We start from the raw sequence: 110,439 nt of genomic DNA on the forward strand, positions 1-110,439 counted from the left end.
GATAACATGTACTCCAGGGCTTTAGATATTAGTGTGTTCCTCTGTGTACCACATTAAGTCTCCCAGTGTGAGAATGGGAGAGGGGTGAAAAGGTAAAGGAAGTACCCCAACAATATGGAAGAGAGTACCTATGGGAGCACAACGTCTGAAGTTAAGTGTTGAGAGCAAAGGGATCAATATCATATTTTCTATTAACATAAAATAAATTACAATTGCATTTTTAAAGTGCTATTTTATGTTTCTTTTGCTCAGTCATTTAATTAAAACATTTGTAAAATAATGATATTTCGTTTGACCAGACATTTATTTTTCTATGGAGGCATCCCAATTTCTCAAATAGATTTCTATTTCTAAAACTCCACACTCTGATTTTAATAGAACACTTATCACACTGTGTTAGAGTTGTTTTTCAGGGTTTCCATTAGACTGTGGCATTCATGAACCTAGCAAATTGGTCTTTCAGAGTTTATTATCTCAGAACCAAGCACAGGCTTATATCACACTCATTAGTCAAGAGGTCAGTGAAATCAAGGAGGAGTAAGTAAACATGACAGTACGAAGTGAAAGTCGATTAAAACCAGTGCATTTTGTGATGTCTCCAAAATAAGCAAGAGGTTACTCTAGCTTTTCCCAATGTAGTTCTCATTATAAATAATTTTATAAATTAGATCCTCCAGCTCTTAAGTAAATCAATCATTTTTCCCCTGGGAAAATCTGGCTATATCTGTAAGCTAGTACCAAGAGCTGATTTTGGAAATAATCAATACAGAAAATTCATGATTGTTTATCTATTGTGTTCAATATTACAGCTAACACTGATGCCACAGATTGCCACTCCTGAGGACAGCTGAAATGGCTACATGGCAACAATGCTAAGTCAGTTGTCAATAGTGTTCAAGCATGTCCCAGTTAAACTAGCACATGGTCTATCGACCCTTACTAAAACATGCATATCATAGCTTGCTGATTTTGCCCCCATCTCTTGACAAGAATAGACATCTTTGCTCACTCCATAGCCATTTTCTTGTTTTCAATTGATTTACAACATACTCTCCATTCCTCCCCAAACAACAGTGAGTTTCAAATTTCTAGATGTCAAAACAATTTCATCAATCTTTTGATTACTTTCAATGATATAGAACGTATATTTTAATATATAAAAGGAATTATCGTTGCATTGGAAAGAGAGTGTAATGTCAGAATCTCCAAAGCTAAAAGTTTGCCAGTTTTAAAGTGCCACAAGGATATTTTTTAAAAGTACAAATGATGTGGGGTGCTATTTTAATAAAATATAGAAAGTGGTATATAACCCAGATAATGGTAAGTTATTGGTGGTAGTATAGGAGATGACCAGTTTTTGCTTTTGTTTCTCTAACCAACAATATACGGTAGGTAATACAGCTGGCATACAGTTTTGAATACTTGGAGGGAAGAAGTGGCTTTGTAGAGGGGTTCCAAGATAAGTCAGGTCTGTGTTGTGGTCTGATATGGTCTCATTGGAAATGCTGACTGGAGTCTTCTCGGCCATGACTAGTGTTTTCACTGGATTCCCATTTTCATTTCGTGCTTCTACTTCCAGCGACTAGCCATAAAGCCTTCTGCCTTAGGCAGAGCATCAGTGACTGTGTAGCCCAGCTGATGACATCATTGGAATCCCAGTTCTATATTGACCATGGCTCGGCTATGATTTGCATAGAAAAGCTAAAATAATTAGAGTGTTGAATGGAGAAGGGAGGCTAAGAACAGGTAAAGGTGTATCGTGACAGCTGTCTATTTAGTAGGAAGATTACTAAGTTTATAATAGTAAAGTAGCTTGGTTACTTTTTGCTTGTTCTGAGAGAAGCCGTGGACAAGAATAGGGCGAGAAGTTAGGGACCTTTTTTCTTCTGCTCCAACATCTGCAAAATGTTCACAAAACTAAAACAGAGCCTACTGAAATGTTTTTAAAATAAACATTCTAAGCCTTTCAGTTAAATACAATGCTATTTATTGGCTAGACATAGCCTGACATATTGGTAATGTCAATTTAAGTTACACAGACTGTGCTAATTGATACCTGTCTCCAGAGTGTGTTTGTTGCTCTTCTGTTTATTTTCTCAGTGTCTCATTTGACAGCAAAGAAAGAAGCATAGTTCAAAGACAGTACCAGAAGACCTTGAATGGAAAAGACCAAGATTATTTATTTCTATTGAGGTTCTGTTATTTGGTTTTGTTGTTGTTGTTGTTGTTTTTGTTTTTGTTTTTGTGGTTTTCCAAGACAGCATTTCTCTGTGTAGCCCTGGCTGCTCTGGAACTTACTCTGTAGACCTTGCTTGCCTTGAACTCAGAGATCTGCCTGCCTCTGCTTCCCAAGTGATAGGATTAAATCATGTGCTACTATCACCCCACTCTACTAAGGTTCTTATTATGAACGAGAAATGGCAGAAGTTTACACTAAGAGACTACCTTTGCCAGAATAGACCCTCCCTTTACTCTTTCTGCCTCCTTTGTCCTCAAAACTTACAAAGGTGGTATTTTAGAATGCCTTTATTTTTTTTTTTTTCTATTTAGGACACCCATTCTGCTAAGAAGACAAGGACGGATTCTGAGACAAAATAAGCTTTGTTGATAATGGGTGGAGTCCTTCCATAGTGAGTAGAGAGTCTATAGGGAGAAGCGTCTTGGTTATTGTTCTATTGTTATAAAGAGACACCATGACAACAGAAACTCTTATAATAGGAACATCTAATTGGGGCTTGTTTACAGTCCAGTATCCTCGTGGTGAAGAGCAAGGTAGCATGTTGGCAGATGTGGTACTGAAGAAGTCGTTGAGAGTTCTACATTCAGATGCCAGCAGCAGAAAGAGAGAAATAGCTGAAAGTTCAATGTCTGGATCCCCAGAGTGAGACACTGGGCTTGGCTTCAATTTTTGAACTTCAAAGCCCATCCCCAATGACGCACTTCCTCTAAACAAAGCTTCACTTACTCTAACAAAGTTGCATCAACTGTAACAAGGCCACACTTCCTAATCCTTCTCAAGTAGTGCCACTCCCTGATGTCTAAGCATTCAAATATATGAGCAGAAGGCAACCCTTTTTATTCAATCCATTACAAGATGAAAATAACTTCACAACGTACCAATTACTGATGGAAAAACTACAAGACTAGGAGTACTCTTTAGGAAATTTTACATTGCAAAAATAAATTTAACTTAATGTTTTTGGGGGTTTTTTGATGCTTAGAATTTGAATGGTAATAAAACACATATTTTGCATTTAGTGTGAAGATATTCCCCATTGCATGAAGTTCTTTTGTTATAGAAGTTCTTTTGGGAAGTCCAATGCATCCTTTAGCACTAGGGGAGAATGTGAATAAATTGAAAACTCACCTGATCTGTGGGTGTTCTGTACTTTCCCATTACCACAGCTTTGGCAGACAGAACAGCATCTCACCAGAGTAATTCTGCTTATTTGTCTAACCATTGGTGGCAAAGGGGTGGCATAGGAGAGAATAAGAACAGCCAAGAAGGCGAACTGCAGGACTTAGGAGCAACCTACTAGCCCAGGGCAAGACACCCTCTTGAAGAAGGAGGGCTAATACTTGGACTTCCCTGCATTTTAGTAACTACTACATGATTTCAAGGTTGTGAAAAACAACAATTTAGAACTAAATGAATAAACAAGAAGATGAAATGAAAGGTTTAAACAGGAAGCATGACTGGCAGGACTTCCCTTTCCCAAACACGCATACTAGAAATCAGCCTCTGTGCTCAGGCTTCTGTGGAGGCAATAGTGCCATCTAGTGGCGAATGAGAACTGCTTCACATTTTAAAATCATTAGGAAAGCTAGAAATATCCAAGATAAGACATAAATAAATTTGCTCAGATAATATCAGAAATATTGTTTTAAGCTATATCCTTTGGCCAAGCAAAGAGTAGCCGTGATTTTTACTATACAAAATTTAATACTTTTCACACTAGTAAGAGTCTTCACTCCCTGTTTCTAGCTCCTTGCCCTATCAAAAACTATCTGCTGGAAATTACTTTTAAATTTTTAAATGACAACTATTAAAAAGAATTACTAAAAGTTAAAAAGACTCTTTGGAAGAACAGTAGGTAATAAGTAGGCCAAAATCTTCTTATAACATATTGGTAGCTATTAGATGATTCTAATTTACAATCATGACCACACAAGTATCATGTACCCACCTTTAAGTGTTCTTTCGATTTTTTCCATATGCTAAGAATGTGTTGATTCTTTCGGGACCCTGTATCTCAGGATGTCAGTGGATGTGAAGTAAATAAACCTCCCCAGACTCATGGTTTTACGCATTCCTCCCCAGCTGGTGGCTGTGTTTTGGAAGATTGTGTACGTATAGTAGGTGGTACCTACCTGGAGGAAGTGTGTCACTGTGGAATGGGACTTGAGATTTCAGGATCTAGTTCTACTTCTGGTCTGATCCAGCCAGATGTGAGTATGTTGTTGCCTCATTCCCTGCCATAATGATGTACTTTATCCCTCTACACTGTGAGCCTAAACGAAACTCCCCTCCTAGTATTTCTTTCAATAAATTTTAAATTAATTTCAAATTTCTTTTTATAAACCAACTTGGTATTGGAGTAAAAGAGAAAGTCAAACAGAATAGAGATCCCATATATAAACCTATGCAGTTATATGCAACAGATTTTTGGCATGCTGTGGTGTATTCACCAGGAAGACTGCTCAGACACGGGTATAAGCTAAAAGAAAGTCTTTACTAGCTGGCCATTGAATATTCTTGGTGTTCAGGAGCCCATTGTGGCCCCAAGCCTTTCTTAGGGGGAGTTTTTAAGCATACAAGCCATGTCCTGGGTTGACATATTACAGTTAAAAGAACAGTAACCCAGAAGCAGAACTGCATAAGTCAAAACACAAGGTTAGTACATTTAGAGACTTTCCCATCACTGTGGACTTTAATGGACTAAGTCTTGTTTTCATTGTTAAGTGGTGGTCTACATGCTAGGTTTTACTGCCTGAATGGCACTTCATAGAGTCAGCTGTGCTAAGGTCTGGAGGCCTCCTAAGGTCTGAGGCCCTATTATGTTCCCACTGGTCTTAGTGAATGAGTCATATCATGGACTCATCCTATTTTAGGTTAAGATGCAGGGCTCCATTGTTAATCCAATCACAATGAGAATTAAATGCTGTGAGAAGTCCTTCTATGTATTGCTTTTATTGGCCAAGTGACCAGGAAACAAATGAGTACCCTCCCCCAACAATTAAAGGCCTAGTCAGTGCTGACAGCAAAGCAGTTACTTAGTCAGGTTGGGGAGGGGCAAGAGAACAGAGACCGGTGCCAATTATCTGATTTCTCTGTCTCTCTCTCTCTCTCTCTCTGTCTAAGTCGTGATGAGATTTTTTTTAATAACTCCTAATCAATTAACATAGAAACAACAGGTTCCCCCCCAAAGTCAGACAGTTTTCTTTACCTTTTGAGAAGGGAGGTTAAGTGTTTCTGGTTTTGTTGGATCATGTCCACAAGGGATGACTGCTATCTTAGTACCTCTGTGTCCTCATTGACCTGTCTACATAACTACTTGGGAGTGGCCACCTTCAGGATACTTGATCTAAGGTGGTTCACTGCCTAAATGATAGAATGTTTTTTTCAAGGATTTATGGCTTGATGATACAAAATACTGAAGCAAATAACTGCTCTAGTTGCCCTTTGTGTCATGTCAATTCAGTCTTTTGTCTTCTTCCTCCTGTTGTATTGGGTTATAAAGTGTATGGAAAATTAAATGAAGGAATTTCAGGATTCACTGGAACTCCCTGCTGGTACTGTCCTATATTTTCTGTTTCATTATTTTCACTCATGTCTTTGTGCTCTTTACTACTTCTCTAATCCTTATGTGCCTACCCTGGTAAGTGGGATTTTAGTCGAAGCTGGTCTCCCTCAGCAGGCCAGAACTTGGTGAAGTCAGTTTTCCCAGAGTTCGGCAGAGTATTGGTCTCTCTTTTGGATCCCTTTCTGGGTAAAGGCTCTCTGTTTAGATTCCCTTGAGCACAAATCTGGCCCTTGGCTGAGACATCCTGCACTCAGCTGTTGCTATCTAGTCTAGGTATAACATACCTTGGCCTGAACAGCTCAGAATGTTTTGTAGATACCAGATGAGTAGCCTGATGTGGGTTAGTTACCAGAGGCTGTCAGTTTTTTTCTGGAAGAATGGTCTTTCCTTCTGGGGTCCTTTGTCACCCTGCAACTTTGAACTGTCTATTTCTTCTCTACCATAAAGTAGGAGGCAGCATTAGGTCATAATATGTCATCAGAGTATCAGTAGGCCCCACTGGTCTCAGGGCTGTTTGCTGAGCATCCAAGTCAGAATCCCATCAGTGAAGTACAGCAATTTGTAGGGAAAGCCAAGTGACCTTGAAGAGGGCCAAGATTTTTTAATATTCATTTTTCCCAGTGATGAGAAGCCCTCTTTCTCTATAAATAACACTGTAGATATGGCCAGTAGATGGTTCCTGTATATGTTGCCAGACTTTCTGTCAGGGTCTGGTGCTAGCCCAGACCCTCCATTATTTCTCTGGACCAGACCCCAACATAAACTCTCTCTCTCCGGACTGGCATGGAGGTGCGGGAATAAAGACACAACTCACACGGCTTTATCAGGAGGGAGATTCTCAGTGATCCCTCATGAAATCCTGAGTTCACATGCTGAAGAATTCCTCGTTTATTCTCTAAACAGCCTTATATATCAAAACATAAACTGAGGGAAAATACATTAGCATTCTGTTTTCTAGGTAACCAGGTAAATGACTTTTAGTCATGTCCACATCTACCTGTGCTTGCTATCATGTCTTCCTGGTCTGTATGCTAGCTCTGTCACATAGGCTAAATTAGCATTTCTTTTCAGGCATCCTCCAAATTACAAAGAAAGAGCAGAGCAACATCCTGACCTTTTGTTAGGTTAGTGACAGCCTATCTGAAAGGTTATGTGACCACCTCAGGTGGGGAACTATAGTTCGATAGCCTGGCTGCCATACCGTGTAGAAATATGGGCCTACAACTTTTCCCCACCTGAGAGCCAAGGTCAGATCAATCAGCTCTTTTCTCTAGGCTGAGGAACCTGACTTGGGCCCTGATTGCTCCCAATGAAGTAAGTACAGGAACTCCCATGTACATCTCATGGTTTTAGCTTTCATCTCATGATAGTCATTGAGGAGCATCTGAGTCATCAGACAAGAGGGTATCCACATTGACAGTGGTGAATTTCTCAACCTGGACTCCAGAGTGGGCTAGGAGTAGGGCCTGATATTGGGTCATACATGTAATAGATTAAGTAAAAATGCTGCGGATCCCCAAGTGGCTGCAGTGGCAGAAACGCTGCAGGTCCCCAAGCAGTGGGCAGCAGGTCCCTAGGGCAGCCAGTCCCAGGCAGGGACTGGCACAGATCCCCAAGTGTCCGCAGTAGGCCACGAGTGGCAACAAGTCCTACAAGGAGAGACAGACAGATGGGTACAACATGAGACCATGCCCCAGGTCTCCAAAGGCAGCTGGTCCTAGGCCTGAAGCCATGTGGCGGGTGAGAGACAGAAACATGGATAGGCAAACCATGCAGAGGGAGGTTGGATATTTATTTAGTGGGTTATGGAAGGGAAGGGGAGATGGGGTAAGGAGAGAAGGGGGAGAATGGAGCAAAGCAGAAGAACCTCTTTGGGGAGAGATGAAAAAAAAAGAAGGGACTCTTGCTGAAAGCTGAAGATCAGTGGACAGGGGAAAGAGTGGCCATGGCTTGCCTCTTAAAGGGACAGAGCAGACCATTACAACACAGTCATTAGACAGACAGCATTTCTCATGCTGCTCTGAGGACAGCCTTATCTATGTCATGGAGTGCTGTGAGTATAAGTTCTTGACCCAGTCTTAATTTGCTTGCTTTTATTATTATTATTAAACTAGCAGTAGTTTCCATAGCTCTTAGACAAGTGGGCCATCCTGTGGCTAAAAATTCCAATAGTTTGGACAGGTATACCACTGGACATTTCCACAACCCCAAAGTTTGAGTTAAAACATCTATTGTACTGTCTTTTGTTTAATCTCAGGTCAGATTAGAGGTTTGGTACTCCATTTTGTGCTGATGTATAGAGACCTTGCTAGTTCTACAAACTCTGATATCCAGAGGCAGCAATACTTAGCTTCACCTAGGAATATTCAAACCTGTCTCTCAGTCTTTGGAGTTGGAATCTGGAGGATGGCAACACTCCTATTCTGAGAGAGGCTACTTTTGCTTCCCCTTAGCTGTGAGTTGAGATACATAAATTCTGATGTATAAAGTTGGGCTTTCCATTCCCTATGGAGGGTTATCTTGTTCAGAGGCCATACAGTGGGGAGGGGCTTGGTCCTGCCTCAACTTAATGTTCTATACCTTGTAGATTCCCCATGAGAAGCCTTACTCTTTCTGTGGAGTAGATGGGGATGTGGTGGGTGAAAGGTGGTGGGGAGCAGGAGAAGAGGAGGGTTGGGGAACTGTAAAATAAAAAAAAAAAACTTTTAAATTTAAAAAAATGTTGGACTTTCTTATCTGACATTTTGTAGCCTAAGATCTGTAACTCTCAGAATAGTCCTTCAGTGGCCTTCTCATAATCTATTTTCCCTAGGAAACCACTAATATAAGGGCAGGAGGTCAGCTCTTAGTGTCTCATCAAGCAGGGTTGGTGAAATTTTAAATCTTTGTCCCAAAGATTAAAAATTTTTGCTTCATGTAAGTTTCCTGCTATTACCTCCCACTAGTTCTGTTCATTTAAAAGCAAAGATGGGCGGATTCACCTCTGCCAGTTGATAAGCTATCAATTGATTACCCAGAACTAAATTCAGAGCCCCAGACACACATACAAGTAACAATGTACACACTGAGTATGATGGCTGTATGTGTGTTGAAATACATATACACACATACATTTAAACATACATACGTGTGTGTTTGTGTGTGTGCGTGTGCGCGCGTGTGCGCGTGTGTATCAACCTATGGGGTTGCTCTTCAGCGAGTCCCCCAGAAACCTCAAAACAATACATGGTATTGCCATTGCGATTTGCTGCTCACCATAACTAAATGACAAAACTCTGTTGCTGAAGAGACCACACACTTTGGTTGCAGAACAAAGAGAAATCAAACTGAGCTGACCTGGAAGCTTCCTCCCCACCGACTTTCTTTATTGGCCTGAAAGATGTTATGTAGGCTGCTAGGGGAGGAAAGACATCACTGACCTTGCCCTGCACTGGAATGTCTCATGAGGACCCACTTCTTCCCCCAGGTAGCAACAGGCAGTTAAAGATTGCAGAGGGAGCTGGGAGCCATATTCCTCAGTGGTATAGATGTTGATAAGCTGCCGTTTTTTGAAAAAAAATAAGTCCTCATTGAAACCCATGAAAGCAACTCTAATTATACACAATAAGTCACACAAAGACAATAGAGTTAAAAAGAAATGAGAGTGTATGGGGGGATTGTTGAGGAGAAGGGGCCATGGAGGAGTGGAAGGGATAAGCAAGATAAGTATGACCAATGTACATTGTAAATAAAATTGTAAAATTCTTGAATGAATTTTGGCTTTAAATTAGGACACAATGTCCAACAACTTTTAAAATGGTCCCAAACATACTTCTGTCATTCTGTACTAAATAAAGTGGCATTCTCAGCATTTTCCATAACCAAATAAGAATATTTTCCAATATTCTGAAAATCCTTAAAGATGCTCTGTGTCCTGCAGTGTCAATATTTTGCTGCGATTTAGTTATTTATGGGAAGACTAAACAGGTGCATCTGTCTCATTAGTATGCAAATTTACTTTAATCTTTAATAAACACTAAAATATGTATCCTGAAGAACTGTTTTAAATTAATATTCTCTATATTTTATTATTAAAGTATATTCATATAATATGAGCTTATATGGTTTTGAATTTTCCTTTAACTATTTGTCATATCATTCTGATCCATAAAATGCTTATAAACGTGGAGAAGTTATATTGATTTAATGAGAAAATCCTCTCAAAAGTAATTTTTGGAGACGGGTTTTCACACTGTATGCAAAACTGTCCTAGAACCTACTCCATAGTCCATGCTAGACCCAGATATGAGACTACCTGCTTCAATCTCCCTAGCATTGGGATCACAAGTGTGAGGCACCACCCTGGCCTACAAACTTCAAAATTTGACCAATGTCTTTCAAGAACTAATTGGAAAATTCCATTGCATAATAATAATAATAATAATAATAATAATAATAATAAGTAGGATGCTCTAGCAATTAATGATTTAGACAATACTTAGAAATTTGTCTCTGTTCTGTCTGTTTGGCTTCTCTGTTGAGATAAAACACCGACCAAAAGCAACTTGAGCAATAAAGACTATTCCATCTTACACTTCCAAATGATGGACTATCGTCCACTGAGGCCAAAACAGGAAGTGAAGCAGAAACCATGGAAGAACAGTTCTTATTAGCTTGCTCTCAATGGCTTGCTCAGCTTGCTTTCTTGCATTACCCAGGAAGGACCACCGTCCCAGGAATGGCACTACCCACAGTGGGCTGGGTCTTCCCAATGTATGAGTCAAACAAAAACTGTCCTGCATACATGGCAGTAGTCTAATGTGATGAAGATAATTCCTCAAATGTGGCTCTCTTCCAAGATGACTAGGTTTGTGTCAAACCGGTAAAAATTAACCAGCCCAGTCTCTAAGGACTTTTGTTTTAAGATTATTGTCTAGTTTTCTACTTTAAATACACATTGTATTCGATGCAAACTTTAGAAAGTTAACATAACTATCAATTAATCAAATGTAAAGTTAAACATCTTGATATTTGTTGAAGTGAAATATCAATATTTGATAGATGTTGAATAACTTCCTTAGTACCTTAATTATTTAAACCACACTTTACAACTGGGGAAAATATTTTTAATTGGTAATTCAATTTCTCTGAAAGAAAATTTGGATTAGTATTCTATGACGATAGGGAACATGTAACCCATTGTGTAAAGAATACCATGCAAAAAAAGACGACACAATTTCTCCTAATTTAACACATTTTGATGGATGTGGTAGAAGATACCTGTTATCACAGCATATGTGTTTGAAGTTTGAGGTAAGTCTAGGCTGTGTAAAAAGACCTTGCCTCTAGAAACCACAGCTTGCTATACTTCTTGAAAGAAAATTCCAGGTGATGGGGCATGTGCTTTTAATCCCTCCACTCAGGAGGCAGAGGCCAGTCTAGTCTACAGTGTGAGTTCCAAGACAGTCAGGGCTAAGTGGAGAAACTCTCTCTCAAAAAACAAAACAAACAAACAAAAAATCAAATAAATAAATAGAAAAAGAAGAAGAAAAAAAGAAAAAAAGAAGATCTATGTAACAAAATCTATCATTTTAAATTTTACTATCATGAAAAATATAAGGCAATATTCTGGATTCATATTCTATAATAGATTTCTGGAGACATTCTTTCTGGCGAGAATTCTATGAACTGAGAGTACCATGGCAGCAGAGGCAATGCCCTGAGGCTCAGTGTGTAACAACTCTAAAAAGCATACCCAAAGGGAATTAGCAATACTCCGAACAGATTTTTGTGAAGACTGGATTTTTGCTTACCATTATATTTTTAGCATTAAAAAAACCTGAAAAAATAACTTTCATACAATCTGGTGTCATTTAAAGACATAAACCTTGTATTAAAAACACGTGCTGGCAGCCAGTTTTCAACAAAAATGGCCGTATCTAGGGACTCAAAGTCTTCTGAAATATTTTCAACAAATTGCTCCATATGGGACTCCCAGACCCAGCAACATCTTGCTTTGTTTTCATAGCAAAATGATTCCTGGTATAGTTTCTGGAAGCAGATGTCTAAACTTCTCTTTTCCCTTTTGTACCATGTGAGCACATTCATGCACGTTTTAATGCTGAGGAGCTCCACGCACTTGCAATGGCAAGAGCTAATAATGACTCAGAAGATGTCAGTCACCCCGAGTAACTGACACATTCCTCCCGGTGCATGGGAACATCAGATTGAACACGAGGTGAAGAAAAGACTGTGGAGCAGAGTTAAGCCACCCTTCCTTTAGAGATGAGATCATGTTCCTCTGTATCTAACTCTGGTTGTAATTGTTTAAATCTCCTACTTAAAAACTACTGAACCGAACTGCTAGACAAACAGCACAGCTGCCTGACACCAAAGCAGACCGCCAGACTTCAATTCCCAGGATTCACAGAGCAGAAGGAAAAAAAATCAGCTTCCACAGGTATCCACAGAGTTGTCCTCTGGCACCCACATATGTGCAATGTGTGTGGTGTTCATAGACACATGAGTGAATCTGTCCACATATTTGATAATCATTTTCAAGCATCAGTATTTTCTTTGTCTTTAAAAAGTGAGTGCACAGCTATAAATTGCTGCATGTGGATAACTCATTCAGTATATTTTCTTACATGGAAAGTTTTTTTTTTTTTTTCCCTCGTCAGGTCCATTATCAAGCACTCAGCTCTCCACTTGGAAGATAAGCCAATGCTTGCAGCATTTTTTTTCCATAGGAATGTCATTGTCATTCTTGTTTTCATTGTATTAGCCCAGACAACCAACATGCCTTTTTTTCTCCCTAATCAAGCATGTCTTTTATCCCTCTGGGTCCTTATATACAACCTTCAAGATATTATTCCTTAAGAAAAAAGCTCAGTTTTTATTAATTTTATTATTACTATTTTACAAATTTTAATCATGGAGTTTGAATGTAATTGACCAACATAAGCTCAGAGAATGTCATCATTAGGAGGTGTGACCTTGTTAGAGTAGGTTGGCCTTGTTGGAGGAAGTGTATCATTGTGGGAGTGGGCTTTGAGGTCCCCCCTTTGCTCTAACTAGGCTCAGTGTGACACTCAACCTACTTCCTGTTGCTTACAGATCAAAATGTAGAATTCTCAGCTCCTCCAGCACCATGTCTGATTGCACACTGCCATGCTTCCTGCCATGATGATAATGGACAAAACCCCAAACCTCTGAAAATGTAAGCCTTCTCCAATTATATATATTAAAATTATTTGGTGTCTCTTCACAGCAATAGAAATCCTACCTAAAACTATTGGATTCTCTTGGCCGCAAGAGATTAATGTTTGACCTCGTACTGATCTCTGTATCTCTCCTAATTTTTTTTTTATAGCTTTGTTTTTCATTCCACCATCCCTGGACCCTTTTGTGTCTGTGGATAGCAATCCTTTCCTCACACAAAGAAGACAAGCAAGACAAAATTAGTTGAATTCACGGTGTCCTTTCCCAGTGCTGTCCTATAGCACAGTTTGTCCATCTCATTTGCTGTCTAACTAAATCCTATTTGTTTCTGTTTCCTGGATAATCTGGAAAAAAAAAAAACTTTTCTCCAAAACTCCATCTGCTGAAATCAACTCATAGCATCATTGCATAACTAATTTAGGGTTTAACACATAATTTTCTATGTATTAATTCTTATCGTTTTCAGGTATATTGTGTGTCGTTTAGTTTTCAGTCACTCGTTCATTCATCAAACACTATAGACCTGATATTATTAGTTACTTCGTTATGATGTAGGGCAAACAGCTGTAAGAAACAATATCAACATTTAGCAAATTCATTTTCTACTGGGAGAGCCTACTTTTAAGCAAATTTTGATTTACAAATATAGTATAAGTGGCCCCAAGAGAACAGTACCTCTAGAGAATGTGTTGGAAGAAAATAACAGGAAAATGTATTAGGAAGGTGAATAAGAATTATTTCCCAACAATTTATCATGGAAGGCTAGATGATTATTCAGAATTTGGCATATGATTGAAACTCTAAATGTTACAATGAATTGCATTCTGTAAGCTGAGGTCCTCTGAAAAAAAATCAGTTTTGTAGAAAGCACTGTAGACTGATTAACTAATTAGAACTCTCATGATTTTAGAGAGTTGGAAAAAGATGCATAGCCAAAATTATTTGGGACCACTTACTCCCTTTAGTAGCTGTTCATTGTCTGGTATCTGATGAAAAAAAAAATTCCTTTCACTATTATGTAAAACTTTTCGAATGCATTAAATTAGCAGACCACTAGCTTCTCCTATACAAAGGCTAATCATGTCTCTAGACAGCATCTATTAAATTTCTCAGCTTTGTGTAACCTGCTTATTTGATGTTCCCAACAACGCATCTGACAAATGCGTTGATTTCTGACTTTTGTTCTGTGGCTACAAAAAGTTTGCTAACTATTTCCACGGTGGAACACACTATTTGCGGCAGCCTGCATCAATGTTCCTTTGCCGTGGCCACTCGCATTGATTCTGAACATCTGCTTACTCCCTTTGTAGTGAATACTGCGCTTTTAAAGGTCATTTTCAAGTACATGAAGGCCTGTTTCCTCCCATGTATTGACTAAAGGACCTAATTAAAGAAGCTATTTCAGAAATATGTAGACCCTAATTAAAAGAGTAACAAAAGCAAGCATTTGCAGTTCACAAGAGTCCACAGGGGAAACATATTTTGCTCACTGTATGGACACTCATATTAACTGCACGCAGCCGGGCTAATCAAAACAATCTCACTCGCCAATGTGGTCCATGGGGCCACTTGAGCCAATCAGAGAGTAGGAAAAGCAGGACAGAGAGCATTCTACACTCACATTCCGAGCAATGGTTCAAGACTAATGTAGAAGCCAGGTGCTTTGTTTCTTGTTCATTCGACCCATTTTTATATACAATATAAATTTTGTGGAATATTAGTTGGTGACAACGCTGGTGGGTTACAGTCTGTCTGCCCTACTTTTTAAAACCTCTTCGGAGAGGCTTTGCTTGAAGCTTTGCCCCAGTGCTTAGGAATTGCATCTTCTGAACAGCAGCCCCGTTGCTAGGTAACCAACTCGCTCTCAGCCTGGTTTCCAGAGGTCAGCAGAGATTTCCGCCTCGCTGCACCAGGAGCTCCAATCAGATGCGCGCTTGCTTATCACGTGCTATTCGGGGGCGGGAACCAGAGTGCTGTCGGCCCCACCCTGCACTGTGGAGGGTGGGCGGACTCCGCCTCAGGCTCCGGGATGCTCAGGGCCGCCCCGCCCCTGAGAGCTGAGTGGGTGGCGAGGAGGGCGTGGCGGGTGCGCGGGCAGGGGCGTTCCCTCTGGCCGTTCCCGCTTCAGCACCTGCCGTTGTCCAGTTGCCCACACCTGCAGCTGCCGCCTCCTCCAGGTAAGGGTCCCGGTGGGGTGACAAAGTATACGACTCCGGTCAGCGTCCGGTGGAAGAGGGTGATGTTTGAAGGAGTTGGCTTCTGCTTAGAAACCAGCACTCTGAGGTCGCAGACTAGGGCTCTGTGCAAACTGTGGTGCTTAACCGGCTAATCCCCAGAGTTTTGCAACCATACAACAGAGTATTAGAAGATACAGTAAGAACTCAACAGTCATGTGTGTGAATTTTTTCCTGCATCGAAGCTGTGGTTGTTTCTAGACACGTTGATTTTATTTCTAAGTTTAAGCATACCGATGTCTCGAGCCTAGAATGTTACTCCGTCAAGGTGCCAGACACACTTGCATAGATTACCTTCTCTCTTTGAAATGTTTGTACCAAGAAAACTTTGGAGAAGAACTCTGCTATAATAAATGGGCAATACTAAACCTGAGGAAAGATTATTGCATATTGAGGGAATCATGAAAATACTTTCTTCTCTTGTTCCCCATATATACATTTTTTTTGCACCCAGATATTCATAGTAGCAAAATTGATGCTTTTTAAAATCAATTAAAATGAAATACACTAAAAAGTTGGCACATATATCAAACATAAGTCACATTTATTTCACATAAATGTTTTTAAGAAAGATTTGAAGATATGTTGTATTTCTAGTTTATTCAAAATAACTCTCCTCCAAAGAAAACTACGAACACAAACACACATTTATTGCTTAAGAGACGTGAAATACTCAATTTAAAAATCAATAATATTACATTGTAATTGCCAGTTTTAGCATTATAATATCATTTCTGGGTTGCAATAATCAAAAGCTAGTCACATGCAAGAAAATTTATGAGGATTTAAAAGCTTGAACTCAATATTATACATTTTGGTTGGCTCATAAATTGTCTTATCATTTCACATGGGGAGAACCTAACACTGTCATACTAGAGATTGTAACATGTATGGAAAGATTATTCCTCTGTTCTCCGAGGGGCTGCTGCAGCTGCCTGAATGTGCCAGGCCCTGATAACAATTCTGTATTGGAAGGCAGGAATCTGGGATCGTCTGATTAACTTAAGTGACTCTGAAAAGTTGTCAATTTCAGAAAATGTGGAAAACTTGATTTAATGGATAATCTATGGATTAATGTAACACATAGTAGTTTCTGTTGTTTTGATTGAGCTATATATTTTTCTCTGCTCCCTCTTCTTCCTCCTCCTCCCCTTATACCTTCTGCCATGATCCCCACGCTCCCAATTTACTCAGGAGATCTTGTCTTTTTCTACTTCCCATGTAGATTAGATCCAACGCATGGTAGTTTGGGGACATTAAATTAAGAGTGCTTGGGAAGGTTTCTAAATTGAAATCAAATAATGATCTATTTCGAAAGAAACTCATAAAAGGAAAAACATGTTTCTGAGTGTACTCTATAAACATACATACATAAGCACACACAAGCACACAAACATATCAAGACTAGTTGGATTTTTAATTTATATTGATCCAACATACTCTTATGTTGATTTTAAAAGAAATTTTTAAAGAATCATAGACATCTGGGGGAAATATTACACATAATTGACTTTAAAAATGCTCATTCTTTTAATTTTATAATTTAAAATTGGTATATTGGAATTCTAAAGTCACACTTTGGTCACAATATATAATAATATTATGCATAGAAAGCTATAAATGAATTCACTTAAAATTAATTTTTTCAGGTTGAGCTTCTCTAAGATGACTAGAGATAGACTGACTTTGTTATTGTTTTCTGTAAGTGACTTTGAAACCCTTAGTCTGAGCAGAGATGAGGCAAGAGTGTTCTTTGAACCACTCTGAGAAGAATATAACATGTTTTGTGTTTGTTTGCCTGTGTGTTTTGTTTCTTTTAACTTGCTGAGCCATACAAGGTCAACATGAATGGTTACTGTGTCATTGCTAATAAGATGTATAAATTCTCTAACTTAACTTAATTTTCTGAAGCATTGTAATGAAGACTAAAATGAAAGCTCCATTAATTTGGAGGATTAGCATTTTCTTCCCATATTCCTGATTTAGTTAAAATCTGGTCTATACAGAAAGAATATCAGTAGTTATTATTATTTGGATAACCAGTTTAGTTGGTCATTCATGCTGATGCTGTGTCTATGCATGGAAGAAAGAAATGTTAGTTAGGTGACTTTCAGTATTTTCATAGATGAATGGCCTATGCAGAATTTTTTGTTTGTTTGTTTTTGTAGCTTTGGAGCCTGTTCTGGAACTTGCTCAGTAGACCAGGCTGGCCTCAAATTCACAGAGATCCACCTGTCTCTGCCTCCTGAGTGCCTGGATTAAAGGCATGTGCTATCACCACCCAACTAGAATATTTTATTTTAAAATAAACCTTATTAGGAGATAAAAAAGAGCTTCTTATGAATTTATTAGTCATGCTTTCTCGTTTGTCTTAGAAGGCACTTCCAATGCCTGCGACTATATGTTGTTGCCCTTTGGTACTATCACAGCCATTACTCTTCCACTGTTAATGAGACTGTGCCTTTGAGATCTGAGAGCAAGCCATTACAAACGAATGCCTGAGGAGAATTGTTGACATTCCCCTAGAGATTCTGCTATAGAAACAAAACCTAGAGGGAAACTGATTTCTCATCTGGCATTATTTAAGAGTTCCAAGAAGGACCCACCACTCCTTGTGTGCTGTGAAGCTGTAAAGCATCATTATCTGTTAAGTCTATTAAAGTCATTGTAGTGCTGCCTGTCTGATACCAAGCAAGGGCTCCATAACACTGAACCTCCTAGCCCCAGGGACAGCTTCCTAGCACAGTATGCCAGCAGTCACTGCTTGACAGCTAAAGAAAAGGCAGGGTGAAGCCCCTAGGGATGGCACAAACTATCCACTCCATGGACCCTGCTGCTGATGGGGAGGGGCAGCCCATGCCTCCCTGATCCTAACCACACTTGATACTCTAGTTCCTGAACAACCCCCTGGGTGCTCTGACTTCCAAGCGTTTTGAGGCAGAGGCAGACATCTTTAATTCTGGCAGCAACCACTGATAATGGAAAGCTCAGCTGAAAGTTCTAGAGTAGCCAGCGCTGGAGGAATAGAACCTGCAGGTATTGATCACTAGAGAAGTTTCAGAGAGCTCTCATCTTCAGGGTCAAAGGTCACAGATCAGGCACTGAGAACTGTTAACCCTTGTGATGTGACTTCCATGTGCCAGGCCTGTCCAGGACTGTGTCATACTGCTTCCCACTGCCTACTAACACCATCCCATGTGCTGGCTGAAGCTGGTTGGAAACATAAATGGAGAAAGAAAATCCCATGGTCATTTTTAGAAACATCGAAGGGAAATTCAGCCATTTAAAAATTTGCTGGATTTTGCCAAAAAGAAGGGCGAAGGGACATTCTGAATTCAGAGTCACAGCTGGTCCTTTCCACGCAGTCCTACCAGGAGCTCTGTGAAATAGTGCTTCTGTTTGCAATTATATATGTTGTTTTCATAACCTTACAGATACTTAGAGTATGCCGTGTTAGGCTATCTCCAAATTCCTGGAGTTCTGCATTCCAATTTATAAAACCCAGCAACACAGAGACTGGCAGTAATTATAAATCTTCAACTATAGGAGATAGTTCATCAGTATCATTTGCTTTGTCAGGGTTGTCAGATAAACTTCATGGGCAGGTAATCCTGGCAGAAGAGACATCCATGAGGATGTTAGAACATCTAGTGCTTGCTTGATAGATTCAGATGCTGGGAGATGGGGAGTTCAAAGCGGAGTTCCTTAAGTAGCTTTCCTGGAACACAGGTTTACAGTTTACCTATTTCAAATTCTTGGCACCTGAAATTATTAACATTGTTAATTTTCCAGGAAATTTCATATCCAACAAGCTACATGTCATATTATAACATGCAGAAAAGTCACTTTGCAATTGGAAAGTGGAAAGTAATTCTTATTACACAGAACACTCACGTTAGATGTGGAACAAAATGGCTTTCATTTTCTCATAAAATATCTGCATGTAGAGTCTTGAAAATTGAGTAGTTGCTTAGTAATAGCTTACATTTAATTCCTTGTTTTCAATATATATTTGAGTAAATCCCAATAAAAATATAATTACGGAGTGTTTTGTTTGTTTTGCTTAGAGATAGACTTTCACATCGTCAGTAAAAATGGCCTGCAACTCACTCTGGAGTCCAGGTTGGCCTACATCTTGCTCTGGAGCCCCGGCTGGCCTGTAACTCATAGCAATCCTCCTGCTTGAGCCTCTAGAGTGTTGGGTTTACAGGCACAAGCCACCTCACCCTTCTAGCTTGTATTTTTCTTAGATGGAAATATGAAAACGGATTTGAAGGAATCATTTCAGAATTTAAGATGCAAGGATTTCTAGAACATGGTTATCCCATGGGTGAGGACCAAAGACATTCAGACTGGCTCTCAAATTTAGCAATGGAAGCCTGGTCTTGAACCCCTCGGGTTCTGGGTTCCTAGCGTTCTTCATTCCCTCTCAAGAGTTGCAATGTGTACTTCCAATATTATTTCCTCATTGTAATTCTTCCAGTGTTGACCCATTTTGAATAGTTAAGATTTAAATCACGTATATATTCCTAAAATAATGGTTGTATCTAACAAACAGTATACTTATTTTATCTCATCACATAAAACTGTTTACTAAAAATACTAATTAAAAGCTTCCTTTTCACAATTATTGTAACTTGTTGATTTGCTTGTAAATTAATGCTATCAAAGTTTCGCATGGAAGTCTTTTGTGACTACAATATGGTCCTTCAACCCAGTGCACGGCTCGGTGCAGAAATTTGCATAGCTAACACACTTACAATTAGTCATTAAGAATATTAGAATTAAGATGCTTTGTGAAGTTATATCTAAAGCATAGATTATGGCTACCCTCAGTTAAAAATTTAAAGTCTAGGCTTGTCATCTGCTTGGGTACTAAATGGCATCTATAACCCATTTACTAAGACCAGCAGCATTAGCTTTCCTGAGTGCTTGATAAACAATAAATCAGCCGGTCATGTATCTGCTAAGTCAGAATTTCTAACAAACTCCCCAGATTTTTTTTTTTTTAAGCCTGCCTCAAGTACTGTTAAGGTAGACACAGGAGGATCTCTGTGACTCACTGACCGTGCACTTTAGCTTAATTTGGGAGCTCCAGGCCAATGAGAGACTTTATCTCAAAAGAGATGAGCAGCAGTCCTGAGGATGACCGCCAAGACTGTCTTCTGGTACTCCATACATGCACATACCTGCACATACGTACATGCAACTCCACACATACAATACATTTATACACTTACATAAGAATAATTGTATTTAGGTGCACAGTGAAAAGATCTCATCCACAATGCTCCCTGCTTGAATCAGTGTCTTCTTTTTCTGGGTTATACCGATTATTAGACCTTACACACAAACTCCTGGCTGTGTTGACAAACTGAAACTTACACAGGTATGAGTTTGTGAGTTCAAGCTAAAACCATTTAGGAATCTTAACCTTTTCTACTCACCCCCTAATCCAGGATCTCAAAGTAGACTAATACTGTGCTTATTGTGACCTATTTTTATCCTCTAAGCTTTTACGAACGTCATGAATTGACATACACCGAGAATCTTTACATAAAATGTTGTGTTGAGCATAAACTCAAGAGTGACAGGAGTTTAGAAAATTAATCCTTGTTCTCACAACATACTAGATGTACCTTTCCTGGTAAATTGTCTCTACTATTGGCCTTGTTCTCTTGTTTTTCTAATCAAATAAATCATGTGAGGATACGTTGCCACGCCCCAACAACAATCTGATTCAGTGGAATTAAACATGTGATCCGGATACCTGCATTTGTAGAATATTTCTAAGTTCATTGAGGTGTCAGACATATGAGAAACACGTATGGTAATAAACTGATTTAGAGAATTATAAAATACTGTTTATTAAACTGTAACCATGAGAATAGTAGTTATTTTGAATTATAAATACCAGGAATAAGAAGATTTGATGTTTGTGAGCCAAAAAAATAATTTAAATTATTCCTTCTAATTTTTGTAATTTTAAAATATTTCAACAAGCAGTAAAAGAATTATATAATTAGAGAATAACTCTTTGTGTGTCTCTATTTTCATTCATATTGTAAATACTGCTATGGCTACTTTTCTCCACTACAAATAATTTTATTATTTATGTATGTGATATATATTTGAGCTCATATATACATTTATATATGTATTGATTGCTTTGATTAATCACACCATTATTTGAACATATATATGTATAAAACACTTGTGTGTTTTGTTAATTTTATACTTCCATCATATAAAATTAAGAAGTATGGAAAACAATACTTTAATTAGTTTTGTTGATCAAAATTTCTTCCCTAAGTAGTATATATTTATTGATTAATGAATATTTTTAATAAAGAAATGATTTGAAAAGTTGTCACTGAAATTATAAATAGTTGGACTATTCTCCCAAATTTTATCACAATCAGAAATTGCTAATTATTTTAATTTTAATTTTAGTGTATGTGCGCATATCTACATATGAGTGTAATTATTTTCATCATATTCTATTTAAACTACTTGCAGACTTTTTCCCAAATCATTTATTTCTAATACTTCCTTGTATATTAATATACTTTATTGAAATGTTTACATTAATTTAATGGCATATTATAACATAAAATTTCAAAATTTTAAATAATTTGTCATTTTATATTTGTTTTTAAATTGCAAATGTAACCTTGAATCAAAATTCATTAGTAGTCTGTATCAGTTTCTACCTCAAAATAAAAATGCTTATCTAATTATTATATATGTTAAATGATAAGTTATTATAAATTATTATTTTTTTCTCTTCTTTCCCTAAATCTCATTATCTGAGGAAACAAAGCCTAATATGTAAACTTTCACAACTAACTTTGTGACCATCTTATCTTCTTTCAAACGTTGCTGTTTTTATTGTTATCCTCATGATCTTGTTCAAGTTTTCTGCTTAATATATTTTAAAAATTAGAAGACATTCAATATTACAGATTTTTGTTTTTCTTAATATTTAGAAGTCTAGAATTTTTGGTCAAGTACTTTTAGCAAGATAATATGTGCAATTGGTTTTCTAAATTGTTGTATTTATAAGATTTCAGTATTTTTCTTTTATAGATGAATGATATATACTCTATAAAATAGTGAGACCATACTAGTTCCTCAGCTAAACATATAATTGTTGTGGCTCTGGTTTTAGATCTGATTTCTTTTCATTTCCACTTTCCACTTGCTTTGTTTCAACATTAGTGATTGAACCTATGTCTTCATACATGATAGACAAGTTTGCTACCTCTGTAATGCACACCTCCCTTTTTGACTTTTGCTTTGTGATAGGGTCTCACTAATCACCTACGCTGGCTTTGAACTTTTCTGTAACCTAAGGCAAGTCTCAAAATTGAGATTCTTATGCCTAACCCCAAGTAGCTCAGGTTACAAGCCTGCATCACAGGGCCAGTTCTATTTCTGAGTTTTAAAATCAGTATAACAGATAGAAATGATGCCAACATGAATTTTCTCCAATTGTATGAAACGCTTAAAAATATCTTTTTAAGCTCAGAAGACTGTGAAAGAGTGAACTGCATACTACTGGATATGTTAGCGTGTGTGTGTGTGTGTGTGTGTGTGTGTGTGCAGCTGGAAAACAATATATTTATAATCATTCGTTTGTTTGTTTATTTCCATGGGTGTATATCCACTATGTGCCTGGTTACGTAAGGACATTTAATACAAATATACATCATATCTATCAACACACACAATTTTGAGTATTTTTTTGAATTAGTTCTAACCTTTGCCTCTTTTTTGCCTCTTCCTTCCTCTCATTACTCTTCTTTATTCCCATAGTAGAACATTTCAATATTACTTTCATGTTGTGTGCATGCATCCATGCGGGTGAGTGCAGGTGAGAGTGGGGTGTGTGTGTGTGTGTGTGTGTGTGTATGTGTGTGTATACACATGTTGTGAAGCACATCTGGAGGTCAGGCTTGAGACAAAACCTCCATTTGTTGGTGAGAGCTGCATACAGAAGGCTAATTGACTTAGGAGTTCCTAGGATTCGTCACTCTCTGTCCCCACTTCCCGATAGAAGCTCTGAGATTACAGAACAAGCTGTTGCACCCAGTTTCCTGTGGGCTCTGGGGATTTGATCTCATGTCTTCACCCTTGTGTGGTGAGTATTTTACCCACTGAATTCCCCAGCCTCTTTTTTTTCTTCTGTCTATTTTTTTTCCTAAATTGAGGCCAAATAATGAATTAGTGGCAATTAAATTTATGCATTCTTTTGGGGATTAAGGCTGTTGAATTTCTATCAGCATTATCAGTTATTAATATATTCATATGACATTTCAAATAGCAGCTATGATATCCAACGTTTAGCTTATCTTTAGTGAGAATTCCTCTTAGATTATAATGTAGCCCTGAGATATTATTTTGACTGAAGTGATACTATTTGTGAATGTGTTTTTACTCGTAATATTGTAGGTAAAAATGACAACTCATATAAATAAATCTATAATCATAGATTTTGACTAGCTTTAAACTCACTATAGACCCCAAAAGAAGAGGTTCTCTTGTGCAAGACTCCCTAGATGTGGAACTCTAGACTTAAGCAACTATGTTTAACAACTGCCTTCCTCTTAATCCCTGAATATAAAGCAAATGTTTAAATTATAATCTTACTTGGTCTCTTGGAAATATGTACCCTCTCAAATATTCATCTTTGACTCATATTATTTTGTTCAATGTTTTAATTTCTTTAATCACTTCTTTCATTCCCATTTCCATCCTTTATATCATTTTCTCTACTTATTCTTTAGCCAGTGGAAGAGTTCAAAATTATATGTAAAATGTTTCTCTCTCACTGTTCTCCAGGTTTTTTGATCTAACTCTCCATTTTTGAATTAGTTCTAACCTTTGCCATCTGATATCCCATCTACTCTATGCATTCAATATATCTGATGTAGGTAGGGGTTTGGGTGACCCCAAAGGTCTGTATGGGGAAGACTCTGTCACCAGTGTGGCACTGTTGAGAGGAGGTAAAATCCTTACAAGCAGGGACAGGTTAACATCTTCAAATTGTTAGGGTCTTGATTTGAAGGACTAGTGAGACTCCAGCCTCCTCTTCCTGTTGATCTTATCTCATGCTCATGGGGTATATTGTTTTGTTTGGCACATGCTTCTACCCGACTGCTTTGCTTTTCCATAGCAGGAAAGCAACAGGACCGACCAATCACAGACAGCACCAAAACTGTGAGTGAAATAAACCCAGTTTATGAGTTGATTCACTCGGGAACCCACTACAGTGTCAGAAAGCTGACACTCTATCTTAATCAAGCTTTACCCCTTATGTGATCTCCCTATTAGATGGCAGAGATCTAGAACCTTCCTTGAGTCTTCCTTTCCCTCATTTTCCCTTAGATGTTAGTTTAGAACCTTGTCATTGTCACTGTAGCTCGTGTCTTGTTGTTCTGTTCCCCGTCTGTATAGCATTAGGATGATATTCATCAACCTCCAACTCTGATTGTCAATATATTTAAAGTGGTTCAAAGACCTCCCCAATCACATATGCAGCACCATTCATATTCTGTGTCATGAACTCTACAATTTGACATCTTCTTAGCCCCACCTGTTTGTCCCTTCCCACGCTGCACCATCTCTCACATTTTTGCCATCTCATCTTAGATGTGGATAAAGAATGTTTACCTGATAGTTTAAACTTTCCCTTTTTGTATAGCCTTCTTGACTACCTAAAGCAGAGTACCTTAAGGTACTCCCCGCCTTCTTTTCTGAACTTTTGCCAAGTCTCTGAAGTAGCTGGAGTTACATATTGTAGATACAGGTGTTTGTGTCATTGGAAATAAAGTCAGATGCACATGAAAGAAATACCGTCAACTAAAATATCACTCTTATGTAGCTAGGCAGATGAAAATAGTGTGTTTCAATAGCATTAGAATTGCTGCAAGCCTGCAGTTTTCTTTAGTTTTACAAAACTGTGAGGTCAAGGGTGTGAGCTTTCTTGTTTTTTCTTTTTTGTTTTGGTTTGGTTTGGTTTGGTTTGGTTTTGGTTTTTTGAGACAGGGTTTCACTGTCTTGGAACTAGCTCTTGTAGACCAGGCTGGCCTCGAACTCACAGAGATCCATCTGCCTCTGCCTCCCAAGTGCTGGGATTAAAGGCGTGCACCACCACCGCCCAGCAAAAGGATGTGCTTTAGACAGGGAAGTATACCCTTAATAAAAAGTAAAACAGCTTGTTAGATTTTTCTGCTAAATCAAACAGACTTTCATAGAAAGTAAAATGCTTTTCTCAGAATGTTGATTGCTTGTGGTCACATTTCTATAAGTATAGTGTATTTAGCAGGAACACAAGATAAATTTCCTTAGAAAATGAAATCATTTTAAATAGCTCTTGGAACTCCATTTTATAGTATTATAACTAAAAATATATAGCGTATGACATATTTTAATGTATGCCGGACATCTTAGAGTTGCATTAACATTAGTGAGTTGTTACTGCAATGCAAGTCTTGCTTTTAGTTGTTTGTTTTTCAGTAGTTTTAGGTTGGAATGTACTGGAGATTCTAATTTAAAAAAAATTTTGCTGAAAATTTCAGGAGATAATAATTCAGTTATAGATTACAATTAAACTGTTAAGAAATAAATAACTATATACTCAGTAAATATTTTTAAATGAAGACAGCGTTACAGTTCTTTGTACAGATGATGCCATAGCATCCGGACAACTCAGTAGTAACATGGCAATTGAATTAGTGTGTTATGCCAACGGGAGAGTGTGTTACGGTGTTCATCTCCCAGACTGAGCTCTTAGGGAGATTTCTGGGGCTCTTCCCCTGTACCCACCCTCCCTTCTGTGACAGCCAGACTGTGGGATGCCTGATATTTAGGAGCCACATCTTGCGCTTCACCCAACAGTGACAAATATATGTTTTATTTTGGTAGAGGACAAGGCCCAAGATGTTTTACTGAAGAAAAAACACCAGTAGATGGCATTTAGGAAAGCAATGTTTATTTCTCTCTTTTCTCTAACAAGCTGAAAGACTGTTCTTTAATCAAAGGAAGACTTGGGAAAGTATACAGTGTTACAGCGCTCCTAATATCAAAAGAAAGTTGGACTCTGCATATCAGCACCACTGAAGGATTCTCCCAGATTCTCCTCTTGCCTTTTTCCAAGACTCTTAGTTGAAGCTTGTGAGAAAAAAAAAATGCAAACTCAATCTGTGTCTGGTACTTCCTAACTATTACTAATCCCTGACTAACGCTGTGCCTCACACTTTCCATTTAGGAACTAATTGTACTTTTATCAGAGTATGTAAGAATAACACAGTGTGGACGCGAGGTTAGTGGCGTAAAAATGGCAGGCTGAAAACAGCAACATTTCACAGTCGTACTCAATGTCTGGGTCGGAGAGAGCAAGTAAAATGGGACTGACAAATGTCAATGTGAGTCAGAGCAGAAATGATGGTGGCCAAACTTGAGAGAATAAGCAGAATCTTTTTTTTTTTCCACAGTGGTTTATTTTTGCCACAAAGAAACTATACTCTATGTGGTGTTGTTTCTCCAATGCCCATCATTTTCTCTGACATAGATTGGTGTCACCAAGAGCAAACATGTCTCAGCATCATGAGAAGAAAAGAACCTATGTTATTAAAACATCTTAAATGCCACATTCTGTGGACCTATGAAGTGTTTGAAGATAAACTGTCAATCTAAAATATCTGTTTGACCCTGAAAGCATACATAATATGACAAGTTTGATTGTAATAGGTAAATAACTACTAACATATATTCCTTCATTATCCTAAATAGTTTGTAATACTAACTTTCAATAAGTATAAATTTTTATTACATTGATCAATGTATATGTACAATATGTTGAACGAGATTTAAAATGTATGTAAAATATATCCTAACAAAAATAACCAAAAGTTTCAGGTCAATGTAAAATATTGAAATTTAGTAGTTGCTTTTTTAGGTTTAAAAGTAGATTCTATAATCTGCCTGTTTATCCTATTCCTATATCCCCCTCATTTCATTTTAGAGTATTTCAATAATCTACTCTTTTATTCTATTATCTCTATATCCCCATTTATTCTTCTGAAAACAAAAACCCTGAATCTAATCACTGTCATTTAGCTATGACCATTAACAATAACAACTTGTAACTGAGCCCCCTAAAATTGGCAAATACCTATAACCCAGTGAAAGGTCTGAAATGACACACCCCACCTCTTAGAAATGTGGGCCTTGAATTCTTAATTTTATTCCTGCTAGGTGGGGATGACAGCATCTTCAGGGGATCCTGAAAAGACAGTGTTGGGTTAATTGTCAAGTCCTGGCAGAGGCAGCTGCATCTCTTGTTGCCCAGGCTTTGCATAATGGGAAAGTGCAGGGCTGTCTCAAGTCATCACCACAGTAGTCTGTGAGGCTGGGTCATCTCAGCTAGCCACCTCGAAATGGTTCTGAGCAGTTTGTAGTCCAAAGGCGATCTTTAGGCAGTAAATATTTGAAAGACTGTGAATATGACAGTTGTCGTTGAGTATGAGTAAAAAATACTGAGGTCTTATTATTTTAAAGTATTTGGTAAGATCCTTATACAAGAAACTTGCATTCAGTTACACAAAAGTATTTTGTAGAAAAAAATTGACAGTGACAAAAGTCTCTTCAAACTTTATGGTGTTCATTGTTTACAGTGTTTGTCCCCACAAACTCATGGAAAAAAATGAATTTTTGAAGCCCTATGTGTTGAGTAGAAAGGTCAGTGAAAGAAACACATGGTAATCCTGAAACCAGAATCAGTGAAAAACCTACAGTTTGGCTCTGGAACAATATTAACAGATTGTTAATAAAACAATCTCCACTTCTGACCAACTGAGTGTGAACCCAACCAATCCCCAAGTAGGAAAACCAACGAATTCCTGGACACAAACTTCAGTAAATCTCTGAGCTTATTCAAACTAAGGGATTGAAATCTTACCAATTCCCATCCTAAAAATTTCCCTGGAAAAACTCCAATCCTAAGAAGCCCCATATAAAACTTGTTATATATGCTCAGTTGACAGCTGCCCTTTTCCACTCTGGGAGACACAGTGAACCATGAGTATGCCTAATAACTACATTTGAAGTCTCCAAGATGATGATGTGACCCCACAAGGAAGATTCTACCAGGACTATGATGATTCCACTAAGCTGAATAAGCAGAATCTTATTTTTCTTGATCATCCTTCTTAGACCAGTGGAATAGTTATAGGACAATGATTCTCAATGGGTCATGACCCCTTCATGGGGTAGAAGGACTCTTTCACAGGGATCGCATTCAGATATCCCGCATATCGGATATGTATATCATAATTTATAACAGAAGCAAAATTAATTATAGTTATGAAGTAGCAACAAAGATAATTTTATAGTTGTGGTCTCCACTAAATGAGGAACTGTATTAAAAGGTGGCAGCAGGAAGGTTGAGCACATTGCTACAGAATGTTCTTTTCACGCTGATTTGAGAAACACAAAGGATAGAAATGAAAAAGCTTGGTAATCATGATCTGTAGGGAAAACAAGGATGTGACTGTGGCCCATCTATCACTGGGCACAGCAAGTTGCATAGTAACCTCAAAGGCAATAAGCAGAGAGGTGGCATCTTCCCATGATGAAGTTATGAAAAGATGAAGATGAAGAGAGAAATATATGAAAATCAGAACTAAAAATAAGACTGCAGATTCTTTGTAGGTTTGGATGTCTTATGCTCATAGTATTTAGCCTTAAAATCAATTTACTTCATTATCTTTATTTTAAGTACTAGCAGCATTTGATTTTTATCATTTCTTTCCATTGCTAAGTGCAAACTGTGTAATAATCTGCTGTTGTGAATTGATGACATTTGTGGGTAATGAACTATTAGTAATTTATACAGATGGACATAGATTCTGAGATGCAAATATGTGGGAATATTCACACTGTGACATTTTCCGTCCTGCTGATTACTGCTGATTGGCCATGACATGCATTTTTATGAGGGTTAACTAAGGGATTCAGTTGTGCCCTTCAGAAAGGAGTAGGAGATAAACCCCATTTACCAATATGACATTAAATGAAGTAAAATCAAAATACATAAAATAAGACCAAAAATACATTGTGCAATGCAATCTGGTATGACATGACAGGACATATTTTGCCTTAAATATTGGAAGTAAGGTTAAATTATAGGGCTGTAGTTAAATGCTGTTGTTGCTTCTGCAGAAGACCCATGTTCAGTTCTCAGCACTCATAGTGAAACTGGCAGACACACCTAACTCCAGCTCTGGGGGGTACCCTCATCTTCTCATATTCACACACACACACACACACACACACACACACACACATGATTAAAATAAAAAAACCCGTTAAGTAGCTGTACTAGTAACTTTTCTGTTGCTGTGATAAAAGGACTTTAACTAAGGCGACTTACAGAAGAAAGAGTTGATTTGTATTCACAGTTCGAGAGGTCTGGAGTCCATGTAGTGGGGATAGTATGGCAGCGGGTGCAGGCATGGCAACAGTAGCAGAAAGCCAAGAGCTCACATCTTCGGTGGCAATCAACAGGCAGAGAGTTAACTAGAAATGACATCAGTCTTTAAATTCCCACCTCCAATGACATAAATGCTCCAACAAAACCACACCTCCTAAACCTCCCCCAAACACCACCACCAACACAGGGATCAAGTACGTGGGGTGAGCCTTCCCTGGACCTTCTCATTCAAAGAGCTAAGGTAGTGCTTTGGAAAATGTACCAACAAATAAAGCATAGCTATTATGTGCATGCCTCATAAACAATGTATTAATAGTACCTACACTGGACTTATAAGAACATAATGTACAGCTGGTGTTTGACATGATAGCAAAACATATTTACCACCTCTGGTTTGTGTTTTAACCTCTAAAGCTTTGTAGTAAGCTCTTTGGTTAGCCGATTCACTACAAGAAAATGGATTGTAACACCTATATGATTGCAATCTCAGTTCATTCTCAGTGCATTCTTTTTTGTTTGTTTGTTTTGTTTTGCTTTTTATTTTTATTTTATTTATTTATCTATTTATTTATTTATTAAAGATTTCTGCCTCCTCCCCGCCACCGCCTCCCATTTCCCTCCCCCTCCCCCGATCAAGTCCCCCTCCCTGGTCAGCCCTAAGAGCAATCAGGGTTCCCTGCCCTGTGCGAAGACCAAGGACCACCCACCTCCATCCAGGTCTAGTAAGGTGAGCATCCAAACTGCCTAGGCTCCCACAAAGCCAGTACGTACAGTAGGATCAAAAACCCATTGCCATTGTTCTTAAGTTCTCAGTAGTCCTCATTGTCCGCTATGTTCTGCGAGTCTGGTTTTATCCCATGCTTTTTCAGACCCGGGCCAGCTGGCCTTGGTGAGTTCCCGATAGAACATCCCCATTGTCTCAGTGTGTGGGTGCACCCCTCACGGTCCTGAGTTCCTTGCTCGTGTTCTCTCTCCTTCTGCTCCTGATTTGGACCTTGAGATTTCAGTCCGGTGCTCCAATGTGGGTCTCTGTCTATGTCTTCTTTCATCGCCTGATGAAGAAGACCAAGGAAGTGAAAGATCTATTTGACAAGAACTTTAAGTCTTTGAAGAAAGAAATTGAAGAGGACACCAGAAAATGGAAGGATCTCCCTTGCTCTTGGATTGGGAGGATCAGCATAGTAAAAATGGCAATTCTACCAAAAGCAATCTATAGATTCAATGCAATCCCCATCAATATCCTATCAAAATTCTTCTCAGTGCATTCTTTTGTAGCCTTTCCAAGTATCAGAAATATGTGCTGCTTATTCATGGGTACCACCACTAGATGGCAGAGTTCCCTGACACTGTGTGTGCAAGTTCCCCTAGCAAACATTTCATAACTTCTATACAGTAAAGAATAAGCAGCTTCTTTGTTTTGTTTCTGGCTTGGGAGAACTAACACTTTATGCCTACAAAAATTACTTACCATGGAGTTCTTAATATCAGAAATTAATATACAAAGATGAGGAATTTTGATAATATGACAAGAAAAATGTGTCTACTCGGGGTCTTGAAAAATGAAAGAGCTCATTATTCATAGAAAAGGGTGAGAAGAAAATACTGCCCATATAAAGGCATCAGGAAGTAAAGATCAATACATATTTAATGTGCTGGTTAGGTTTTGTCAACTTAACACAGCTAGAGTCACCTGGGAAGTGGGAACCTCAATTGAGTAACTACCTCTGTCATATTGGCCTGTGGGAATGTCTGTGGAGCACTTTATTAATTTCTAATAGATGTAGAAGGGCCCATATTTCTGTAGACAGTGACATGCCTAGATGGATGGGCCTGGGCTATGTAAAAAAAAAAAAAAGTAGCAGAGAAAATCTGGGAGAGCAGCTAGTAAGGAGCAATCCTCTGTGGTCTCCACTTCATGTCCTGCCCCTGGTCTGTCTGGAGTTTTCAGCCTCGGCTTTCCTCGGTGATAGACGGTGATCTGTATACAGAATGAACCCTTCCCTTCCCACCCTGCTTTTGGTCACAGTGATTATCACAGCACCATAGCACCAAACTAATACACGTGGGAACTGCAATGAAATCAGGGCACTAGTTATCAGCCTACTGCAGGAGTCTGGATCAGGCATCATGGTGGGGGGATTGCTAAGAGCAATGACATTAGAGTGGTGAAAAGGGCTTTGCAGAGGTTTATAAAGCTTATTGAACAAATATACTCGGAAGGAAAGATACATTAATGAAATGACTAAAAACAGTTTGATGGGTTTTGCCTCTGGTCACTTCCTAGAGTATGATGGTAGTGGTCCAATAATAACAAGAGAAAATTATTGTTTGTTTGTTGGTGATAGAAAAAGAAGCTTCCCTTGAGAGACATAGGCTAGGTTTGAACATGTTGATATTGAAATGACCAGGTAGAAATCTGAAGTTTCTGGGTTAAGTAGGGAGTTTGAAATGAAGTTGATGAGATTTGCAAGCTTAGAGTAGACTCCATGCTTTGGGAGAAGAACTGACTCTAAGACGCAGTCACTGAAATGGGTGGTGCTAGCTAAGATTCAATAACAGATGAAAGTCATATGGCAGGACTTAGATCAAAAATTGCAAGCCGCCTAGGCAGTGGTGATGCACGCCTTTAATCCCAGCACCTGGGAGGCAGTAGCAGGTGGATCTCTGTGAGTTCAGGGCCAGCCTGATCTACAGCTAGTTCCAGGACAATGAGGGATATACACAGATAAACCCTGTCTCAAGAAATAACAACAACAACAAAAATGCAAGTCAAAATATCATAAGAAAGAGAGAGGAGAATAGGAAGGTAAGAAAAGGTCTGAGATTCCAACTTTGAGGTCATCAGGAACAAAATTCTCTGTGTGAAATAAAGAACCAGGCAGAAGAGCCAAGGTCCAGAATGAGGGACAACATCAAAATGTAATGACAGGAACAAGCACCTGGAACTTCCTGTAGAAGCCAGAATCTATGCCCATGCTTTTTGGTCTGAAGTTGCAAGCAGACATTAGTAAAAATACTTCTAAAAAATAGGGATCACAGTAAGGATGAGACTGTTCTCAACTAACTAGTGATGCGAATTTTCACCCATGTGCAGCTTTCCACAGCAGAGCAAAGCTTGCCTTTATCCTTTTATGTGAAGGAGAAGTCACTCAAACAGAAACACAAAACACACTCTTTCTCCATATCTCATAGTTAGGGTCTTATTGTTGTGAAGAGACACCATGACCATGACGGCTCTTAGAAGGGAAAACATGACAGGAAGCATGACAACATGCAGGCAGACATGGCGCTGGAGAAGGAGCTGATGGTTTACATCTGCACCAGAGGGGAGCAGGAAGTCAGTGTCACACTAGATCTTGCTCGAGCATTTGAGAACTCAAAACCCACCCCTGTGATGCTCTTCCTGCAACAAAGTCATACCTACTTCCATAAGGCCACTATTAGTGCTACTCCCTATGATTTTTATTCAAACCACCGCACCATATATAATGTAGTATATATTATATTATACTATTATAGCTAGTAATTACTTTTCCCAGAAAAAGTAAAACTAAACTAATATTAAATTGTGATTTTTATCATGCTCTAACTTATAACACTTTATTAAGATAGGCACAACCTTTAAAATTTTGACACATCTACCTGAGCTGCAGTTCATTAAGTGCTAAATGATTTATCTCTCAAGTATTATAGGAAAAACAAACATACTTGATGGATTTTGCTCCCTTTTTATTATTTTCCTGGAATTTAAAAACCTGTTAACTTTTATAAATCATTTGCTTGTTCCTTAAAACAAATCTAAGGTGTTTCTAGAACGTGAGTTAATGCCAAATATTTGATAGTCATTTTCTGGAACTCCACAACCTAAAGTTGCTTTGGTTTTCAATTTCGTATACAGGATGGAGTTTTCTGATGTAGCTTTCAATATCTTTGTGTAAGTTATGAGAACTGCTTCAGTTGAAATGCTTGTCTAGTATTAGCTTGCTGTACTGAACATGATTTCACAGGGCGCTCCTGGTGAAACTTGTTTGGTTGAAACCCATTGTTGTTACTTCAGGCGCTGACAGTTCTCCAGCTGACTGGATTAAAGCACACACACAGTCTATGGCTTGGATGACTTACATTTCTCATTGGTTTGAGCAAGATGATTGGTATGAAGGACTACAAAGAGTAAGATATATTTATGTTGTAATTACAATTTTCTGTGAGGGGTTTTTTTTTTTCTTACTTGCTTTTCTTCTTCTAGAGCTCTGTTTCATTCCTTTTATTTGTGGACATTTTGTAATACAAGATTCTGAGAATTTGGTAGCCATTTAAACAGAAGTAAGAATATAATTTATGATAATAGCTGCAATTTTACACTGACCAAAGGTTCCCTCCCATTCCAATTGTAGATGATTTTCTTCTTCAGTTTTGACTGGAACTTATGGTCCTCTGCATGCTAAGTGGTTGTTTTACCCTGATCTCTATGCCCAGTCCTCTTTATATTTGTGTTTTGAGACAGAATCTCATTAAACTGCCTAGGCTGGCCTTGAACCTGTGGCATTTCTGCAGCAGTCTGCTGTGTAGCTAGCTAGCATAGGCCTGAGGCATGATCCCTCTGTAGATAAACTCCAGTAATATTTTCAGATTGTCTTAAGATTGAGCTATAAAATACTATTTTGAATGTGATTCGTGTGTAAAAATATCAATTATTACAACCCTTTTCCCATTAATAAAAGCATTTAATAAAATAGAAAACAGTTGTATTCTAATACTACTTAGTATTGTGATACTATTATTAGAAGAAAAAATAAACATCCTGAGTACCGTATTGTATCCGATAAACTTAAGAAAAATTAAAATACTTATAATTATTGCAAAGGCAGTTAAAACGTTACCTTGACAACTCAGTCCATTATTTTGAAGAAAGTATAATTTACGTTGTACTGGTAAAAGAAAAATGTCTTCTTTAAAATATGCCATGATAAAGATTTTAATTTTACTTTTTCAATGGAGAATTTGTTAATATTTAGGAGAAGACTGGAGATTTTCTTTGCATTAAGTTGTGAACAAAAGAGCCAATGTTTTTGTGAGTTTTGACCACGGTTCTCCTCCTTGTGGTTCAGTGGCACATGCTACTGAAGATACGCAGTCATTTTTCTCTTTTTATTTGCTTCCCTACATTCTGTTCTAATCATATCAATCACAAATGTTTAATCATTATTTTAGTTCTTTTTAATTATAAGAGATCAGCAGTGCATAGCCTTTTGGGATTTTTTTTTCCAGATACTCTTTTTTTTTTCCTTTACTGTGGAACAAGATGATAAACATTCTGGATCCAGTAGTCATCTGTCTCTGCAGAAAAACATACATAAAGTAAATTTTAAATATTCTTCAGGAAAGATGCCATGACTTAGTAAAGAGCTCTCCATCCTGAATTCTAAACTTCAATAATGAGACAATGCAATAAAAATGATGGGGAAATTTCAGCCTATGAGTTTTAAAAGCAGAATGCCAAACTCCACGAAGTAAACATGGCATTACAATGCCAACACACTTTTAAAGTGTGTGAGTACACCTTAAATACAACAACAAATTTATGTTAATGTTTAAAAAAGATTTTCTTTGACATGCAGTCCATATAGTGATAGTATAATTTAGGGCCAAGGAAGAACTGATTTTAACAAAAAGGCCTTTTACTAAAATGCATGTTATTTTAAAGTGCCTTTGGAACATCACGTAGAGATCATGAAGGTTTAGAGTCTTTCCCTTTTCAGCCACTATAGTATTGTGGGCCTTTGTAACTAAACCAAGGCGTTAAAAGGAGTATTCTAAACCACAAAAAAATAGTTTACCCCTAAAATTGGCCATACTGTTTTTGTGAGTTTGGGTTCCTTCTTGCTTAGGCTTCGCTCATTTGTGTACAGGCAAGGATGAAACGAAAACTCACATTGTAGATGCCGAAAACTGGCACAGAAGTATTGGCTTTTATCGCCACCGGATGTCCAGCTTATTTTACACGCTGTGCTTTTTATGTATGCGTGTAAGTATATGTGTGTATATATATATATATGTATATGTATATAGAGAGATCCTATATGATTATCATTTAAAAATGTTAGTAAGAAACAAAGTAAATTTCTGAGTTAAAAATTACAAACTCAAAGTGTTGAGTTTCAAAACTGACATATAAGTGTAAATTTGATATTTAGAGCAATAAGTTGACACTTATACTTTACTTAATGATTATTTATGACTTAAATATACAAACACACTTATATAAACTTTTATAATTTATTTTAACTGTATAATAATTCCATATCATTTATATTTTAATAACTTGCTCCTTTTATAATAATCCCACACATTCAAAAATAAACATTACTACCTCTAAAACCCTAATATATAAAATAATTCTGTGGCTTGTTTTCTGCTATATTTCATCTACTACAGAAGAGTAAATTTGCCATATTCTGTGCACGTGTGCTTTTGCACGTTTCGTATATGGGGCTGAGAGCAAACCTAGAACACAGGTTAACAAAATGAAAATAATATCCCTGTTGATGTCAACCACATGCCATTTGTGTGTGGCCTTAACAATGCAAAGGCTTTCTTCCTGATCCCACTATAAGTCTGTATTATTCAGTCTGCTTTTGCGCTTAGTTTTTTAGTGCTCCTGTTATTTCTGGACGAAAAGGATTATTTTTCCCAAATAGCAGATGTTTAGAACACAAATGAAACTCAACTGACTCACAAACCATGCTACATGATGTAGTGAGGATACTGAGGATTTTTTTTCAATCTGTAAAATGTTACTTGCCACAGCAAAAAGTTTCTTTCTGTGTGACTTTTTGCAGCATATATTTAAAAATTATGAAAACAGCTTTTCAAATGTCCCTTAAGTTGAATATTTTCTATTTTTAGTAATAGAGAATCACGAACTGTGTAAGTATTTTGACAGCAGAGATGTTTGAGAATTCCATTCCATCTCCTTAGTAACAGGTCTACCCTAATAAAATCTATAAAAGTCTTACATCTATTTTATGATCCTGCTAAAAAAATATTCTAGATAAGTGCTAGGATTTATTTAAATGCCCAATATGTTTTTTAATGCAACAGTATTTATTTGTTTATTGATACGCAATTTTTTAAAAAAAAAAACTATATTCAAAACCAAGTGTTTTTAAGAATAAATGCAATTTTTATTTTTTCCTATTTGCTATTTTAGTATCTGGCTTAAAAGATTATTGATTCCCAAACTTTAAATGGAGTTAACGGTGAGAGCAGCCTCCTCATGTATAATCCCAGCATTCTCGTGGTAGAGGCCAGAGAACTGCTGCAATTTCAGACCATCCTGTATTAGGAGAGTTAGATGACATCCTGGACAATATAACAAGTCCATGTCTCAGAAAAACCAAAATATAAATAAATAAAAATAGATAAAGGAATGTAACCTTTTGTATCATAGATTTGCAAGACCTATTTAATATGGAAGGTACGCTGAATTTTATACCAACAAAGAAATTGAAATATAACATAACTTTGGAACATAAAATAATATTCCTTTATTTAAATGTAGTAGAGTTTATTTACACACTCATCTACTGAAGGAGCCATTGGTGGTTATCTCTTAATTTACTGATTTTATGTTAAAAATCTGTAAGCCATCGCGTTATGAAAAGCATTAGGAATCCGTCTCCCTACCTAGTCAATTAAAGTAATATAATCTGCTTTGATATAATTATTTTGGAAAAATTAAATTTATAAATGCTTGCGCCTTCCAGGGAGAATGTTTGGATGTTAAATTTAAAGGAATTTCAATGAGGTTCAATGCTTAGCACAGCAGCAATTACCTGCCCCCTACTTCAAATATCCCAGGGTAGAAAGCTGTGCATATCTTTCAAAAGCAGCTTTGATGAGCCAGGGTGGATAAAATCAACCTGTTCCTCCATTGTCAGAACTGTTTCTGAGCAGTAACTGCTGTTTCTGGTTAGAGGGACAGAGACAGCCAGCGTGTTGCCTCTGTTCCGAGCATTTGGAAGCCCCTGCTTTCCTATCTGTAGTGAGTTGAAGAACAATGAAAAAAAGTTGATGCACTCTCCTTAGAGACCGCCTACAGTTTTGTGTTGACATTGTTTGGAGCCGTTCTCTAAAGGTCCAGAAACTGAAAAGCAGTCACATATGCAGAGAAAATTAGAAAGTTGCTGTACATACATCTAGGGAATGGCACACGCTTAAACAACTCTGAAGCCCATAAGTTTCCATCCAGAGCTGTTCTCCTTGACAGATAAGAAAACAAAACAATAAATGAAAACAATAACAAGGCAGAAAATACTGCGTAAGAGAGAATCTAATTTCCAGAACTATTATATCATTCAATTCAAATGTCAAGTTTTTAAACCAAAAGTACCAAGTCCTAACGAAGAGGGATTATTAGCCTGTATCCCTACCTACTTGGAAGGCCCAGAGAGATGGCTCAAGGATTCTAGTTAAAGGCCAGCCTGGGCAACTTAGTGAGACCTTGTCTAAAAATAAGACTGTAAAGAGAAGGGTTGGAGATAGATGTCACTTAGTGGTTGAGTACTTGTCTAGTATTACATATACATATACATATTATGTATACATGTACATATATATATATATGTATATATCTATTAGACAAAGACTTTACAATAACTATTTTAAAGGTGTCCAGAGAACTAAAAGAGGACTTGGAGAAAATCAAGACAGTAGTGTGTGAAGACCATGGAATAATAAAATAATCAGAAGAGCAATGTTAGGCTGTGAAAAATCCAATAAATGAATTAAAATGTCATTACAACAATTTATAAGACTTTTTGGCAGACAGGAGAAAATATACCTGTAGATTTGAAAGCAGGGAAATAGAAATTGTTGTCGGGACAAAAAGAAAACACTACTCCAAAGCTACAGAGAAACCTTGTCTCGGAAAAAAAAAAAAAAGAAAAAAAAAACTACTGAGAGAAGTAACTGAAAGTGAAGAACCTAGGAGATAGAACTGGCAGACTAGCATGTTCTTGTGTTCAGAGAGGAGAGAGGACGTGTGAAGACAGAATAGCAAGTACAGCCCCGGAATGGCTCACCATGAGCCTTCAAAATTTCAGCCAGATTCAATTGACATGAATTCTAATAGTTCCAAATTAAGTCAGTATGATCAAACGTTTTATGAGCAAAGACAAGACACAGAATCTTGAAACCAGTAAGAGAGAAACATAGTGTCATATACTCTGTGCCCTCTCTAGGATAACCGTCAAAATTCTTATCCATTGGAGACAAGAGCATAAGGACAAGAAATTGTTGCAAGAAAAAATGTTTGTCGACCAAACTTTCCAAATCTGGCCAAACTATCTTTAAAAAAAATGATCCCGCAAACAAATATGAAAGAATTCATTACTGTTTAACTGTCCCAAAACATTTTCAAAGGAATCTTCCTGGCTAAGAGAAAAGGACACTAAAACATTACTACTGTACTATATGATATAATGGTGCTTTCAATAAAATAGACACATGGGTAACTATAAAAGCTAATGTTGTAAACAATGGTTTGTAATTCTATTATCCAGGTTCATTTGATTTTAAAAACATAAAATTTAAACTCCTAGTCTGCAACTCTGATGTTGACTTAAGAGACTTAAGTATTCAAATGAACGACAGAAAGAATATCTGTATATGTTCTGTAATGGACCAGTATTGTCACATATGACCCTTGTACTTTAAATAGAATATTCTCTAAGCAAAAGAGAGAGACTAAAGTGGATTAAAAATGATTGTATGGTATCAACAGTTAATCCTCTTTAAATATGAAGACACAAATTTTATAAATGAAAATTGTTTTCATTCACACAGTAACTAAAAGAAAGTATTCTATGTTTATATCAGACAATACTGTCAGTGATCCCAAAGAAAAGCATTGTGAATAAAAATCCAACACATTATAAACCTAGTATCCTTCCCAAGAGATCATGATAACATATGAAGCAAAACCTGAATGAAAAAGACGCACAGTGAATTCCCCAAGAATAGTTACAGAATTAAATACTTTTTCAGTATTAAACAGGCATGGTGTGTCAACCAAAACAAAGTCAAGGAAATGGAGACCTGTGAAGATCAGTCTAATTAGGTCTGCAGACATGCATACAAAATAGCTCACTTAGCAACTGCATACACATTCTTCTGAATGAAGAAATTTTCCAGGATTGATATACCAGACAACAAATGAGGTCTCAATAGACTTTAAAAGATAACTATCATGAAATATGTGTCTTCTAATCAGACTTAAATACAATTAGAATTTGTAACAGAAAGGAAACAGTAAAATTGTCTAATCTGTGGAGATTAGGCAAAAAAAACCTCTCAGAAAACCAATATATGAAAATCAGAACTTACAAGATAATATAAGAAGTACTTAAACATGAAGATAAAGACACAATATACACAAACATTGGATACAATGAGTGCAGCACCATAATGGGATACATAGCACTTGATACTAATCATCAAGGAAGATCTTAAATCACAATCTAACTTATATTTTAATAGAATGAAAAAACGAATAAACTAGTCAGTAAAATTCTACTATAAATTGAATACTAATGTTAAATGAAATGGAGACCCAAAAGATAATAGAGATAAATCAATGAAACTAAAAATTATTCCTTGAAAAGAGGAACACAATTGATAAATATGTCAGATGGAGTAAGAATACAAGAGAAGAGACAGACACAGATTATTAACATTATAAGTGAGTGTCACTTTAGTCTATAAAAATGAAAATTGTTATAACTAGTGCTAAAGAGAAGTATACCCAAACAAATTGGATTAACTAGATGAATTGAAAATTTCGTAGAAATAGAAGCCAGTAGGCATTACCCTATGAAGAAACACAAACTATAAGTAATTCCATAATTAGTAAAGAGGTTGGATCAATATCAAAAACTTCCCAGCAAGCAGAGTAGTGGCTTACACACACACACACACATACACACATACACACACACACACACACACACGCACACATGCACGCGAGCGCGCTCACACACTGAGAGTGAGAGAAATAGGTAGGGAGGGAGGGAGGGAGGAAGGGAGGAAGGGAAGGAGGGCGGGAGGGAGGGAGCGGGAGGCTGGGGCTTGAAAATTGTTGCAAGTTCAAGATCAGGACAATATTTCCAATTATCATAGCTTCAAAATGATTCAATATTCAGTACTTAGCTTAACCACAGTTGTAAAATACTTTTCCAGTAAAATAACAAAAAGAATATTAAAAGAAACTAGACATAAATAAAAACACATTTCATGTGGTTAAGATGACAGTGTAGGATTTAAATTCAGAGTATTCTCTACCAAAGTCTAAATGATGCTTTTGCAGAAATTAAAAAAAAAAAAACTCCTAACATTTACATAGAATTAGGGAGTCCTACGTAGAAAAATTAAAGCCTTGAAATAAAATCACAGGGGAAAATTCACAATACTAAGTCATTGCCTTCTTGTGAATTACACAAGAAACACAGGAAACCCTAGTAAAAGGTGAGCAAAGAGGACTTCTTAAAAATAAGTTTTGTGCATTAGAAATTAACAACATACCAAAATATAGCTGCAAGAAGCAGCCATGTGAGATTTTGCTGTCTTTCAATTCATAGCCATGCCCAGAGTAGAGTCGGTCTTTAGCTACTATTCTTGTTTTCTGTCCTGGATACCTTTCACTGTGTTACAGTTACCCATTGCAGAAGGTTGTTGAGATGGTCACTCTTAACTGTCCACTTGTCAATTTCCAAAATCAGCTGGGAGCTGGGCCTTGAAGCCTGCTGGGGGAGGGGCATGCCTGTATGGGGATGGAGGGCATGCCTGTGTGTAAGTGTGTGTGTGGGGGAGGGGGGGTCCTGATTAAGTCAATTGATGTGGGAAAACCCATCCTAATTATGGGTGGGACCTGGGCTATTTAAGTGGAAAGAGTCTCGCTGAACAGTGGCATGTTTATGGTCATTGTTCTCTCTCCTTGAGTAAGGATGTCATATGACAAGCTCCCTCCTGCCTCTGTGACTCCCAAGCAACTGTAGACACTAACCTGGAGCTCTAAACTGAAATAATCTCTTCTTTGCTTAAGTTGCTTTTCTTGGTTGTTTTATCAGAGCAATAAAAAAGAAACCAAAATAATTGTTTACTTAAACACTTACTCAGTGGCATTCAAATACAGTTTCTAGTTCTCCTTTGTCCCCTCCTAACAACTGTGGATATTATCCCAGCTTGTTTTTCTCTCTTATGTACTTCAAATGTCCCCCTTCCTCCCAAGGATAAAGATCAATGTAAGACATCAGCTTTAATGAAATAGGTCATAGCTGTCCCAACATTCACACGTTGTATTTCAAATTTGAATTTGCTGCCTTGACTGAATTGCTAATATTTGAAAACTGTTATATGTCACAGGGACATCTGAGTGTTTCTGTTTTAAAACCATGTAGATGCTCTTTCCCTTGCCCTCTACCCTCACCAACCCTGACAGGCGTCCTGCCTTAGTCCATGTCTTATGGTAGTCATCATATTATGATCACCTTTTCTATCTCAAATTGCCTTCTTTGAAATCTATTTGGTGATTTCAACTTTTTTTATTGGAAAATATTAAGTTGAGATTTATACTACCAGCAATATATTTGCAGTGCATATAGGCAAGATTTATTGAAGATAAAGTTCTATAGTTTATCAAATGATGAAAATGATTGACACTTGTTCATATTTACTTTTAAGGCAACCATGTCCCAGGTAAGGCAAGTGGGACTGCTGGCTGCTGGGTGTCAGCCATGGAACAAAGACGTGTGTGCTGCCAGCGGAGACCGGTTTGCATACTGCGCAACTCTGGCCATCTATATCTACCAGGTCTAACAGCATGGATCATTTCAATTATGATTCTAGTGGATACCGTTATTATTTAATTAATGTTTATATTAACTTCATGTAATATTAGAAATTATATTTTAATTGATGTGTGTATACTTCCTTTGAATATTCATATTAACATTGTAAATTAGATCACTAAGGAATGGCATTAATCTTACTTAAGTGTATGGCTTAAATGCCATCTAAAGTGCTTTGCAAAATGTGGTACATGAAGAGAAAATGCTAAAATTATTTTTAGGGTCTGAAGAAATGAGTCAGTGATTTAAGAACATGAACTGCTCTTTCAGAAAACCTGAGTTTGTGTTCCAGAGCCCACATCAGACAGCTAACAACTGGCTAAAACCCCAGCTTCAGATCTGATGCCCTTTTCTGGCCTCCTTGGGTGCTATATTTATATGCCCACATACAGACATACACACACATATACACAAATTTAAAAAATTCTTTTCAGAGGCTGTTTATTAAATAGTTCCTGATACCAGGGCACACTAACTGTATAGCTAAAGTGAAATAACCTGTCACATTTTAGATAAAGCAATAACTTGCTAGCATATTTTTCTATGTTATTAAATGGTATTTTTCCTACATGGCATTAGAATTTGATATAACTGTTCAAATACAATGAAGAAAATATATTAGGCTATGTTATTCAAATAGCAATTTATGATCCCTATCAGTGTAACAGTAGAGTTTCATAATATTGTTATAATAGGAGTTATTAATAAATTAACATTCTACACTATGCTAGTAAAGTCAGCGAAGATCACTGGAATACAATACAACTTTGCATCTTCATGTATCTGTGTATATAGAGATATTTCTGTTGAACTGCTAATACATAGAGCACACTTGTTTGTTAGACTCGTTGGGGACACTCACAGTATTGCTTAAGATAGTTTACACTGCTAACCAATTTTGAATTTTAAAATGAAATAGCTACACAAAGTAAATAGTTATGCAAATAGGACACCCTAAAATTGTTATTACTTGCAGGGCTAGCCAGATGTAAGCATTCATGTCATCCAAATTGTCGAAGAAAAGCTATAATTAAAGAAAGAGAAAATTTTATGGAAGAGGAGTCTCGGGAAATAGCTAGGCCTTTACTCTATATTGTTTACACCATGGTATTCACTGTAGCTTGTTAGTATAGCAAAGAGGAGAGCTATTGAAATGCTGATCGGTAACATAAGGGTATGTTTTTTCGGTGTTTCCTGAATCTTGACTCTAGCAATGCAACTAGGAGCCAATGAGGCTGATCCTCCTTGTAGACACTGTCCTCTTCATAAATAAGAGCCTGAGAGGAGTCATACATAATAATTAAAAAAAAAAAAAAGCGATTCGGTGGTACATGGCCTATGAAATATACAACAGGCCAGAGTCTTACAGGCTGTGTTTTATGGGGAGATCATGAATTTAAGGAACTTGGTCTGAAAGCATGTTTCTGAGGAGTGGTTTTTGAACTCATATTCTGGGGTGCTGAGTGAAGAATAATGAGAAAATAGTGAGGAAAGCATTAGAGGCCAAAGGAACAATGAGATAGAAGTTTGATCATGTAGGAAACTATACGGTGTGTTAGCAAGTGGGATTTTACCTCAAGCATGTGGTTAAAAAAAAGAGCTAACCTTCACCTTAATAGACCTGGATGGAGGTGGGTGGTCCTTGGACCTCCCACAGGGCAGAGAAACCTGCTTGCTCTTTGGGCTGAGGAGGAAGGAAGACTTGATTGGGGGAGGGGGAGGGAAAAGGAGGTGGTGGCGGGGAAGAGGCAGAAATCTTTAATAATTAAATAAATTAATTAATAAAAAAAGATAAAGTAGATAAAAATATTGTAACTATAAAAAAAAAGAGCTAACCTTTAACTTAAAAGTTTTTAAAACTTCAAGGGCTACTGTGAAGGTTCACTGATATGTTAAAGGAAAAAGGCCAACCTTACTGAACGTACAAGACGTAATAAATTCAAGTGATAAAACAATAAGAAATTAATTTCTACAGTAATAATTAATGGAGGCACTTTCACATACAAACTCACACACACCAAAACAATGATATTTAGGGTCTATTACACCATTACTAGTTTAAAAATGAGTAGCTGAATCATTTCAGAAAGAGAAAGGGAGAGAGAGAGAGAGAGAGAGAGAGAGAGAGAGAGAGAACCCAGAGGCCAACAAGAGAGCTATGGCCAAGATGGCAGTTACATAGGAGGAAGCTGGGGAAAGGGAAGTGACGTTCAGGGCTGCTGAAGTTTAGGGTAGGGGCCTGGGTGAGAAGTGTTGAGTGGAGCCTGGACTCCCTAACAGGTACTTGCTAGAGACCAAACAGACACTTTGGTTATGCTACTAGGCTCCTTGGGGATAGTCATTTGTCCCGAGCTTCTTTATATTCAGGGAGAGGGCCAGTCATTCCATTCCTAGTGGTGGCACCACTGACCCCATCTGGTTCCAGTGGATTTTCCTAATCCAACACTCTCACAGTTGGTCCTGGTTAAACTAAATAGGTCTCTCTTTCTCTCTCTCTCTCTCTCTCTCTCTCTCTCTCTCTCTCTCTCTCTCTGTCTCTCTGTTTCTGTCTCTCTGTTTCTGTCTCTCTGTTTCTCTGTTTCTGTCTCTCTCTGTCTCTGTCTCTTTGTCTCTGTCTCTCTGTCTCTCTGTCTCTCTGTCTCTCTGTCTCTCTGTCTCTCTGTTTCTGTCTCTCTCTGTCTCTCTGTCTCTCTTTTCTGTCTCTCTCTGTCTCTCTGTCTCTGTCTCTCTCTCTCTCTCTCTCACACACACACACACACACTCAAAACTCAAAATCATTTATCTAGAAAAGGGAAGATAGGGAGGAGGTAAGTTGAGTTGATAGGTTCAGGGAAAAGTAAGAGAAACTAGTGGGAGACCATAACTAGAATGCATTAAATACATGCCTGAGACAGTCAAGGAAATGCATTTTAAGAAAAGAAACACCTTTAATATTTTGGAGAACTGTTTTTGCACATCATCTAAAACTTCTTAAAAGTTGTTATAAACAGTTAAGTGGTTTTACTTAATAAACTGATTTTAAACTAAAAACCTATTTATGTTTTTCTGTAAAAAAAAAAGAACACTTGATTTATTTAACCTAATTTTTAAAAAAATATTTATTGACTTATTATGTGTACAATATTCTGTCTGCGTGTATGCCTGCAGGCCAGAAGAGGGCACCAGACTTCATTACAGATGGTTGTGAGCCACCATGTGGTTGCTGGGAATTGAACTCAGGACCTTTGGAAGAGCAGGCAATGCTCTTAACCGCTTAGCCATCTCTCCAGCCCTTTAACCTAATTTTTAATTTAAATTCCTGAAATTATTTAAAAGATTCTAAATCAACAGGGCTTTTGTATTTCATAAAACATTGATAAAAATGTCATAAATTTATATAATATGCATGTTTAAAATGTAAACAATTGACTACTTCTAATTTAAAATCTTTGCTTCCTCAGTTTTTTTTTCCAAGTGGTTTCCTTCAGCTTACTGAATTCAGCTGTATAAAAACCAAGGCATAAATTAAATTTATTATTATGCAAACCAGTCTTTCTGTGCATGGTTTGTTTTATATAGTGTGATTTCTAATCAAGAGCAGAAGACTGAACTCCTTGTCGTGCTTTGTTTTAGTTGGATCACCGCTATAATGAGTTCAAACTTCATGCAATCATGTCGGAACATAAAAAGACCATCACGGCAATCTCTTGGTGCCCACATAACCATGACCTGTTTGCAAGTGGCAGCACTGATAATTTGGTGATCGTTTGGAACGTTGCAGAGCAAAAAGTCATTGCTAAACTTGACAATATCAAAGGTATACTTACCACTAAGTATTTTATCAAAGTAAAATATTTCTGTTTCGATAATCACCATTTGTTTAATTAGTTTAGATTTTAAAACAATATTTAAAATTTCTAGTGGTAACATGTATATGAAATGAAAGTGCATGGTACAAAAATGAAGCAAAATTTCTTAAAATAAAATATTCATAGAGGATGTTAATAACTAAAGATTTAACCAACTACAAATAATCAAACTAATGTTAAAATTTAATATGAGAATTTCTAGAATAAATACACAAATAAAAGTAGAAAAAATGAATTAGGTAAGTAGCAGGCCTTGCCTATTTATTAGGGTATTCCCTAATGATCTGTGACACATAAGGACGAGAATATGCAGACAATACGCATCTCCATGATGTACTGCTTGGCTCGTTTTGTGACTTTCTGTGTGATTTGGTAAAGATAAAAACTTGTTTCAACAAACAGGTCTTTGGGAATTTGATAATATCTCAACTTTATTTTACTCACCATTGGGCTTTAATTTTATCTATAATGATGATATAATTGAATAACCATTTTATGTTCAATATCATAGTTCACTTTATTTTTCAGTACCAATGATAATTTAATTATTATTTATAATCATGTAAGGTATTTATAGATATAATGTCAATATTCAATTTTTTTTCAAAGTAATATAAATAATTTTGAGGTAGAAACTGGGACACAAATATTGTAGTAGTGTAAATTTGTTCAAGATTTCTTTATTATATTCTAACATGTACTTGCAATAGTGGCAATTCATATACATTTATCCCTAAGTTTTCTGTAACAGTACAGCCTTTTTTTACTTTCTATCTATTTTTTAACGCATTTAGTATATTGCCTTTTCAATTTAGGCCACTAAAAATGTTTAAAAGTTCAGGGAAAGGGATCTATTTTGTCACTCAATTGTGGTTTTCAGGTATTTTCCAAATTAGAGTAATTTACAACTGCGAAAAGTGAATTACTTCTAAATTCGTGGAATCTGGATTTTATCATTTGGAATAATCAGTGATTAGATACTGAGTAAAATTTGCTTGAAGCTCTGAGAAAGGTATTTATAAAGCCAGCCATTCAGTGAATATAGTTGACAGGTTTTTTTTTTATGATGTTTTTAGTGTATCACTGAGAAAAAAACCCACTGTGACATAAAAACAGCCATTCGTGGTCTGAATCATGAGTTTTCATATCTCTCCATATTTTCTGATAATTTTGGTTAATAAAAAGTCCTACAAATCATTCTAGTATTGTTTATAGTAATAACAGTATATATCAAATGCTTTGTTTTTGTAAATGATCTTATAGAAGACAGAAAAGTCTACTTGAAATTGAAAGCTGTAATACTTTATTGAGAAATGTTTAAATATTGTTATTTTTAACAAAACTTTCACTCTCACATACAGTGTTGGATCTGTGTGTTTTTCATGTGTGTTTTTCATTTCTATTTTTGTTTCTCCGTTAGTAATCTATCTAGTGGAATGAGTGTTAGATTTGCCCAATTATTCAATGTTAAAATTGTCACTAGCTCTACACAGAAATATATTGAGCAGCCCTGCATATTTCAAATATAAAAATTGCTGGATTAAATGAGTTGGTATTCTCTATGTATATTCCCTGTAGTTTTAAAAGTTATCTTGTAAGTATAATTCCCATATTAAGAAGTTGATTGTTTTTTTTAAAATAATGAAATAATTCTTATATTTGAATTTTGATAAATGTGCAGTGCAAGCAACAGCTATAAGAATCTTTGTTTTCTTGTTTGGTTTGTTTTTCATTTTTTGAGATAGGGTTTCTCTGTAGCTTTGGAGGCTGTTCTGTAACTAGCTCTTGTAGACCAGGCTGGCTTCGAACTCAGCCTGACTGCCTCCTGAGTGCTGGAATTAAAGGTGTGCGCCACCACCACCCAGCAAGATGTTAGAATCTTATGCCCATCTTTCTGTTTTGTGTGTCTGCATTTAATTTTTTCCAGGGACACCTGCCTGTCTCGGCTGGTGCTGGAACACAGACAATGCTGTGGCATTTGTTTCCCAGAAAGGGCCTCTGCTCATTTGGACTATCTCAGGACCAGATAGTGGAGTGTCTGTACACAAAGAAGCTCATAGTTTTGTGTCCGATATCTGTATATTTAGATGGAACACCCAAAAAAGGGGAAAAGTTGTATTTGGTCACATGGATGGAAGCATATCGATTTTTCAGCCTGGTAAGTATTTATTTATCTTGATCTCATCTTTTTTTTTTTTCTTAGCAAATCTATTTTCTTATTCACATTCATGGATTTTTAGTCTGAGAATGAATAACTTGAAAAAAGAAAGGTTTATTTGGGCTAATTTTGGCTCACCTTGTGGGAGGTTCCAGACTCTGATTAATTATCCTCATTGCTTTGAGCCTGGGTGAGCATACTACCACTTCGAACCTATGACAGGAAAATCTTCTCATGGTTGGATATGAAAAGAGAAGAGAAGGGGAAGTTAATCCCATTATTTTCTAAAACCTCCCAGTACAACCTGCTCTTTAAAAAGGTTTTTCTTTTATTTTTGAGATTATAATGTAATTACATCATCCAAACCCTCCCACATAATCTCTTTCCTGCCCAAATTTTACCTTGGGTACTAGGGATCTAAATCTGGTTCTATGTTTACATCGCAAGTTAGTGTCTAAAGCCATCTCTCCAAAATTAAACCTGTTTTTATCTTCATATGAAAGTAGATAAAGCTAAATAAACAAAATCTCACACCCACTTTCTGTGAGTATATAAGTAAAAGTCTAACTAAAATACTACCTATTTAAGATAAACAGTTCATTTTAAAAGTAGCATGGGGGCTGGAGAGATGGCTCAGTGGTTAAGAGCATTGCTGCTCTTCCAAAGGTCCCAGCAACCATCTGTAATGAGACCTGGTGCCCTCTTCTGACCTGCAGGCATACACGCAGACAGAATATTATATACATAATAAATAAATATATATACATAAAGAAAATAGCATGGTTTTGTGAGTTATCAAAACTGAAATAGTAAGATATTAAATTCACTTTGTAAGTAAATAGTTTATGTAGCTAAGGGATATGAACTGTTTTTACTTTCATGTTCTGATTTGTTGAAAAGACCCTGTAATTATGAGGCTGAAACAGGAGTGATTGTATAGTTGGGTTTTTGTTGTTGTTTTGTTTTTGATGTGTGTGTTCCTGTGTGGTTGAATACATATGTGTGTAAGTGAACTTGCAAGTGTAGGTGTGTGTGTGTTGTATGGACTGTGTGTGTGCATACATGCATGCATATGTATGTTTGCATATGCACATTTGTGTGCAAGTGCATGTGCACGTGTGTCTGTGTCTAAGCCAGAGAAGACTTCAGGCATAATTCCTCAATAATGCCATCTCCTTAACTTTTGAGACAAACTGTCCCATTGGCATGGAGTTTGCCTGTAGAGCTACAATGGCTGACCGGCAGACTCCAGGAATCTGCTTGTCTCCAATTCCAGAGTGCTGAGACTATAACCATGTATCCTCATGACCAGCATTTTTATCTCGGCTCTGGGGATTAAATGCAAACTCTTATACTTTCAAGGCAAGCACTGAGCTGTCTTCCCATGCTCCATAATCATGTGCTTTTAAACAAGCATATTCTCTGAAGTTTATAATTCTTAAGACACAAAAAAAAATTCTTTCACATTTGCAGTGTCTGTATTTAATTGTGTCATTTGCTATCTTTTGAGAATAAGGGGACTGGTCCAGAGAAGTTTTCCTGTGGTTCATCAGTGAAAGATCTTTTCCACTGATATATACATACATATATGTATATATATACATATATATAACATTTTATAATATATATAATTTATAAAAGCAAAAATTATTTCTCATAATTCTTTGTATATGTAATTTCACTTATTAATTCTTGAATTTCTTGCTTTAATGCCCTGTTTTGAGTTATGATAACTAATGATGATGACTGAGAAGGGAATTAACTGAAAATACTGATAATGCCACTTGTAACAGAGCCTACTGTGATCAGCTCTTTAACGAGTTACTCATGTAATGGCTTCCCAATCTCAGTGAACCAATATTGAACCCTCCATTGTAAAACCAGAGAAGCTCAGGCATCAAAGACTGTCTTGTTCAGGAGAGCAAAGCTAGTCAGTAAAAACTTGAGTGTGGACCTAGAAAACCCACTCCAAAGTTACTGTTTTTACTTTCAAAGAACATTTTACTGATATTTTCTATTCCACAACTACTTCCCCATCCCTGTCCTGTCATGAGAAAGTAAATTTTTTCTGACTAGAGAAGCACATCTTTTTCTTTCAGGTTTTCAGTAATAAGTATGTGGAATGCATAAATAAAGCTCTCAAGAATATCAAAGCAAAGCCATTAATCCTGCCTCGCATCATCAGGGCACACAATACTGCCGTTCACATGTCATCGATGCCCTCCGGAGTCTCAGATTGGAGACATACGGTAGAAAGCATCAATGAAACAATGATCTTTGAAGCGCTTTGAAACAATTTTCTGTTTCAAAATAGGTAGTAAACATCAGAAGCACGTTCTGAGACCCGAGAGTCTTGAGGGAACAGATGAAGAGGACCCAGTGACAGCCCTGGAGTGGGACCCACTGTCAACTGACTATCTCCTGGTGGCGAATTTGCACCATGGCATTCGTCTGTTGGATTCCGAGTCACTTTATTGCATCACAACATTCAGTTTTCCCACCGCAGCGGTGTCTGTGCAGTGCTTAGCCTGGGTTCCCAGTGCTCCAGGCATGTTTATAACCGGAGGTAATGTACCCATATTCCTGAAAGGTTCGAAAGCGTGAATATTCACTAACTGAATTAGATACATTGTATTTTGTTAGTTGACTTCTAAAAACTTGTTAATTAACATCACAAATACTCAATATCTAAGTGTCTGGTTTATAAAGTGTGTCATTGACATGATTAAAGTAAAATTAAGGCACCGTATTTCTTGTGTGTGAAATTATATTGTAATATTGTGTGTGTGTATACATGTACCTGTGTTTATATGTGCATAAACAACAACCAATTGGATTCCATGTGTGGGGAGATAACAAAGGTACTGTTTGGAAAATAATCAAATTTCCTCATAGGATCCCGATTAGCCTCACTAATTTTATCAGATTTTATCACTGTTAAGGCAGTGATGTCTTTTCAATCAAATTTAAAAATGAAAGTAGAAGATATTGCTCACCTGAGAGAGCCTATCAAGGTGAGTAATGAAATGTGAGAAGGCAGAAGAACTTAGGAGTAGCCATAACAATGTGACATCTAGCTATTACCATTAACTAAGGCAGAGAGAGAGAGAGAGAGAGAGAGAGAGAGAGAGAGAGAGAGAGAGAGAGAGAGAGAGAGAGAGAGAGAAGAGGGGAGAGAGCGTCAACCATTCCATGAGGGTTACATTTACTTGTCATAAAATAATATTATTTTTTACTTTTCATCTCAGTGGTCTGTGGGATTCTGTACTTGTTTTACTTTTGCAGTTTTAATTTAAATAAAGAATAGATGATAGGGCTGGAGCGATGGCTCAGAGGTTAAGAGCACTGGCTGCTTTTCCAGAGAGGTCCTGAGTTCAATTCCCAGCAACCACATGGTGGCTCACCCCCATCTGTAATGAGATCTGGTACCCTCTTCTGGCCTGTAGGCAGACATGCAGACAGAATGTTGTATACACAATAAAGAAATAGATCTTTTAAAAAAAATAAAAGAATAGATGGATTTCTGATTTATATATCTTAGCAAATTTTAATAAGTTTATGAGATTTTATGAATAATAGATAAGAAAAATTTAAATATGTTTATACTATTAATATAAACTTCACTTACCACAAAATTTACCTGTTTCAACCACAATTCAGTGGTTTCTAGTCTATTCTCAGGGTTGTATGGCCATTATCTCAATCCAGAGTGTTTATTTTTTTTCCCAACAAAACCTGTACCCCCTAATAACCAAGTCAGACTGTTCCTCTCCACACCCTGAAAACCACACATGCATATAAACAGACAATCTACTCTCTGCCTCTGAGTTTGCCTATTTGGGGCTTTTCAGGCAATCATTCCAAATGTGGTCTTTTGTGTTTGCTTCTTTAACTTAATACAGTATTGTATTTCCAAGATTCATCTGTGCTGTAGCATAGATCAGTATTTTATTCCTTTCTGTCATAAGTATTATCCAATTATGTCATTGGTATCTATTTATACTATTTGCTCTGTAGGTAATTATCAATAATACTGTTATTATGAGCATCAGTATAGAACTGTTATGTGAACTTATAATTCTGTTAACTTATAAACACTGATAAAAATGCTGGGTAATAAGGTGATATTATATGTGTGTGATTACATGGGCAGATTATTCTCCATGCCAGATATTAAAGAGAGGTTTGGAGGGGACAGCAGTTCTCTAATTGATTTTTAAGCATGTTTGATTTATTTTACTGAAAGCAGATAATAAGTGGTTGATGGATATTTTAATATAGAAGGAATGCTTATTGTTAGAAGTGGACAAGTTTCTTTGCTTGACCACTTCCTAGAGTGAGTGTTGTCAATGGAGAATGACTGTGATCATCCTATCTGACCTTCACAGTGGACATGTAGAGGGAAGGAGGTTTCTAACCCCATGACAGAGTGTAATGGAATAAAAAATAAGCATGTCCCAAATTTGAAACTAGAGCAGGCTATCAACCATTTCTTTGATTGTATCATTAATATTTCAGTGATACCAGTGACTGCCACTGGACTTCTTTGTTGTTACTTCTAATACTGGATATTTTATTATCAAACAAATATATTGACATTTGCATTTCTGATGATCTGACTAGATTCTCAAGTGGGTGTTTTGCGCATTTGGAATGTTTCAAGAACAACACCTATTGATAATTTTAAATTAAAGAAAACGGGATTTCATTGCTTACATATAGTTAATTCTCCTCCAAAGAAGAAATGTAAGTAAAAATAGAAGTTTTACTATTTCACAGTATCATATTTCTGCACATAAAGTTATATCACAATATAAATGTATTATATTTTATACTGCTGAAAAACACTTTAAAAAATTATCTTTGAAAATATCCATGCTAAAGAAGCCACCAAATCCACAGAATAATTAGGATTCTACAGATTACCATAGCGTATTGAACAGCCTGTCATGGGGCTTTTGATTAAAACAATAATCTAGGATTGGGACTTAGTGGTTAAGAGAGAGCTTGCTGTTCTTTCAGAGGACTTGAGTTCAGTTCCCAAAACTAAAATTCAGGCAGCTCACACACTACACTGTAACCTCAGCTTCAGGACATCTGACACCTTCATCTGGCCTCCACAGGCACCTGCACACATGTAGTGTACACTCAGATATACAGACACACACACGCACACACACACTAATCTAGAATAGTCATTTCCACCTTAATTGAGTCTATTTTTCTTGATACAAATAAATATAATTAATAATGACTATTCAAATTATTTTTTTTTATAATTCAGAGAATTAGATAAAATTGATAAATAGTTCAAAGTTACTATACTTGAACCCCAACCATTTTGGTAAACTTAAATGTTTCTGTAGAATCCCAACTTTTCAGGGATTTGAAGCTAGGTTTAGAAGAATTAGGAGGAGGATATTTGAGAGGCTAGCTAGCACATTGCACATTGTTTCTATGTGCTTTTTCTGTCAGCATTACTTTCTTTGTTCTGTCATTATGAATTTTCATATTGTGGGAAAAATTTAGACTTCATAATCCTTTTCTTTCAGATTTTTCTGACTATAAAAGTCACCATGTCTATTAGTAAAAAGCCCCAAATTGTAAAGCAGCCCATATTAATATTGTCATTTTTCAGTAGCATCTTTCAAATACTCTGTTGTTAGGCAGACTTGCAGGCTTATTTTCTTATTTTGCATTGAATACAATACCATGAACTAAGAACTATTATGAAATGAAATTTAAAAATAAGGACATTTAATTATAAACTACAAGAATTCTAAGATATTGATGAAGAAAGTTTGCAAGACCACACATGATTTGAAATAATTAAAATATTCAAGAAATATTATGGATCATGTTAATTTTCACCCATACTGTATGTCGTTGAACTAAACTGATTACTATCAAATGCCTGTTTTGTTATTATCCATTCTTTGATCACTCTCAGGATCAAAGAAATGAACAACATCCATATTGAATGCAACAAGAACTTTCTTATGTTTTAAACAGAAAATAAAATACTAAGAAGTACTTATGCATATTTCAATGAGTAATTAATAATAGGTTGTACCGATAATTTACAATGGCATCAATCAATAGGAGCAATTCTCACAACCTGAAAATTAACTCATAAAGTTATTCGCGTTGACAGAAAAACATCACCTATGTGCGTGGTTGAGTATGAAGCTTTTGTACTGTTCATTTTATTTTGGTGTGTGCGATAGATGTCTCTTCATGTGATTGTGGAGTACATATGCACATGTGTGCATGGCTTTATGTGGGGAGGTAGACGAGGGCATTGGATCCACTAGAGACAGAGCTTCATATATCTGTGGGACATCCAGATTTGTTACATAGGTGATTGAATTTTAACTCTAGTTCTTGTGATTGTCTTAACTGTTGAGCTGTCTTTTCTGACTTACTCTGGCTGTATTTGGAAAGAAAACTTTTTTAAAATAATAATATCATATTTTAATTTGGGGAGATAACAAGCAACATATTCTTAAAAAGGATAAGATTTCTGACTAATTTTCAGTCTTATTGATTTATCTGTACTTGTACGCACTTCTTTAACATAATCAAGTTTTATGTTCATATTTCCATATTTTTGCTGATTCTGAGGAATTAGAAATTGTGCTCATTGATAGATATGAAATTAGAAGAAAGCGGAAAGTTGAAATATAAATTAAGTCCTGTAATTTCATTCTAGGGAAAAGTGATTATTATTGTTCCTTCCTATTTTAGTTTCAGTCCGGTCTCCAAACAAAAATCATTATACATCTTCAACAAGTGAAGCAGACCCACCCCCGAATGCGACACAGAATCAAGCATTTTCTCTTCCTCCTGGTCATGTGGTGTGCTGTTTCCTGGATGGTGGCGTTGGACTTTATGACATGGGAGCCAGGAAGTGGGATTTTCTTAGGGAACTGGTATGGCTTCAGTTTTCCCTTCTGTTAGTCACCATGCTTATTTTCTGTAGATCTGTGATATTTATATACACCTGTGATTCAGTATTGCTGAACATTATTTTGTAGGTAATAACGTGCTGATGTTTTTGTTGTTAAAACATTGTAGAAAATAACACAGAATAACAACAGCAACAAAAAGCTGGGGATGTGGCCCATTGGTACACAGTTTGTGTTGTGTTTGAGACGTGATTTAGTCTCTAGCTCCACAGAAGAGAAGGAAGGAGAGAGCGTGCAGCAGTATATTATTGAAAGAAAAATGACTGGCATGTGCTCTTGGCCACCAGGAAGCAGAGGTAGTGTGGGGGGAACGAAAGAGATACACCCTAAACAGGGCCCCCAAGACCTACATCTGTTCATGAGACCGTAACCCCTGAAATTTCTACCGCTTCTGAATAATACCAACATGTCAATCTGTTGACGAGGCCCGACTCTCAGGCATTACTTAGCATTTGGGATGCCTCCTTCTGGTTACTGCCTCACTGGGCATCAAAACCTTCAAAACAAGGCTTTGAAATGAAGAAAAATTCTATTTTTTCTCTCTCGGACATATCTTTTCCTTTTGGCACAAAGGAACAAGAAATATTTGATTTTGCCATGTGAGGTTTCAGGTTTCCAAAGCTGAAATGTGAAAGCACAGCCACAGGAAAAAATACCTTAAGTATAAATATTGCAAATTACCTCCTTATGTATGTTCTTGTCACTGTACATGTGTAAATTTTACTATATATTGTGCTTTATTAATAAGGGGTTCCTCCATATGTGACTTTTTAAAAAAAATAATGAATTCTAGGGCCATGTGGAAACTATATTTGACTGCAAATTCAAACCTGATGATCCGAATCTTTTAGCAACAGCTTCATATGATGGCACTATAAAAGTCTGGGATATAAACACCTTAACAGCCCTGTATACGTCTCCTGGTAATGAAGGGGTGATTTTTGCGCTTTCATGGGCTCCAGGTAAGACTTCCTTTTATTAAAATTCAGAATGAAATCAAGTGACTTTCCTGATTTTATTCAAATTTATCTTCTTCATCCAGATTTAATCTTGTTCCAAGTGGCTGTAATAGACAAATTAATAGCATTATTATTATTATTATTATTATTATTATTACTATTATTACATCTGTGAGATGTAAGGCTGTAACATAGCTCACCTGCAAAAGAACTTTGATTCCTGGGCTATTACAATAACAGCCACATAGAAAACTTACAGTAAATATACATGATTTGAATTTATCTAATTTTGGCTGTATTTATAGAGCTCTGCTTTTAAAGATGAACTGATTTTGCATGATAAAAATTTTTCCTGAAAATTTTCCTATGATTCAGATTTGTGAAAATAAAAACTTCTAGGCAGTGGTTTCATTTTTGTGTATTTTTTTTCATTTTTTTAAAAAGAAGTATTGTTCGTATTTTCAACTGATTTTTTAAAAATTTTATCACCTTACAAATATATTTTCCTAATCAATAAAATATTACTTGATAGTTAGGAAATATGATTAGTAAACATATTATACATTCAGAGAATACTTAGGAGCATCTGATAACTTGGCAGATTAAGACTATAGTACTTGGCTTGATAATAGAGCCATTCCTGTCTTTTCAACTTCTATTATGAATTTTTATTGATCTCAAGATGTTATCAGATATTTGTCCCAAAAATTTAGTAGGAGGTATATAGACTTAATAAATTGACCATGTAACTATTGAAGTTATATAGCCAATATATTCATTGATTTGTTCTCTTTCATAGTTGACACATTGATGACATTTTTATAATTATACTTTGCAAAATTTCCATTATAAATATTGTCAACTATGGGTCCAGTTGGTGGCTGTTTGGGTAACAGAGTTTATTGCCAAGCGCAGTGGCCTGGGTTGAATCTCCAGGTACCTGCAATATAGACTGGGAGAACCAATTCCTACAAACCTCCCTCCAAGTTCCAAAGCATGCACATGCCTCTCCCCACAGAAATAAAAAAATATTATCAACTGTAATTCTTAAATAAATTTAAAGTCTTACATTTTTAGCATTTTGTTTTGTTAGGTTTGGTTTGGGGTTTTTTTGTTTTTTTTTTTCCAAGACAGGACTCTGTTTGGCTTTGGAGCCTGTCCTTGAACTTGCTCTGTAAACCAGACTGTCCTCGAACTCACAGAGATCCACCTATCTCTGCTTGCTGAGTGCTGGGATTAAAGACATGTGCTGCAACCACCTGATCAGAAATTACATTTTAAAAGAGAATTACATTGGTACAAAATATTAAATGTATAATCTCCAATCACTTGTGTCCTAAGGTGATTCCGATTGCATTGCGGGTGCGACTTCCGGAAATGGTGCTTTTATTTGGGATGTTCAAAAGGGCAAAATGATACAGCGATTTAATGAGGTAAGATAACTTCCTGCTGTCGAATCACATTACGTCTTAATACACATCATGTAAATGTTTCATCTCTATAATGGTATGTATGCTTTCCCAACTAAAAGAAACTACAAAGAACTACGGCTGATCCAGGATGAATTTGAGAATTACAACTGATTTTAGAAAAATTCATCTCAAATTGCACCACAGATTCCAAAGAATTTTAAGTTATACTTCTCACAAAATCTAAGCAAATATTAAATAATGGGTAGAAGACTAACTTACCTGTTGTTGTGACATTTTCTATAAAATCATGAAGAATTTTCTGCCCAAGCATCCAAAACAGAATTCTAAGTTCAGCCTGTGAAACTTTGGGATCTATCGTGGTTATGTAAAGAGCAAGTATTCACTCAAAATGGGTATACCACTGAGAAGTTTCCTCATCTAACTTGGCTCACCTTGTAGAAATGTCACCAAAGACCCTTCCCTAGTCCATCGACCCCCCATGTATACTCTAGTAGGCTCTAAGACATAAGCATCTGAGACAGGAGTGAGGAGGACCTAGTCACTTCTTCTAGGAGGGAGTATTAACAGCATCATTAACATTAATGTAGACCTGACCATCACTGAATTGTACGTACTTTGTTTCCAGACATATGGACCAAGGTAGGTCAACAAAAATGGCTTATGATGGCAATGGCCTGACTGAAGAAATAGCTTTACTACAAGACATGGTTCTGTTAGCAGTATCTCTTGATATAGACTCAATTTATTGGCATAACCCTGTTTCTTCACATACAAAATGATGAAGTTGGACTTTACAATGGCTTTGATCTCTGTACAAATTCTATTATTCCATGACAAGCTCTACAACTGTCCTGTTAGTAGGATTGGGAAGCAAAGCTCCACGCTGAGATGTGCCTTTACAGATAATCTGCTGCCCGTCAGGTTGAAACAAATTGAAGTCTCTCTGTGTGTATGATTTCAACATAGATTTAAGTATAGTAATTAAGAAAGAAAGAGACATATATTTAGGGAAAGACAAAGAGATTATCAAAACTGCAAGGAGAGCCAGATGATGAAAGAGAGGTTGTGTGGAGGAGGGAGCCTGTAAGCTGGAACAGCCTAGGAGACAGATTAGTGGGAGTGGGACAGAATGGCCTGGGAGCTATGGCCTCGGAACTAGTTGTAGGACTTTGATCTGTTGTGGACTAGTTTGAGCTAATAGGAGCGAGAGTTCCCATTGCAGGATGCAATCAGCTGCAGAGGCGGATAAGGGAAGTAATGGCTTCTGACAAATGGAAGCCCAGTTTGGGAGATTTCCAGGAATGCTGACTTTAAGTAGCTATCCTGTTTATCCAATCAGAGTCCAGCCTGAGCTGAGCCTACACTGTCATTTAGGACATGGCCAGCAGCACTACTACTTGGGGGCCCACTATGAACCTAAAACTGGGGAGATGTCCAAGTAGATAAACTGCTTGGCACAAAAGTGGAGAACATGGGTTTCGTGCATGTGCATGAAAAACGGTATACTTGTCTGCGGTCCATGAGGCCCTTCTGCGCTCTATGCGCCACCATACCGTTCATGAGCTAGGCAAGGGGCTGGAGATTGAAACACAGAAAGACAGACAGACAGAGACACAGGTCATCCTTGATGCCAAAATGCCCCAAAAATGCCCCCTTTACTGTGTCCAGGGGCGGCTTATATAGGGATAGCCATGCCCCAGCCAAACACACCAGAAACCACTCCCCTGCAATCAGGAACTCCTTAGGGTCTTGTGCTCAGTGCAGCTGTACGCACTCAGCTCAGAGGTAAACAAGTTGTTTACAAGAAATCCTGGATCTGGATGTTCACTGCTCCCAACACTTGTCATGGCATACATGCACATATATGAACATACACTTATCATGCACACCACACACAGAAATAAAAATTTTGTGTATATATAAATATATATTCAGATTTCTGTCATTGGCATTAATATTTATGTTGGTATTACCTAGAATAAGTTACTAATAAAAATTATTTCTAGAAATAACTAAAGTTTTAAAAGGGGTTAATTAACTTTTACTGACAACTGTTGTATATTTTTTTTCAAGCATGGAAAAAATGGAATATTCTACATTGCCTGGAGTCATAAAGATTCTAAACGAATAGCAACCTGCAGTGGCGATGGTTTTTGGTAAGTACTATATCTGATAGTATGAAGCTAATCTGTCTAGAAAGGACACCTTTGGTCATCTCCGTTGTATATTTTGTTTTATGAATTTTATTTAAATCCCCCCATAGGCACATGCTGTATTAGTGTTATATATCATTGCTAAAGAACAATGCAATTCAAAACCTTTTTAAAATAAAAAATGAACCAAATATAGAGTTTGTTTTTTTTGAAACAGGGTCTTTTAAGGCTTAGGCTGGCCTTCAACTTCCTACGTAGCTGAGGATGACCTTGAACTTCTGATCCTCCTGCCGCCACCTTCCAAGTTTGGGATTCCAAAGGTATGCCACCAAGCTTTTGAATCCGTTATCACCTATAATTTGATCTAAATGGATTATGGTAATTCATATTATGTGAAGTAGATTTGTAATAGGTATCATCATTTGTGTGTGTGTGTGTGTGTGTGTGTGTGTGTGTGTGTGTGTGTGTGTTGTTATGCCCAGATCTGCAAAGTCCCCCAATAACCAACAAGGGACTAAGTCCCGTATATAAAAGCAAAGAGCCTTTATTTTATACAAGTTTGCAAACTCGGTCTCTCCTTGTGTCCAACGTATTGGAATAATGGGGGAGTCCCGAGCTCAGTGTGAGTTGGGTTTTTACAGTAGTAAAGGTGGGGGGTAAGGGATTTCTAAGGTTCAGGACCCCTGATTGGCTGACATTTGTCTAGGGGGTCTCTTGGTGAGTGTGTGATGGAAGGTGATCCTATTTACAAAGGTTGGAACATTAGGAATTTCCTTTGGATGGTATGTTTTTTTGGTGGTTCTTGGGTAATCTCAGTTTGTGGTCCTTCCTGCAACCAGGTATTGCTTCAGGGTAAACTACTAAGACCCAGGCCTCCATTAAGCTTATCAAGGCTGAGTCCTACCTACAATGGCAGGTGATAATGGTGGGAAGAACTTCCTTTGGGTGGTCTGTTTCTATTAAGCTTCTCATGGTTGACTCGTGTGTGTGTGTGTGTGTGTGTGTGTGTGTGTGTGTGTGTGTGTGTGTGTGTTTCCGGGTCTCTCTGTATAACCTTCACTGACCTAGACCAGGTTAGCCTTGAACTCACAGACGTCTTTATCCCTATGTCTCCTGTGCCCCCACATCTAGCACCACTTTTTCCTTTAAATGTTCTTTGCAATTTCAGAGATGGCTTTTATCTTAGAATACTGACCTTTGAAAGTGGCAATTATGACTTTGTTTACCTAATTTTAGTATCATCCGAACAATTGATGGTAAACTTCTACACAAGTACAAACACCCAGCTGCAGTGTTCGGTTGTGATTGGAGTCAAAACAACAAGTAAGTTCATTTTTCCAAATAATAATTGTATTTAAGAGATTGGAAACAGAACTTTAAAGCTACTCCCATAGATAATACCTTTTCTCCTTGGATATTACATTCTTTTTCTGGCAGATGAGGAGCACCGTAACTGTCCATTTGTTTTGGCTCTTTGTAGTCCATGGTACTTTCTTTTCTTCTTCTTCTTCTTCTTCTTCTTCTTCTTCTTCTTCTTCTTCTTCTTCTTCTTCTTCTTCTTCTTCTTCTTCTTCTTCTTCTTCTTCCTCCTCCTCCTCCTCCTCCTCCTCCTCCTCCTCCTCCTCCTCCTTCTTCTCTCTCTCTCTCTCTCTCTCTCTCTCTCTCTCTTTCTTTTTCACTTTACATACCAACCAGTTACCCCACTCACTCTTCCTCCTGCTTCTCCCCACCTCCTCACCTTACCCACTTCTCAGAGAGTGTAAAGCCTACAGTGGGGAGGCAACTAAGCCTGGCATATCAAATTGAGGCAGGACCAAGCCCTTCTCCTCAGCATGAAGGCTAAACAAGGCATCCCACCATAGAGATTGGGCTCATGCCAACTCATTCACCAGGAAGCCTGTGGCTCCACAAACAGACAAAGCACAACTGTCACCCACATTCAGAAGGCCTAGTTTGGTCCCATACAGGCTCCCCAACTGTCAGTCCAGAGTCCAGGAGCTCCCACTATCTTGAGCTGGTCAGCTGTCTCTGTGGGATTCCCCATCGTGATCTTGAACCCTCTTACTCATATAATTGCCCCTCCCTCTTTTTGACTGGACTCCAAGAGCTCAGCCCAGAGCTTGGCTGCAGATCTCTGTATCTGCTTCCATCAGTTATTAGATGGAGGTTCTCTGGTGACAATTAGGGTAGTCACCAATCTGATCATAGCGGAAGGTCAGTTCAGGCACCCTCTCCAATATTGCTAGGATTCTTAGCTGGGGTCATCCGTGCGGACTCCCAGGAATTTTTCTAGCACCATGGTGCTTTCTTATATAACTTAAGAATACGATTTACCATCTTCAAAATCATTTTATGATACACTGGAGAAAAACACACTGCTAATAAAACTAATAAAAATTAGAAGTGAGCCTATTCAATGTGTGACTTCTTAGACAAACATGGTTCTTTTTCTAATTTCTTTAAGCATCTAAGCAGTTCTGCATTGACTTTCTACCTCCCCCAACACAGTCGACAGCCTCTGCATTGCATAATTTCCCAAGATGTAGAACTTCAGTGGGTGGATTTGAAAGACAGGCTTGCATGAGAACTACTTATCCTGTAAAAATCAACTTCCATTTAAAATTAAATACAAGTAAAATTCCAGTAAAATTGGGCTTCCAACTGACTGCATTTCAAATAATTTTGCTTAAAACCTTCTTTTATAGGACATAAGTAATGTGTTTTAAATGGAAGCTATCTTTAGATATTGTCAAAAACACCATGAATTTTCTTATGCTTCCCTGTACTAAATATGGAAAGCATACTTAAATATTAAAAATATTCTTCCTGAAACAAATAATATACAATACAAAATAATGGATCTGTGTTTCTTCCAGTAGGCATGCTCTAGTCAATAAGAGAATTTATTAGCATATAACTAGCTGATATGCAAAATTAGCTGATGACCAGGCTGAAATTCCCCCGCATTTCTTGTCTTGAAGACTAGCAATCATTGACAACAAAGGTTGCCATGCAGGAGGCTTTGGTGGTGGTGGTGTTTTCCATACCCTATCATTTCACGCCCTATCATAACCACCAATGCTGGTTATACTTGGAAGAAAAGTGAAGCAAAAAAGCAGAATCGGTCTCAACAGGCTGAGACTACTATATTGAAATTGCAAGAGGCCCCAACCTTTCCATGGGATGAAGGTGAATCACATTTAGAGGGTTTGGAGCCTCAGACACACACACACACACACACACACACACACACACACTACCAGGAAGTAACAGGTTGGGACTAAGCAGTTTTTTACAGCTGGACTATTGCTGAATACAGTCTGACTCAATTCCTCATGACCTGTGGTTATTGCTGAATATTTATATCCCAACATGCCCTTTCCAGATATTATACAGTTTGGGTATTTATAGGGTTGGTTTTGGATTCCTTCAAAGTCCTTTCAGAAGTTACATGTCTTATGATGTCTGCCTTTTCTCTGTCACCTGTTGTTTTCCCATCAGAACAGAGGCTACGCTTTAGTCTGCTGCTGTTCAGCCAGTACCTGTGGCTCTGAAGGTCCCGCTTCTCTGGCAGTGGCCCAGCTGCTCAGGCTGAAACCTGCTGGGAATTTTGTTCCCACCAACACCAGCTCGGGGACTGCCACCAAAAAAATGATTTTAATTAAATCTCCCTCGTTTTATTTATCAATAAGATTTGGAAGCCAAAAGCTAGGTCGAAAACCTGCTAGCTCAGAGAGGTAGCAACTAGCTGATCCTTTCTCTCTGCCTGCTTCTCTGAAAAAGAGATGGCCCTTCCCACCTTCCAAAAATTAAAACCCATTCCACACAAAGTCTCTCCCTACTTTCTGTGCATCTCTGCATCATCTTCCAGACTCCTTCTGGCTCTCTATGATTACTTTCTATCAACTATTTGCTAACTTGGCCCCCTAACCCAAGATTGATTTTATTTAATTCATACAAATGCAAACTCGAGGTTCACTATGTGATTGAATATCCAGCATCAGTCATATTTGTTATACTGTGGTCAGGTTGAACATTTAAAATACAGGTCTGGGAACCGGAGATCCCTCCCAGAGGTAAAGGCTTGCCCAGCACATGTGAGGCCTTAGAGCTTCTAACCCCAGTACAAAGAACAAAAAAAAATACAGAGCTGCACACACCATTCTTCTGGGTAAATTCCTGAATATTATCCCACCGATTGTAGAACAAAAATGCAGGCTCCCTTTTTAAGCATAAAAAAAATTCATTAAATCTTGGAAGACAATCGGTATTGTATAGTCTTAGAGACAGCGACCTTTTAGATATAGATGAAAGATTCGGTCTCCTCCTGGTCTTCTTCCTTAGATAGTAGAGAATCCAGAAGACCCTCAAACACTCTCTTTAAGAGAAACATTTTTTTTTAAATTCATTTCTACACAAAATTTGTTAGCAAGATGTGGAGTTGGGAAGGGTAGGTCGATCCTGAGAGAAGGAGGGAGGCTGAGTAAGTGGGAAATACAACAAAAGACATTGTGCATGTATAAAAATTTCAAATTAAGGATAAAAATAAAAATATAAAAATTAGTTTTTGACTGAGAACCAGATAGATATTATCTATGTTCAACCTTAGGTGGAATAAGACAAAATAAATGAAAAAGTACTGTTTGAGAAGCATAAGACATTTTAAGCCTGAGATGCTGAAAGTCCACTTAGGGTCTATAATAAAAGAAGCACAAAATCAGCCAATGAAAAATGAAGACTGAGAAATTACACAACTATTCAGTTTCTGCAAATGAGCAGCTGTGTAATTATAGCTAATATATTTTATATCAAGGAAGCAAGAAGAACATCTTCAGTAATTAGAACTGTGACATACTTTAAAAATTGTTAGTGGCAGTTAATCTTTGATTGTCATCTTTTAACATTCCACGGGTGGCATTTCAGAGACATGATAGCCACTGGCTGTGAAGACAAAAATGTCCGGATCTTCTATGTAGCCACTAGCTCTAGTCAGCCACTGAAGGTGTTTAGTGGGCACACAGCACGAGTCTTCCATGTTAAGTGGTGTCCTCTGAGGGAAGGAATTCTCTGCAGTGGTTCTGATGATGGGTATGTATTTTTGGATTCTAATATTCTTGTACTTTAAATCATAAACTTACAGTTTCCCAGATATGCATATGTTGTAATAACAATTTGTGGAGAGATATGAAATAAGCACTTAACATGTAGACAACTAATAAGTCAAAATAAGTTCTGAAAACTAAATTAAATCCTATACTGTTGACACTGCCACTGTATTCTTGATTTTAATGTTCTTATTTATTTTCCTCAATGTGAATGCTCATTTCTAGCTTATTAACAAGAATATCTATAGAAAAATGATTATAAAATTAAAAAGATATGAAATAAATATTTATCAGTTGAGATAATTTATAACATTTTTATGTTTAATGTAAAAAACATTTGTATTCTCGTCAAAACTGGAATAAAAACTGGCTATAAAATTTAGCTTAAAGCGAAACATTGGAAATAAGAACAATTTTACACTTTTTTCTATTGGCAAGAGTTTCTTAAATCTTGTGTATTTTTCTTTTACTTTTGAGATTATAATTTGTTTAATCACTTTTTGAAGATAAAATTATGTTTACAATAACCTTACTTTGTATAAATTAAAGTCATAGTGCATAATACCTCCAGATTTTTATTGGATAGCTGAGGATTTTCACCTTTGCTTTTTTGGATTAAATTCCAACTAACTAGGAGAAATCATTTGTAATATGACTTTTAGTATGATTACTGTATGAAGTTGGATATACTTTTATTCATGAGACTATTCCAGTCTCTCATCATAGAGTTCAATATCTAAATTGCATTCTGCATGGAAAACTGTGTCATCTCATAATTTTCTAAAATTTAATCTGTAAAGACGTGCTATTTTCATTTTAATGACATTTATAAGCCTTTACTAAATTCAGGTTGTTTACTCCCATGTAGTAATTACCATTAGCATGGATGATATTTATACATTTCTAATGCATCTTTAACTTTTAAACATTGTCCTGGGTAACCTAGCTAGTCTTTTTAGAGCTGCTGGTTCATACTAATTCCTTTCTTATTCATATAAATTCTGAAAGATTATCTTTTCTTCTTTTGATTAGAATTTTTATATAATATATTTTGATCATTTTCCTTCCTCTTTCCCAGCTCCTCCTTCATGTTCCCTCTCTTCTTCTCTCTCCCCAAACAAAAATAAAAACAAAATAAAAATCAAAACAAACTGATAAAATAATAACAAAATTGTTTTTTAAAATTCTAAAACACTGTATTTGGTATTCATGATAAATTACCAATGAAATGAAAAACTATGTTAGAATAGAAAACTCTAATATATTCATTTATGTCACTGTAAGTAGAAAATTCACAAGTCTTGTACATAAAATGCTTTTAAAATTTTTATTTTGCCAGGCGGTGGTGGCGCACGCCTTTAATCCCAGCACTTGGGAGGCAGAGGCAGGCGGATCTCTGTGAGTTCGAGACCAGCCTGGTCTACAAGAGCTAATTCCAGGACAGTTTCCAAAACCACAGAGAAACCCTGTCTCGAAAAACCAAAAAAAAAAAAAAAAAAAATTATTATTCTACAGACATAGGTGCTTTGCTTTCCTCTGTGCACCTTGTATATGTTTAGTGCCCAAGGAGGCCAGAAGAGGGCATTCAATCACCTGGAATTAGAGTTATGCATGGTTATGAGCCACCTTGTAAGTGCTGAGAATTGAAACCATATCTTCTGGAAGAGTATCTATTGCTCTTAGCCTACCAAACTTCTCTCCAATCCCAACAAATTCTTTTTAAATATTTAAGAAATAAGCATTGTGTTCTAATAAGACAATGTTATTATTTGGTATAATTTTTTTTTTTTTGATTTTTCAAGACAGGGTTTCTCCGTAGCTTTTGGTTCCTGTCCTGGAACTAGCTCTTGTAGACCAGGCTGGCCTCGAACTCACAGAGATCCACCTGCCTCTGCCTCCCGAGTGCTGGGATTAAAGGCGTGCGCCACCACCACCCGGCTGGTATAAATTATAATATAGACATAAAACTGTCTTTCAGCTCTATTCGAATCTGGGATTATACTCAAGATGCTTGTATAAACATTCTCAATGGACACTCTGCACCTGTAAGGGGATTAATGTGGAATACAGAGATTCCGTACCTACTAATATCTGGAAGCTGGGACTATACTATCAAAGTATGGGATACTCGAGATGGAGTTTGCCTAGACACTGTGTATGATCATGGTGCAGATGTATATGGTAATTTTTTTCCATGTATTTGTTATTTTGTTGTAATTATGATGCTTATATTTTGAGCAATGCAGTATTTTTAAATAAGTCACAGCATTTCATCTTGAAATGACACTATTTCACATTGGAGAAAACACATCTATTTTTTAATAAAACTATTAGAATTGCCAAAAATAGCCAAAGATTATTAAGATGACACTCAATAGCATGTGGAGCTCATTCTGCAGGAATGTTTCTATGTACATACATAGTATGTGCGAATATGTGTGCACATGCAGGTGGGATTCTGTCACTTCCCTTGTCAGAGGAAATTACAGAATATGAAATTAATAATAGCATAGATATAACTTATCTACTATATTAGTTAGGGTTTCTATTGCTGCGACAAAACACCATGACCGAAATGCAAGTCGTGAAGGAAAGGGTTTATTTGGCTTACACTTCAGCATTGCTGTTCATCATGGAAGTCAGGACAGGACCTCAGACGGGGCAGGATTTCAGAGGCAGGAGCTGAGGCAGAGGCCATGGAAGGGAGCTAGCTGCTTACTAGCTTGCTTCCATGGTTTCTTCATCCTACCTTTTTATAGTATCCAAGACCAGCAGCCCAGGCACGGCACTACCCACCATGGGCTGGGCCCTCCCACATTGCTCACTAAATGAGAAAATGCCTTACAGAAAATACCGTACAGCTGGATCTTATCGAATCGAAACGTTTTTCTCATCTGAGGCTCCTTCCTCTGACGATTCTAGTATGTGTCAAGTAGACACACAAAATGAGCTAGTACATCTGTCCATTACTTTATTTGGAGTTATTGAAGGCAATGTTTTTTTCTTGAATATTACAATTGTTAGTACAGCTAATCTTGAAATAGAAAGCAAATTACCCATTTGTATTTGCGTTTTCTGTTATTCTAAAGCCTTGCTGGGAGTAAGTAGGCAGATGAAGAGTTAAAAACATGCTCTAGGCAAAACAGATCAAATCCTTGCCTTCACAACCATTTGCTTTCCCTAATAGCCTTCTAGTTAAGGCAGCTAGTGACTTCTGAGAAAGGGGAAATTATTTTTTCCAGGGATGAATATTCAGTAGGTCATCAGATCTAAAGTAGCTAGCCCTAAATACATGTATATATGAACAACACTAGATAGGATCAGTAGGCTATATGTATATACAAACACACACATATGTTCATATAAAACAACAGTAATTATAGAAGATACATCTGAGTCTGAGAAGTAAGGAGTGGGAGGAGGAAGGAGTAGAATGTTCTAGTACTCATTTATGAATTCCATATACATAATAAATATTTTAATAAAATATATAATCCTTTTTTGATGTCTACACTTAAATGTCTTGAGCTTTTCATTTTTAAATTAGAAGGTTCATTTATTCATCTGTTAATTCATAGGTTTCATAGACCCAAATGGAATTTCAGTGTACTTACTGCTTAACCAAGTGAAATGTTGCTTTCTCATAACCACACATTTCTAACTATATTTATAGGATATACTAACCAACTTATTACCTCCCTTTATTCATTAAACACAAGTAGAAGGTTGGCTAAGAGGGAGAGCCTTTGAATTGCCCACATTTATTCATAACTTCAGTTCTGTTATGGTTTAATGAAAGCGTGCATATGTTTTTAAAGCATTTTTCCAGGTTTACCTTTGTTAAAGCAGGCCTTTGTTCCTTCCATCAGGTTTAACTTGCCATCCAAGTCGTCCCTTCACGATGGCTTCCTGCTCCCGTGATTCTACAGTGAGACTCTGGTCATTAATACCTTTAATCACCCCTTTACAAATAAATATTCTGGCAGACAGATCTTGGGAAGAAATTATCGGGAACACTGGTATTGAATATGTGCATGCACTTGATTTTATCTTTAAGTAATATTCTCTAAGAAAAATGTCCTCACTGAATGGTGTTTTTTCCTCAGACAATGCTATAAAACAAGGCACCCCTCCTCTACTGTGTGGGAAAGTGTCAAGAGACGTTAAACAAGAAGCAGAAAAACTAACGTGTAACCCTCACGTGAAAAAACTAAGATTGTTTTCAGAATGTTTATCAGTAAGTTTATAGAAATTATAAGTGAACATTGTCTCTTTAGGCAGAATAAGTCACCACAATCAGAAAAGATCTTATCTTTAAACTGTAGCCCATTTGCATGAACCATCGCAGCTCAGTATTTTAATATGATCTGTACAATATTAGAGGGTGGGGCTAAAACCATAAAAAAATGAGAATGTGTACTTAGTTTTCTGTTAATTTATTAACTGTATGATGTAATGCCTCTGAGGGCTAGAATACTGTGAGGATTTTTTTTGTGTGCGGATTTCTCTTTGATTATCTCATAATTCCTTCCAGCCTCCAGGTGGCAGTGACAATTTGTGGAACCTGGTGGCTGTGATTAAAGGACAAGATGACAGCCTGCTTCCTCAGAATTACTGCAAAGGGGTGATGCATTCGAAACATCTGGTTAAATTTAAAACAGTAAGTGATCACACAAGCATGGTATACTACCACCGAAGTTGTACCGTTGAAGCAAGAAAGTGGTTGGTAGACTGAAATAAACACTGAGAAGGCAAAATAAGTAAGACCAGTGGAAATACGAATGATTTGAGAATAAGGTAGCCACAGTTAGTAGAGATTAAATTCCATGAGTCTTCAAGTTGAGTTAGGACTCCATGAAAAGTCTTACATTACTCTGTTACCTCAGGGGGTCACAGCTTAGCTGTACCCTTGTCACTATTAGCTACCACCCGCTGAGATAATATATACCATTGACAACAAAATCTGCCCTGGAAGCTAAAACAACAACAACAAAGCAAAAGTTTATACATTTTTAATGAAGAGAAGTGATTCAGACAGCAAGGAAATCATAGTAGGAATCAGATTTGATGGTTCCCTTCATAAAAAGAGAATCCTTAAGTCACAAACAAAATATCTGATAACTGTTTTAGAAAAACAGGTCTACAATATAGCAGCCCAAGTGAGCCAGTAATTTTCACTCCCATTGGAAAGCATTTCTGTGTGTCTAAACAGTTGCGTCTCACCACTTTTGGCCTCTGGGATTCCAGGTAACCCACACTGGGAGGGAGTAAGGAAAGAGGGATGCACCGCTTCCAGAGTGCTTACACTGTGGACTGCTCTAAACAGTATAAAGGCGATCATATTTTACAGATAAAAATATCATTTTAAAATATTTCATTTCCATATTACATGTTCTTAAAATACCTGTTCTCATACTCATTGATCTATTTATAATCTTCTCTTTAGTCTGAAGCCCAAGAACTCACAACAATCAAGGTATCTAAATTTGGTGGCGGTATTGGAGCACCTACTAAGGAGAAAAAGCTGAAGGAAGCTGCTGAAATACACCTGAGATTAGGGCAGATTCAGAGATACTGTGAACTCATGGTGGAGCTCGGAGAGGTAATGTGCGATTAAAGGAAGAGTACTGTGTCTAACACGATACCCCACATAGTAGGAACACAACTAATTCCATATAGAAGTTCACTTTGCCCTATATAATTAACAAGCAGGTGTCAGGTTGTATCATAGGAAGTTAGCGAAGTGAGGTCTCCAGGCTAGCAACATCAGTCCCACAGCGGACCTACAAGAGCATGAAAGTTGGTATGCACTTCAAGCATCCGTGCTTGGTTTTTGGAAGCCCTTGTGGCTATTGTCATCTGTGATGAAGTGTGAGAGTCACTCCAGGACCGTTTTGATGTGTCTGTGTTGGCTGATTTGCTTCGAGTACCATCTCCTCCACTTGGCACAGCTAGATCCCACCCTGGCTGAAAGAGGAATGCTTCAATGGGTGCGTTTAAACGTGGCGGGGACTGTTACAATTTCTAATGGAGACCAAAGCAACAAAGCACATTTTTTCTGGCATCTTCTCCTGGCCTCTGTAGATAACCCACACTCGTGTGGCCTGCACTCGCATAGATACACACATACATATAACCCTAAATAAAAATAAAAATCAACCTGAAACAAAGGAATGCATAAATAACATAAGTAAAATTAAAGTGGAGCAAAATGCAATTTAACCCCTATCTTTTTATAACTTTTGGCATACATATAGATAAAAAATTAATTGCAAATTGACAAATAATAAAATATCCTGATTAAAAGGCACTTAAAAGTATTTAAAAGTAATAAAATCATTTATTTTTCATATTGTGACTGCTTGATTAAATGTTACAATGTCAACAGAGCCCTTATAGTCAGGGTGTCAAGTGAATAGATAAGATTTGGGAGAACAGTGCGTTCTTCATTGATGTTTGTTTGTATTTGAGTATATGAAGTTTTTAAATTCCTTTTTTGGCTTTTTATTTGTCTGTTTATTTGTTTTTTGAGGCAGGGTTTCTCTGTGTAGCTTTGGAGTCTTTCCTGGAACTCCCTCTGTAAACCAGGCTGGCCTCAGACTCACAGAGATCCATCTGCCTCTGCCTCCCTAGTGCTGGGATTTAAGGCATGCACCACCACCACCTGACAAGATTTTAAACCCTTACCTACATCCCTTTCTCAGTTGGGAATCTATTTCTGAAGCTGTGTAATAGTACTACTGTGCACATCCAAATGGCTTCAATTACTCCTGGAATTGTACCTGAATTCTTCAGAATCAGAGTGGACCTATACGTACTTGTCACCATGACTCTGTGAACAGTTCCTATTTCAGGAAACCTATTGCTATGAAATTAGGAAAGCCTTTCCCTTTCTCACTTACAAGACTTATGTTTTTATTGAAACAGCTTAGTGGATTGAAAGCTCATCTACATTTCAACTTTTATTCTTCCATTCCCCTACAATGAAGGTGTTTTTTAGTAAAAACATATTTAAGGAAACTGTTTATGAACATGATTTAAGTATGCAGTTTTAAAAAGATTAGCATATCATGCATATGCACACAAACAAAAATGTATACAGATATATTCAATATATTACTTATTTAAATTTAACTTCAATTTTTAAGTTAATTACCAGTCTTTTAGCCTTAATTGCACTATAGATCCCAGTACTCTGGAAAGCCTTAATTAAAGTGAAGTTTTCATTTATGCAGTGATATTTTAAAATATTTTCTCTTCCATTTCTTATTATACCTCAAACCCATATGTTGAAGTGACAATAATAATCAGTTTTGAATTAAGAATGACCTTCTTTAAATATTGTCCAAGTTATAAAATATGACAGATTGTTTTAGTTTTAAAGAAAGCTATGATAGTAAATAGCTTTTCCACAATAAGTTATACAATAGAAATGATGCATTTATTCAACAAAAGAAACTAATAATTCTTTCGAAGTTTGTAGTAGGATTTTCCCTGAAACAGTACAATTTCATGTATTTTATTTTACAATATGTTGATGTTTACCTATTTTGGACTATATTAAAGAGCTTATTATAATATTCCTGATATTCTGATAACTCTAAAAAGTGTTTATTATTAACACGACTCTGTAAAATGTCTGCTTAGAATTATATAAGTCATCTAAATGTGTACATTTCTGTTCTTGCTCAACTTTGTAGTGGGACAAAGCCTTGTCCATTGCACCTGGAGTATCCGTGAAATACTGGAGGAAGTTAATGCAGAGGTAAAGTGACAGTGTGTGTCCAAAGGGAGATCTTAGTGTTGTGTATTGACATAGAAAGAACATAGAAATATGACAGTAGTTCTTAACAGTCCGTATACCTATGTTATACTAAATAATAAAAGAATTTTGTATCTACCACTATAATAATCAGATAATTGCTTACAAATCATTTTGGTTTTATTATGTTTATCCTGAGATCTTAAGACTACAATAGGCCGATCCAGGGGCCTGTGACTGTAAATCACCACGTAATCCTTGTGTATTCATTGCATGGCTGCACAAGTCTCCGTACACACGCACCAAGTCCCCTTTAAAAGCAGGCTTTGCCCGTTCCTTGCTCTTCTCTTTTCTTTCTGAGGCGGGCCTCCACAGACCTCTCCTTCCTCCCTTCTCACCCTCCCATCAATAAACTGCCACGTGGGTTTCTCATACATTGTAGTTCATTCCCCTGCTCTAAACTACAACACAAAGTGCCAACAAAAATCTAGGCATACTTAAAATATGTAGCACATGAGATTGTTAGTTTTCTCAGAGCTTGTTAAATTGAAGATTTCCTTGGTATTTTCATAGCAATATAAAATAGATAATATTACTTCTTTAGTCCATATAAGAAAGTTGGACCACACTAGGATATTAATTTCTTTGAAAGAGTTGAAAGGTCAAAAGCTTTGGGCAGAAAAGAGAAAGCAAGATTAGAATAAGCTAAATAGGACAGGAGGAGCGATTGGAATACGGAAAAAAAATTAAAATATATCTTAAAATGTCAATACCTTATTTTTTCCTTCTGTTTCTTAAATGTGTCTCAGTTGATAGAGTGCTTGCCTAGAACACAAAGATTCCTGGAATCGATCCCTAGAACCTTATAAATTAAACATTTGGCACATGCCTGTAATCCAAGCACTCTGGACATAGAAGTCGTAAGAATATAATTCAGGTTTATCCTCAGATATATACTGTGTTCAAAACTAGACCCTTTCTCTAGTTAGATGGATAGGAAGGAAGGAAGGAAGGAAGGAAGGAAGGAAGGAAGGAAGGAAGGAAGGAAGGAAGGAAGGAAGGAAGGAAGGAAGGGAGAAGATAGACTAAAAGCATTCCAAGGGAAAATCAATCAAGCATTTTGTAGAGCTTTTATTCATATTCCTTACTATGTTTAAAATATGAACTTCAGTATTTATGAAACCTAGAAATTTTAGACATTTTTTAAAAAAATAAGTCTAATTGAGAAACCTTAAAACTAAGATTTCAATTGAATTTAGAGTAATAAAGATAGTTTTTATCTCTTTAGGAGAGCTGACCAATTAATTCAAGAAGAAAAGGACGATGTCATTCCATACTGCATAGCCACTGGTGATGTGAAAAAACTCGTCAATTTTTTTGTGTCCAGGGGTCAGCTTAAAGAAGCTCTGCTTGTTGCACAGGTATAATCACATAAGCTTGCCAGGTAAATACATTGTGGCTGGATATGGGGAGTAGAGAAAGTAGTGTTGATCAGGTTGCCTTCATGTGATGGACAAGCGCAGATGGCTTGCTGTAGTCAGGACACTTTCCCAGCCTTTTGCCCAAACATTTCAATCATGCTATCCTGGCGTGGTCACATTGGACTTATTCTAGACTATAGGCAAACAGTCGGATCTTTACCTGCAGCTGTCTCTGCTCTGATTGTCTCACTTAAAGGTTAAACAACCGTTTCTTCAATCAGTTAGTTGACATTTGATATTGGTACTCACAATGTAGTTAATATTGTCTCCTTTCTAAATTCTAAGGTTGTTTACAGAGCATGCTATAAACTGCAAGCACAGTTTAAGCATAATTTGTCCAAAACAATAGCTTGGGTCCAGAAGGTAGGCTCAAGGTCCAGAAGGTGGTGCTTTCCACACAAAGCCCTACAACCTGAGTTTGACTCCTGAAGCTCACTGACAGAGCCAATGTGATTGTTCTTGTCATCTGTACCCAAGTACTCTTACTGTGAAATGGGCAGCTGAGAAAAGATAACCAGCCAGAAGCCAGAATATGCAGTGCATTGTGGTGACAGAAACTAGAGAGACTGGGCATCAATGAAAGGTGGAAGGAAAAACCTGACACCTAAAGCGTTATTTTCTGCATGCCCATACACCTGTACACACAGATTCACACAAACACCCTCCCACTCCCACACACAGAAGGGTAAGTATATCATCTTTTAAAAAATAACCTGAAGTTGGATACCAGTAATTAACTAATGATTAATTAAACTCCAATTGAATTCTAGGCTGCCTGTGAAGGAAATATGCAACCCTTACATGTTTCTCCACCTGACGGAGCTTCATATTCTGATGATATGTACAAAGAAGATTTTAATGAGTGAGTGATGTGCCTTTGTTTCAGGTCATTATTTTATGGCTGTTTTCCCTTTAGAAGTTTTGAAATGAGGTCATTCAGCCTCTTTTTGTGGAGTGAGCACTGATCTCTAATGTCCAAATGCATTCCTTCCATTATCTAGCTCCATGACGACATCCATCCCTATGAAGGAAAAACTGGCAGGCAGGGAGATACAGCCTCTGCACGCTCAGCACTTCCAGGGGGAGAGCAATGGGACAGAGGAAGACATGTAGTAGAGGAGGAGTGGCTCTGCTTTAAAAAGCAGAATACCCAATATCCAAGATCTCTAGTAACCACATTTCCCAGTGTTAGTGCCTAGAATATGATTTATTCTTCTTTTAAAGAAGAAATCCTTGTAAAAAGTTATGGCTTAAAATTTGTAGACTTTCAACCTTTTCCTGAAATTGATTTGCTTATCTGTCTTTCCTATGATCTTTCTAATGGTTCCTATTATTTTCCAGGACAATACTGTACATTTTTTTAAGCTCCCCGCTATTTAGCAAACAATTGTGAAATGTTTATTTTTGTATGCAGCATTTTGTCTGCATGTTTGCCTGAAGACCAGAAGAGGGCACCAGGTCTCATTACAGATGGTCGTGAGCCACCATGTGGTTGCTGGGAAGTGCACTCGGAAATGAGCTCTTAACAGCTGGGCCATCTCTTCAGTCCCAACTGAAATGATAAACAAGTATTTTTTTTTTTGTGTATCTTAGCTGATTTTCTTTGCTTTCCTTCTTCTAAACTTGGCATGTTAAAGATAGGTACATGTCACATCGTTGATATTAACTAAAATTTTTTAAAATGTCATTTCAACCTTGATTATTCTAAAGTCAGCCTATAGCTGTTACAAATTATTCGATGCAGAATGGTAGACAACACAATCATGTCTTGACTCCCCAAGTCTTCCTGTGGGTACTTGTGGGAACCAAGACTGGGAAGAGCTTTATATCACACTTTCTTAAAGACTGATTTCTGACTTAAATCAGGGTTAAGTCTAAAGCAAGAATGTGAACTGAACTATTTGTTCTCTTAATTGCCTTAAAAGGACATTAATTTACATTTGTGATAGAATTACTAAGTTAATACCGATTACTATTTTTTTTTCTTTCTAGGATCCTACACAAAGTCATTAATGAACTGGCAAAATGGTATTTTCAGGATGGCCGAGCAGTGTTGGCTGCGTGCTGCCATCTTGCTGTAGATGATATTGAGGTACAATAGTTTAAAATGATACATATAGCTCAGAGGTTCTCAACCTGTGGGTCAGTGACCCCTTTGATGGGGCTAACTGACCTTTTTAAGGGGTTCACCTAAGACTATCAGAAAACAGGCTTTTACATTACAATTCAAAACAATAGCAAAATTACAATTATGAAGTAACAACGATATAATTTTATGGTTGGTAGTCACCGTAACATGAGGAACCATATTAAAGGGTCGCAGCATTAGGTAAGTTGAAAACCACTGATATGGCTCAGGTATATTATGGTGCTGAAAGGGGGGAAACCAGATGGCATCTGGTGTTGTATGCTTCCAAGTCTCACGATGAAATAGCACATGTACATACCATGCACTATGTGCTTTGTTTTATCTATTTTGCTTACCAGATAAATATTTGTAACAACATAAGCAATAATTTAGTATTGTTGCATAATCTAAAAGAAGCTTTTAAGTGTTCATGTTCTCTTCTAATGAAGACAGATGACATGTTCAAGATACTGGACAATATTGTAGGAGCAAAAGAGATTAGAATCATGGCTCATTGACACAAAACTTATCTAGAATTTATGAAGCCTTGGGTTCCATCACTAGCAATGCAAAAAAAATGAATTGTAACATTTTAAATTCTAAGTTGGAAAATAGCTGTATTTCTCACAGTCAGCTTTATTTTTCCCATATGAAAATCTGAATTATTATCACATAGGTGCTTTATGGAAATATTATGTTCAATATATCCAAGAAAATTAGTATATAGATTAATATTAATTTATCTGCTTATGAGCTTGGATGAAAATAACCGTTCCACCCAGCATCTATGCAACTGAAAGAACTGTTTTCTTACAAACAAGCTTGCTATGGCATACCTGATCCGTGGGAATGAACTAGAGCTGGCAGTCTCAGTGGGCACTGTCCTAGGAGAATCTGCAGCCCCAGCAACCCATTATGCCCTGCAGTTACTGGCCAGAAAATGCATGATGACTCCAATGTGGTAAGAAACTTCTAATTGAAACAGAGTAATTTTGCAATTATGGCATGCATTTTAGAAAATTATAAACAGATTTTAAGAAGATAATGTAAAGAATATATTATGTGTGGTTATATCTGTTTATATCTGTAATATCTATCTATGTGTGTGTGTGTGTGTGTGTGTGTGTGTATATATGATATTTGAGATATCATTGTGAAAGAAAGTGTGGCAGGAGAATTAAATCTATCGTGACTCTTTCAGAGGTAGCCCGGTTATAATTTTGTAATACTTCAAGTGATATAATATCATGAGACAACAAGTGTATGTTTTTTCACCATTGCTAGGGCCCCAATTCCCACTATTAAAAATTTTCACATCTACTCTATTCTTGTCCTATCTTTGTGATTTACTGTAAGGCTGAGAAACAAGATTGGTTTGTCTGAAATAAGAATGCAGTCCTTGTCCAAACTCTGTGCTTTCAAGAGGTTACATGGAAATCTGGATCTAAGTCATTCTTGTTCAGTTTATATCACCCTTTTCTTAGGTCAGACAGTCAGTCACTACATAGGCCCTTTTAGAAAATATAGGATGCTGTTGTTCAATGGGTAAGTCCTGACTAAAGGTGACTATAGAGATTGTTTGTTTGTTTGAGATTGGAAAGATGGCCTAGCCGTTAAAAGTACTTGCTGTTTTTACAGAGCACCCAAATTCAGTACCCATGTCAAACAGCTTACAAGCACCCCTAACTCCAGTTTAAGTGCCTCCTTTTGGTCCCTGTGGGCACCTGTACACATTGGTACACAACTTATATTCAAACACAAATACTCACCAAAAACTAAAATAATAAGTACAACTCTTCAGAATTTTACTTTATCTTTCTCCAAAAATACCTATGGGAAGTTTCTAAACAAGCTTTTAAATGAGGACTTTCATTTCTTCCTAGTTCACACTTCATGTGAACAAACTGGTAAGATTTGGTGATGACCATAAGTATCAAAGCTTCTGCTGCTAATGATGATGAGGAGGAGGAGGATTGGATGATTATGATGGGATGATTCAGGCCCAGCTAACATGTTTGAACTTCTTACTGGGTACCAAGCAATAGTTTAAATAGTTTACATGCCATGAACTACACTGTTCTGTGAAGCAGACACTGATTTGATAGAGGACTCAATGAATCATGATCGGAAGTAAGAGCTAGATAAAAGGCTTGTGCCCTTAACAACCAGAATATATCACTGTCTCATTGAAAAGAAGCTTTCTACTTTTTTCTTTTCCTTTTTTTCTTCACCTTGGATAGTAAACTAAGGAGATCATCATTACTCAGAGTTTACTCAAGTCTTAATGTGATTTAAGAGCACTCTCCACTACCAAAATATAGTGGTACCTGTGATAGACTCAAATGTCTCCAACACCACTGTGCGCTGAGAGTTCCAAATGACCCCATCCCTGTCAAAAGCCTGCAACAATCCACCATGTAGAAAAAGTTTGAAATCTAACACAAATCATTTCTTTACAAATATGGCTGACATTTAATTCACATTATGATATCTAATCTGAATTAAGTGTTTTTAAAAGATGATATATACAGGTAACATTAGATTGAATGAACAGTTGTATTAATAAGTTTAGTCTTATATATATATATTGTAACAACAAAGAAGAAGAAGGCATAGATTTAAGTGAGGGAAAGGGTACATGGGAGGTTTGGATGGAAGCAATCGTACAAATGATGTAATTCTGGTTTCAAAAAGTAAAAATATGTTATATATTTGAAGAAAGAAAAAAGTAAAGATAAAATGGTTGCTAATTGCTAAATTAGTAATTGTTTTATTGAGGTGTTAGGAACTTTTTTACTGAGCTGATATCTGTCATACTTTCTTCTAACAAAGATCAAACTTCCATTCCCTGGTGACCCCCCACCAGGTGTTCTTCCTTTTCATAATCTGACACCAGAAACCAGAATAAGGTTCAAATTCTGGAAACTATCATGCTTAGTATAATAATTTTCATAAATAATGCATGCATAGCTATTTGAATTCTACAGATTAAAGATCAATAAAATTTAATTATTTGGTTTAAGGTAGCTAGTTATAATTTCATAAATCAAATCAGTTTGTGTATTTTACATTTACCAATGCAGTTTTGTTTGCCTCCTGGTAGTTATGTTTTCTGATATTCATATTCAATATCTTCTCTCCAGCTTCCCATCAGTTGCATACAGGTACTGTTTTAGTTTTGTTCATATTAGCATGTTATTTTAAAAATTCACACAATTTTAAGTATTTAAGACTAGCTTAATACTATTTGGTTTTATAATATTCCAATTTGTATATGTAATATATATACATATATATATAACCTAGTCATAGAACAATAAGAATATTTTTATAGCTTAAATACATGATTTTGCAATTAAAAGTTATATAGAAAAGCACTTGTGTTTGTGTGTGTGCATGTGTGTGTATGCCATTCTTAAAAGTTAAATATCCTCTTGAGCCACTGGAAATTTGGTGTTTCATTAACTATAATACATGAAACAAAAAATTCCTTGCTTACTGCTTTGAGACAAACTTCTCAAAGGAAATATCATGATGTTAAGTCCATATCATTTTGTCCTTTTAAGAAATTTATTACACTAGTAGAAATCTTTTAAAATAACTTAAAACTATTTTCTTCCTTTAATTTCCTTATAACCCTTAAAAAGCATGCAGAACAACAGAAGTTAAAGAGTTAAGATTTCTATTTTCCTGGCATCAGAGCATAGGCTACTAGAACTTCCATTGTTGACAGGAATGATAAAGAGGGGAAATGAGTTAGCTTTCTCTTTATTTAATGATTTTCTCCAAAATCCTATTACAACGCTGTAGTCTGGTAGAGAATTCTTCTCTAATAATAAAATGAAGTGCTATAGATTGAGAATTTAGTTTATTCAAATTTGGCATTTTGAAAACTTTTGATAATGCATTCATCCTTCATAGTGTTTTCTGTAATCTATATTTGAGACAGTTTGCTATAAATAATGAAATAAACATTATGTAGATAGATAAGCAAGGCTGGTATATTGTATGAGTCTCCTTTTGTTGAAACACTTGTGGATCTATTTTGGGATCATTTCCTCAATGGAGCTTTCTCCTTTGTTACACAAACAGGAACTTGGCAGCTGATCTTCTCCTGATGACTCCTGATAACGAAGTACAGTTAGTAAAACTGTGTGCCTTCTACCCAGGGTGCAATGAAGAGATAAATGATCTTCACAAGAAGGTAGCTGATGATATATTAATGAATCTAGTCTGGAATGAAATGCTATGAATTTAGTAATTTTTGGTACAAATAGAAATTCATGTCAAAAATTAAATAATGACATGGTCACTTTGGGATACCTATTAACTTAATAACCAAAAACAATAACCAAAAGAAAGAACATTTATTGACTTCTATTCATGGTTTGGAATAAATATACATATAATTTGGGTGGATATATACATATATATATTACATATATATAATACAAAGAAAGAAAACTCACAGAAGTAAAGAATCTGCCCAAATTAATTAAAGATGGATTGAGAATCTCAACTCCAAAATGTCTAACTAATCCATAGTCCTTTCTACTGTACCATTTTGTATCTGAAGGTGTGTTTACAAGTTAAGACCATATTTTAACATCTTTGTGTGTGTGTGTGTTCACACACATACACATCAGGGGGTCACAGGACAATGTCAGATGCTTTCCTCTATTGCTCCCACCTTTTTGTTTTTAGGAACACATTCATGGGACATAGGTCTCACTGGTTGTCTAGACCATTTGACCAGTGAACTCCAGGAACCTTCCTTTCCCCACCTCTTCAGTGCTAATGTTAAAAACAAGACTGATTTGCTGGGCTTTCCTATAGGTCCTGGAGAGCCAAACTCAGGACCTCATGACTACAAGCCATGTGCTTTATTGACTGAGCTATCACACCACCCTATTAATAGCTTTTCTTTAAAAAAAAATCAATAAATTTCATACATAGTATTCAAATGTGATTTAAAAAAAATATTGATTCAAAGACTGCTGGAATCTTAATTACCAATATTACATAAAAAAGAGCAAAAGTATTTAATAGAAGAGATTATTTATACAGATTAGAGTATGTTTTCTTTATTTAAAAAATCATGAGACTGATTTTAATATTGTAAGTATATGCCTATAAAGAACATGTGTTGGTTTCATTTTGAAAATAGCCAGTAACGTGCATATTGCTGGAACACATAAGAAGCTACTTTTATTTATTTGTTTGTTTGTTTGAAACAGGGTCTTGGGTCTCACTATAAAACATATTGCATGAATGTATGTATGTATGTATACACACACACATATATATGCATTAGAATTAAGTCATAGCAACTTCCACACCCACCACCTCAAATATTTATTAGTATCTGACGTAAAAACACCTAAAATCCTTTCCTCAAAGTGTTTTGAAAGATACCCTACTGTTAAATGCAATCACCTTGCTATGCAGCAGAACAGAACTTAAAAAACTCCTCTTGTCTGTGATTCTGAGCTGTAGAGATCATGATTAGCATCTCCCTGTCTTGCTGGAATAATAGAGGCAAGAGCAGCCTCAGCTAATGTTCATTACACATGCTAAAGGATATGATCAGAGTCTTTAATCAGAATTTATTATTTGTTCTTCAGACAACCAGTGATTGTAAAGTTGTTAATAAATCTGAAAAATGTCTAAGGTGATAATAAAAACCAAAGTAACAGTATTACTCTATTTGAGAAATTTAATGATAGTACATTAAATTTGGGACTAATCTTGTACTCTAGATTCTGAAATTTCAGTGACAATTACTTCTTATTATTTTTAAGCCTTATTTTTAACTCAGGTATAATATCTACCCTTTTAAAGTTTTTAGTGAGTTATAATAATGATGGAAATGCAATAGTATCAGCCAAATATAATATATATATATTAGTGATTGTTTATATATGGCTTATATAAACCCTATGTATGACTTATATATTTATATAAAAATATTCCATAAATATATATATGAAATATATATATGTATATACACACACATATACTTCTTAACAAGGCTTATTGTGATTTTTTTTTGAGAGGAGGAGGAGAAGGAGATACCTAAGCTATTTAGTTTACTTAGCTTTTAAGCAACAAGAAATGTGAAACTATAGTAACTACATTAATATGTCTATTATGTTGCTTAGGAGTAAGCTTTAGCATTCTTTAAGTTTGATTAAAATGTAATTACATCATTTCCCCTCTCATAACCATCCCATGTATGCCTCCTTCACAAATGCACAGCTTCCTCTCCTTTAACCACTGTCATTCCTTATACATACAGAGAAATGAACGCATAAACACAACCTGCGTAGACTGCCCAATGTGGCCTACATGTATATACATTTCAAAGTAGCCCCGTATTAAATAACCAGCCTATGTCTGATCCCTGGGAAGGACTAATTCTCCCTCTCTTGGCAGTTATTAATTGTGTGTACTTCTTTATCTAGGGGTAGGGCCCTGGGAAAATTTCCCCACCTATATTGGCATAACAGTTGTCGCTGGAATTGTTTGGCTCTTGTTTAGCAATATTGTTGAGATTGAATGGATTTCAATTTCATTTTGTACAATATATTTTACATACATTTAAAAAATGAATATAAGTGGTAATTAATTCTATTCAAATAGTGAAAGTGAAACATGTTGATTGAGAGACCATAATTTCCATTTCCACAGAAAGGTCTGTGTTTAATATTAAGGTACATTATTTTTTCCTTTGGTAATGATGAAATTTTGGGGACCCAAACTTTCCACTCTGTGTGCATTTTAAACTGTAATGTTTTTAGACGTTAAATACATTTAGTGTCCTTAGAAATAGGGGTTGTTTGGCCTCGAAGACTAAATTCAATTCTAGTGCAAAGGAATATGTGATAGTGTGGTGTTGTACTTGTTACATTTAATGTAGCTTTGACAATGTCTGTATTATATGTTTACTCTAAAATGGATGACTTCAGATGGGGGCTTATACTGCTCACTTTTGTGAAACTGCAGTGGTGAATATTAACTACAGCATTCTGATCTGTTGTAAAAGGGCCACTTGTTCATCCCGGCTGCCCAGAACCAAAATCACCACACAGAAACTGTATTAATTAAATCACTGCTTGGCCCATTAGCTCTTACTTCTTATTGGCTAAATCTTACATCTTAATTTAACCCATTTCTAGTAATCTATGTATTGCCACATGGCTGTGGCTTACCAGCAAGATTCTGACCGATGTCTGTCCTCTAGCAGGGCTACATGGCTTTTCTTTGACTCTGCCTCCTTTCTCCCAGCATTCAATTTAGTTTTCTTTGCCTAGCCTCTGTTCTACCCTATCAGGCCAAGCCAATTTTCCTTTATTAACCAATGATATTCACAGCATACAGAGGGGAATCCCACATCACTGATCAGAAAAAATTTAGGTTCTATATCTTTATTAGGCATTTGTGGTGAAAAGCCATTAATTTTGTTCTCCTGCATTCTTTTGTCTCAAAAGTATCTCCATAAATAATTTCATTTATAAACAATTTAATTTTAAATATATTTTGGGGCAATTTTAAAAGTGAAACAAACAGAGCTTATTGTGGCAATAATGAATGTTTTTCTCCTATAGGTTTTTAATCCTACAAAATCTTAGTAACATTTGTCCTTTCAATAAATTATTTCGTAGTGCAATCTACCTCCAGTAGAAGAATGTATTCTCTTAGCTGAAAAGGCCCATGCCAGACGGCAATGTATTTGAAACCATAAAGTATTATTTACTAAGCCAGGAAACCTGAAAAAAGCTCTTCCTATTGGTATTGACTTTGTCCAAAGGTAAGTTTTCTAATTGGCGTTTGATTTTTAGGTCTATTTTTTTCATGATATTTTTCACTGATTGATAATCAGCCTGATAATCAAGCCACTAGTCACCCATTACATTTCACAAGGAGAGAGATTGCTGACATAAAAATACGGTATCTATCCTGATTTTATGGTATGGGAGGACCTAGAGGACCAGAGAAAGGAATAATATTTTCTCTACAAAACTACAGAATTAGAATTTATAGTAATATATTATTTATATTTTAATAAACAAAGCTTGCCTGAAGATCACAGAGTAAATCAGTCCACTGGTCAGCCTTACAGACAGGCAGTAGTAATACACATGTTTTAATCACAGTAGCTACACTACTGTGATTTGTGCTTGTCCATAGAAACGGGGCAAGCACACACCTTTAATCCCAGCCCTAGAGAGGAATATAAAATAGGAGGAGACAGCTCAGGGACACAGTCTCATTCTGAGGTTTCTAAGAGGCAGAATCGCCATTTTTGGACTGATGTAAAGGTAAGAGCCAGTGGCTGAACTGTTTTGTTTTTCTGACCTTCAGGTTGAGCCTCAATTTCTGTCTCTCAGTTTTTATTCGTGCTACAAGGGACAGATAAGAGCTGATTATATAATTTTAAAAATTGGATGAATAAGACTTAATTACTATAATTAAAATGTATTTCATTTGGTTTTATTTTAACAGGATATATCAGCAGCTCAGACTGGTCTGTGGATACTGTCTACCCTGTGCTTGACCTATTGAGTTTTCATTCGTACTGAAAAATTACTCTTACATACGTGCACTGAGTAAAGTACTTTCGTTCCAGACATAAAAAAACAAATCAGTATAATATTTTAAATGGGCACTGATGTGTTTTGGTGTTCAAATCAAGAAATAGAATCAGCTTAAGTAGCTGAGGTTTTAGGGACAAATGATGCTTTTTGTTATCACCGTTGTTGTTATTACAACAATAACAAGACAGGACAATATCGTGAACTTGAAATGAATACTTATTATTAACAATAGCTAGTATGTGTATACTTGATGTATGTGAACGTGTGTGTAGTTTCATTTATACGTAATTGTTCCAAGAAGGGCTAATTGAAAAACATTTTGATGGTTGTCCAGCATGGAGTTCTTATGAAACTAAAGTTCATATTTATTCAATATCTATTGTATGTAAACCAGCATACTAAACCTAAAAGAGAGAGATACAGTGCTAGAAAACAGAAAATGACAACATCCTCAAACTCAAGGACCACCTAGGAATTTCTTTCATATATAACTGAAGTCCTCAGAGATTTGAGGATAATTTGTAAGAGAGACTTTCAATGAAACATTTTTGGGAAACTGTCAAGTTAACCCCACAACCCTATGGTAAATGAAACTGATTTTGCTGGTTCTTTCCTATGGTGGACATAATGGGCCATTAAGTTCCTAAATCTGATAAAAGGGAATTACTTAGAGATAAATGACATGAAGAGAGAGAGAGGCAGGAGAGGGCCTCAGCGTGGCATATCAACTAGAACAATAGGGCACTTGCTTTGTTTTGAGGACTCTAGTTCAGGTACCAGCATAAAAAAACACAAAATTGTTAAACACATAAAATAAGCAGATAAGAAACTAAATGCTGTTTAAAGATACTTGTTTTAAATTATAATTTATTTCATAGCATTTATTTTGGAATAAGAATTCTGGATTAATTTTTATCTAATGAATAAATCATTTTCTCCAATTTTACAGAATTTCCTAAATATATTTTTTGTAGTTTCTGTTTTTTTTTAATTTAATTTCTTTTTTATTTATGAATGCTCTGTTTGCATGTGCACCTGCGCGCCTGGAGAGGGCATTAGATTCCATTATAGATGGCTGCGAGCCACCATGTGGTAGCTGGGAATTGAGCTGAACCTCTGGAAGAGCAGCTACTGAACCATCTCATCAATCCCCAATTGTATTTTATCAGTATCATTTGTCAGAATATAAACAGATGTGTTTGAATGATGCAAGAGAGTAGTGCCCTATGCTTCAAATTGTAAAAGTTAAAAATAAATATATTCTCTTTCAGTGCTCGAAATGAATTACTCATTTTATGTGGTTACATTGGTGCCTTACTGGCTATCAGGAGACAGTATCAAAGCATTGTTCCAGCTCTTTATGAGTACACAAGGTAAAAATAAAACTATTTTGTAGAGAAATCCTTTGTACTAAGGTACATAGCCTCTAAGTAGATCACAGGAACTGAATGCATTCTACTGTTCTCTTACGTTCACTTGTTCTCTTGGTGTGTGCTCTCGGATTTGTTGATGTCTGCCTATCAGGACGCTTCGCCGAGAGGTGTCCCAGAACTCATAAAACGGCCCACCAATTCCATCAAAGACCTGTATCTTTCTTACTTTTTCTACTCTGAAACTCTTAGCCTCTTTCCTTCTCTGTGAATTTCCCAAGGTTACAAGAGCCATGCTAGCCTCTATACGTCGTGTCTGCAATCTAGGGAGAACACAGAGGCAGGAGAAGTGGATTTAAAAGAGTGTCTGCAGGCCAGACTTCTTCATTTTTTTCTAGAAAGTCTCCCATCCATATTCATGCCTGCATTTCACTTCCATCACTGCAAAACACCACTGTGAAACTGTAGTAAGCCATATATATTAGTTCCCAATCTCAAGTAAAGGACATTTTTAAGAAGCAATTAAGCAAGTATTTTACATTCATTATAGATTGGATTTTATAACCCTGCCAGCCATACATTCTCTAATAGATTGCTAAACTTCAGTCACTGTCCATTAGACTTAAAACTTCCTTCATTCAAAAATAAAATTCAAGGCTGAAACAAGGCTTCTTCATCTCTAATCCATCCCACTGCTTAACAAGACACATCTCATTGTATGAGTGTGATTTGAGGAGTGAGCAAATTCACAGTGTATTTCCAGAGATTAATTTACAAGTCTGTCAACTTGCTAAATGGTATAGTATGTAACCTTTTGATTTTTGATGCTTAGAATCTAGGGGAACATGTTTTTCTGAGTTCTTTTTACAGAAGGTAGGAGATTGTGAGGGAAATAGAAAATTTTCTTATTCCTAATAACTCTGTTGAAGAAGCAGCCACTACTACCTAGTATAAGCTAAGTAATAAGGTAGCCTAAGGCCATCAGGATGCTCAAAGAGAATTTGTTTAAGTCCAGGCAACAAACCAAATGTCAAACCAACTTTCAACCTTAAAATATAGGATCAATAGGGGGTTTCATTGACATTGAAATCATGCTGAATCATGATATGTGTGACTTCACTGATGACAAGGGAGAGAAAAACATCTCTTAAATTAGTATTAATAATAAAAAGATGGAAGTAGGGAGTGGTGGCTCACATCTGCAATCTCATCATAGGAAGCTGAGGTCAAAGGATTCCCACTGGTACAAAGCCTGCCCGGGCTACATGGAGAGTTCCACATAAGCCTGCATACAGAATGAGGCTGCCTCGGAAATTGGGAATCAAACAAAGAATAAAAGCAAAAGATATTATGTGCAAGGCAAGAAAAATGTCATAGAATATGTCTAGGTAATGGAAAACATGATGATTAAGAAAGAGAATTTTAAGAAGTCTCAGTTACAGATCACTTGTTATGATGATTGTTATGTCCTGAAGCCCGGGTTTATTTTCATGCTACACTAAATCTCTAATTCCCCATCGTCTTGTCAGTTTCATTTCCACTTCTTTTCTTCCCTGCTTCCCTGCCCCCTAAACACTCGTATCTTCACACTTCTCTCTGTGTGCTATTGTTTGTTCTACAGAAGGTTCATTTGCAAAATATGTGTGTGTGCATATGTGCATGTGTGTATCTGTGTGTGCATGTGATGGGGGTGGACTATTCATGTCTACTCTAAGGCATACATCAGGAGGCAGAGGAAAACCCTGTGGAGCTGATTCTTTCCACCTTTACGTGGATCCTATGACTCAAACTCAGGTTGCCAGGCTTGCACAGTTAGCACCGAAACCTTGTTTCTGAGCTTTACCTGATGTGTGAGTCTGGGGGTCTACACCACACTCCAACCTTAAACTTAGCGTGTTTTCAAGTAAAACAAGCTTCTCAAATTGAGTCCTTTTCCTTTTCTAATAGTGCATTTATATTCCTGTTACCCAGAACTAAGTCAAGGTTCTGATTAGCTGTTCTATCTCCCTTCAACATTGCTTGTCTTGTCTCACCATGCTCCATAGACTATGCATAATTAGCTGCAATCACTCTTCCAGCCATGTTTCTTGAGCATTTTAGACTTACCAGGGACTTAAGTGATAAACATATAAGTGAACATATATGTGCCTATATATACATAATTGTATGTGCATACACACTGTTGAACAATTGATACAGATAAAATTTCAGCTATTAAAGTTCATTTGTTTTGTCTGATGTTTTGCTGTTATGCCAGATTGCCAGATGCCTTTTTTTTATGTTTCAGCCAGCTATTAAAACGCCGAGTGGTATCGGTACCTTTAAAAATAGAACATCTCTCTGAGGAATTGACTGCGTGGAGAGCTTGCACACAGTCTGCCAACCAGTGAGTGAATACAATATAGCATTCAAATGCAGAAGGAATTTAGTGTTACAGACAAAAGTGTTGGGATGTGCATGTTTATTTTTAAATCAATTTTAGGAAAATAATTTGTCAATTTTTAAGCATATATTTAATAGTAATTTATTTAGCAACAGTTTATTGCCTATATAGAAACAAAGCTTTTTTAAAAATATACTTTATATCTTAAAACAAGTAAGCCAGTGAGATAATCAACAATTATACATGATTTTGTCACAGAAGATTAGGATGTTAATCCCTGCCTTTCTTTAGTTGTTTTTCAATAACTTAAATTATTTGTCTCTATCTATAAAGGATAATGAACTAATTAGAACATAAAGATTCTTTCTCTGTCCAGCCAGGCAGTTTTCAAATCACAACACAGAAACTCATTATTAATTATGAAAGCTCAGTTGATAGGTTGGGCTTAGTTTCTAGCTCTTATAACTTATATTAGCCCATTTCTATTAATCTATGTGCTGCCCCAAGGCTCGTTTACCTCATCTGTGTACTGTTCATCCTGCTTTCCTGCTTCTTTCATGTCTCCTGGCATCCTCTGTACCTAAAAATTCTGCCTAGCTCTTGACCATTTAGTTTTTTATTAAACCAATCAAAGTGACACATCTTCAAAGTGAACAAAAGTATATTATTTCACAACATTAAAAAATGAAATATGAACATTTGTTTAAAACATAGATCGTCGGAAGAGTCTCCATGTACACCCCCTTCTGATTCACAACGAACCATTTATGAAACTTTATTAAAGAGACTGAAAGAAGAGCCACTCAAGGGAATTGTTGGACCAGATTATGTGACTGGGTCAAACCTTCCAAGCCATTCAGACATTCATATCTCTTGTCTTACTGGACTGAAAATTCAGGTACAGACTAATATCAGACATCAACTTTATATTTCTATTATGTGTTTTACATGTTATCCTCAAACAGATAAGCTCAGTAAACTTGGCAAATGTATAGATTTCAGTATTAAAATATTGCCCTTTGTGCTTCCGTGATAATATAGGTTTGTCTCTTTTCCCTTAAGATAAACCCCAGAGGTGTGATCACTGAGCTATTATCACTGAAGCAATTGTGTAATGCATGCATTTAGCTACAGTTTATTGCCTATATAGAAACAAAGCTTTTTCAAAAATATACCTTATATCTTAAAACAAGTAAGCCAGTGAGATAATTGACAATTACACTTGATTTTGTCACAGAAGATTGTATTTTACTTTCTAGTCTCCATTTGTGTTGCATAAGCACAATAAAATAAAACCAATAGATATATATGACTGATCTTACATTATTTTACTGAACTTTAACAAAATTAAAGTTTACTGTGACTCATCACGGAGGAGGACTGATTTCAGAAGAGCATTCTTTAGCATATAGACAAATGAATGATGCACAGTGCTTAGAGCGCTGAGGGGAACGCAAGGAGATTGTTGTAAGAGCAGTCTTCATTATCTTAGTGTAGAAGTCCCTGAGCAGGGAACAAAGCCAAATTCTGCAAAGTGAATTATCACAATCTGTCACAGTGTGTTCCAGTTGCTGGGGTTATACACATTAATGGGCATGTCCTTATAGTCCTGATGAAATAGTTAAATCATGTTCATTGTCATGACATGGCAGGCCAATGAGTGATCCAGATACTCAAAATAAGTGGAATAGCCACCCATTAATCCAATCCCTGCCTATAGCTTAGTTCACCAATTGTAAGCCAGACTCTTGAGAACACACCAATAATCTCCAAAAGCATGGGACACACGACTTTGTACACTGGCATTACTCACTTGTGTTTAGAGATTTAAAAAAAAAATACAGCGAACCCAGTAACTTACCAGTAAATCTGATTTTTTTTCTTTACACAGGACCACACCCACAATAGGATATACAAATTATCCCAGTGCATATATAACTAATATAGAATAAGTAATACCTTTCTAGAGGATTTTTAACTTGAAATTAATATGTTTGTGTTTTATGCATCTCAAGTACTTACTAATGTAAAGTTAACTAATGATTAACTTTTCCAACTCTAAAAATAATTTGCAAACCATAAAACAGGTATTTACTATTATAACCAGAACTTGATAGATCAAAAAAACTAAAATTGTACTATCTTATGATTTATTTATTTATTTTTACACTATGCTTTTCCTCCTCGGAGCAGAGTGAGACAGATTGAAAGACTTTTCAGGATGTACTAAACTACAAATAGTCTCTCAAGTCATGAGACAGAGTATAATTTTAAACCACACACATGTAGAGCCATAGCCCCCTTTTCTTCTGTAGAGAGGGATGCAAGCTTCTGGCTTCAGTCACTTCCCAGCCATGCTGCTATCAGCTACATTAACTAACACAATCAAGTATATACAAGTCTGTTATTGACAGTGGGCTTTCATAACTTAACTTTGGGGCAGTTAATAAACTAACAGCACTTATTGTCATTTGTAGTACTGTTATATACAAAGAGTTAAAGGTGTAGCGTTAATTTATATTAATGGGGGGCTGGAGAGATGGCTCAGAGGTTAAGAGCACTGGCTGCTCTTCCAGATGTCCTGAGTTCAATTCCCAGCAACCACATGGTGGCTCACAACCATCTGTAATGAGATCTGGCGCCCTCTTCTGGCGTGCGGGCATACATCGAGGCAGAATGTTGTATACATAATAAATAAATAAATCTTTAAAAAAAATTTATATTAATGGCTGTTGGAGCAGTCATCAGAAAATGGAGGTACATGAGTGAAGTGTTTGAAGGTGTTTCTACAGCTAGTGGTGAATGCCTCTAAATTTCAAGCCACTGCTGCAAATGTCCAGTCTCATCTTCTCTTTCTCAACTCTGCACAGGGGCCTGTGTATTTCCTGGAAGATGGGAAATCCACTGTTTCTTTGAACGACGCTCTGATGTGGGCAAAGGTGAATCCATTCTCACCGTTAGGAACTGGAATACGACTCAATCCATTTTGACTGCAGATTGTTTTTCTCTGTAATTAGTAGTTTTTGTAAAAAAGAAATTTGGGGTATTTATCACCTTCATTTTGGTTGTTGAAGAATAATATGTTGGGAGGTGGGTTGGTGGTTGGAAGATATGGAGGAATAATATTAAATTTTATTGATTTCGAAAATAAAATATTTGTATAATTCCAAAGGAAAAAATACATATCTCATTGATAAATGATATTATTTTTACAACTACAGGGACATTTTAATTGACTTCAGGCCTGTAGGGCCGGCTTCTTCTACAAGACAGATACTTCTCCCTGATGCTCAGGCAAAGCTCTTACAGATATCCAAAAGTCCTTTCATGTTGGGTTTTAATCTCTTCACCACTTCTTCCAACCTCTCTTCTTCCACCCCAGCTCTTCTGGTCTTCTTAAAGCCATCACGCAGGGTCACCACACCCCCTGCACCCATACCCAAACTTCCCCAGAGGGCTTTGTGAACCCCTCTTCCTTTAATCCATACCAAGTTTGAAATAGTCATCTTGAGGAAGACTGGCAGGCAGATTTCACACATATGCCTCCTAACAACAACAACAAAAAATAACTTCTTACTATGGTAGACACTTTCTCAGGATGGGTAGGAGCTTTCCCTACTATTGCTGAGCCTACAGAAATGGCATGTTTCCACCTCATGAAGATTCTGCTTATATTTAAACTTCTATCCAGTCAGATAATGGTCTGGCATTCCTTCTTCTAAGTCATCACCCTGTTAGTGTCAAGAGCTCTGGCATCTTCGTATTCCGTATCACTCTAGATCCTCGGGAAAGGTAGAGAGCTAATGTACTTATTAAAACTCATTGACCAAAATTGCCTTCTGAACTTGACCTTCCTTGCGCTCAACTCATACCTGTAAGCCTAACTCACATTCAGGACAGGCCCCAGTCCTCTTCCCTCAGCCCATTTGAGTTCGTTAATGTACTGCCATTCTAGTCTTCTAGGAAATTTACCTCCTCTGGAACCAGGCACACTCTATCACTATTTCCCTTCACTTAGTCTCTTAAGACACCTTCTCAGTGGACATGCTGCTTGGGTCCACACTCAGCTGACCCGTCATCCATACCACCCTACCACAGAAGTGGGTTTCCTTGACAGCCTCTCCTCCACAGACTTTCCCACATCAGGGCATCCTCACCACCCCAACAGTGGCTAAGCTCCAGGGAGTCTTGACTTGGACCCATCTATTATAGCTCAAACAGGCCCCTGATCCCTCCTCTAAGATAAGTACTCCTGTCAGCAGATGGGGTCACTAAAGCTAAGAATCTCTTGCCTGGTTCCTATAATGGCTATCTATGATGGTTGTCAACTTGGACCACATCTGTAATGAACTAAAACACACGTGGTTGGATGTACTTTTGAGGGGTTTTCTTAATTAAATGCTTTGAAATGGGAAGACCCATTTTTAATCCCAATTGACAATCTGTAAGCCTAATAAATCCCCTATCTATCTATCTATCTATCTATCTATCTATCTATCTATCTATCTATCATCTATCTATCTATCTTTAGCTATCTACCTACCTACCTATCTATTGATTGATAGATAGATCTATCGATCTATCATCTGTATTCATTCTATCAGTTCTGCTCCTCTGGAGAATACTGACTAGCCTCCTGTCCTTGAGAACACCCAAAATGGACTCTTTCTTCCCTCTTTTGCTGGGAATTTTCTCTGTCATCCTGATCTCTCAGGCATGGTGACTGGCATGGAAATTTCAAATATACTCTGCCCAAACTACATTCATCTTTAATGCCACCTTCTGTCCCATCCCTGGTTGCAACTCAGAGAGCCAGCTGATCTTTGACTCTCATGCAACCTGCTCTCAGATCTGTGCTATCTTTCCCACCTGCACGAGCCATCAAAGACCCCTGCCTCCACATTTCACAATAACCCCAAATACTTTGTTTTCCTTATGATCAAGCAGACAAGGACTGTCTGGATGACTGTTCCTGGATGTAGAAATTCTTACTCTGAGCCAGGGTGAGGCATGCAGCCACAACAGCTTCACTTCCAACTTGCACATGGTCTGGCTGTTTTCACCATCCCAGGCCCTGAAGTCAAAAGGTAGACTGACAGGGATTACAAGAGCTATTCATGTCAGTGCAAGAGAAGCTGTCCCAGCTCACAGAGGGACAGTCCTTAAAGGAGGCCTCTTCCACCCCTACTGACACTGCAGGAAAGGCCATTAACAATCATAATCTAACCTAAACTCGGAATTTTACAATTGTAAACTTTTCAACCCTGCCTCATGGACAACCATCTCTGTAACTGGAGATGAGATTCTGTCCTGCCCCATTCCACAGCTGCTTCCCAAATTACTATACAAGAGACTTATTATATATTATTTATAATATATAAATTATATATATATATTAATTATAAATGTTTGGCTGGTAGCTCAATTTTATTACTAACCAGCTTTTATTCTTAAATTAATCCATAATTCTTATCTATGTTTAGCCACGTGGCTTGGTAACTGGTCTGGGTGCAGCATTCTCATCTTGCTTCCTCTACTCCTGACCCTGCCCTTTCTCTTCACAGAATTCTCTTCGCCTGCTTGCCCACCTATACTTCCTGCTTGGCTACTGACCAATCAGTGTTTTATTAAGTAATTTGAGTGACAAATCTTGACAGTGTTTAAGAGCATTGTCCCCCAGAAGATCTTAAACAACTTTCCTTCAGTAGAGACATGCGGTCCCTCAACACGTTTTCTCTCTACCCTCTTGCTACAGGCTCTTGTGGTGCCATCCTCCTCTCCAAGGTAACCCTGACATCTACTCTATTTACTCCTGAGTTCATCTGCTCATAAGGCTAGCTCAGTTTCAAAACCCTTACTATCCCCAGAGGGACCCTCTTCTGGTGTCACTCTAAGCTCTATAAATGCAGAGATGCATCTACCCCTGGTCCTAGCTCCCAACTTTGTTAGTTCCTCTATATGTTGAAGGGGAGGTCTATAATCTTCTCCAACCCTCCCATAGGGACTGGGATGCAGTAGCCAATCCACTTGTGGTTGCAGAAAACTTGGTAATCTCGGTGGATGTCATGGACTTGGTGGCAGTGGGATGGGTCATAGTCTGCATCTCAACAGATCCCCACCCACATAACACACATCACTGAGCATTCCACTTCAACCCAACTGCAAAAAAAAAAAAAAAAAAAAAAAACACGAGCTCAGCTTTCTGGCCTCACTGGCACTGCAAGGTCAAAGGTCCCTAGGACCCATTGGCAGCTAAGGAAAAAGGCACTTGTTTCATTCTCAAGAAGGATTCTGCTGCTATGTAAAGCAGTCTGGCCAGGTAGAAGAGCAAATTAAAACCCTACAGGACCTGGCATGCAGAGTCTGAGCCCCAGGGACTGATTCCAATACAAGCCCCTCACCGTGTTCTTTTGTGGCCTCTAGGCTGGTGCCTCTCCTCGGCCCCCACCTGTATTCTCCTCATAGTAATGATTACCCAGTCTATTCAGACTTTTTTTTTTTTCAGGAAATATTGAGCTGACCCCATGTTCAGTGGACCAGATAATTCTGACAAAATTTCCTCAGGTCTCCTATCACTATCTGTCAGCTTAAGGTCCTGCCTGGGACCAGAATTCCAAACCTTCCCTTTTTCAATATTTCTATTCAGCTGTAAGTGGCTTAAGACAACTACTTTTGTCCCAAAGGACTAAAAAGCTAAGTCCCCAAGATGGGGCCACCAACTTGGTAGAGCTGATGCCAATATTTTAGAACACTGGCCCAGGCCCTATCAGCTTTGCTAGAAGATGTGGTTTTGCTGAGAAACAAAAAGTGAAGTATTCTCAGAAAACCCCTGATGGCTACCTGAGCATTGCTGACCACAGCAGCCATGCTTGAACACTCCTGACCATGGCAGTTAGCACATGAATGCTTCTGACCACAACTGAAGTATCTCCAGTGTTCCCATGGTTACCCACCTGGATATTCCAGTGTTTGAGCCCCCCTCCCACCAGTGCCCCTATATAACCCAATAAACTTTCCCAGCTGGGTGCTACTATTTCTTGTCCCAAGAGTTTGGTTGTGTTCAATGGTTTCTTGATGCGCCTACTTGTCAACTTTCATTGACCTGTGTAGATCTGTCTGCAAGACCTGGGATTTGAGGACCTTAAAGATTAGGGTAAAATATAGTCTAATGGTGTAGACAATTTCACCTTTATTTCAGCGTACCTTTATATATAAATGAAACAAAGAAAGCAAGGTTTCTTGAGTTGTTTGAGTTCAGAAAAAAAACATTATCAGAAAAACATGTAAATAAATGCCAATAAGCATATACTAAATATTAACAAAGCAACCATTTTCCAGAACTTTCTCAGGGCAGACCACTTTAAACACAATTGCCCGGCATATACTATAGATTATATCTGGAAAAGCATGAAAGCGAAGCAGAAGGCCATACCCAGATTCAGAGGATAGTGCTCAGCACATCCTTTCACTAGATGGGGTTCTCTAGCTATGGTCCAACATCCAACAAGAATAAACATGTCTTATAAATTGAATGTTTGTTTCAGGAGGCATGAAATTGCATCCAAGGACAATCCAGGGAACAAAATGCACCTGAGGCAAAAGGCTCTCTGCATGTTTTCCTGGAGCCTCTCTCACAGTTCCCCAAGGCCTTGTTCAAATGGGTCACCTGTTTGTGCATGTTCTGACGATACTTACAAGCTATTTGTTGTATCACATAAAACAGACAAATGTTTTTTAGCTCAATTACAGCTAAGACACCAATTTGTTTATTAATTAAATACTTCCACGACTGGCTCATTATGTTCTCATATTGTGGTAGGTGTTAGTGACATTACTTCTTCAAATGTACTTCACATGGGTCCGTCGTTGTTTCTTCCACATTTCTCATGGGTTTTGTGACAGACTCACAAGGTTTTCCACTTTGCTTCACCTTAATTTCTCTATGTATACTGTCATCATTGCTTGATTTTTCTGAGATATTTAAAGTAACAAAGAATTAATTCATGGTTATGAAATATCTATAGCCCTATCAGTATCTCTCTAATACATCAAATATATTCAGCACTAGTTATACTTAATGAACAAAATATTTAAATCATATAATATAATACATGAATGCATTACCTCCTCCAAATATTGTCAGCAGTGCCTAAAAATATCCAGGGTTTATTTTGGTACATTTTATATAACTCAGTATTTTTAGATATTGCTTCAGAAAGCAGCTGAACAGAGACATGATTTTGTACTTAGCTTTAGCATGGGTCATAACAGAGTTTATAGAACTCCCATTACTCTGTCATACACTCTGCCTGCCAGACTCCAGATCATTCAGTTCTAATATGATGGGCCAGTGGCAATTAAGAAATCTGACTTTGTTGTCCCTTGAGACACAAGACTGAGGCAAATGAATATAGAAACTAAAGAGTATAAGTTTTGAAATGATAACTTGTTTTACTGCTAAATGGAATTTTGTATTCCAGAGAACAGCCTACAATTTAGTGAGATTCTGACCACACACAAACAGCAGAGTCCTTAGAGTGTAGTACTTCTTTCTCCTTTTATTAATTAGCTTTCACTTCATAAAAGCTGACTTGAAGTAATCATTGTATCCTTTCAGCAAAAAAAAAACTGACCTGAAATTACTTGAATAAAAAATTTTAAATACTTTTCACATATTAATTTCTCAAATCAAACTCACACCATTCCTCTATTCTTTGTGTGGCTCAAGAATCTAAGTGACTAGAACAGGATTGAGAGAAGTAAAGAACAATGATGTGTGTCCAGCATCCCATCCAGAGGGTATCCTCCCTCAAATATATCAGCCATTTGGAAGACAGAAGAGCATCACAGATCTTAAAGGGCCATCCAGAGGGTCACTAATAGGAATGCTGAAAGAACACTATGAAGGAGGAAGTGTCTACACAGCAGTGTATTTTTTCAAATGTTTAATGCAAACATTCATTCTATTTGAAGTTCTCTATGAAGTAATGAGAACAAGCTGTTTTCATTTTCTTGTTTCTTTCATTTTACTTTCTTATCTAGTTATTTAGACACAGCATCCCACTATGTAATCCAAGCTGGCCTAAGACTTAGACTCCATACCTTGCCTAGTAGTTTGGCGGTCAGTTTTTCTAAAGACCTGTGTGAGGTTTTAGAGCTTCCCAAATTAAATAACCACAATCAGAAAAGTCTTTCTGCAATTCAATTAAGCATTCTGGACTTTAACAAGGTTTATTTCATTCACAGTTCTATCTAACAGCTCACTATCAAAAATATTAATGACTGGAACTCAAGCAGGGCAGGAACATGGAGGCAGCAGTTGATGCAAAGGCCATGGATGGCTGCTGTTTACTGGCTTACTTCCCATAGCATCCTCAGCCTGCTTTCTTATAGAACTCAGGTCCTCCAGCCCAAGGATGGCACCACCACCTGGCTGGGCCCTCCCACATTAATCACTAATAAAGAAAATGCCCTCCAGGCATGCCTACAGCCCAGTCTCCTAGAGGTGTGTTCTCAATTTAGGATCCCTCCTCTCTGATGACTCGAGCTTTTGACAAGTTGATATAGCCAGCACACAGGCCCTGTTCTAAATTCTTTTCTTTTAATTAATTAATTTACTCTCTTTGAATATCATTGTGTGAACGTGCAGGTCCAGGATTTTGTACGTTTCTTGCCTCCCTTTCTTACACAGGAAGGAAACCATCCTCAGACCATTTCCCATCCCTAATTAGATCCAACAGCCATAAGGAAAATAAAGGAAGGAGATGAGGATGGAGCAAACTCCCTGTGGTCTTCCCACCAGGGTCGATTCCATACTGTTTCTACTGACAGTCCCACCAAGCTGGAGCCTTTATTACAAATCCCGCTTGTAGAAAAAGGCTTATGGAACTTTGCTTTATTTTCTTTTACTCTCGCTTTTCATTGGAATGCCAAAATGTTGTCTTTTTTTTTCTCTTTACTCTTTGGTGGGCCCACCACCAAACTCCCAAATAAATTACACACAGAGGCTTGTTATTAATTATGAATGTCCAGCCTTAGCTTGATTTGTTTTTAGCTAGTATTTCTAAACTCAAAAGATTCCTGACTACCTTTTGCCTCGGGGTCTTTTCTTACTTTCACTCTTCCTCCATGGCAGGTTGGGTGGCTGGGTGGATGGCCCTTTAAGTCCTCCTCCCCTTGTTCTATCTTGCCCCTTCCTCTCTCTTCCCTAGTGTTCCTTCTACTTATATTCTGTGCCTGCCAGTCCCGCCTATCCTTGCTCCTGCCTCTCTATTGGCTGTTCAGCTCTCTATTAAATCAGCTGTTTTAGAGAGGCAAAGGAATCACAGCTTCACAGATTTAAACAAATGCAACATAAACAAAAGCAACATCTTTATATCGTTAAACAAATGTTCTAGAGCATAAACAAATACAACAAACCTAAAATAATATTCTACAACAGAAGTTGAAAGGCAGGATGTATTCCTAGAATATGAAGAGATTCTGGAAATGTTTTTCATATAAGCATCGTAAGTCATATACCTGTCAAATTCTAAAATACTAAGTCTTGTACACGACTCAGCTAGATGATGAGTTAAGGGGTTTTAATGAGCTGTTTCATGTATAGATATTAAAACCTACAACCTGGGCTCTGAAAAACACTTGTTCAACAAGGCCATTGAACAAAGCAAAAGTAAATAATAGTAATTTATGAATTTTTAAAAAGAATCAAAACATATATATATATAATTTATATCAGTATATTTAAGGCCCCCATAATTCTTTTGTAATGGATCTACTGAGATTGCTTTATCATATCTGATGGAAACAAGGAATACCACCTACCAATTAAAATTTAGCATGTAAAAAACACATTCCAATATGAACAAGTATGCTCTATAAAGAACTTGATAGTATTTTAGAACTGTCAAATAAAATGCATAGTATCTAGTTGCTGTGGGACAATGGTCTTTTCCTTTGTAAAGATTTATCATTTGTATTTTAACAAAACACTGGCCAGTAGTCAGGCAGGAAGTATAAGTGGGACAACGAGGCAGGAAACAGAGGCAGGGCAAGGAGAACAGGAGAATTCTGGGAAGAGGAAATGGTCAGTCTGCAGTTGTCACCCAGACACAGAGGAAGCAAGATGAGAAAGCCTCACTAATAAAGGTACCAAGCCAGGTAGCTAACAGACAAGAATAAGGGCTAATTTAAGATTTAAAAAATAACTAACAAAAAGCCTGAGCTAATAAGCCAACCACTTTACTTATTTATTTATTTATTTATTTATTTATTTATTTATTTATTTATTTATGGTTTTTCGAGACAGGGTTTCTCTGTAGCTTTGGAGCCTGTCCTGGAACTCCCTTTGTAGACCAGGCTGGCCTCGAACTCACAGAGATCCGCCTGCCTCGGCCTCCCAAGTGCTGGGATTAAAGGCGTGCGCCACCACCACCCGGCTACCGGTTTATAATTAATGTAAGCCATTGTGTATTTCTTTGGGATGATCGGCTGTGGGACCAGGCAGAACAGAAACATCTTTCAACATCTAGTAAATATATATTCAAGATAAGTATTGTCTTTTAAGTGAAAATGTATACTAAGTAAATATGTTATTCACTGTAAATAACCATAGCCATATATGGCAGTAAACGTCTATAACCCCAACATTCAGAAAACTAAGGCAGGGGTATTGCCTGGACTATAAAACAAGGTGGTGTCTCAAAATAGAAAATTTGAAAATAACTTTAAAATTCATAAAATTTACAAAGAACCTTGGTTCTTATCAGCTAACTCTGGCAACTCCAATTTGTGAGCCATAAAATTTCTTGGGCAACTAAGTTACCCTGCAACTGTAGAGTAATTTCACAACCAGGCAGAAAACAGGCTGGGTGGTACATCCTGTGTAGTTTATCTACACAAAACCTTGAAGTCCATTACATATTCTCATGTCTGAAAATGTTGCTTTGATTTTTCCAGCCATCAAAAATTTGGGGAAAAAATGTTTTCTTAACTGGTAAGCTACACAACAGCTGAATGGGCTGTCCTTGATCCCATGGTCTGTGGTTTGCTGTAATTCAGATGCTTTCTGTGTTGATGAGGTTTACAATGACAAGTGTACTCTTGTCATTTTCTTCTGGAAAATACAGCTCATCCCTTGACCCCAGCTATGGAGGGACTGAGTTTTGAGCTCTGAGAGAAGCTTCTCTTATTTCTGGCAGATACACTTGAGGATAAATGAGAACTCAAATGATTAGTATAGTGTGGTTTGGAGAAGACCACCTTTGGCTACGTTACTCATCTTGTCGAGAGACAGAACACCACTAAGTCAATACCTGGTTTTAGGGTGAAATTCAGACTAACATTTTAACTTATTCCAAAATTCTAAGGGAACAATTTTTAAAAATCCACTTATCAGACTAAAACTTAAAAACAAAACTTACGTAAAACAGACACAGGTTTTTCCTTAGAAACCTTTCGTTTATATCTGTGCCCATAGCCCTGTGCAGGAAGATGATCAATTGTAATTTCTCCCACAGTTGGTTTGACGTTAAACCACCCTATAAGATATAAACACCAGTCATTTTTTAAATCCATATGAGAATTATTAAAAGAAGACATTGGGTTTTAATAATTGAGGACATTATTGTTTTTATCATATTCTATTAGTTAATAACTCTTCTCCCATTGGTCATTTTTGATGAACAAAGTAGTCACTGTACTTGAAATTATTGCTTTAAAGGTAGTATCTTTATGTCCCGTAATTTTTTTTATTTTGTTGCTTGTAGTGCATATGTGAAGGGTGAGGTGATGCATGAGTGTCGTGGATTGAAGGAGTTGTCTCTCTCCTTCTACCATGTGGGTTGTGGGGATACAAAGAGGGTCTCATCAGGCTTTGTGACACTTTTTTTCCGCTGAGACTTGCAGGTGGCCCCTCCTGCTTTAGTTGGCTTGATTCAAGATGTTACATAAAAAGATAGATTATAAATTTAATTCATTCTAATAAATTGCTTCTATTGCTATGGACACACCTTGAGGTATCATTATACAGCTCAAAATAAATCCTTTAATGCCAGTACCCCAAGCCCTCCACTGTGGCCCATTGTATCCTACAAGGATATTGACAACTGTCACTGTAAGTTAGTTTTATCTATTTCTGTAATTCATGTAAATAAATCACAGCATATATTTTTATTTTGCAAACAAGTATTTACTTTAGTGACAAAATTGTTTTCAAAGTTCTTAAATTTCTTTTAAACTAATACTATTTTGAGCGTTGTCCCTCTATACTTAAAGGCCCTTTCCATCCTTGTAGCTAATTTTACACCAAGGTTATTTGCTCATCACTCATGCTGTCTGAGGGCGAAAGAAACACCCACAAGCAGCATTCCCATAACTATAACATCTCTACTAACTGCTTTGGAATAGATTACAATAAAAATTCTTATAATGAAAAGTACCAAGAATCAAGATGAGCCCAGTGAAATGGCCCAGCAGGATAAAAGGTAAAGGTGGGAGAGCTAATTCCAGAGTTGTTCTAGGACCATGTGTGCTGTGGCAAGGGTGCTCGCACACACCACATACGCACACACCTACACACACACACACACACATACACGCAACAGCAACAACAACAACCAAACAAATCAATAAAATTGAAAAATACAAATCACCATAGGAGACGGAGCATTGTTTAAAGAATGAGAAAAGTGACCATAGCCATATAAAGCTATGTTCAAAAGAAACAAAATAAAGAGCAAAAGTGATCTTTAATTGAAATAAAACATTCAGTAATGTCTGGTTGCTTTAAAAGTAACCTGACTGGGTTGTAGAGTGTCGTGCCTAAAATCGGAACACCTGGAAGCTAAAGCAGAAGGATCATGGTTTTCAGACCACCTTGGGCCACCGAGTGAGTTCTATGATAGCCCAAGTGACACTTTCCAAAAGCTAAAACAAAATAAGCAGCAAACGCAGAACAGCAACCACAAAATGTAACTAGTAAAATAATAGACAAAAGGTTTAAGTGAAATATGGAGATGGCAGAACTTTGTCTCTGTAGTCCAAGTTTCTTATAGCCTAAGGGAGATGGTGCAGACATTAATTTTAGAACACAATAAAGTACATGTTAAAATTTCTAATGTAGCATTAAAGTGTGGAAATTTGAAGTTTTCAAAATTGATAACAATTCAGACCAACAGAAAAGAAAAAAAAAGATGCTACAGAAACAAGATAAAGTTTAAACCATGATGATAGATCTGAATACAGAGATGACTATAGGCAACACTGATGATCTAACAATGAGAGTTGATATGAAACAAATAACCTAGGTCCACTCAGTAAGACACTTTATATCAGAGCAAAATTAGGGGCTCTGAGATATATCAACACTTACTTATTAAGTGATAGTTGTTCAGACAGTCTGGATGTTGAGGCGGGCGACTAAGTGAAAGAGAACTCAGAAGAATAGACACAGGAGGTGGAATGTGAACGGACATATAAGTTAGGGAAAAGACAATAAACCATTCCAAAAGTGGGGCTAAAATAAGCCACTCCTCAAAGAAAACAGAGCTGAATTAAGATCTTAAAGCAAAAGGCTCCACTTAATCACTTTACATAAAAGTGATATTGGGGACACAGAATAAACTCTAAAGTTTTTATTTATTCTTCATTTACAACATAACACATCAGCATATATTTTTGAATTATAATAGCCATTTTAATTTCAGTTTGGAAGTTTGGAAGCCTAGGTCCTCTGTGTGGAGTCTTCCAGTTATGAACTTTAAGGATCAGCTGAGCCGGTTGTGTTCCTTCCTGGAAGCTCTGGGGATGAATTGGCCTGCTAGTGCAAGCTCATTTCTGCATGAAGTCTGCCTTTGCACTTGCGGGTCTGAGTGCTTTTCCTTCCCTACCCATCATCCAGACATAGTTGTTTTGGTTTGGTTTGGTTTGGTTTGTCCTAGACACTGGGCCGCATGGTTTCTCATACTTCCTATGTTCCCCGGGCAGCAATCTCTCCCATTGCTGCCTTTTTTTCTACTTAAAGATATTTGCCTATAAGAGCTCATGTGATAGCCCGCCTGATTCGTCTGTTGTCTATTTCCTATTATAAATTCCAAGCGTTGGTTAGACAAAAGACTCTCTGCAATATAATGTGATAAATATACTTCTCAAAGATGTGTTCTGCACATTACAAAGCCCAGTAGAATCAACAGAAGTTTAGATGTATTGATAAGGGTTTTGTTTGTGACTCTGTTGTGTGTGTTTCTTCTGTTCTTAGTTTTTCTTTTTTTTAGGTTACTTTATTTATTTATCTTTTTATTTGTCTGTTTTTTTAAGAGAGAGAGAGAGAAAGAGAAAGTGTGAAGTTGGAAGAGTGAGGATAATCCAGGAAGAAATGAGGACAAAACTGTAATCAGAATATATTGTATGAAAATAACTTTCCCTTTCATAAAGTGAGAGGGAAGATGGGGAGGAGTTCGGGGAGAGAAAACTCTAATCAGAATACATCATTTGAAAACAAACTATTTTCAATAAAATAAAAAAGACAATTTTTTTGCAAAACAACAAAAGCAATAAAAATAAGTAAAATTAAAGAAGCCCAATTTAAAAAGAATATAAAACATGGAGATATAGCTGGACATGGTGAACCAGGCCTTTGATCCTATCACTTGGGAGACAGGAGCAGGGGAGCAGGCAGATTTCTGTGGATACAAGGCCATCCTGATTTAAAAAGCAAGTTACAGGACAGCCAGGTCGTCTGTGACACAGAGAAACCCTGTCTGGAAAAAAAAGTGTGTGTAGGGGAGATATAACTAAATAGTAGAGAACCTGCCTAGCATGCATGAGGCCCTTGATTCAATCACTAATAAAACTCATACACAACATGCAAACACAAGTGTGTATGTGTGTGGCTAAAACTGAGAATAACATTGTAGTATATATAGCTTAACTTTATTTTAATCTAGGAAATTATTGGCACAAGTAGGAAGAAGGGGTTAATAATATTCCATTTCTTAAGCTGCATAAAGATGCACAACTGTTTGCCATGATCTGCAGCTTCTCAAACTGTTCATGTATTATATACATGGTGTGCAATACATTTTGCAGCAAAATTGTAATGTTTAAGACACACACATCTTAAATATAAAATCCTGCAAAATTATTAATATTTTCTTTGCTCACAAAAAATTGAGCAGATTCAGAGGTCATAGCAGCTCATGAAAGAGAAACAATATAGGAGTTTTAAAAATGAACATAGTAAGGGAAGACAAAAGGCAAACCGTTCTCATATGGGGGGGGGGGGTATACAAATAGCCCAAATGTGGAGAAGCATTCATGCTGCAGCCCTTCCACCTTCCAGAGACAGGAGAGAAAATGGCTCTTTCCTTCAGTAAATATTGTCCAAAGGGAAGAAACATCCTAATGACGTACATATTTACTGAAGAGTTAGCTTGCTACGGAAATTATCAGTTTTCTATGTGTGAAATCTAGGCAGTGGATAAGATATAGATATGAGAAAGATAAAACCAGAGGCCAGAAAACAAAGACAGTGACCGGATAGAACACCACTATCACTTACTTTGTCACCTGCCTGGGACAACTGATGGGCTGTATGGCAAGAACTCAAGGTGACTTAACAATCTTTTTTGGTGAGCCTTTGGAAAGCTGCCCTTCCATCCACATACCAACAACTCTACTATGGAGAAAATATCTCTGACCGAATTCTCACACACAGCATTGAGACTGAATCATAATCTTAGTTCTTCCCCAAAATGTAAGGATGGCTTGAGTCAAATGTTCCTGCTCTCTTGAGTTATGGTTGGTAGGTGAACTTATTTCCCACAGACGTTTTGTTAATAGACAGACAAACGTTTCTAAAAATGGGACATCTATCCTTATGTAACTTTTGCTTCCACAGAAAGGAATGGATTGAGAAAGAATCCACTCCAGTGATAAGAACTCATTAAAATTTTTCTCTCATCGAAGCTGAAGAATAGCCCTGCTGATTTTAGAACTCACCTGTCTCTAGGGAAAGCTTACCTGGGTTCAATTTTCTGCTTAATTTTCTTTGCAACATTTGTAAAAGGAAGAGGAATTCTATCTTGAGTTCATTGCTGAGCATATTAGGATTGCTCAGTAACTCTGATAACCTAATGTTATCCTTAATAAACTTTGAAACTGTAGACCTGGGAACGAGCGGCAAACGCATTTGGTAACTATAGTCTGTGAAATTGGCGTAGTCATCCTGGACACATTTAATTCTGGAAATAAGAAAGAAAATATTGTTGGCACCCCATGTCTTACCAATGAGCCTTATATCATGACACATTGACACTCAATTATATAGTTAGAAATTCTCAAACTACTTACTCTCGATGTGTTAGTAAAGTGTACACCTCCTGGATCATTATTTCGGGCACCCCGGCTTTACAGTGAATTGTTCCATGGATTAGTTCTTTAGGTAGTTTAAATTTTTTCTTTGCTAGAAACTTCAATAACAGAAAGAAAATACTTCGTCATCAGAAGTTCTAGAATAATACCCAAGTGCTATGAATTTACTGTAATCAACCCTCTTCCCCTTTGAACTAATTTTTTGGTTGATTACCAACATTCATTATTGTTTTTCATGAAAGTCACTATTATGTACCACACTAATTGATATATGTTAAATTTCACAGGTCATTTATAATTTTGTAATGTAAACAATTGGAATGTGACAAACTTCGGTTGTTTCCTAGACAATGCACTCTGGCCTTTCTGTTTTTCCTCACACACAGATATCAACAGTGTAAAGAATGCAATTTTCTAAAACAACCTTCACAGTAAACTGTTGGTAATTTATTAATTTACCTTCTCTATTTGTGCCCAGTTATCCAACTTGACTTTTAAGGAGGTTCCGTTTTCAAAGGATGATAATCTAAGGTCCCAGGGGTAATATATACAAAATATCTCTGCAACTAGGTAGCCATTTGAAAAATCCCTAATGCATAACAATAAGGAAAAGAAAAAGTATAGTTAATATAATTTACATAATTTTGTAATTAATGGCTGTCTAATACTTGATAATGACGAAACATCTAGAAAAACTTGTATTGGTTCATTTTTTTGAGGACTCTCATTGGGAAAGCAGTTTGTTAAAATTATTGTCTACGACTTTTTTTTTAATGAATCCAAATTATTCGCTTTAACAATATTTCCTAGTAATTCAAATGCTCATTGAGATTTCCACGGGTGTTTGTTTGAAAAATCCACTATTGAAATTAGTAAACTAGAGTTATTTGCAAAAGAACCATGGTCTTCATTTTTACGGACTTTTGTTCACATTCCATAGTAACGGCCAGTAGTTACATTCAGTGTAGTTTCTGGTAAAAAGAGGCTTTTTAAATCTCAGGTAACTCTCAAACAAGACGCTATTTCTAAAGGAGAGTAAACTAATTCTTCTTACTAATACAAAGAGCCCTTGGCTTTTGTAGTTATCACCAAAGCCTTCCATATTAGCCTAAGTCAAAGTCAACAATGGAATGATCAGTGGAATAAAATCAATGAAAAAAATGTTTCACGTTTTTCTTGAGCATCCTTTTGTGATGTGCATGCCTTGTGGGATGAGTGGGCAAGCGGGGAGGGTGTTTCCATTAGGAGCAAAAGCCAGACTAGAGTGGCCAAGCGCTGCAGGTGTCCGAGGGAGGCTGAGACCGCAGCCCTTCTCTGGGGCCTGGCTGGCTTCCGCACCTGGTGATGTTCCTAGGGAAGAAGCTGAGATCCAGCCCCTGGAGCCAGCGCAGGACCGAACGCGACAGGCGGGAGCTCCTCGGGGGGTGCGGATACACCAGACATTTCTTAGTCTTCTTTCGGGCGGGAACCGCTGGCGGTAAAGCCGGTGAGGCTGGCTTGGATGGGGCTGCCGCCGGCAGTGGTAAACACTCCTCAGTCTGGCCGGCGGCAGCCATGGCACTGTCTAAGTTTCTATGACAACAGACAAACTGTGCGTGGGTGGGGGCGGGAGTGGGACGCTTAACGTCAAGGGGCGGGGCTTCGGTCTGGACGTTGAATCTGTAGCAGTGGTTGCTCCGGACCTTTGGAAACTTTTTAAAGTTTAGGAAGTGAACTGTACACTGAGTTCCGGTATCTCTGTACCCATTGGAATGTCTGAGGAACTTAAACCTTAGACAGAGCTTTAAGTATAAGTTGGTTTCATTTGCAATATGTTGAGAGATTTTTTTTTTTTTTTATATTCGGGCTCACACATTTTTATATTGTGTATATTATGACCTGTCAGCAAAGGCCAGTATTCAATAAAGCATTTTGAATAAAGATGTGAGAAAGCTATAGAATGCAATAAAAGTAGTTTTTTTCGGGGGGTGAGGTGAGGGTAGGGGAAGTAGAGGATAGAACTGGAAGCCACAGGAATTTTGTTTCAAAAAGAAAAATAACTTTAAAATTTATCATAACAGTTTCCTTAATGATTACATCAAATGTCCATTAAAGTCACGTATTTTAAAACAATTTATAGATTACATTTTTATACTTCAAAGCGTCTTGGGGTGTATGATTTTATTCAACAAATATTTACTGAGTCCTTCTGTGCCAGTAATGTAGACACTTGTAATTCATTAGCGAGTGATGGAGAAAATAAAAAGTTATTTAAAATGGTCATAGGCAATTATAAATTAAGTATCTATGTAGGAAAGATTATGGAAACACCTTAAAGTCTTTATAGCAAGAATATATTTAATGTCAAATATGAATACATATTCCACAATATAAAACATGGACTGAATCTTCTTGGTGGCACTATATAATATTTTGTTGAACGCTTATTTGTATTTGTATGTGTGATCATTAGTAACAAACTAATGTGAATTTATACGTAGTTAAAATAAGGGCTGGAGAGACAGCTCAGATGGTTAAGGCACTTGCTGCTAAAGCTTCAGACTTCAGTTTGTACAGTGACAGAGTGAGAAAAGTCAGCCCCTCAAGTTGTCTTTTGACATTATATGCACTTGTGGCACATGAGTTCCCATAAAAAAACATACATACTAAAACAATGTAATCCTTACAGAATAAAAATGAAAGAGAGAAATGAAATATCGCTGCTTTCTCCTTGCTCAGTAATATGTCATATCAATGATTCATTCATTTAATGACTGTCTTTAAGAAACTATCTTGAAGCTATGAAGTGGAGCTTAACTGTCTGTTATTATAGCTCTTAGTTACATATGGATGTTTGTAGTTAAAGTGAAATCAATTTAATACAATAAATTCAGTATTACTGGCTACCTTTTGTCTGTCCAATACCCATGCATGGTCCTCTCTATCATACTAGATAACGCTGATACGGGCTTCACCACTGTGGGAACTTCTTATGAGGTAGAGATATATTTGTGTAAGTGTAAAATCACTTAAACTGACAAGGTGGTGTGTGTGTGTGTGTGTGTCCAACAATGAAATAGGTAATTTGGCCTGAGGTAGTCTAGCAAGTGCTCTCTGAGGAAATGATCTTTGATTTGGATTTCAGAAGGCAGTATTCTGAGTTGAGAAACAGTTCCAGAGCCTGGAGAGATATCTCAGGGGTTAAGAGTTCGGTTCCCAGCACCATGTCAGGCTGCTCACAACCCCTGTTACTCCAGCTCTCGGGGAATCAGACACTGCTGGCCTCTACGGAGAGCCTGTACTCACATGAACGTATCCACACACAGACGTATCCTTGTAACTAAATATATTTAAGACGTGAGCTTTAAGGAACTGGTTCTTCTTATCATTAGCTATGTGGCTTTGGGGCAAGTTATTTAACCAATCTTATTTATAAAATATGAAAATAGGATAAAACTTACGGGTTTCTGAGGATTAAATATAAACCTCAAATATATAGTTTTAGAGCAACAGAAGACACAGGTAGTACTTTGTCTTTGGTGTATATTATCATTTCTATGAGCCTGGAAATAAGTTTCCTTATAGAAGAAATGGCAGTTCCACATGGAATGACCAATGTGAATAAAGGGATAGAGAAATGGTTTTTAACAACATGTTTGTAATGAAAATAGAATCTCATCGCTTTCCCCTTCCCTCACTCCGGCCCGTCCCAACCAGCCTTCCTTGCTCTGATCCCATACCTGCCCTCTTAAGTTAATATCCTTTTTTGTTATTGTTATATACACATATCTATATGTATGTTTATGCAGGTGTGCGTGCGCATACGCGCACACACACACACACAAAGTAAATTTTCCCCTACTGCTAGCTCAACTAACTTTCTACTGTGCATTGGATTAAGTTAATGTAAACAAATTCAGGGAATACACACACACACATACACACACACACACACACACACTGCTGAGTCTGTTTTGCTTGGCGGTGTATCTATGGTCTGAAAACTGGCCACTCTGCATTGGACAACCAATAAGGGGCTCACCCCTGGTGGAAGCTCACTGTCCTTCTCTGAGCGGTCAGAAGTTCTCTGTAGTTCTTTGTCTAG

At 37.0% G+C, this 110,439-nt stretch overlaps 2 protein-coding genes across 2 annotated transcripts; one reads left to right on the forward strand and one right to left on the reverse strand.

Annotated features, from left to right (window-relative positions):
* The first annotated feature begins 15,086 nt into the window (after nucleotides 1-15,086).
* Nucleotides 15,087-92,022, forward strand: Wdr17 (WD repeat domain 17). Its single transcript, XM_057752843.1, is given in 34 exon segments — nucleotides 15,087-15,181; nucleotides 33,793-33,905; nucleotides 42,474-42,602; nucleotides 46,253-46,436; nucleotides 48,416-48,646; nucleotides 50,961-51,212; nucleotides 53,270-53,392; nucleotides 55,394-55,578; nucleotides 56,408-56,576; nucleotides 57,915-58,006; nucleotides 60,080-60,162; nucleotides 61,396-61,482; nucleotides 65,083-65,247; nucleotides 67,243-67,445; nucleotides 69,134-69,283; nucleotides 69,371-69,501; nucleotides 69,799-69,924; nucleotides 70,711-70,866; nucleotides 72,965-73,029; nucleotides 74,315-74,447; nucleotides 75,278-75,369; nucleotides 76,500-76,599; nucleotides 77,457-77,596; nucleotides 79,779-79,799; nucleotides 80,728-80,839; nucleotides 84,300-84,353; nucleotides 84,355-84,405; nucleotides 84,408-84,444; nucleotides 85,141-85,202; nucleotides 85,204-85,244; nucleotides 86,504-86,605; nucleotides 88,890-88,988; nucleotides 89,700-89,883; nucleotides 91,856-92,022. Coding segments are annotated over 33 exon segments (3,945 nt in total). The 5' UTR covers nucleotides 15,087-15,181; nucleotides 33,793-33,839; the 3' UTR covers nucleotides 91,976-92,022.
* A 4,758-nt stretch (nucleotides 92,023-96,780) lies between these two features.
* Spata4 (spermatogenesis associated 4) lies at nucleotides 96,781-107,911 on the reverse strand. Its single transcript, XM_057752961.1, has 6 exons — nucleotides 107,694-107,911; nucleotides 106,815-106,944; nucleotides 106,335-106,453; nucleotides 106,005-106,225; nucleotides 101,408-101,524; nucleotides 96,781-96,956 (listed from the first exon to the last, which is right to left on the reverse strand). Exons 1-6 carry the CDS (start codon nucleotides 107,909-107,911, stop codon nucleotides 96,817-96,819), a joined length of 945 nt encoding a protein of 314 aa, XP_057608944.1. The 3' UTR covers nucleotides 96,781-96,816.
* Nucleotides 107,912-110,439: the final 2,528 nt, after the last annotated feature.

The sequence above is a fragment of the Chionomys nivalis genome, chromosome 20 (assembly GCF_950005125.1).
Source record: "Chionomys nivalis chromosome 20, mChiNiv1.1, whole genome shotgun sequence".
Taxonomy (NCBI): Eukaryota; Metazoa; Chordata; class Mammalia; order Rodentia; family Cricetidae; genus Chionomys; species Chionomys nivalis.

What these genes read in the sequence shown, in the direction of transcription:
- Spata4 (XM_057752961.1), bottom strand. Translation starts at nt 107,911, where the DNA reads ATGGCTGCCGCCGGCCAGACTGAGGAGTGTTTACCACTGCCGGCGGCA. An exon ending in ACTTTACTAACACATCGAGA is followed by an intron (nt 106,226 to 106,334) that starts GTAAGTAGTTTG and finishes TCTTATTTCCAG; the next exon opens with AATTAAATGTGTCCAGGATG. An exon ending in AAAACCTGTGTCTGTTTTAC is followed by an intron (nt 96,957 to 101,407) that starts GTAAGTTTTGTT and finishes TAAATATCTCAG; the next exon opens with AAAAATCAAGCAATGATGAC.